The sequence below is a fragment of the Eumetopias jubatus genome, unplaced genomic scaffold (assembly GCF_037043125.1).
Source record: "Eumetopias jubatus isolate StellerSeaLion01/CBP00866 unplaced genomic scaffold, mEumJub1_p1.0 scaffold_6, whole genome shotgun sequence".
NCBI classification, from domain to species: domain Eukaryota; kingdom Metazoa; phylum Chordata; class Mammalia; order Carnivora; family Otariidae; genus Eumetopias; species Eumetopias jubatus.
In genome coordinates, this window is record NW_028274812.1 from 97018399 (window position 1) to 97162577 (window position 144179).

Here is a 144179-nt window from a genome sequence, read left to right on the forward strand (position 1 = left end):
GTTCACACATCCCTTTACATGCTCTTCCATTAAGTATTCATGTTTCATGTGAATAAGTGAGAGATGGCAAGTGGGAATAGGTGAAACTATGTAGCCTATACATTAACATAGGTTATCTCAGTAGCCAATAGATTTATATTTGATCCTATATTACATATTCATATACATCACAGTGCCATAGTTTGTCGATAGGTATAATTTTTTTTTTTGAGAGAGAGAGAAGAGAGAGAGTAAGCACAAGCATAGGGAGGGGCAGAGGGAGAGGAAGAGAGAGAATCTGCTTTGTAAGTTGGGGACTGAGGTGGGGCTCAATCACAGGACCCTGAGATGTTGACCTAAGCTTAAATCAAGAGTTAGACTCTCAGCCAACTGAACCACACACACGTGCCCCAGTATAAATATTTTTTATAAGAAAGTTCAGATCAATTTCACCTGGGTCATGGATGTTTGCTAAAATTAAATCTCCATTGTTGTTGACAGAATTCCTTTCCACCCCATCCCCATACTGCCTGTCTAAATAATAGATTTAAATATTCAAATAAAGTCCTTAGTGGCTAGGGAGTGAGGAGAATTAATGCATTGTAGGGAATAGACTCAAATTTGTTTGAAATAGGCTCAATTTCAAATATTTAATCTTGTAGTTGCCCCATGAATTTCAGTTTTATTTGGCAAAATATACAGACAGTTCCCAACTTACAAAGTTGTTTTCACTTTACAATGGTGCTAAAGAGAGACCTATTCAGTAGAAATGGTACTTCAAATTTTGATCTTCTCCCAGGTGAGGGATAAAAAGTACAATACTCTCATGATGCTGGCCAGTGGCAGCTCCCAGTCATCCATGCAATCACGAAGGTAAACAAGAGATACGCTTCCAACCATCCTGCCCCCACACAACCATTCTGTTTTTCAAATTCAATATAATATTCAATAAAGTATACGAGATATTTAACACTTATTGTAAAACAGTCTTTGTGTCAGACCATTTTGACCAACTATAAGCTAATCTAAGTCTTCTGAGAACACTGAAGCTATGTTCTGTAAGTTCATTGCATTAAATGTATTTTTGGCTGATGATATTTTCAACTTACAATGGGTTTATTGGGACATAACCTTATCATAAATTAAGGAAGATCTGTAGTCTGAGTCAAAATGAATCAAAGACAGAAATGAGCAGAGGTGGGAGCGGATAGAGGCAAGAAGAGTCAAACAGCTAACCACTTTTCTTTTCACTTTTCTCTTTGCCACATTCCTCATTTGCTACTCCCCTCTCCATCCCCTTCTCAATCTGAGGAACTCCCATTTTATTATTAATGCTCCACATACATGTTTCCTCCATAGTGAGTCTGACAAGAAAAAACTTACCTTGAAGAGTAATCCATATTTTTTTCCTTTATGAGCTCTAATAATTTTTTTATTTTTTTATTGTTATGTTAATCACCATACATTACATCATTAGTTTTTGATATAGTGTTCCATGATTCATTGTTTGTGCATAACACCCAGTGCTCCACGCAGAACGTGCCCTCCTTAATACCCATCACCAGGCTAAGCCATCCCCCCACCCCCCTCTCCTCTAGAACCCTCAGTTTGTTTTTCAGAGTCCATCATCTCTCATGGTTCATCTCCCCCTCCGATTTACCCCCCTTCAATCTTCCCCTCCTGCTCTCTTCTTCTTCTTCTTTTTTTTTCTTAACATATATTGCATTGTTTCAGAGGTACAGGTCTGTGATTCAACAGTCTTGCACAATTCACAGCACTCACCATAGCACATACCCTCCCCAATGTCTATCACCCAGCCACCCCATCCCTCCCACCCCACCCCTACTCCAGTAACCCTCAGTTTTTTTCCTAAGATTAAGAATTCCTCATATCAGTGAGGTCATATGATACATGTCTTTCTCTGATTGACATATTTCGCTCAGCATAACACCCTCCAGTTCCATCCATGTCGTTGCAAATGGCAATATCTCATTCCTTTTGATTGCTACATAATATTCCATTGTGTATGTATACCACATCTTCTTTATCCATTCATCTGTCGATGGACATCTTGGCTCTTTCCACAGTTTGGCTATTGTGGACATTGCTGCTATAAACATCGGGGTGCACGTACCCCTTCAGGTCCCTACATTTGTATCTTTGGGGTAAATACCCAGTAGTGCAATTGCTGGATTGTAGGGTAGCTCTATTTTCAACTGTTTGAGGAACCTCCATACTGTTTTCCAGAGTGGTTGCACCAGCTTGCATTCCCACCGACAGTGTAGGAGGGTTCCCCTTTCTCCGCATCCCCGCCAACATCTTTCATTTCCTGACTTGTTAATTTTAGCCATTCTGACCGCTGTGAGGTGGTATCTCATTGAGGTTTTGATTTGGATTTCCCTGATGCCGAGCGATGTTGAGCACTTTTTCATGTGTCTGTTGGCCATTTAGATGTCTTCTTTGGAAAAATGTCTGTTCATGTCTTCTGCCCATTTCTTGATTAGATTATGTGTTCTTTGGATGTTGAGTTTGATAAGTTCTTTATAGATTTTGGATACTAGCCCTTTATCTGATAGGTCATTTGCAAATATTTTCTCCCATTCTGTCAGTTGTCTTTTGGTTTTGTGGACTGTTTCTTTTGCTGTGCAAAAGCTTTTTATCTTGATGAAGTCCCAAGAGTTCATTTTTACCCTTGTTTCCCTTGCCTTTGGTGATGTTTCTAGGAAGAAGTTGCTGCGGCTGAGGTCGAAGAGGTTGCTGCCTGTGTTCTCCTTTAGGATTTTGATGGACTCTTGTCTCACATTTAGGTCTTTCAACCATTTGGAGTCTATTTTTGTGTGTGGTGTAAGGAAATGGTACAGTTTCATTCTTCTGCATGTGGCTGTCCAATTTTCCCAACACCATTTGTTGAAGAGACTGTCTTTTTTCCATTGGACATTCTTTCCTGCTTTGTCAAAGATTAGTTGACCATAGAGTTGAGGGTCCATTTCTGGGCTCTCTATTCTATTCCAGTGATCTATGTGTCTGTTTTTGTGCCAGCACCATACTGTCTTGATGATGACAGCTTTGTAATAGAGTTGGAAGTCCGGAATTGTGATGCCGCCAGCTTTGCTTTTCTTTTTCAACATTCCTCTGGCTATTCGGGGTCTCTTCAGGTTCCATACAAATTTTAGGATTCCTAGTTCCATTTCTTTGAAAAAAGTGAATGGTATTTTGATGGGGATTGCATTGAATGTGTAGATTGCTCTAGGTAGCATTGACATCTTCACAATCTTTGTTCTTCCAATCCATGAGCATGGAAAGTTTTTCCATTTTTTGTGTCTTCCTCAATTTCTTTCATGAGTATTTTATAGTTTTCTGCATACAGATCCTTTGCCTTTTTGGTTAGATTTATTCCTAGATATCTTATGGTTTTGGGTGCAATTGTAAATGGGATCGACTCCTTGATTTGTCTCTCTTCTGTCTTGTTGTTGGTGTATAGGAATGCCACTGATTTCTGTGCATTGATTTTATATCCTGCCACTTTACTGAATTCCTATAGGAGTTCTAGCAATTTTGGGGTGGAGTCTTTTAGGTTTTCCACATAAAGTATCATATCATCTGCAAAGAGTGAGAGTTTGACTTCCTCTTTGCCCATTTGGATGCCTTTTATTTCTTTTTGTTGTCTGATTGCAGTGGCTAGGACTTCTAATACTATGTTGAATGGTAGTGGTGAGAGTGGACATCCCTGCCACGTTCCTGACCTTAGGGGGAAAGCTCTCAGCTTTTCTCCATTGAGAATGATATTCACTGTGCGTTTTTCATAGATGGCTTTTATGATATTGAGGTATGTAACCTCTATGCCTATACTCTGAAGAGTTTTCATCAAGAAAGGATGTTGTACTTTGTCAAATGCTTTTTCTGCATCTATTGAGAGGATCATATGATTCTTGTTCTTTCTTTTGTTAATGTATTGTATCATGTCGATTGATTTGCGGACGTTGAACCCACCTTGTAGCCCAGGGATAAATCCCACTTGGTCATGTGAATAATCCTTTTAATGTACTGTTGGATCCTATTGGCTAGTATTTTGGAGAGAATTTTTGCATCCATGTTCATCAAGGATATTGGTCTGTAATTCTCCTTTTTGTTGGAGTCCTTGTCTGGCTTTGGGATCAAGGTAATGGTGGCCTCATAAAACAACTTTGGAAGTTTTCCTTCCATTTCTATTTTTTGGAACAGTTTCAGGAGAATAGGTATTAATTCTTCTTTAAATGTTTGGTAGAATTCCCCTGGGAAGCCATCTGGCCCTGAGCTTTTGTTTGTTGGGAGATTTTTGATGACTGCTTCAATTTCCTTTGTGGTTATAGGTCTGTTCAGGTTTTCTATTTCTTCCTGGTTCAATTTTGGTAGTTGATACATCTCGAGGAATGCATCCATTTCTTCCCAGTTATCTAATTTGCTGGCATAGAGTTGCTCATAATATGTTCTTATACTTGTTTGTATTTCTTTGGTGTTGGTTGTGATCTCTCCTCTTTCATTCAGGATTTTGTTGATTTGGGTCATTTCTCTTTTCTTTTTGATAAGTCTGGCCAGGGTTTTATCAATCTTGATAATTCTTTCAAAGAACCAGCTCCTAGTTGCGTTGATCTGTTCTACTCTTCTTTTGGTTTCTATTTCATTGATTTCTGCTCTGATCTTTTTTATTTCTCTTCTTCTGCTGGGTTTAGGCTTCATTTGCTGTTTTTTCACTAGCTCCTTTAGGTGTAGGGTTAGGTTGTGTATCTGAGACCTTTCTTGTTTCTTGAGAAAGGCTTGTATTGCTATATACTTTCCTCTCAGGACTGCCTTTGCTGTATCCCAAAGATTTTGAACAGTTGTGTTTTCATTTTCATTGGTTTCCATGAATTTTTTTAATTCTTCTTTAATTTCCTGGTTGACCCATTCATTCTTTAGTAGGATGCTCTTTAGCCTCCATGTATTTGAGTTCTTTCCGACTTTCCTCTTGTGATTGAGTTCTAGTTTCAAAGCATTGTCGTCTGAAATATGCAGGGAATAATCCCAATCTTTTGGTACCAGTTGAGACCTGATTTGTGACCTAGGATGTGATCTATTCTGGAGAATGTTCCATGGGCACTAGAGAAGAATGTGTATTCCGTTGCTTTGGGATGGAATGTTCTGAATATGTCTGTGAAGTCCATTTGGTCCAGTGTGTCATTTAAAGTCTTTATTTACTTGTTGATCTTTTGCTTAGATCATCTGTCCATTTCAGTGAAGGGGGTGTTAAAGTCCCCCACTATTATTGTATTGTTGTCAATGTGTTTCTTTGCTTTTGTTATTAATTCGCTTACAAAATTGGGTGCTCCCATGTTAGGGGCATAGATATTTACAATTGTTAGATCTTCTTGTTGGATAGACCCTTTAAGTAGGACATAGTGTCCTTCCTCATCTCTTATTTTACAGTCTTTGTTTTAAAATCTAATTTGTCTGATATAAGAATTGCCACCCCAGCTTTCTTTTGGTGTCCATTAGCATGGTAAATTGTTTTCCACCCCCTCACTTTCAATTTGGGGGTGTCTTTGGGTCTGAAATGAGTCTCTTGAAGACAGCATATTGATGGGTCTTGTTTTTTAATCCAATCTCATAGCCTCTGTCTTTTGATTGGGGCATTTAGCCCATTTACATTCAGGGTAACTATTGAAAGATATGAATTTAGTGCCATTGTATTGCCTGTAAGGTGACTGTGACTGTATATTGTCTGTGTTCCTTTCTGATCTATGCTACTTTTAGGCTCTCTCTTTGCTTAGAGGACCCTTCAAATATTTCTTGTAGGGCTGGTTTCGTGTTTGCAAATTCCTTTAGTTTTTGTTTGTCCTGGAAGCTTTTTATCTTTCCTTCTATTTTCAATGACAGCCTAGCTGGATATAGTATTCTTGGTTGCATATTTTTCTCGTTTAGTGCTCTGAAGTTAACATGCCAGTCCTTTCTGTCCTGCCAGGTCTCTGTGGATAGGTCTGTTGCCAATCTAATGTTTCTACCATTATAGGTTACATATCTCTTCTCCCGAGCTGCTTTCAAGATTTTCTCTTTGCCTCTGAGATCGTAAGTTTTACTATTAGATGTTGGGGTGTTGACCTATTTTTATTGATTTTGAGACGGGTTCTCTGTGCCTCCTGGATTTTGATGCCTGTTTCCTTCCCTGCATTAGGGAAGTTCTTTGCTATAATTTACTCCAATATACCCTCTGCCCCTCTCTCTCTTTCTTCTTCTTCTGGGATCCCAATTATTCTAATGCTGTTTCGTCTTATCGTATCACTTATCTCTCGAATTCTGCCCTCGTGATCCAGTAGTTGTTTATCTCTCTTTTTCTCAGCTTCTTTATTTTCCATCATTTGGTCTTCTATATCGCTGATTCTCTCTTCTGCCTCATTTATCCTAGCAGTTAGTGCCCCCATTTTTGATTGCACCTCATTAATAGCCTTTTTGATTTCGACTTGGTTAGATTTTAGTTCATTTCTCCAGAAAGGGTTTCTCTAATAACTTCCATGCTTTTTCAAGCCCAGCTATTATCTTTAAAGTCATGATTCTGAACTCTTGGTCCGACATCTCACTAATGTCCGTACTGAGTAGCTCCCTGGCTGAGGGTACTACCTCTTGTTCTTTTTGTTGAGGTGATTTTTTTCGTCTTGTCATTTTGTCCAGAGGAGAATAGATGAATGAGAGAACAAAATGCTAACAGGTTAACAACGTCCCCAGCAAATATACTCTAAGCAAATCAGAAAAGACCTGAAACCAGGGGAAAAGAAAGGGAAAGGAAGAGAAAAAAAAAAAAGAAAAGAAAAAGATAAAAACAAACAAAAACAGAACAAAACAAAACAAAAAAAGATTATGATCAAATATGATCAGGCTGGTGTATAGATCAGTGTCACACACTAGATTTTGGGTATATTTTGGTCTGTTAGAAGAAAGTGCCTCCTAAAATTTTAAAGAATGAAAGACTTATATATGTACAAAATAAGGGTTGATACGATGAAGGGATGGAATATGACTGTAAAAATGAAAATTATAAAAAATCTTAAAAAAGTACTTGATCAGAAGGTGTTTGAAAAAATAAAGAGGATTTAAAAAAAGGAAAGAAAGAAAGAAAAAAAGGGGAGAGAATGTGATCAGGCAGGAGACTGGAAAAAAGCCATACACTAGGGATTTAGGGTATATTTTGTTATGTTAGAAGAAACTGTATCTCAAAATTTTAAAGAGAAAACAACTTATATATATATGCCAAAAATAAAGGTAACTACTATGAAGGGATAGAATATGACTGTAAAAATCAAAAATAAAAATGTTTTTTTTAAAAAAAGGGATTGATAAGATGTTGGTTGGAAAAGGGAAAAAGAAAATTTCAAAAAAAAAAAAAAACAGTTAAGAAAAATTAACTTTGAAAGACTAATGAATCATGGTAAAAAAAAAAGCCATGAGTTCTATGTGCTGTATTCCCCTAGCGCTGGAGTTCTCCCGTTCTCCTTGATCAGTAAACTTGGTCTTGGCTCTCTGTTCGTGCTGATCATCTGGGGGAGGGGCCTGTTGCAGTTGTTCTCAAAAGTCTTTGCGGGAGGCGGAATTGCCCCGCCCTTGTGAGTCCGGGCTAAGCAAGCTGCTCGGGTTTGCTCTCAGGAGCTTTTGTTCCCTGCAAGCTTTCCATACAGCATTGGAGGACGAGAGTGAAAATGGTGGCCTCCCAATCTCTGCCTAGGAGGAGCCGAGAACTCAGGGCCCTGCTCCTCAGTGCGCCCCCAGAGAAAAGCAGTCAGTCACTCCTGTCTCCCCGGTCTCTGGCCGCACTCCGTGCTCACCTGGCCTGTGATCGAGCATTTCTATCTCTGGCACCGGACACTGTGTGGAGTCTCCAAACCCGGCAGATCCCTGCAGTGCGCTCCCGTGCCACTCCTCCCCAGGGAGGAAGGGGAGTCTCCCCAGATCTGCAGCTTGTTGGGTCCCTGGTGGAGGAGCAGTGGCCCGACTGTCACCGATCACAGTCTATGGCAACCCCGAGCTGAGAGCTTGCTCCTCAGCTCCGTCTCTGCAGCCGGCTTCCCTGCTCCGATACCTGGGAGCTCTGCTGCACTCAGGCACCCCCGGTCTTTCTGTGACCCCGAGGGTCCTGAGACCACACTGTCCCGCGACGGTTCCACCCCCAGCTTAGCCACTGGAGCGACGTCCCTCAGCGGAGCCGACTTCTAAAAGTTCTTATTTTGTGCTCCGCGGCTCTATCACTTGCCAGAAGTGGCCGCGGAGGCCCCCTCCCCCGCCATCTATCCTCCCGAATATCGCCTCGGATTCACTTCTCCTCACGTCCTACCTTCCAGTAAGTGGTCGCTTTTCTGTTCAGAGAGTTGTTGCTATTCTCTTCAATCTCCTGTTGAGTTCGTAGGTGTTCAGAATGGTTTGATCCCTATCCAGCTGAATTCCTGAGACCAGAGGAAATCTAGTCTCCTACTCCTCTGCCATCTTGCTCCGCCCCCTAATAATTTTTTATATACCATGCACACTTATTAGTTGGGTAAAATTATTCATTTTTATGACCATCTTCACCTTTACTGGGTCTTTGCATATCTGGTACTTAGCACTGAGTAGTCACTCAATAAACATTTGTTGAATAAAATGAAGAAAAAGTAGTGTAAGGAATTGCAGCTAAGCAGCAGAAAATCCGAGACATGCCCTATTTCTTTTCATCCACTTACCATATTTCTTTCCATTCCACCCTCCTTTGCCTCCCTTGCCTTCATTTTTCTTCCTTTCTTCTGGTATTTTTTTTCCTTTCTTATCTCCTATCATTTTCTTCTTTTGTCTTTTTCTCTGTTGTTATTAGAATTTTTCATTTTTATAAGACCTATGAAACCTAAGTTTTAAATTTACTATTGACAAAATTTAACTGGGGTAGCTTAGTGGTGCAGTTGGTTAAGTGTCTGACTCTTGGTTTGGGCTCAGGTCATGATCTCAGGGTCGTGAGGTCAAGCCCCATTACAAGCTCTGCACTCAGGGCAGAGTCTGCTTAAGATTCTCTCTCCCTCTCTCTCTGCCCCTCCCCCTGCTCACTCTCTCTAAAATAAATAAATAAATCTTTAAAAAGTTTAACTTTCAATTTTTAATTTATGTAGTAGAATTTCTCCTTGATCTTAAAATTTTTAAAAATATAGAGGAATTAATGCTTTTTCTCTTTTTACTTACTCCTACTTTCTCTGATCCACCCCATATTCCCAAGATTTACTCACAATAAAGTCTAACTAAAGTTATTTCTATTTTCTTTAAAACATAACCATTTTTTTTTTCATTCATGGAAGAGGAATTGCCCATCAAAAGAAAACAGATTTCTTCTGCTTGGTGCTCAAGACTGCTTATTGTTGAAATCTGTATATGCTTTCAATTAATCTGGGGAATCTTCATTTCTTATAGATTCATGGTATGCCTAAACAGAAGTTATCCAGAGCCAAGAATAATCCTGAATTTTTTTTACCTTTATGGCAGAAGAATAAATCAACACATGAAAAATTATTGATTGCACTTTAGATTTTTTAGTTCCAGACTTCAAATATGAAATCAGATAGGAGTATTTAAAGAACTCCCCAGTTTCTTTATCATAGTGTAATTAATTTTGTTCTAATGAGTTCTTACATTCAAGCACATTTCAAAATAATTTCTTTTTTTCTATTTGAAATAGAACATATTCCTTGCCTTCATATAAATTATTTAATTTTCAAAACACAATATAGAATATCTGCCTGCAGTTTTCTACTATGACAATCCCTTTCCCTGTTTATTTTTTCTTTGAGAAATAGACTTTTGTTTTATGGAGGATGCATTGTTCAAACGAAAGGTAATTTTCGTTACTTTTTGACACCATATACTCTGAAACCCACTTGTCACCACAGTGTCCCAATATGATAGGAAAAATACGTTATTTTCCTTATTTTATAGAAGAGCACACTAACTCTCAGGAAGGTTAAGTGATTTGTCGAAAGGCATGTAGCAGTGAGGAGAATATCAAAATGTATTATTCCTAAACATTTATTTTATGAAATCTCATTTCCTCTTAACTCTTAAAGGCTATATTAAACTTACAACACGATCATTTTCAGTCCTTTTCTTCCTTCTGGCGTGGTTCTTTTTGATCCATACCTATGATAAACACTTAAGGATATCATATTACACCAGTCCAATAAAAGAGGCAACATTAATATACAATACAGCTCCTTGGTAGAGGAGAGGGGAATTCCTTTTAGTAGGATACACTGGAAGACATACAAATCCCCTTGGTATCCCTGCTAATGTCCCGCTTGTAAAGACAATATAATTAAAACATGCACTTTCAGAGTATTGGAAGAAGTAAAAATTAATGATCATATTACAATATAGTCAAACATGCAAACATCTTTAAAAATGCCTTACTTCTTTGTATTGCTGTGTTCTTCATTTCTGGCAATGGAATCCACAGTAGCTGGTTTAAGCAGTGAGGTATTAATGGAGCCATACTGAAAGCTCAAAGAATCATTAGGAATATCAACATCTACTACAGAACTGGCCGGATTGAAGCAGATTGCTTCTGACCCTAATGACACCACAACAACTTTGACTCGGCTATAATTGAAATTTTTAATTTGATTACTGTCACATTACCCACTGCCAGCCGAGAAACACCATGTTGAATTGGCTCGATTAGGAACTTGTCACCACTGTCAACCCCAGAAACAATAATCTGATTCTACTACCAAGCCAGCAAAACACATTTTCCATGTTGAGCCTGTTTGTTCACCTAGCTCAATTACAAACCAAAGTTCAGGAAGATTTTCTCTCATTGGGGGAACCTAGATCATCTGTCTCACCCTAGTGGGAAGGGAAGCTGAGGAATACAATTTTGTGCATTCTATCTTTGGAAGGTGGCATTCAATAAGACTATCAAAATGTGAAGGAAATGTTTAAAAGACTTTTGACAAATGGTTCTTTACAACTGTACAAAAATATTGCTCTTATTTGTAGATGTATATAGAACATGAAGAAAAAATTAAATACTAACCATCTACTAAGTTTTTTTTTCATGTAGATTACCCATAGTTCATTTGCTCTCAGATATTTCCTTGGCAAGAGGTTCTGAAGCAAGTTTTATTTTAAAATTGTAAAAGGTGTTCACGTATTTTAGTTGTAGTTATTTCAAAGACTAATCAAAGGAGACTTCTAAAATTGTGTTCTTCAAAGTGTCAAAGTATCTCTGGAATTAGTTGATACAAAACTGTTTAACAGGGATGTGTTTAATGAGGCATATTGCTTTCTATGCTTTTAGAGTTGCACTTCTGTTAGACTCAAGGTACAGTGCTGAACTTTATTTGCTTTCCTTTAATATAGACTTCCAAACTTGCACATTTTTTTGGTAAAACCTTAACAAACACTGTTATTTCCAGGTAGTTTTAGAAGATACTCTTCATCAGTGAAGAGATGCTATTTTGCGTTGCTAATTAATCTAATCTGTGATCTATTCTCTTTTCTCTCTCTCCTGCATATTGGTTTGAGCACATAAAGTTAAATAATCAGGTGAAGGGGACAACATTATCATCCAGATATTGTCAACCACGGGATCATACCAGCAAAATCTTGTTTTGCTAGGAAATCTGCCACATCTAACTAGCAGAATATGTTTCTTGACTTGCTCATTTGTACATTTGGAGTCTAGTTTCATTGCATTATTACGTGAATAACCTTGAACAAATCATTTAAATTTTATATGTTACATTTTTCCAGGGCAGTAAAAGCTAAAGCTGATATATATGACTTTTGCTTCCAAAGAATGTTGGTAAGATGGAATTGATAGCATCTGTACATATTCTGTGTTTCTTTCAAGGAATGTATGAGGTAAATAATGAAATGTGGTCACCTTTCAGTTGGAGAAGCAGCTCTGTTCTTCTGGGTTTCTGTCAACCTGAATCCTCTCTCTTTCCCTGGGTAACAGCGTTCTCTTTGTCTTTGAGGATATCATCTTTCCCTACTTCACAGATTTCTGAAAGGGCTACCAAATGCAGAATCTCATTCCCCTGGCCAGGAGTGTGAATGCATACCTCAGGCCAAGCTTATTAGAGTTTTCTACGTCCATGCCTCTAGGCCATCCATCCAAAGGTTTGAGACATAACTAAAGCCAAGTCAATATGAGCCTCTCCCTGAGATTCGTGTATGCTCAAGAGATAGTCTCTTTCTTGCAGGGCAATGGCTCTCTCCCAATTTTAGTATACTTCAGGATCACCTGGAGGGTATATTAAGATATAGTTTAAGGATGGGGAGCCCAGGTCCAGAGTTTCTGACTCAGTAGGTCTGTGATGTGAGCCTGGCATTTGCATTTCTAACAAGTTCCTAAGTGTTGCTGATGCTGCTGGTCCAGGGGAAACACTTTGAAACACGCTCCTCTGGGATCACTAAGATGATGCAAGCCTAAAACCACCAGGGACCAATTTCCCTGCTATGTGGATAAAGTCTTTCACTTTTTTAATGGCATGTGATGAGGCCACAGCTCATAGAGGTGGACAAAAAGAGGGCAAGGAAGACATGAGATACAGAGAGAGAATCGTGAGGTCACCACTTAGGCTCTGGATCCAGCTGACCCTATGCCTGGCTCCATCTGTTTGTTTTTGTTGTTGTTGTTGTTGTTGTTGTTGTTTTAATTAACACATAACGTATTATTTATTTCAGGGGTACAGGTCTGTGATTCATTAGTCTTACACAATTCACAGTGCTCACCATATCACATACCCTCCCCAATGTCCATCACCCAGCCACCCCATCCCCCCCACCCCCCACCACTCCAGCAACCCTCAGTTTGTTTCCTGAGATTAAGAGTCTCTTATGGTTTGTCTCCCTCTCTGGTTTAATTTTCATTTTCCCTCCCTTCTGTTTTTCCCAGTTATATGAATAAATAAATGTCCTGTCTAACTTATTCTAATTTGAGTTGGCTTTCTAATTTTTTAAAATAAACAAAAATTCATCTTCACTCAGTTTCCAAAAAATAAAGGGAATTTTATTTTGATAGTGATCATTTAATGACCAAAGTTTTATTTAATAAAAGCTCCAGAAAAATGTATGGTACTGTGGCTATGTTTGATTATGTGGGAGAAAATGTTCAGGCATCTTTATACATAACAATATTTTGTACCAAAGTTTTTCAAATAGGTTTACCATTTTCAAGCGTCATACACTGGAATATATTAGATAGTACAGAGGGTCAGTGCATCTCTGATTGGTTTCTTAAGAAACAGATACACATAATTATTTTGAATTACCATTAAAGATATATTTAATTTCAGCACAGCTTTTTCTCTGCTCACCATTCTCAGTTGAGTTTTGAAATATTTCATCAACAGAGTTCAAATTATAATAATATAGGGGTAACATAATATTTCCCTTACTTACAAACATACTTCTAGTGCTCTAGCTTGGAAAATACCCAAAAGGAGGGGAGAATCTGTCATTTTTTGCATATTCGCCCTATCTGTTTTATTAATTCTTGTGTGACTCCAATCACAGAATCTATTCAGAAGTTTAAATTCCTTTCCAAAAATAAAAGTAGAAGGGCATAGACAGTGGTGCAGGAAAGGTGCAGGAGAAGAATTCTGATGATCCTGCTAGGTAATTAACACAATAAGTAATGCCTTCTTTGCATGAGCTCTCAATCCCCCTACAGAGCCAAAATCAAAGTCTTTTCATCTTTTATTTCACCCCCATTTCTAAGGATCTTTTCTTTACACTTCACTGAAAAGTCCTCCACTTCTCATTAATGCTTTAAGTACAAAGCCAGCTCTGGTGATGATATAATTTTTCCCAAGTCTAAATTAGGTTTCATACAGAGCATTACAAAGTCAAAAGGCAGAACTCATGCTGTTCTGCTATTTTACTTAGTGTTTATATGAACAAACAAGCATGGAGTTTCAGAAGTTTGTTTTTTTATTTTCTTTTCCTTTTTAAAATCAAATTTTTGTAGTTGATTTAGCATTTATGAGAGTGCAAATAGCACAAGTGGTCAGTTTTAACTATTTCTATCATTAGACTTGTTTTTCCTGCATGGATTACAAAGTATACATAGAGTTTCATTCAATAGAGAATGTTTATGTAGCCAAGGAAAGCCATCTGAATTTTAGTAAAAACCTTCCTTGTATTTGCATCATATGAGACTCTATTAAATTCAACTTCCTGTTGCTATTAATACCCAGTTTTTATTGGTTTCTTGTTGTTCTGGGATTTTGATTAATCAGAACTATCTCATTCTATAGACACTGTTGATACTAAACTTGGCCATACACCATGCATCAGTTCTTTTATAGTCTTTTATATTGTGCTTTAAAACATTGGCCATTCATTAGTGAACATATATTAAATATCTGCTTAAAACAAATATTATATGAAAAAGAGTTGAGGGGCACCTGTGTGGCTCTGTCAGTTGAGAGACCGACTCTTAGTTTCAGCTCAGGTCACAATCTCGGTCAGGGTCAGGGGCTCAAACCCTGTGTCCAGCTCCTCACCCAGTGGGGAGTCTCTTTGAGATTCCCTCTGTCCCTCCCCCCCAACTCTCTTTCTCCTCTCTTTCTCTCAAATAAATAAATAAAATCTTTTTTTAAAATAAAAGAATAAAAGCAGTTGAGGATATAAAAGTTTTCTCTCACAAGAAAATTCCAATCAACAATGAAAACAATTACATTATACATTCAAACACACAGAGATGCAACACACATACACATATATACATAAGGCACATTTTTAGTACTTTTATGATACTGTTTAATTTCTATTTAATTGCCCATCCAATATTATGGACAAATAATGTAATACTAATCAATTCTTTTCTATTTCAGTCATTTCTATTCAAAATTAGTTAACTAAGGATTTTTCTCTTTCCTGATTGCTTTCTGGAAGTAACTAATTCCTAGGACTTATTTGGCTTTAATTAGAGCATTGGTGGTAAAGGAGTGGGAAGAAAGGTATTTGGACCTCATCATCTGCATCTATCCATACTGGCATATACTGACATGATGCTCATGTTCTTGTCTGATCTTGGGCAGGATCATCCCTCAATCCACTGATACGTTCATCTCATTGTTACTCTCCAGTCTATTCTCATTTTGTCCAATTCATCCAAACTTACAGGCCACTCTTGCTATTTCTCTGTCCATGTAAGTGGGACAGAGAATCTTTCAGTCTCTTCTATGTCACTTCAGGACTGTGGAAGGCTTGTGGTCATACCAGTGTAACATAATCGAATGTGAATTCTTGGCTTTATGTCATTACCTTCTTTTCCTCATTCTTCTACATCTTTGTGAATGCCATCACTATCAATCCAACTGGTTAAGGAAAAAACCTAGAAGTCTTTCCTAATTACACATCTAAGTCCTCTTTCTTTCTATTTCTCCTTATTTCCCAGTCCTTAGTTACTGCCCTGATCTGAGCCTCTATTACCTCTCACCTGGACTACTGCAATAGCTTGCTTACTGATTCTCTTTTCTTGTCTTTCGTTCTCTCCAATCCATTTTCCACAGAGAAGCTAAAGTGGTAATAGTTGCTTCCCACTGCACTGAAAATAACATCCAACCTCCTTACCATGGCCTCCACAGTCACATGAATCTGTCCTCTGTTACTTCTTCAAAATTACATTGGTTCATCCCCATTATATCCCACCCCACTCCACACTCCACACTCCACTTCCCCCCAAAATCTTTCCATACATACCCACACTGGCTGGGTGAATCCTCCTTCCTCTACCTCTGTAACTGTTCCTCATTGAAGCCTATTTTCTTTATGGCCCTTAACTCTAAGTATATGTGTTTTTGTTCTTTTGTTTATGTTTTCTCACTGGATGATAGAAACCGTGTCCATTTTTTTTTTTTTTTTTTTTTGGTCTCTATGTGACTAGGACTGTTCTCAATAGTCTGTAATAAAGTAGGCACTCAAAAGTAGGTGGCAGATGGGATGATGCAGAAGAATCACACTCAGCAAGTTAACATTCTTCTGTCAAAGCAGTATTTCAAGGACAAATTCAAGAAATCCTGGAGATTCACTCTGAAAATTCCCAAGGTTTAATTTTGTTTAATAACCCAAAACTCATTCTTTGGAGTCATTCTAGAATCTCCTCTCTCCCTCAATTACCATACTGGTCCTAAATCAAGATCCTTAAACACTTTGTAGACCTGGACATTTCTCTTCTCCTCTTCCCTTGTCTATACCATTGTCAACTTAAACCCCAAGCTTCACAATGGGCTGCTGACCAGTATCCTTGCCTCTAGTCTTGCCCTCCTCAAACCTGCCCTCCAAACAGCAGTCAGAGTGACTTTTCTAACCCTTTAACATCCCCACCCCACATTGCTTTGGGAATAAAGACAAAACTCCTTAACATAATTTCTACAGCCTTTACAACCTGTTTGTTGTCTACATTTCTGGCATCCTCTCTGCCAATCTCTCTCATTCACTTACAAAGAAATTTTACTTGGCTTCTTTGAAATAATTCCTCCCTCCAGGCCTCCCTAAAATGTAATTATTTGCCATTTAGGCCTACTTTCTCTGGCCAACTCCTACTTTTCCTTCAGGTATCAACCTAAACATTCCTCTGGAAGACACCTTCACCAACACTCTAAACTATACCAGTTTCTCCAGCTATAGCTCCTAGTCATGTGGAATTTTCCATCAAAATATCCCTCAGAATTTGTTGTAATTATTTATTTAATGTCTATTTCTTTCATGCCAGACTGAAATCTACATGAAATTATGGCCTAAGTCTGACTTTTTGCCCCAAATATCCCCAGTATCTGGCAGAGAGTCTAACACAGAGCAGGCCCTCGATAAATTTCTATCTAAATAATAAAATTCCATACTTGGACATGAAAGAGACCCCTACTTCCAAAGTTCCAAAAAGACTGTGTATGTGCATGTGTATATGTGTGGGAACAAGCGTGTGCTCTCACCATAGAAGACATCACAATATTAAAACCACTGGCAACAAATGAACGCTGAGGCCATCCTCCCTACAGCAAGGAGCCCTCAGTATCCTGGAAAATGGATACTTACATTTCCATCTCCTCAAATAAGATTATATGTATTTACTTCCAGACCCTATCTGGCAATTGGAAAGCCTCCTCCCCTCACCATACACACACATCTTCCACCCCTCAATCCTACCCCTGCCCCTGGCAGTCCTTGAAGTATCTCTAGTAGAATCTCTAGTAGAGACTCGATTCTGTCTTTTTAGAGGCCTACATACAGAGTACCTATGGGTCCGAGATTTTCTGGAGCAGTCATAAGGTCTAATAGACTATTTCACTACCTCCCTAAGTGCATTTATAGATACCTGATTGGGCATCCTGATGATTGGTTTAGAAAATATGGACACTGGATTTACAAAGAACTACTCTGTGGGCAAGCTGCCTACTCTTAGCCAGGACTTGATCTTCAGGAGTAAGAAAATAGCTTCAAAGATTTGGAAAGATCTGTGTTTTCTTCCCTCTGCCTTCCCTGCACCTAGCAACATGTTAGGATAGAAAGACAGACACTCTGTCTTTAAAGGAGCTGTCGCCTATGCCCCCCTTTAAATTATATTTTCTTGAGCTGCATGGACCACCTACTCAATTGAATGAGAGAACGTATGAACAGCACTTATTATATCACTCAGCCCATAGCAAAAGCTCAAACGAATGTTTAGTAGGATTCATATGTTAATTTGGTTGAACATGAACAAATAAAACAATAGAGGTTTGTAACTTCCCAAAGGCCTTAAAGCTACTTTACCTGGTAATATTGAAAAAGAGGACTGAGGCCAAGTTTTACTGTATTTCCCAGGTGCCTTTCAACACTATTATTAAGATAGGAAAAATGCTATTCTTATTAATTCAACTATGTCATCATCTTAATCATTGCATAATCCTTTTAAGTACTGTTCATACTCTGACAAATAATCAAAATGGATTTTTTTTATTATGGAGTGATTTCAATTTTAAATTAATATTTATTTCCAAGGAAAGATATCTCTTGCCATATTAATTCATGAATCAAAAGCATAATTTAGATAGAGTTGGTTAAATGCTAAAGAGATTATAAATGGCAATTATCAATGGTAATTTCAGTGATAAGAATAAAGTTTACTTCCTTTGAGCAAATGCCTCTTTTCTTTACTATGAACTTACCTAGGAATTCAACATACCAAATAAAAAAAATAAAATACCTTAAAGAGAGATGTAACACACTACAAAATCTGAAACATTTTTTACAGCCAAAGTTATTTACATCTTGGCTGGCTTTCTTGCTACTTTATTTTCTTTATTGTTGTTGGAAAATAGTGGGCTAAGGAAGGAATGATCTATAGCTTGTACTTCTTGAAAAAGAGAAAGTTATCACCCTGAAATTAGGGAACTAATATATAACAGCCTGGCTGGCCAAAGATACTGGTTCTCCCTTGGAACATGGCTTTCACGGGTAAATGCATCTGTGAACCAGCCTGTTGTTAATTTTCTAGTTTCAAACATATATTAGAACCCTAAATGACTAAAACATGTTTCTTGAAACACAAAGTACAGTGCAGCTAGTTATCAAATCATGGTGTTCATATTATGCTATTCAATTACTCCTGTATTGTATTTATAAACTCATTGAGTAGAGATGATCTAAGATGGTACATGAGAAATAAAAAATAACTGGCATTGATGCAATTTTTCTCTAGGTTTGACTATTTAGAAAATGTGTTTTCTTTAAAACAAGTAATTACAAAGAGCTAAAGGAAGCAACGATTATACTGAGAGGCATCATTTAGAAAGCACTGTACATAAATGCTTAAATTAGAACACAAGGAAAGCTCAAAATTAATAAACTAAGAATCCAATTTAAGAAGATAGAAAATATGTTTTATAAAAATTTATAAGTGCAAATAAATTAGGAAGAAGATAATAAAGATGAGCTCAGTCATTAATTAAACAGAAAACAAAGATACAGAAGAGAGTACAATTAAACCAAAATTTGTTCCTTTGAAAAGGAAAATGAAATAGACAAATCTCTGACAAACTTGTTTAAGAAAGTTAGAAAAAGAATGCATAAATTAAAGAATGAATAATATTAGGAAGGAAAAGTAAGAAATAAATGCATATTCAGAAAGATTAAAATAATAATAATATGAATAATATAAAGTTATATATTCCAATAATACAAAAACATATGAAAGGGATATATATATTTATTTTTTATCTTTGCTACAAATATTTTTTTCTCATTTGTCTTGTCCAAATATATTTCTTTTTGAGTCACTTTGTTATAATATTAGACCTATTTTCATAGTCATATTTATATTCATATATTATATTTATCATATATAATATATAAATGTTATTTATACAAATATGTCATATAAGTATATAAATTGCATGATATATAATTACATATAAATATATTGTATATAAATATATATAAACTGTGACTCAAGAAGAAATAGATAGTAAGACACAGAAAGCATTAACCATGAAATGAATAATTTTGCTACATGAAATTTAGAACATTGCTCACCAAAAGGCAGGATAAGGAAAGTGACCAGACAAGGCAAATAATTCAATAAACTGAGTACATAAGGAACTAAATTTTACTGAATTCAAAAAGCTTTTCTATATTTAATGAGTCTAGCAAATCATTTGTGGTTTACCAAAAGAAAGCTATATATTTTCTAATGAGAAAAATTTTAGTAATTTTTGTAATTAAAAACAAAGCTTCCTCAAAGTTTGTCAATAGAAATTATTTATGCCAGATCCCATCCTAGGACTGGTCATTACATAAGCATGCTCTATGCCCTCTAGGAAATGATATTGTAGTGGGGGAGACAAGAAAGTAAAGTACTAATGACACACTAGTATGACAAGTCAAAAGCAGATTTGTCCCAGAATGATGTTTTTGATGTTCATTCACTTAATAATTCACTTAGCAAATATTTATTGTACATAAACTGTGCTTGCTACTGCTCATAGGAATACTGAAAAATAAGAAATAGTCTTTACCTTAGAGCAGCTTATAGTTTCCTGGATATCATTTTACCAAGCCCTTATGATTATCAACTTAGAATATAGAAAGTATGCCTAGAAATTGGAAGATTTAACACTTAACGGTTTTGTTATTCAAAAGAAAATTGTAGGTCAAGGACTTGCACAGACTTAATATCCCTGATGCAAGGATTTAAGCACTGTAAACTATGGCCAGTTGTGAGGATAATTGTAACATATATTGAAAGAAAGCCACCTACTAATGCTGACCTATAAAATGGGGGTGATCAAGGGGGGGAATCTAGCTTTGTGAGATTTGACTGACCTGAAGAAAAAGTGAGCAGTCTAGAAAGATAATGGCTCTTAGTCATTAATCAGAAGTCATCTATAACTTACACAGCAGAGGGCTGGAATTATCGGTAGCCTAGATCCATGGTAAGATTCCGTCCACCATAATAATCATAAAAGTAATGATGGTGATTGGTGATGATAATAGCTGATATCTATTAACAACTTACTCCATGACAAGAATCATTCAAAATATTTAGCATATACTCTCAATTACTACTCATCATAGCAAGGGTTATAACTATTTATTACTCCACTTGACAGATTCAGAAACTGAGTCTCAACGACTATAATTTGTTGACATGGGGCTTCCAGCAACTAGCTTGCTGCCCTGCAGAGAAAATTTACCTGGGAAGAGGCCATATGGAGTCAAAGCTGAGACCTAGAGAGAAAGGCAGAGTATGAATGGAATCATTTAAACACCTGGAACCAACCATGTGTAAAGCTAGATCCCCCTCTTAATCATCCCTATTTTATAGGTCAATGTCATTCCTTTCTGGCTTAAGCTCGTTTGACTCAGTGTTCTGCACCCTATTATCAAATGAGGTCTAGTACAAATGGTTGGACATTCACAACCTCCTTGAGGTGTATCCTGTACAGATGATAATTTTTGTCCTTCACTGGTTAAGTTTAGGAAATCTTTGATATAAGGATCACTGGAATCTTGGGCTGTCCTTAAAACATAATTCAATGAAGCACAGTTCTCTCACATACCTTAATGGTACTAATAACCCACAATCTTTGATTCTGTATACCAGTGCACTATCATAAGACACTTCAGACTATCTCAGACCTAATTACATCCAGCCCAAGGCTGCATTCTGAGAGTGGCACCAAAGCTGATTTGTAGGCAAAGGTAAATGTTCCCACTATATTAATACTCAGAGGTTAGGGTATACCAACTTCTCACTAAAAGCTGATTATGGAACTTACTATTCAAAACTGTATTCATTTTATAGAAGAGTAATTTGTGAGATAAGGCAGGGTAGGGACTGTCTATCTTGTGAGTCTTCCTCTATCTACTTAGTCCCTAGCATAGTAGCTAGCACCTTGCAGGCATATAATAGATCCTGAATTGATGTGTGATTTCACAGGGATTTTTAGGAGAAAAGAGTCTGTGGTCATACCTGAAACCACTGTAAATACTTGTTGGTCACCCCAGAATAGTGCCTGGCCAAGGCAAGTGAGGACTGAATCTGAGTAGTGCTTTGTCAGTGGCCTATGAACTATGAATCTCTAAAATGATTGATATAATTAATACAAGATATATCTTAAATTCTATGCAACTAGACACTTGTTCCCCCTTATAATCTCAGAAGAACCATAGAATCAAACGGCTTGTTTATACAGGAGTGACAGTAACAGAGAGGGGACAGATAATAGAGGGAAGAGTATTGCCAGCCACTCTTTTTCTGAATAATGAGACTCTTACTGGAGGTATCTAAGGAGAAATTCCACTCCATTGGATTTACCTGTCAATGACTTTTTAATTATTTCTATAAGATATGGTAGCAAAATAACATACAATATGGTTCGTGGCTGAAGATGGAGAATATTTTCCCCTTCATTCAATTACCCATTCTTGACAGTGTTAGATGGATTTTCTTTTCTTTCTTCATTGACTTTTCTAGGGCAGGGATGTCTGTGAGTCCTGTAGAAGTCCCCTTTCTCATACAGTGGCATCTGACAGATTGATGCCTTTCTCTCTTGAAACATTTCATAAAACAGCAGTTTGGGAGATAATATTCACTTTTTCTTCCTTTTTTTTTCTTTTGAAAATGGGATCAACTTCTACCCAAAGAAAAATAAATCTCTTGAGATCAGATTATCATAATCCTTTTGATAGGCAATGATGTTAAAACAACATACAAAGTCCCCAGAAACTACTGTGAAGAAAATGGGAAATAATTTTTCCCTACATAGAATAGAATATATTCCCTAGATGTCCCCCGAGTTTAACAACAAGACATGTAACAAGACACGTTTACAAGACATGTAACAGCAAGCATTGTAGTACTTAAGACCCATGCGTTAACCAAGAAATTGAGTTCATGAGCTAATCAATCACTGAGAAACTGTTCCTTTACATAATCTTAATTCCCAGTATCTATATGGGTTGAACCAAAAATGCATGTTCCATATTTATCTTCTTATTCATCCCCTGCCCTTACTCTATTCTCCTTTGCATCTGGTAAAGTGTGAGTGCTCACCCTGACACCTTAATGTCATAACTTCCCATATCAGTCATCTTTCATCAGGGTCAGCCAGTGCAAGGCCCTGATGACAGTTTGGAAGGGATGAGGGAGGGATATACCTTAGTGTTCATGTCCCTTTCTTTCTGCCTTAAGTGGTAAACTGGCAACACCATGTTTTTTCATGACTCCCCCTTCCATCATACAGGCTAGTCATGTTCCTCGTTACCCCCAGGAAAATACCAGCCCCTAGATTCCAGTAGTGTACCTCTTCACTTTGTTCTTTCAGGGGATGATGGCAACTTCCTACTGTTGCTCATCCTGGATTGCTTCACCATCCTCTCTTGCCTTCTCTGCTCCTCATTCACCACCCTCTGTTTCCTTCTCTGCTCCTCCATCACCCATCAGGGGATGATGGTGACTTCCTACTGTTGCTCATCCTGGACTGCTTCACCATCCTCTGTTGCATTCTCTGCTCCTCCATCACCCATGTAACCAATTCCTTTCACTATATTCCTTCTGTTGGAGATGCTTAGAGAGGTTTCCTTTCTTTTCAGTTGAATACCAACTAACAAATTTAATTCCATTTTATTCATTTTTAAGACGATTTGTGAATATCCATTTTAGAAACCTAGGGAAGCCTTTTCATTGTTTACAACAGAATGAGATAAAATTTTAACACCGTAAAGCAGGATAAGGCATGAGATCTATCTTCAAAGTCTTTCCCACTTCTTTCTGAAGTACATTTCCTAATGACACATCAAGAAAGAAGCATTATTCAACTGAGTAGAGTGGGAAAACTTTAATTCAATATGCTACACTGGGACTATCTCCTCTTCTTCCAAGGAAAAACTATACACAGTAAACAGTTTAGACTGGAACCCATGAAAAGTATGTAAATGGCACAAACTTCTGATTGGACAGTAAGAAAACCAGGTTTTGGTGCTCACAGTATTATCCAGTCTGAGATACATTGTCTTGGATGCATTATGAACAATGTTTTCCTCATAGCTCTGGTATACTTTTTTTTTTAAGATTTACTTTATTTATTTTAGAGAGAAGAGAGGGGCAAAGGGAGGGGGAGAGAACCTCAAGCAGACTCTGCCTGAGCATGGAGCCCAACATGGGGCTCGATCTCATGACCCTGAGATCATAAACTGAGCTGAAAACACAAGTCAGACACTTGACCAACTGAGCCATCCAGGTGCCCCTTCCCTTGTATACTCTTAACACAAAGTAATAAGACCCTATATATGCAAATAGAGACTAGAACTCTAAAGACATATGCACCAAATGTGTGGTCTTTCTCATTGCTTAGTCCTAGCTGAGATGAGTAGGGCATACCTGCAGGCCAAGAAAGCCACAGTGCACGAGGAACCATCCAGTCATCAATCCAATCAATTCTACAAATATTCCCTAGAGTTGGTGAAATAATATGCCAACCACTATTTTCTAAAGATTGATTCAGGACCTTTGGATAATAAAGAGAGCTAAACATGATGAGAAGCAACATCAAAGAAAGACACTGACTTGACAAACCTCAGGAATAGTATTTTCCTTGTCTCATTAGTATACTTCTGTCCCAACTAGCCTTGGTCTCTTCTTTAGGTCTTAGTCTTACTACTGGACAAATATATCTTGTGTCTTCCCATGGGGCTTACGATTGTGATATTTTCCTTCTTTTTTTCTTCAAATCTCTGGGGTTAGGTTCCTTACCAGTTAGGATCCTTAGAAAGGTAGTAAATTTTAAAACAATACAATCTAGGCCTACATTCTAGATTCACAAACCATAATGTAAAAATCAATTCCACCAACTTTTATCCATTTACAAACAAGGACAAGAGTGTATCAACTCAATTCCATATGTGTTTTTCTTTTTTTCTTTTTTTTCTGTTTTATTTAAATTCAATTTAGTTAACATAAGCTGTAATATTAGTTTCAGGAGTAGAATTTAGTGATTCATCAGTTGCATATACACCCAGTGCTCATTACTTCAAGTGCCCTCCTTAATGCACATCACCCAATTACCCCATCCCCCAACTTACCTCCCCTCCAGCAACTCTCAGTTTGTTTCCTAGAGTTAAGAGTGTCTTATGGTTTGCCTCCCTCTCTGTTTTTATTTAATTTTTCTTCCCTTCCCCTATGTTCATCTGTTTTGTTTCTTAAATTCCACACAGGAGTGAAATCATAGGATATTTGTCTTTCTCTGACTGGCTTATTTCACTTAGCATAATGCCCTCTAGTTCCATCCATGTTGTTGCAAATGCCAAGATTTCTTTTTTTTTTTTTTTTGATGGCAGGCTGAGTAATATTCCATTACACACACACACACACACACACACCACATCTTCTTTATCCATTCATCTGTCAATGGACATCTAAACTCTTTCCATATTTTGGCTATTATGGATGTTGTTGCTATAAACATTGCCCCTTTGAACCACTTGAACATGGATGCAAAAGTCTCACCAAGACACTAGCTAATAGGATCCAACAGTACATTAGAAAGTACATTATTCACCTGGGCTGCAGGGGTAGTTCAAAATCCAGAAACCAATCAATGTGATACACCACACTAATAGAAGAAAGGACAAGAACCATATGATCCTCTCAATAGATGCAAAAAAGCATTTGACAAAACATAGTATCCTTTCTTGATAAAAACTCTCAACAAAGTAGGGATAGATGGAACATACTTCAACATCATAAAGGCTATATATGAAAGACCCACAGTGAATATCATCCTCAGTGGGGAAAAACTGAGACCTTTTCCTCTACAGTGAGGAACACGACAGGGATGTCTACTCTCACCGCTATTGTCCAACATAGTACTGGAAGGCCTAGCCTCAGCAATCAGACAACAACAACAAAAAAATAAAAGGCATCCAAATTGGCAAAGAAGAAGTCAAACTTTTACTCTTCACAGAGGATGTGATACTCTATGTAGAAAACCCAAGAGACTCCACCAAAAAATTGCTAGAACTAATACAGGAACTCAGAAAAACATCAGGATATAAAAATCAATGCACAGAAGTCAGTTGCATTTCTATACACTAACATTGAAGCAGAAGAAAGAGAAATCAAGAAATTGATCCTATTTACAATTGCACCCAAAACCACAAGATACCTAGGAATAAACCTAACCAAAGAGGTTAAGGATCTGTACTCTGAAAACTAAAGAACGCTTAAGAAAGAAATTGAGGAAGACATCAAGAAATGGAAAAACATCCCATGCTCATGGATTGGAAGAACAAATATTGTTAAAATGTCTATTCTACCCAAAGCAATCTACACATTCAATGCAATCCCTATCAAAATACCATCAGCATTTTTCACAGAGCTGGAACAAACAATCCTAAAATTTCTATGGAACCAGAAAAGACCCAAATAGCCAAAGTAATGTCGAAAAAGAAAACTAAAGCTGGAGGCATTATAATTCCAGACTTCAAGCTGTTTTACAAAGCCGTAATCATCAAGATCATATGGTACTAGCACAGAAACAGAAACACAGATCAACGGAACAGAATAGAGAGCGCAGAAATGGATCCTCAACTCTGATCAACTAATCTTTGACAAAGGAGGAAAGACTATCCAAGGGGAAAAAGACCATTTCCTCAACAAAGGTGTTGGGAAAATTAGACAGCAATATGCTGAAGAATGAAACTGGACCACTTTCTTACACCTACACAAAAATAAACTAAAAATGAATGAAAGACCTAAACGTGAGACAGGAATCCATCAAAATCATAGCAGATAACATAGACAGCAATTATGTGTTTTTAAAAGTGAGGTTAATCATCTGTCATTTTAGTGCATTATCATTTATTATTTCCTCAGCTTTTAGCATCTAAGGAATGTTTTAAAAATATTTTAACACCTATGACAGAGACACATCACCTCACCTGTGCCATTTCAGTGGACATCAGCCTGACATCCAACTCCCAGAACCTGCTTTTCTTTGCCTATGGGTTTTTTTTCTTGACACTACAACCTGCCAGTTCAGACCAACCAAGAAATTCATGGCCCTCTGGAGCAGTCCTGAACCAACACACATCCTTCATGGGTGACATTTATCTGAGGAATATATGAACCGCCCCTAGTGGGGTAAGAACACATTGCCTGCGGTACAACTTTGCCTGGGAATGCAGCCTTTGTTGTCTGCCTTCAGTGACCCTACATCACTACTCACGCTCTTCAGTATTCTCTTCACTGCTCAAACTATGTGCACTCAAACCTTTGTCTCAGGGCCTGTTTGTGGGCAATCTAAATTGGAACAAAACCAAATTATTTCTCAGTCCACTGGGGGAACTTTGGCCAAGGTGAATCAGCCTTGTGGGTATAATCTAGGGCAGAACCAAGTCAGTAGATGCTGCTTCTGATGAAGCTGCAGTGATTAATGGAGAAAGGAACTGCAGCTAAGCTCACTTTCTGTGCTCAATTTCCTTACATTTTCAGCTTGTCTGGTTTATCTAATCAGGGCACAAAAGCATAGAAAAGTTCCAAAATGAAAATTCCGATGACAGAGTGCCAGAAATTGGAGGCCACGGATATCCCACCATTGTAATTATAATCGGCCATGCTCACTTATTGATCAGCTTTGCTTTTTCATTTGTTAGTTTGCCATTTAAGATGCCAGTGGATTATTAAAAGATTATATCCTTTCCCAACCATTGTGATGATGCTACTTTTGTTTTTCTGACTATAGAGAACTAAAATAAAAATTAGATGCAAATTAGTGTCAATTTAGCTTACTTTTTAGAATCTTAAGTACTGAACTGTGAAATGGTTGTGATAAAAGTCTATTTATTCTTTCTGAGTCATGGTATCAGGTTGCTGTTTTCAGGAGTAAATATGTTATCTTTCCAAATACAGCTTTGCAACTGGTTTTAATAGACTTTACACAAAGTGTACTGGATTCCAAAAAATAGGGGTATGTGTGCGTGTGTGTGAAGACTGTACTTCTATTGTTAGCCTCTAAGGTTTTCCATTACCTACCAGTGATGGGGCTCAGGGCAGGCTGCCCCAGAATATGCCACTTTGACATACTGACTACTTTGAATTAAAGTTACTTTAGAATAGCCAGTACAATGATTCTCTGACACTCCTCTTTGTCCCCCTGAAAAGAGGAAATAAATTTCCTGTGTGAAAAGTACCCTCCCAGAACCATAAGATAGAGAGACATCCTTAGCACCAGAGATAGGGTATTCAGGGCTGAAAAAGCTATGTAAGCAAACTCTGCTTAGTTTCTTCACCTATTAGTACCCAAACCTGGGTTTCTTTGTCTTGTCAGTTCTTCACAAATCTATTGTTTCTTTGTCTAGGAGGTATAAAAGATGCCTGCTTCAGTCCCTTATTTGAGACTCATATTTTTATGGGGCATCTGTACATACAATAATTAAATATCTGTTTTTAACCTGTAAATCTGTTAATATAATTATGAGAGTGGGCAAAAGAACCAAGAGAGGTGGTGGGAAATTTTCCCTCCCAGCTACCATCTTCTTTACAGCACAGGCCATTACACAGTATAAAGAGTAAACTACCATAACGAATAGTTATTTCCTGTGGAGAGTTACTTTCCTTTTGAATTTAAATTGCAAGTTTGGTTAAGACAATGAAAAGAAACAAATGTTAGCTTATTGAGAGAAACAATTAATAATCTATTTCCATTGTTTTTGGGAAATCATAAGCAAGACATGAATTAAGACAACATGGAAAAAAATCATGAAGATGGTAAATTGGTGTTTTCATTATTCTGGGTTTTTTTTGTTGTTGTTGTTGCTTGTTTTTGTTTTTTGTCTGAAATCCTCATTGGTTAAAGACAGAAACTACTACATTTCTACAAAGGAATGCCATGAACTTTTATGACAAGTACTGTCACACTTTTGTGAACTATCAAAGTCAAAAAGGACATTATTATGAGAGAAAAAGAAAGACAACCAGAGAACTTTAAAGGCATTTAGCTACTCTGCTGTCCTCTATTAGTGTTTTTATATGTCCAGTGATATAAAGGAAGCAGAAGCATGGAGCCTGGGGTGAAACAGGAAAACAGGCACATTATAATAACAAGGTGAAGAGACAAAGATTCCACTGTCACAGAGAACTTCACATTGCTTAATTTCAATTTACGGGGTTACTTAAATGTATGGCCTTATGAAAATTTAATGATATGTTATGGTTCATCTGAACTTGTCAGATGGCCCCAAGCTGCAATAATCAACTTTTCAATGTCAGATTCATTTACTCCTCGAAGAATCCTGAAATAGCCATTCTCTCCCCATGACTTTCCCCAGGAATTGGCAGCAATCTGTAGAAAAAAAAAAAAAAATTAGAAAAGCTGAGTATCATAGTTGGATATTTAATCCTGACTGTAAAAACACAGGGAACTCATATGTAGCTTTAAATGCTTTTAACTTATTATAGATCATAATTATTAAGAGCCTAAATATTTTCTAAATAAGAATAAAACAGTTCTATTATTTATCAGTTACAATAATATGCATGCATACTCAAGTTCACAATAACCAGAACTGATATAAAACCTTTCAGTTCCCAAGCATACAATGGTAATATATGTATGAGAGTTTGAAATACCACATCAAAAGCTGATACACAAGCTGCAATTATAGTGTCTCCTACATGACTGACTCTGTGCTAGGCACCAGAGGAACACAGATAAATAATATATTATCCACTGTTCAGGGAGCTAACGGTCTAATGAAGGACAACAAACATAAGTCAAGGACTAAGGTAAAACTATGCACAGGGAGCTACTGAAGACACCTGAGGGGCATCTCATGGTTCAGGAAAGTTGTCATGAAAGAGGTGCCACATGGGGTGCATATTAAAGCCTGGGAATAAATTAACCAGATAAAAAGAGGAGGAAAGGAAATCAGGTAAAAGAAAACAGTAAAAGCATAAACAGCAAAGCACGGAGCAGCATGAAACACTGAAATGAAGCAATGTAATTATTATAATTAGATCATAGAACAGAGGCAGGTTGGTAGGTTATGAGGCTGAAAGGAAGTTAAGGAAATACATACTGAGAAAATAATGGTGAAAATGATGACAAGTTGTTGAGTTTCTTCCAGCAGGAGAGCAGGGTGGACAAATTTATATTTGATTACATTACTCTGTGTGAAACAAGAAGGATGGATTTAAGAGGGTAAACACAAGAGGCAGGGAGACTAGCTAGTAAACTTGTAATAATCAAGTCAGATGTCTTAACAGGTACAGGGAAACTAGGAAGAGAAATAGGGAAAGTATTTGAGAAATATTCAGCATAAATTCAGTAAGAATGAAACATTTTCTTTCTACTTTTATTTTTAATTTTAAAATATGAGTATGATTAGAAAGTTAGACTAGGTTCAGAATGTCTCCTGGGGTTTAGAGCTTGAGTGAGTAAGTCTTTGGGGCAGGAGGGGGGGAGATAGCAAAAGCATTAATGGAGTACATAAGAATATCATGAAGGCCAGAAGGGAGTTATTTGACCACAACTAAATATAATAGAAACAGCCCTGAAGAATATATACCCAGAAATGGAATTGTTGAATCAATGGTAGTTCTAATTTTAATTTTCTGAGGAATCTCCATACTGTTTTCCACAACAAGTGCACCAGTTTGTATTCCCACCAGCAGTGCACTAGGCTTCCCTTTTCTTTACATCCTTGCCAACACTTGTTTTCTCCTGCCTTTTTGATACTAGCATTCTAACAGGTGTGAAGTAATATTTCCCTGTGGTTTTGATTTACATTTCCCTGATGGTTAATAATATTGAGTACATTTTCATGTAACTATTGGCCATTTGTATTATTTTCCGGGGGAGGGGAAATGTCTATTCATGGCATTTGCCCATTTTTTAATTGGATTATGTGTGGTTTTTGCTATTGAGCTGCATGAGTTCCTTATATATTTTGGACATTAAACCCTTATCAGATAGATTGTAAATATTTTCTCCCATGCTGGTGGTTGCCTTTTTATTTTGCTGATTGTTTTCCTAGGCAGAAGCCTTTTAGTGTGGTGTAGTTCCACTTGTTGATTTTTGCTTTTGTCTTGGCATCTCTGGTGTCATACCCAAACAATATTTGCAAAGATCAATATCAGGGAGATTTTGCCCAGTGTTTTCTTCCTGTATCTTTGCAATTTCTGGGCTTATATTTAAGTCTTTAATCTACTTTGAGTTAATTTTTTGTGAATGGTGTAAGATAGGATACCAATTCCATTCTTCTGCATGTGGTTGAACAGTTTTCTCAACACCAGTTATTGAAAGACTATCCTTTCTCCATTGCCTCTTCTTGGCTCCTTTGTCAAATATTAGTTGATTATATATATGTGGGTTTATTTCAGGGTTCTCAATCCTGTTCTTTTGGTCTGTGTGTCTATCTTTATGACAGTTACACTGTTCTATTATAACTTTGTGATAAAATTTGAAATCAGGAATTGTCCAGCTTTGTTCTTCCTCAGGATTACTATGGCTGTTCAGGGTCTGTTGTGTTTCCATACAAATTTTAGGATATTTTTCACTTTTGTGAAAATTGTCATTGGAATTTTGAGAGGAATTTTATTGAATTTTAGACGGTTTTGCATAGTATGGACATTTTAACAATATTAATTTTTCTGATCCATGAACATGGGATATCACTCCATTTATTTGTATCTTCTTCAATTTCTTTTATTAATTTCTTATAATTTTTATCATTCAGATCTTTCCTATCCTTGGTAAAATTTATGCTAAGTATACATTTTTTATTGTATTATAAATGAATTATTTTTTTCAAATGATTTACTGTTTGTGTATAGAAATGCAACGGATCAGGGTACCTGGGTGGCTCAGTCCGTTAAGTGTCTGACTCTTGATTTCAGTTCAGGTCATGATCTCAGCTCAGTTCAGGTTGTGAGATCAAGCTCCACACTGGGCATGGAGCCTTGCTTAGGATTCTCTCTCTCCTTCTCCCTCTGCCCCTCCTCTCCCCACCCCCCCCGCTCGTACACACACTCGAGAGAGAGAGAGAGAGAGAGAAAGAAAGAAAGAAAGAAAGAAAGAAAGAAAGAAAGAAAGAAAGAAAGAAAGAAAGAAAGAAAGAAAGAAAGAAAGAAAGAAAGAAAGAAAAAGAAAAAAAGGGAGAAAGAAAGAAAGAGATACAACTGATTTTTGTTTGTTGATTTTGTAACTTGCCACTTTGTTATTAGTTCTAATAGATTTTTGGTGGAGTGTTAAGGTTTATGTATATATAATCACATAATCTGCAGAGACAATTTACTTCTTCCATTCTGATTTGGATGCCTTTCATTTCTTTCTCTTGTCTAATTGCTCTTTCTAGGACTTTCAGTACTATGAGGAGGCACTCTTATTTTATTGCTGATCTTAGAGAGAAATCTTTCAATCTTTCACTATTGAATATGATGTTTACTCTGTTTGTCATATAAGGCCTTTATTATGCTAAGGTATACTCCTTCTAAACTCAATTTTTGAGAGTTTTTAACCACTAAAAGATGATGAATTTTGTCAAATGCTTTGTCTATATCTAGTGATATGATCATATAATTTTTATATTTCATTGTATTAGTGCAGTGTATCACACTTATTGATTTGCCTATGTAGCCAGACATAAATCCCTTTGATCAGGATTATGATCATTTTAATGTACTGTTGAATTCATTTTGCTAGTATTGTTTGGAAATTTTTGAATATTTATTCATTAGGGATATCTTCTTTTCTTCTAGTGTCCTTTTCTGGTTTTGATATCAGGGTAATGCCAGCCTTGTGAAATGCATTTGGGAGTGTTCCCTCCTCTTCAAATTTTTGGAAAAGTTTCAGAAGGATTTCGTGTTAATTTTTTAATGTTTTTATTTAAATTCCAGTTGTTTAACATACAGTGTAATATTAGCTTCCGGTGCAAAATATAGTGATTCAACAATTCCATAGAACACCTGGTGCTCATCACAACAAGTGCATTCCTTCATCCCCATCAACTATTTCATCTATCCTCCCACCCACATCCCTTCTGGTAACATAGTTCAGAGTCTGTTTCTTGGTTTGCCTCCCTCTTTTTATTTCCTCTTTGTTCATTTGTTTTGCTTCTTAAATTTCACACTTGAATGAAATGGTATTTGTCTTTCTCTGACTGACTTATTTCACTTAGCATAATACTCTCTAGTTCCATCCATATCATTGCAAATGGCAAGATTTTCTTTTTTATGGCTGAGTAATAATCTTTTGTATACATATACACCATGTTTTCTTTATCCATCAGTCTTTGGACACTTGGGCTGTTTCCATAATTTGGAACTTGTAGGTAATGCTGCTATAAACACTGAGCTGCATGTATCCCTCTGAATTAGTATTTTTTGTATTCTTTGGGTAAATACTTAGTAGTGCAATTGATGAATCATAGGGTAGTTCTATTTTAACTTTTTGAGGAACCTCCATACTGTTTTCCAGAGTGGCAGGACAAGTTTGTATTGCCACCAACAGTGCAAGAGGGTTCCCCTTTCTCCACAACCTCACCTACACCTGTTGTTTCTTGTGTTGCTGATTTTAGCCATTCTGACAAGTGTGAGGTGATATCTCATTGTAGTTTTGATTTGTATTTCCCTGATGATGAGTGAGGTTCAGCATCTTTTCATGTGTCTGTTGGCCATCTGCATGTCTTCTTTGGAAGAATGTCTATTAATGTCTTCTGCCCATTTTTAATAGGATTATTATTCATTTTTTGGGGTGTTGAGTGTTTAAGTTCTTTATATATTTTGGACACTAACCCTTTAGCAGATATGTCATTTGCAAATATCTTCTCCCATTCCATAGGTTGCCTTTTAGATTTGATGATTGTTTCCTTTGTTATACAGAACCTTTTTTATTTTGATGAAGTCCCAATAGTTTATTTTTACTTTTGTTTCCTTTGCCTTCCCTTCCCTTCTAGACCCATATCTAGAAAGAAGTTGCTACAGTTGATGTAAAGAGGTTACTGCCTGTGTTCTCCTCTAGGAGTTTTATGGTTTCAATCTCACATTTAGGTCTTTCATCCATTTTGAATTTATTTTTGTGGATGGTGTAAGAAACTGGTCCAGTTTCATTCTTCTGCATGTTGCTGTCCAGTTTTAGCAACACCATTTGTTGAAGAGACTGTCTTTTTCCCATTGGATATTCTTTCCTCCTTTGTTGAAGATTAGTTTACCACATAGTTGTGGGTTCATTTCTGCGTTTTCTATTCTGTTCCATTTATCTGTGTGTCTATTTTTGTGCCAGTACCATAAGTGTTTTGATCCCTACCACTTAGTAGCATAACTCGAAGTTCAAAATTGTTATATCTCCAGCCTTGCTTTTCTTTTTCAAGGTTGCTGTGGCTATTCAGGGTCTTCTGTGGTTCCATACAAATTTGAGAATTGTTTATTCTAGCTCTGTGAAAAATGCTGGTGGTATTTTGATAGGGATTGCATTAAATGTGTAGATTGTTTTGGGTAGTATAGACATTTTAACAATATTTATTCTTGTAACCCATGAGCAGGGACTGTTTTTCCATTTCTTTGTGTGATCTTCAATTACTTTCATCAGTATTTTATAGTTTTTAGAGTACAGGTCTTTCACCTCTTTGGATAGTTTTATTCCTAGGTAGCTTATTGTTTTTAGTGCAATTGTAAATTGATTCCTTAATTTATCTTTCTGCTGCTTCACTATTGGTGTATAGAAATACAAGAGATTTGCATACATTGATTTCATATCCTGAAACTCACTGAATTTGTTTATCAGTTCTAGCAGTTTCTTGGTGGAGTCTTTCATATAAACTACCAAAATTGAAATCAGAAGAAATAGAAAATTCGAACAGATCAATAACAAGCAAAGAAATTGAAGCAGTAATCAAATATCTCTCAACAGATAAAGTCCAGGGCCAGATGGCTTCAAAGGCAAATTCTACCAAACATTTAAAGAAGAGTTAATACCTATTCTTCTCAAACCATTCCAAGAAAAAAAAAATAGAAAAGGAAGGAAAACTTCCCAATTCATTCTATGAAGCCAACATTACCCTGATACCAAAACCAGATAAAGACTCCACTAAAAAAGAACTACAGGCCAATATCCCTGTTGAACATGGATGCAAAAATTCTCAATAAAATACCAGCAAACTGTATCCAACTATACATTAAAAAAAAATCATTCACCATGATTGAGATTTATTCCTATGTTGCAAGGGTGGTTCAACATTTATAAATCAATGTGATATACTACATTAATAAAGAATAAGAACCATATCATCCTCTCAATAGATGCAGAAAAAGCATTTGACAAAGTACAATATTCATTCTTGATAACAACCCTCAACAAAGCATGGATATACAGAATATAACTCAACATCAAAAGGCCATATATGAAAAACCCACAGCTAATATCATCCCTAATGGGGAAAAATTGAGAGCTTTTCCTCTACAATTAGGAACAAGACAGGAATGTCCACTCTTACCCCTGTCATGTAACATAGTACTGGAAGTCCTGGCTTCAGCAGACTACCAAAAAAAAAAAAAGGCATCCAAATAAGCAAGGAAAAAGTCACACTTTTACTATTTGCAGATGACATGGTACTCTATACAGAGAACCCAAAAGATTCCACCTAAAAACTGCTAGAACTGATGTTAATTTTTATTTAAATATTAGGTAGAAAATCACCAGTAAAACCATTTGGTCCTGTGCTTCTTTGTTGGAAGGTTTTTAATACAATCTTTTCACTCCTTATTGGTCTGTTCAGATTCCCTATTTCTTAATAATTCAGTTTTATAGGTTGTATTCTTCCAAGAATTTACCCATTTTTTTCTAGGTTACCCAGTTTGTTGGTATATAGGTGTTCATAGCAGTCTATTATGATCCTTTATATTCGTCGTGATGTCTCCTGTTTTATTTCTGATTTTTACTTATTTTAGTCTTCTCTCCTATTTCTTAGCCTGCCTAAGGATTTGTCAATCCTGTTTGTTTAAAAAAAAAAAAAAAAAAAGTTCTTACTTTTGTTATTTTATATTGACTTTCTGGCCTCTTTTTCATTTATTGCTACTTTGATGTATATTATTTTCTTCCTTCTACGAACTTTAGGTTTAGTTTGTTCTTTTGCTAGTTGATTGAGGTATAAAATTATTTATTTGTGATCACTCTTCTTTCTTAATGTAGGCATTTAATGCTGTAAAATTTCTTCTTATAACTGTTTTTGCTGCATTCTATAGATTTTAATATGTTGTCTTTCCATTTTTATTTATTTCAAGATCCTTATTAATTTCTCCTTTGAGTGAGTGCTTGTTTGATCCATTGATTTTTCACAAATATGTTTTTTTCAGAAATAATTTCCACACATCTCTGAATCTTCCAGTTTTTTTCTTGTTATTGATTTCTAGTTCCATATAATTGTGGTCAGAAAAAATACTTGGTGTGATTTCAATCTTTCATTTGCTAAGACTTGTTTTGTGACTCAATATATGATCCACCTAGAGAATGTTCTGTGTGGGCTTGTGAAGAATGTGTTTTATGCTGCTCTTGGGTGGAATGTTCAGTATATGTTAGAGCCATTGGTCTAACATATAGTTAAAATCCAGGGTTTCCTTATTGAATTTCTGTCTGATTAATCTGTCCATTGTTCATAGTGGAGTGCCGAAGGCTTCTACTGTTATTGTATTGTCTATTTCTCTCTTCAGATCTGTAAATATTTGCTTAATTTATTTGAGTGTTCCATTGTTGTGTGCATAGCTTATATCCACTCGATGAATTGATCCCCTTTTTGTTATAAAAACCTACTTTTCTCTACAATTTCTTACTTAAAATATGTTTTATCTGATATGAATATAGCTACCCCTGTTCTCCTATGTTTTCCATTTGTATGCAATATCTTTCTCCTCCTTTCACTTTGAGCCTATGTGCGTCCTTAAAGCTGAAATGAGTCTCTTGTAGACAGCATACAGCTGGGTCTTGTTTTTTAATCCATTCAGCCACTCTGTGCCTTTTGATTAGAGAATATAGTCATTTACATTTAAATTACTGATAAGTAAAAACTTAATGCTATCTTAATATTTTCTGGCAGTTTTGTAGTTCCCTGTTTCTTTGTCATCTTTTGCTATCTTTCTTATGCATTATGATTTTCCATAGTGGTATGCTTTAATTCCTTTCCTTTTTTTTTTAATTTTTTATTGTTATGTTAATCACCATATATTACATCATTAGTTTTTGGTGCAGTGTTCCATGATTCATTGTTTGTTCATAACACCCAGTGCTCCATGCAGAACGTGCCCTCCTCAATACCCATCACCAGGTTAACCCATCCCCCTACCCCCCTCCCCTCTAGAACCCTCAGTTTGTTTTTCAGAGTCCATCATCTCTCATGGTTCGTCTCCCCCTCTGACATACTCCCCTTTTCTTCCTCTCCTGTTATCTTCTTCTTTTTCTTTTTTCTTAAAATATGAGCGCTGTGAATTGTGCAAGACTGTTGAATCACAGATCTGTACTTCTGAAACAAATAACGCAACAAATAATTCCTTTCCTTTTAACCTCTGTGAATCTACTGAAGGTTTTTGTTTTGTGGTTACCACAACACATATAAAATATCTTATATATATAACAGTCTATTTTATATTGATAACAACTTAACTTTGATCATATGCAAAACTCTATGCTTTTACTCCATACATAATTTATGTATTTGATGTCATAATTTACTTCTTTTTATACTGACCCTTTGCCTTCCTAATCAGTCCTGACATCATAAAGGAGCGCTTTCAAAACTGTGTCTAAAATTATGACTTCAATTTACCACTTCAAGGATAGAATGCCCTTAAATTAGCTAGAAATGAGACAGCAACAAAGTGTGTGGGAGTTTTAGCAACAATGAACTAAACTGAATTCTGATTTCTAAACTTTTTATTCAGTTCCAATATGTATACTTCCAAAGATAAGAAGTTAAATAAAATTAGTCATAACTTAAGATGAACTATCAAAGATAATATTTTTAAATTCTTGTAACTATGATATGTAGCACTGTACCTATTCTCATTTAGATGTCTGAAAATTATTACTACCCACATTTCATAATTAGATCTTTGGTAAAATCAGAAGATTATGTGATGCTTTTATAAGCAAATGCAAATTTATGTACTAATGAGAGCTAACCCTACAGGTTTGCAAAAAAAATACATTATAAATTATAAAGAGCACCACTTAGTAAATCAGCATTAATGAAATGCACCTCAGAATATGTGTTTTGTTTATTAATCTTATTCTTCCAACTGTTATTTCTTCCATTCCCTCACCAATTTTTTGTTGTTTCTTCCAAATGCCTGAATTTTTAAAAATCTAATTATAAAGGAATGGGTAAAAATGTAGGGAAGAAATTTTCTAAAGATTTAAATTTCTCAAGATTTTTAAATCTTCTTTTGAGATATATAGTACAGTCACATGTATAAAATATATTAATAATAAGTGCACAGTTTAGTGAGTTTATACACATGTTTATGAGGTTCATGCCTATGTAACCTCCATGTAGATCAAGACAAAAACCCATTTCTAGAATTCCAGGTCTAACATGTTCCCTCCCTGTCAATATCTACTTTCCTATCTATATCAGTTCTTCCTGGAATTGATGTTTTTAATAATGCAGTAATGCATTCTTTTATTCAATAAATAAATATATATGTTGTAGCATATATAACTAATTTATTATTTTTAATTGCTGTGTATTTTTTATTATATAACTGTACCACAATTTTTTTATCCATTCTCCTGTTGATAAACACAATGAACATAAGTAGTTGTACCATCTATATATTTAACAGTAGAATGAAAGTTCTGTTACTCCATATTCTTACCCATATTTGGTAATATCAATCCTTTTAATTTAAGCCAATCTAGTGAATGTGTGATATCTCACTGTGGTTTTAATTGGCATTTGCTGGACAGCTAATCATGTTGAACACCTTTTCATATATTGGCTTGCCATTTGGATTTCTTCATTTGTGAAGTTCAAATCTGTTGTCCAGTATTGTTATTGAGCTATTGTTATTTATTTTTTCTTTCTTCCAGTATATTAGTAAGAATTTTATATATTCTACATGTGAGTCCTTGCCATGTAGATAGATAGATGATAGGTAGATGGATAGATGATTGATCGATAGATAGATGATAGATAATATCTGTTTGTTTTACCTTTTCTATCACATAATGCTGTCTTCTGATAGTTTTTATTTTAATGCAGTCTGATCTTTTTTCTTATAAAATTTATTCATTTTCTGTGCAGTTTAAGAAAGCTGTGCCTAATTGATATTAACATATTTGTATAAGTTTTCTTCTACAGGTTTTATTATTTTGCAATCACACTTCAGTCTGCTCCATTTCAAGTTAGTTTTGCATGTATTTTGTGAGTTAGAGGTCAAGGTTCAGGGTTTTTTTTCCATATGAAAAGAAAGTTGCTGTAGCTAAGGCATTGATAAACTATGGCTCATGGACAAATCTGGTCAGTAACATTTGGTACAGATCATGAGTTGAGTGTTTTGTTTTGATTTTTTTCCCTTAAAGAGTTGTAAAACAACTAAAATAGAATATGTAACAGAGACTTGTTGTGACCCCCAAAATGTAAAGTATTTGCTACCTGGCCATTTACAGAAAACAAAACAAAACAAAACAAAAAACCCTGCTAACCTTGGTCTAGAGCTGTTTATTATAAAGAGTCTCCTTTCTCAATTGAAATTCAGTGGTTTCTTTGTTGTAAAACAAGTGACCATATCCTGTGCATTAAATCCAGATTATCTGTTTTGTGATATCAGCCTATTCTTCTATTTTTTTGTTAATAAAATGATGTTTTTTCCAGTTGTATTGATATATAACTGACATGCATCAGTGTATATAAGTTTAAGGTGTAATAATGGTTTGACTTACATATATTGTGAAATGATTACTACAATAAGTTTAGTTAACATATATCACCTTATAAAGGTGAAATAAAGAGAAAAAGCAAAAAAAAAAAAAGAAAAAAAAAATCCTGATGAGAATGCTTAGGATTTACTGTCTTAACAACTTTCACACATATCATACAGCATTATTAATTACAGTTACCATGCTATAATATTATATCCTTAGTACTTATTTATCTTATAACTGGGAGTTTGTGCCTTTGACCACCTTTCTCCTACTCTTACTGCCATCAACCCCTAGCTCTATTAATCACAAATCTGATCTTTTTCTATGATTTTGAGGGTTTGTTTGTTTTAGTTAATATGCATAAGTGAGATCCTATAATATCTGTCTTTGTTTGACTTTACTTCACTTAGAATAATGCCCTCAAGTTTCATCCATGTTGTTGCAAATGGCAAGATTTCCTCCTTTCTGGCTGAATAGTATCCCATTGCACATATATATCACCACTTTTTTTTAATCCATTGATTGCTTTATAGACACTTAGTTCCATATCTTGGCTATTATAAATAATGCTGCTGTGAACATGAGGGTGCAAATATCTTTTCAAGTTAGTGGTTTCATTTCTTTTGGATATATTCCCAGAAATGGAATTGCTGGTTCACATGGTAGTTCTATTTTTAATGTTTTGAGGATCCTTCATAATGTCTTCTATAGTGGCTGTACCACTATATAATTCTGCCAACACTGCACAAGGATTTCCTTTCCTCCATATCCTTCCCAGCATTTATTATCTTTTGTCTTTTTGATGATGACCATTCTAACAGGCATGAGGTGATATCTCCTTGTGGCTCTGACTTACATTTCCCTAATGACTAGTGCTGTTGAGCATCTTTTCATGTACCTGTTGGCCATTTTTATGTCTTCCTTGGAGGTAAGTCTATTCAGATTCTTTGCTCATTTGTTAATCTCATTATTTGTTTTCTTGCTCCTGAATTGTAGGAGTTCCTTAAATATTTTGGATATTAAACCCTATTCAGAAATATGACTTACAAATATTTTCTCCATTCCATAGGTTGACTTTCATTTGTTACTTTTGTTTTTATTTTTGCTTTGCTATGTGGAAGTTTTTTAGTTTGATGTAGTCCCACTTGTTTATTTTTTTGTCACTTATGCCTTTGGTGACATATCCCAGAAGTCATCGCAAAGATCAATATTAGGGAGTGTTTCCCTGTTTTCTTCTAGGCGCTTTATAGTTTCAGGTCTTACGTTTAAATCTTTAATCCATTTTGAGTGAATTTTCTCAAGTGGTGTGAAATAGAGGTCCAATTTTATTCTTTTGCATGTGAATATCCAGTATTCTCAACATCATTTATTAAAGACTACCTTTCCCTAGCCAGCCATTAGTTAATGCTACTTTTTTCTGAGAGAAACCTACCCTTTTAAAAACTCTGGCTGTTTTAAAATTTTTTTCTTTATCTTTTATTTTAAGCTATTTGATTATGAAATTCCTGGGTGTGGTTTTCTTGATTTCTCTTTCATGGAGTTGATTGAGCTTTCTGAATCTTTGGGTTGATGTCCTTCAGTTTTGGAAAACTATTGGCCATCATGTTTTTAAATATTGATTCTGGCTCATTTTCTCTCTTTCTCTCTCCCTCCCTCAATCCTTCTGAGAATACAATTACATATATGTTAAATCATTTGATTGTGTTCTACCATTTGATTGTATTCACACTGTCTTGTATTTGCTTTTGTTTTTTCATTATGTTTTTCTCTGTGTACTACAAGTTGGATATATTTTATTGAATTTTATTTAAGACCACTAATTCTGTTTGCTATTTAACACATACAGTGAGTTCTTAATTTCAAACGTTGCACTCACAAATTCAATGATTCATATTTTAAATATATTTAAATCCTTTGTTAAAATTCTCCATCTTTGATCCTTTTTAAAATGTTTTTTACAATGATTATTTTAAAGCCTACATCTAAAGTATTATCTATTGCTTCTATTGATAGTTTTTCCCCTTAGTTATTGGTCACATTTTTCTGCTTCACATGTCTCATAATTTTTAAATGTATGCTGGATATGTTGCCCTACTAAATAGAGATTGACCTTGGTATTATTTTCCTAAGAAGGTTAGCCTTTTCTTCTGCTAAAGAAATACAGTGAGGGACTAATCACCTCAATTTGTGCAGAAACTAATCTGGGTCAGGGCTGGAGATAAGGCTTTGTTAAGCTCAATACAGACCTGATTTAAAAAGGTGGGGGGGGCTATGCCTATTATGTTTGTGTTTCAGGCTCTCTTCCAATGGGACTTCTCCTGTAGGTTCTTCAAGACTGCAGACTTCACTGCCTTTCATCACTCTCCTCAGCTACTCACCCTGTTCAAGCACTCAGTAAATATTCCATAGGAAGAGATGGCTGTGTGTTTCAGGTTCCTCTGTATTCGAATCCAGCTGGATTCTCTTTCTCTCAGAGGTCTCTCTCTCTCTCTCTCTGCATATTTCAAATGTAATCAGCTTGTGCCCAGCCCTACCGAATGCTCACAGGACAGAAAAACTTCTCCAGATTCAGGTTTCTCATTTCTTTAAAAATATGAGTTTGGAAAATTAATTCTGATGTTATTTTCAACTTATTTAGTGGAATATATGGCTTATTTTTATGTATTATATTTTACTTAGTAATGGAAGTCATCCATTTTTATTATAATTTACTATATTGTAGGCCTACTTGTAAATATTTTAAAACATTCATATATAATTGCGAGCAGATAAAACTTCTCTGAACTTTTCAGTGCTCTTGCAAAAAAAATTTAATCCCCTGACACACAAAAAGTGTATATGATATAGAGATAGAGAATATTTGCTTTCACTTCTGCCAGAAATATTTTATCTTCACATTCAATGAGAATTAGATCTGTAGCCATTTGTCTACTTAATTGATTTGATCCAAAAGGATAATAAAACTTCTCTTATCTCCCCAAGAGGGCCCAAGAGTCAGAAACCAGACAAGGTCTAAATTAAGCCCATGGTGCCAGGAGTACTGGAACATTATCTCCCATGGTATTTATATGTTTAAAAGGATGAAGTTCAGCATTTACAGACATTATCTGTGTTTATCTGGCCCTCAGAAAGACATACTTACATTCCTAAGAGTAAGGGTAAGAACACAAGACCCTTTCTATCCCATCTTAATGGATTTTTTTCCTCTCCTTGCAAGAAAGGAGGAGATTGCCTGTCTCTTATATAGATAGATGGAGAAAATCCACTGTTCTCTGTCCCTCATTTATGAGGTTTCAGGTGCTACCTTTATGGAAAAAGATTGTTGCCTCTTATCACTGCCAGACTAAAGTGTGAGGACCCATGTGGTGACATGTGGCTGTTGATCTGAATGTGAGCATCAGTTAAGCACTCTTTTCTTCTGACCCACGTTCTTTAATTCAAATGGGCTAACATCTCAGACCCTTCATAATTCTTGGCAAACCAGTAGTACTAGTTAAGGATTTCATATTTTAATTAAACCAAATATTAATTTTTATGTAAAATGAAAACTATTTTAGTGACTTGACTAAATTTTTCCTGAATGCACACATTAATGTTATTCATTCACTCATTCAACAAGTATTGTGCATATTCCCAATATGTACCAGGCACTTTGCTTTGTCCTTTGGATAGAGTGGTAAATAAGGCCAATATGATCCTGTCCCAAGATGATGATACAGTTAAGTGGAGAAAAAAATCAACCAAAGTGTGCAGCTTAAAAAAAATGGTAATTTTTAGTCTGATTCTCCTCCTTATCACTGACATTAAACAATTATCTAAATGAGTCACAACAGAAAGAAACCCTGCCTGTATGTCCATGAAATACAGTTTTCTTTGAAATTTTTTGACAAGTAGTAAGTTCAGAATTGATAGTAATTGCAACAAAAATAATTTAAAAGGATAGTATAGTATACATATATGTGTTGGATATATAAGAATGAGTAAGTTAGTGTATGTGTATGTATATATGTCTGTGTGTACACTACCCATGAGGCTCCAGGGTGGAAATGATGAGGTTGAAGATGAGAGGGTGACAGAAAGTTCTCTTGTGCACTTCCATTCATATTTACTCCACAAATAGCTATGAAGTGTTATATGCTAAAAACTGTTGTGAATTCAGTATCTTAATCAAAGAATTTGTTTTTGCCTCTAAATATTACATTATGAAATTGAATAACTGTTTAAACTCATTTAGTAGAAATCCCATACAGAAACTTAACTGTAGGGATTCAAAAAACATATCCCCTCCATAAATTATGAATTTTAACGATTGAGCATTAATGTTAATTACTGGCTACTGTAAGCTTCATCCTAATGAAGATAATGATATTTAAGAAAGCTCAGTTCAAATACAAAGAAGCATCATTCTATTTAAAACCAAATACCTCCATGTATCAACAAGATAGATATAAGGGGTAACCGCATATTTGGGTGATTGATTTTTGTGAGTGCCTTGTGAAGAAATCTAATTATCAAGAGTCACCCTGATGAGTTTCACTCCTAGTAGTTAATGTTTTATACGTTATAATATGCTCTCTACTGCATATATTCAAATTCAAATTTCATAATGAATATCATTACCTATTCATTCTATTTCTGCTTTTTTGCAGAAATTAAAACTAAAATTAAAATATACATAATATAAGACCTGGGACAATTCACCGAAGTTCATTGTAATTAACTGAATATTTGAGGTAATATGTTCCAGTCTTCTTTAAACTTTTTCTTACATTTAACTTTCTATAATTTTTTAGACTAGACATTGTTTCTTTCTCAGTGAAGAAACATGTATGTCATAATTGGCAAGAACAAAAATAAAACACTTTACCACTAGGAAATATTATATATACATATATAATATCAATATGTATAATTGATTGTAACATTACAAAGCCATCATCCATAGCAAAAAAAAAAATGGAAGAACACAAAACTGACATATGAGAGAAGTCTAACCATTAATACAGCTGATAACAAAATGTTTTCCTGGTGATTCTCACTTTGAAAAAAATACTGATTCTTCATTTATAATTTGAAATAAGAGGAGTAGAGAAAAACTATTACTATAACATAAATGATATAAATATATAATGATTTTTCTGCTGGAGGAAATACCATTATTATAAACAATATTACAGTGACTTAGGAAAGGACTAACACAAATCAGGAAGTAGAGACTCAGATGATTCTAAAATACTCACTTCACAGTAGAAAGTCAGTTGGAAAGAGTTACATACCCAGAATTTTTCTTTCTGCCCTTGTGCTCCTTTCAGTATTCCCCATCTACAAATAATAATAAAAAATATTGGCATGGTTAAAAATGTTTGATTTGAATCTTGATAAAATGTAAATTATTGCCAGAACTTTATCTTTTCTATTTTCCTTATGGCCTCATCCTGGTTTACTATGGAACTGTCATCATAGCTCTACAAAAATGTGCCTGTGCAGTTTTCTTTTTGACCATAATGTTATTCACTTGCTCAGAATATACTCATTTATGTCCAAATTGATTAAAGTCAAATTCATTTATTAAAGAAGATAAATTCTAGGACAACTGAGGTATGGAGGTTTTAAAGTACTTAAAGATGCCTCCCCTCTTTAGATCTAGCCCTCTGAAACTCTACCCTACATGGTGTAAACTAAAAATCTCCAAGACTGCTGATAACCATAATATACTGCGAATTGTGCAATACTGTTGAATCACAGATCTGTACCTCTGAAACAAATAATGCAATATATGTCAAGGAAAAAAGAAGAAGAAGAAGAAGAAGAAGAAGACAGCAGGAGAGGAAGAATGAAGGGGGGGAAATCGGAGGGGGATATGAACCATGAGAGATGATAAACTCTGAAAAACAAACTGAGGGTTCTAGAGGGGAGGGGGTTGGGGGATGGGTTAGCCTGGTGATAGGTATTAAAGAGGGCACGTTCTGCGTGGAGCACTGGATATTATGCACAAACAATGAATCATGGAATACTACATCAAAAACTAATGATGTAATGTATGGTGATTAACATAACAATAAAAAATTTAAAGAGAAAAAATAAATAAATAAATACAGATAACAGTTGTAGATAAAAGAATTTATGTGAAAATATGTATATGTGTATATTATTTCAAAAAATAGCTATGTGCCTAATGTGAGACTTCTGTTTACACATGTATGTATGGAAATCAAATATTTTACTCCTATAACTGGTCCGTTCTCAATGTAGCATATAACAATCCATAAAGAATCCAAACTTACAATAGCTCATGTTTTCTCTTGACTAAACCCAGTGAGGGAGATGTTAGTAACATATTCTATTTACTAATAAAATAACAAGACTTGTCTAAGAACATAGAGTGGGAGATGTTGGGCCCGGACTCCAAATCCTATGTTCTTCTTTATCTTATATTTTTCTCTTATAAATATCCAGCCCCCAACTGCAGTGTGTCCTGAACAGCAACAGTTTTATGTGGAGAAAGCATATGGACTACCATTTTCATGTGCTGTGATGGATTGTGAGAATACAGTTCTGCCCACATATCGCCCCACCAATCCCAGTATCCCTCTCTATAACAAACATTCCTTGGGGTCGGGGGGAATTCTTGAAAGAAATGCAAATTCATTCAAATATTTTCAACATGTCCATTTGCTAGAAAGCTGTTCTTAGTAGGGTACAGAATAAAATGATAGCACCATAGCACAGAGATAATGTCTAAAGGCAGGTTTATGGTAGAGATCTTGGGGGCATTCAAGAAAATATTTTAATGCATATAGATCCTTTGGCACAAAGGGGAGGGAAGAAAAAAATGATGTGGAAGATGGGAATAATCCTGAAAAAAGGTAACTTTTCTTTCTCTTTTTCCCAGTAGAGGATAGGAGTGGTGATTGCAAGGCTTCCCATCTCTCTCTTGGTTTTCTGCTACACACAGGAATAGTAGACTGGAATACTTTAAGGTTTCAAATATTCTGGGCAGCTTAATGTGTAAGTTCAAGCAAGTTTAATTTTGAAAACCATTCTGCAGTTTTATCATTATATTTATATCCATGTAACTTTTCTACAAAAAGCTATTGTCACCATTGACAAAAATTACCATTCACAGTAAGTGCCTCCAAATCTTCAAAGGTCATTATGTACTTCAAGTAGTAGGTCATATCTGAAACTTTGAGTTGCTCATTTTCTACTCATTTATCATGACTCTCATAACAATTTCAAAAAGCCTTTACTGCAATCAAATTTCCTTTCAGGTGGTCCGGCTACTAGTTACTTTAGCTATTTACATTTATGTAAATACAGGAGTAAATCAGAAGTATCTAAGGAAACATTCAACTCCAAAATAAAGCAGGCAGGAGAGGAATCCCATATCTGAGATTCCACCAAATACATGAGAAGTTCAGGGCAGTTTTGCTTGAGGCACTAATGAGCCTCCTAAGAAAGAATGCCTAATCAAAAAAGAAGTATCCGACAGAACAAGCTTGATCCAACAACTAAGAAGAGATCAAAAGACAGGAGGAGCAACTGAAAGGATAATTTTCTCATTCACATCTATCCCCACTGGCCTTAACTAAGTTTAGAGCTGGGGGTAAGGGCCAGACTTGTTATAAGAACCTGATAGAGCTATTTCACTAAAAACTATATATTGTATAAAACTCACTAATGATACTCAAATAGAGAGCAATACCAAGTTTCTTTCCCCTTTTGTAAGATCTTCCTGACTTCTTGGGCCCCAATGCACCGAGGATGGTGCATGGGAAGACAAAGGAGTATTCAACAGAGGGAATGGAAAAGAAATACAAGAAAAATGCCACCAGGAGTTGAGTCCTGCATTTACTGTTAAGTCCTTTTCAGATACCCCTAGGCACTCTCAAAAATATTGAGACACTGGGGGCATGAAGATCCACAACCACATATGGGGTCCAGATTTAGCAAAACAATGACTATACATAATTCCATTACTAACAGATCAGAGACTAAATTTAAGGAAACAGAACATTTTCTCACAAAGGAGAAGAGACTTCAGAATGTAGTCATTTGTCTTATTCCCATATTAACAAATAAATTAAAAGTGAAACAAACTACTGAATTTGAAGACTTCTAAAAAATACAAACTATCATTTTTACCATTGTTCAATCACCTATTTTTCATATGTTCCTGTACATTTTGTTAAGATTATTTAAATAATATTTTCAATGATATAATAGACAGCAATAATTTTTATTTTGCAAATCTATCAACTTTTTGGAGTTGCTATAAGTTTCAGGAAACACTATACTGTTCATTGTAACTTTAACCTTTATGGAAACACATTTCTAACCTAGAGAGAATGCCAGCATTCAGATTATTACAAACATTCTCAAAATGGACAGAAAAACAAATCAAGTCTTTAAATAGAGGTGAGAGAGGAAGAAGAAAAGTCCACTGAGGTTGAGAGTTTCAGAGACTAGAATGCTTGTGAAAGAGAATTATAAACAAAGGATACTAATCTTGACACAAAATTCAGATAAAAAGGAGATATCACACCTCACCAAGGAAGCTATCGTGCAGTTGCCTATGTTATACAGCCTCTGTGTCAAATGATAGGCAAGGTCCATCCATCACAAGATCTAATGTTTGCACTGCAAATTTCCATTATCTTTTCTCACCTGTATCCGTTTTAGACAGTGGCTAAGATGGTAATCAGCCCATAAAGTCACAGTGGGTTATTGCAGAGAAATAAACCTGTGGGTTGTTTTCTAAATATCCCATGCTTTCTGAAAGACTGGGAAAAAAATCACTTTGCCCTAGGTGATTTCCCACTGGTATCATAGCAAATTCATGTAACTAAAACCTTTAACTGGTACAAAAAATGAAGACTACTTACATCGCTCACTTATGGGAGAGAGTTCTTCTTTTCTTGATCTATGAAGAGCATTTTCATATATATATATATATATATATATTCCTGAATTATGGTACTAGACTTTGACTTGCCTTTATACCAGTAGGCTGAATATTCTAGAAACAGGTATATACTTTCATAAATATTCTCTGTAAGTCAATGGCTGTCTTTGGGGACATAAGGAACTTCATTATATTCATATATATCTTCTAAACATAACTATTTACACTCTTTCTTCCTTCACTTATACATCTTCATTTTAAGGACTATTCATAAACACTTCTTTAGAAAGAGCAGGACCATAACCTTACTCTGTTGAGATTGTTTCCTTAACCCTGCTAATTTGAAACCAATTATACAATAGGATCACAAGTTTGAAAGACCTTGAGAGTGGCTATCTTGCTTCAAGAAATTCTACTTCATATGAACTTTATACTGTTCTTTTGAATTTTTTTCTAACTCATTAAGTTAAATTGTTTCAATTATTTAAGACCTATTAATACTTATTTTAATCTCAAAATTTCATGACACCTGGGAAAATGCTGGTATTGAAAAAATCTGGGCAGCTCTCATACCACATTCCCTGAGGATGCCTGAAAACTGAGGGTTCCCAATGCTGAGTCTATGTTTACATCTCTCACTTCAAACATGTGATCATTTAAGCTCTTCCTTCTGGATGGGCCTCATATGCCTACTTTTAGGTAGTTCTGGAAATACTACTCTTTTGCATAACACTGAGAGTCTTTCTGGAGAGACCATCAGTTCTGCAGGGTAAAGCATCAAAACCCATTCAAGGATGTTGTAAGATTTTGTATTACTAAGGTTATGAATGTCTTTACACATGTCCTCTTTAAAAAGGATGTTGTTCTTTTCAGATAACAGTGCTAATCAATACTAGAATTATGAAAAGCATATTTTAAGCTTTTTCTAGATACCAAAATTAATTGGAACTGAGTAACTACTTTGCACAGGATTTTAAATCATAAGTGCTGTTGTTGTTTCTCCCTTGGTTTTGGTTGATTTTGTGCTTCAGGTGCATATATTCAGTAGTGGTCACATTAGATATGGTAAATAAGAGAGAACTGAAGATATAACTTTCTTAAGGTAATATTTACATTCCCATAAATATCTCTTTCAAAAAAAAAAAAACAACACAGAATCTCTGTGTACTTCATCCACTTATTTCAGCCTTTATCCAGAAAACTGTCGTTTAGTCCAAAGAAGACATATCTTTTGCCTTCAAGAAGCCAACAATTTAATGAGAGTGATTAAATTGTTTAAATTATTTAAGACTCATTAATACTTCTTTTCTCTCAAAATTCAGTGACACCTGAGAAAATGCTATATTGGAAAATTTGGGCAGCCACTGTACCACATTCCCTGAGGATGCCTGAGAATGAATGGTTCCCTATAGTGAGTGAAAATATATCTAATGGGAGTGAAATGAAAAACAAACAGGTATAAAAATAATTTGAAGCAGCCCAAGAAATAATTTGAATCCATAATTGCTACTTTTATAAAAGCATGTTTTAAAAAATTTTCTATGGGTTACAGACAAAGAAATTAATTATCTGTAGATCTGTAGAGGGCAAAGGTGACTGACTCCCTTCCCAGAATTGAGTAGAAATTCTTCAGTTACAAATGAAAGTATAGAATTTTAGGCACAGTAAGTGCAAAGTCACAAGAGAGCTGGTAAAACTTCATCTTATTCTAAGCCTATTCTAAGAGCAGCACCTGGTCTTGTGGGACTGGAGAAGAGTGAAGGGAGTAGCAGGAAAAAAAGAAAGAAAAGAAAAGAAAAGAAAAGAAAAGAAAAGAAAAGAAAAGAAAAGAAAAAGAAAAGAAAAGAAAAGAAAGAAAGAAAGAAAGAAAGAAAGAAAGAAAGAAAGAAAGAAAGAGAGAAAGAGAGAGAGAGAAAGAAGGAAAGAGAGAGAGAAAGAGAGAGAGAGAGAGAAAGAAAGAAAGAAAGAAAGAAAGAAAGAAAGAAAGAAAGAAAGAAAGAAAGAAAGAAAGAAAGAAAGAAAGAAGAAAGAAAGAAAAGCAAAGCACATTGGGCTCAGGCTATAAAGAGCATCCATAGCCACCAAACTCGGCACTTAGAAAGTTGGTGGTAAAGAGTCATTCAAATATGGTAATGCCATGATCCAGACAGTCTTTCAGAGACACAACTCTGGTATTTGCATGAGGGAGAGATTCCAGGGGAAGGAGAATGAAAGCATGAGATAAATGTAGGTCGTTAAAGCAAGAAATAATGAAATTCTGAAGAAGAATGTTAAGACCCAGAAAGGAAATCTTGTTTATTCTTTTAATGCCTGTGTCTCCAACACCTAGAATAGTGACTAAGACATTCATAGTCAACCCTAAATATATATTTGTTGAGCAAGTCAATTGAACTATACTGGCAGCAAGTGAATTAAATGAATAAGAGGATGCAGATTTGAGAGCTATTTTTGAGGTAAAAGTGATGGAGGGTATTATGCAAGTGATTAAGTCAGAGAAAGATAAATACCATATGACTTCACTCATATGTGGAATTTAAGAATCAAAACAAATGATCGTAGGGGAGAAAGACAGGAAAACCAAGAAACAGACCCTTAACCATGGAGAACAAACTGAGGGTTACCAGAAGGGAGGTGTGGGCGGGGGTGGGTGAAACAGATGATGGGGATGAAGGAGTACACTTGTCATGATGAGCACCGGGTGATGTATGGAAGTGCTGAACCTCTAAATTGTACACCTGAAAATAATATTACACTATATGTTAACGAACTGGAATTTTAATAAAAACCTTTTTTTAAAAAAAAGTGACGGAATTTGTTGGCCAAGTAGAAAGGGAGAAGAAAGAGTCAAGGTTAACTCTAGGATTTTTTGAATGAATAGGTGCCTCCAAAGTGATGTTATTTGTAGTGCACTTCACATTACATAGAGATGTGTTCCCGACGATCAGGCTGATGTGTTATTGCCTAAGCTGTAATTACGGAGTGGCTTCATCTACTTTTGAGTTCTCTCTACTGATAATGGTTCTGCGTATTAACCTTTAAATTCATTACTTTTCAGGGTTTCTGACAGGTAAAATACTGTAAGAACCAAGAAAAGCTGATTATTAAAAGAAATTGTGAAAGAGCCTTTCTACAGATTGAGGAATTGCTCTGTGATGAGAATAATTATCTCCTAACTCACATGTCAAGATCACATTTGCTTAAGAATCAAGTTCTTTAAAGCAGATCTCACATTATCTAAGAATCTGGAGTTACAAGGAGAAAAAAAAAAGTTTTATTTTATATTGACGGTAGGTGTAATACACTAGCAGAATCATCTAGACCACAACGTTTCAGTGGGCCTGACAATTTACCACTTCTGGGATCCCAGCATGTGCCCAATAGACTAACAATAGGAATTCAAACTCATGTTTTCTGGGCAGACCAATTCTGTATTAGTGAATATAGATCCACACAGATAAAGAATAAAGTTTCTCAACAGTGGACATGTAAAGAAATCTTACAGCCTAATAGAACAGGAAATTTAGGAGGAAAACAAGGAACAAATATGTAAGAGCCTGATATGAAACTGCAACTCTTATTAAAGAAATGAAAGTCAGATAGGATACAGGTATAAAGAAACCACCAGATGAGCCTCAAGCCAATAACAATGATATGACTACTCTGGATATACAATTTTGCTTTTAAAGGTGAGATTGCAGATAGACTCTCAGCTCCCTTTACACAAAGATTAGTGCAGCAAGAATGAGGCAAAGATAAGCAGGGTCTTGTTGCCTTATGAATGTTCTCCCAGAGACACTTAGTAAATTCATTCAAAAAATGCTCAGGCCTAGTGAGTATGGCAGTGTTGAATAGGATAGAGAGCTCTAGAAGGTGCTAATTAATGCTAGATCAAAGATGAAAGAAAATAGACTGGGAGGGAAGTAAAATAAAATTAAGGGCATTCCCCATCTCCCTTCATTTTCCACTGAAGCAAAATGTAAATCAAGTCAGGGTTTATTCACTTAAGATCAGGTACTTTTATTGATATGTTCTGCCAAGGGGTTACCAATTTTGTCATAGTTTGGAGTAGCATAGGATGATTTGTGAAAGATCAATTTTTTGTGTGTATGAAAATGTCAGAGATGACTGTGTCTCCTCCTAACATTAATTACTCATACAACCAACACTATTTACTGAGCTGCTGATATATTCTTTATCCTACCCCACCCTAATATTTCAGGAAACAAAAATATTATAACTGTAATATCACACAAAATTTGACCTATAAAAAGGAGTATGGAAGAAAATGACAAGACAGTTGTGCCCAGGTATGCTCTGGTCAGAATGATCTGCTGTGGAATTGAGAAAATGAACCCTCTGCATTTGCTATATTGACAGAATATATGTTAATATATTCACAATCATGTGAAATGTACTTGGCAGAGGAAGTACAAGATCAAAAATTTCCATCGTCATCACCAATGGCAATTAACTAGGGTAGTATCTTATGAAGACATACTGTGAGGGAAAACTTCAGTCCTTTGATGTTAGGAATAGAAATGGCTCACCTCCTCATAAAATCTCAGCACTCGAAGGAGACTCAAAGATTACAGTATACTCCGGGTTATGGCTCACGGGCTAAATCTGGCCCACTGTCTGTTTTTATAAATAAACTTTTATGGAAAAATTAAGCTCACTTGTTTACATATTATCTGTGACAGCTAATGGCAGATTTGAGTTTTCAAGACCATTGGCACTAAGTATTAATCTGATTCTACTCCAATTTCCTTGCTTCATAGATAAAGTAACTAAGGCCCAAAAAGGTTAAGTAATGTTTCAAAATTGTATGGTAAGTGGCTAAGCTGGTACTAGTGTCTAAGGCACAATTAATAACACAAGCAATAAAAAATAGGACTAGCAGAAGACAGAAAGGTGTGGGATCATTTAGGGTTGAGATGGAGAAGGCATTATGGGCCTTGAGTAATTTGTAGCAGATGCCAAGAGGAAATGAGGGCATACCTGAGAGAAGAGAATTTAATGCCAAGAATGACTCTGTGTGCATTCCTAGAGATACCATGAAAGGTTTGGAAGGAGGAGGATTGTAGACAGCCATAAAAAGATAAAGCTGGTGATGGTGAGCAGAGACTAAAAGGGAAAAGAACAGGGTTGGAGGCAGGAAGAACAGTTTGATCATTATAACAATATTCCAATCAAGAATGCATTCATGACTCCCAACCATCTCACTTGTATCCAGAAATTTAATGAATATAATCATTACAATGAGGGGGATGGAAAAGAATAATACTTAATACATTTATTTGAGGATCAAAATAAATCAAAGTTGTCAGTACTAACTCTTCACATTAATATCACTTAATATCAATGCATCACCTGTAAAATTTATATTTCTGCAGTCTTTCCCTTTTTATTGTAATGTAGACTCGGTCTGGCCTTCTCTTTCGTCTTACTAAAGTAGTCAGTAAAATCCTCCATGTTTCTGCTTAGAGAAGACATTGGAAATTGCCATAGCAACCCATGCATTTTAACAAAATCTCCCGGTTCGTTCATTCGTCAGAATTGTCATATATATCATATTCTTGGAACACAGGATAGAATCCTGATCTTAGATTCTGAAAAGGTAAGCTTGTGAAATACGCCTTCTAAAAATGTATAGTGGTTACCCTAGAAGTGTGCTCTCTTTTAAGAAATAGCCAATCCATACTCCAGCTGACAGAAAGAAGTCAGAAGCCACTGTACTTCCTACACCTGATGTCCTCTTGCCTCACCGCACATCTCTGGAAATTCACATTTACTTTACTTTACTGCCGTGTAAATTCTATAACTCTTGGAACTTTGAGGGCAACACCTACCTCAGAAGATATGAGTTTATAGGACAAAATCACAAAAAGAATTTAGGCTAAATCTGGAAGGTGGCACTCACCAGGGGCTAATAAAATCCCATCACACAGGCCCCCCAAATCTGAAGTATCCACAGACATTAACAATCATTCAACAAGAAGGTAAAGTGTATTTTCCCAATTACTGAAAGGTATTTTCAGCCTTGGCATAACCCATTGCCCCCGTTCTTAATGAATCTAAGAAATTGCCTATAATCACCTTCTTCAACTGACCATTTGCTCACGTACCATGTCTTTCCCTGATGTCTACCACCTAGAAAATTATTATTTCCAACCATGCTGATTTTATACAATCCAGTAGAATTAAAGTGTCTGTGACCAAACTCTTACTATTTACATGGCTTTCTTGGTACAAATAGAATCATATTCTCTAAGGCCATGAAACTTTTATCACATTTACCAAAGAAGTTACTCATTTATTCCTACAGTCACATGTGCAAAGATGTATATCATAGATAAGTACTCATTAATGCCATAATTAGAATCAGCTCCAAATTATAGTTTCTAAAAATAATTCTGAAAATAGGTTCAGAGTAATAAAGAAAAAGTTAAGGGAAGTATGAACTTTTACAAAATTAAAGGAACTATAAAGTGAGTAGCCTCTTAGGTGGCAGACACACTGTCTCATTTTATCCTCACAACAAGATGGTGAGCATTAAATTATTATCCAATGTAATAGAGAAAAATGGAGATATACAGATTAAATTCCCTGCCTGAGATCACCTAAGGAGAAGGTCAGAACTAGCATTTGAATCTAAACGTGACTCCAAAACCCAGTTCTTTATGCTCCACAGCATTGCTTCCACAATCTGTCCTGAAGGAAAAAAGACCTTAGAGACCTGTGACTCTGTGTGTGTGTGTGTGTGTGTGTGTGTGAGAGAGAGTGTGTGTGTACACAAATACATTGTTTTATATGTGTTTTATAAGCCACTTTCTTATGAATGTCAACAGAGCTTTCTAAGAATTCTTTTTAAAAACAATGCTCCTACCATGCCTGCACCTAAATAAAAAAATGAAGTTTTTTTTTTTTTTTGGCTATTGTTTTGTTTTGTAAAAGGGCAGTTCAGAGTAATAGCAGTTATAGAGTAGAATGGACCTGGTCAGGGTTTGAGATGACAAATCAATGAGACACCAATGTCAAACAAGAGAAAACAAATGGAGCACAAACTGTTCTGTCAATTTGATTCAGTGCAGACAGACAAAGGCAACACGATTCAATCAGCACTGAAAATAGAAGAAAAATAAACCTCCTTTATCAGTTGCACCGTCGCCAGAGTTCCTCTCCACTGCCACTCTTCTGTTTGTTTGTGAGTTCAACTCAAAGAATCTCAAGAGTCTGCAGAATCTCCCAGTGGCTTCCTTGAATGATTGAGTGAAAACTTTCCATAGCTGAATCAAATTAGTAGGTATTATTTTATTTTACTTATTAAGGTTCTTCACATTATTCCTCTTATTATCCTCAGCATCTAGCAAGGTGTCTAGTACATAATCATTGCCCAATAAAATTTGTTTAAATTTTCAGTTGAGAATCAATGTGGGAGGTATCTACATGGACTAAATTACTGCACTTTTTTTCAAAGAAGTTAAAATACTTTTGGAAGTCATTCAATATAATAGCCAAAGGATTCTTTTAGCCATTGCATAGTCCTTTTTTTTTTAAGATTTTATTTATTTATTTGACAGAGAGAGACACAGCGAGAGAGGAAACACAAGCAGGGGGAGTGGGAGAGGGAGAAGCAGGCTTCCCACTGAGCAAGGAGCCCGATGTGGGGCTCGATCCCAGGACTCTGGGATCATGACCTGAGCCGAAGGCAGACGCTTAACGACTGAGCCACCCAGGTGCCCCTAGCCATTGCATAGTCTTAATTAATTAGGTTTGTTTTCATCAAGTTTAATACACACACAATAGAAAAATATACGAATGCTAAGGAAACTCACATAGACGAAGTCAAATCTGGCAGAACTTAAGATGGAGATAAAAAATATTTTAATGTAATTTGCACCTATCATTATAACTACAAGATAAAAATGCAAAGCTTTAGCAAGAAGAACCAACTACTATTTATTCTTTCTTTTTCTGCAGACTTTGATAGCACCAAGCCCAAAGGGCATTTTTCAGTAACTGTTTTCTGAGACCTCTCAGCAACATTTCACACTACTAGCTATTCCTGCCTGCTTGGAACACTTTCTCCCCCAAGTCTGTGTGATACCTAGCCTGGTCCTCCCTCTCTGACCTTAGTCTCCTTTACTAGCCCCTCCTTCTCTATTTGACCTTTAAATATTAGGGTTCTTCAGGTTTGGTTCTGCAACACTCCTTTCCATTCCCATGGTTTCAGCTACCATCTAAATGCTGATCACTTTAATGGTTTCTCTTTGGGCTCATAAAAGCCTATAGTTTCACTCCAGAAATGCATATAATTGCTTATTTGACCTTTCCATTTGAATGTCTCCAGAAATCTCAAATTCAGTATGTCTACATTGAACTCCTGATTCTTCCATCTCCACCTGCTCTTCTTCTACTGTTCTCTGTATCAGTAAATGGAACACCTGTGCAATCTCTTCCTCACGAAGGATAACTGGGCTGTATTCACGATACCTACCTCTCCAATCACCACCCCTTCGGACAAATTACCAAGTCTTGTCAGTTGTACCAAAAAAGATATAACCTCACATTCATTTACTCATATTTAGAACTACCAACCTAGTCCAAGCTACCATTATTTCTTGATTAGAGCTTCTGACATTAATCTCCTAATTGTTCTTCCTGTTCCATCTTTCCAGCTCCAAAATTTCATTCTCTAAGCACCATGTAGAGTGACCTTTAAAAAAAAATAATGCAAATTATGCAATTTTCCTGTTGAGAGCCCTTGAAAATAACTTCACTAAAACTTGGGATGAGGTTCAAAACTCTAACCATAAATAACAAGGCTCTGCAAGCTTTGTCCGAAACCTACTTCATCTCTTGTCTTTCAACCCCATTGTCCATACTTTTGTTTATCCTAAGTCATTCCTAGTAATTCCCAAAAGACATCAGGACAGTGACTAAGAGGAGATAGTGAAGCAGAATATTTTAGGCAACATACTCCTTATAAAGAAAGTGTAATAATTGGCTGTAGAGCAGGAAGATTTATCCAGTAGTGCTGAATCCTGATCGGCACTTAGTATCAGGTGCCCGGTTGGGGCAGTAAGGGCTTGAGTAGAAGCATCAAAACAGCAGAGTACTGGAGCTAGTTGCCACACACACCAATGTGAACTTCAACTCAGAATGTAGACTGGGGATTGTACTAGTGACCAACGCGATGGTGAGTGAGGCGAAGAACAATCTACCCTGTCTGTCGGCAACCACAGAGTCTGGATAGATTTCTTTTATTTATGGAGAGGGTGAAAGAGGGAAAAACCATTTGACAGCAAACATATATTCGTGGAATAGAAAGCATTGTCCTGTGCTCTTGGAAAAAGATAATGCCTCAGAAAAATTATCAACAATAAGAGAACTTTCTATGAGATTAATTTACATCCTCAGGGGACTGAAAGAAGGTTTGGCTTTAATGCCCTGATGACATTAGCAGAGAGCAGGTTGAGACATATGGGTAACAAGATAAATAACGAGCAAGTATTACAAACAAATTGAAAGGAAAGCAGGTAAGGCACAGAAATTACAGTTTCAATAGCAGATTTTTACAGGTGAGTCTAAGGTAATTGTGAATCAGAATTAATTCTTTGGGAAACTAAAATAAAGATATAAAGGGGGGGCACCTGGATGGCTCAGTTGGTTAAGCCACTGCCTTTGGCTCAGGTCATGACCCTGGAGTCCCAGGATCGAGCTCTGTAATGGGCTCCCCACTCAGTAGGGAGTCTGCTTCTCCCTCTGGCCCTTCCCCCACTCATGCGCTCTCTCTCTCTCTCTCTCTCTCTCTCTCTCTCGCTCTCACTCTCTATCTTCCAAATAAATAAATAAAATCTTAAAAAAAATAAAGACATAAAGGGCTCATTTAATAAAACTCCACACAATGCTCCATGGTATCTTGAAACGAGGTATCAGAAGTTCAGTGAATTATGTTGTCTTCTTCAGCAAGTATTTTATGACAGCTTTCCTGATATTTATTATGCTTTTTACTTTATATAAATTTGAGAGTAGAGGACTGTATTTTTGTAAGATTAATATCTTGTTCTGGCATTAAAAAATGTTGTTGGGTTTGAGTTCATGCTTTCTGAAATTGGGTAACTTCTACTTTATTATCTTTTTCTTCACACTTGGGCAGTTCAACTTTGTGTGTAATTTTATTTTAATATTTCTACATTATGATTTTTTAAAAATAGCACAAACATACTTTTATATAGTAATCTCTATATGTATATTATACAAGGAAATATAAACATAAATATAGTCCAGTGTTTTTGAGCCAAAATATCAGAATCTTGTTATTAAGATGTTTTTTTAGTTATACATCTTTTAAGAATAAGGTTAACTCTATCAGGAGCAGGATTATGGTGTTGAGTTCATGTATGTGAAGCATTTAGAACAGTGCCAAGAATTTAAACGCTACACAAAGGAGTTAGCAACAACTGCTACTATGTTGTCAGCACATTATTTTCATATCCAACTCACCAAATTTGATGAGTTAATTTTCTGGAAAAATATCAATTTAATGAAAGAGTTGAAAGCCAAATTAAGTAAATGAACATAAGGTATGCTAGTAAAGATGTAAAATAATTATTACTCCAAAATAGCTTTAGAGTCAGCAAGTTTAATATGAGTTTTAAGGAAAAGTTACCTTAGATATAGCTCCAGAAATGTGAAAATTACCCAATTTATTTTATGAGACTATCATATCATAGCCAAAATCTGAAGAGGCAATAACATAAACAGACTTTATTTTAGTTTCCTTAATAAGCAAAATTGTAAAACTTGAAATAAAATGCTAATAAATCATGCACATTGGTGTATATAGCCTATGAGCCTTTACCTCATAATAAATTCTAGAAATATAACTAGTTAACTACAAAAATTCACTGATAGAATATAACATTAGATCTATTGAAAAGCATTCACTCATCTCAACATATATTAAAAATTTCTATTACATTTTTAAAACTCACTGTGATCAAAACCCCTTCTTTATTTTTTAAGTAATCTCTACACTCAACATGGGGCTTGAACTCTAAACCCCAAGATCAAGAGTTGCATGCTTTACCAGCCAAGCCAGCCAGGCACCCTTGACCAAAATTCTTTAAAAAACAGGAGAAAAAGGTACTTCCTGACTTTAAAAAAAGACAATTGATCTTGAGTCAAGAACCAACACATAGTTAAAGATTCAACCTCAGAGGAATTTAATTTAAAGGAACAAAATTATTGTTTTGGAAGAGTCCTTTTCCCAAGCTACAGAGCTCTTGAAGCCCTGGACAATTTAATACCCATGAAATAAGCTTTTATTTTGCTCTGGAGTTATTTTGATGTGTACAATAGAATATTTTCTCTACTTATCAATGCACCAAAGCTAATTTCCTTTTCAAATTTCACTAATTACCTCTATTACCTAATGTCATGTTTTTTCACACAAAAATTAAGGGTTTTTTAAATTTTATTCAAAAAATTTAAATCCATATTCTGTCCAGATTTCCTCCAAGAAAATCAAGGAACAGTATTTACTTAGATGTCTTCGCTAGCAACCCAAGACATTCCCAATTACACTTGTAACACATAAAATATATTTTATTTTCTTAATTTTTCCTAAATTCTGTACAAGTGTTTTTTCCCACTTTTATACATTTTAGGAAAGCATCAGTACTTAAAGAACCCAAATAGTGCCACTGAAGCTAATATTTTCAATTAAATTCATCCAAATTTTGGAAAATATCAAATTATACAATGTAATTCTGCATTCTGTTCCCTAGCAAAATTCATTCTGAAGTCAATTACCAAATAGTAATTGTGGCTTTGCTTGAAAAATCTTGAAATAAAATTGCACAATTATAACTATATTATAACGCATAAATTTAAAACTTTTGAACATATTAAAAAAGGAAGATTGAGTCAATTTTTAAAGAATTTTTAGATGATATCATTTGTTTATTATACACATGATGGTTTCACTTTCCAAATAATCAGTTCAAATTTCTCAAATAAGAAGTTCAGCTTTCATTCACAAGGAAGGAATCTGAAGAACATAATTTGAGAATGTCATTTAAAAATTTTAACCTATTTAAAATTTTATAGATTTGGGGCAAAGTACAGCATATTTAAAAAGTTGTTACTATATATCTAATTACAAATATAGCCTCATCGATTTCCACTTTTGATATTTACTAATATTAGTCAATAGCAATAGCTGTTGTAGTAATATATAGTAATAGTCAATAACATTTATTAAATGCTTTCATATACTAAGCATACAAATACTGTGTCTGCATCTCATTTATCCTTCACAAACACCCTTTTATCCTCAGCTTACAAAAGGATAAATACAGCTAAACAAATGGCAGCCAGATGATTTAGATGTGCCTGACTTCAACACACATACTCTTAACACTGTATTGTGTCCCAGTGGTTTATCAAACAAGATTAGTATTGAAGTGGCTTGAACTGAGTATTGGTTTGGAAGATAACCAGCTTGTAATATCTAGAGAAATCTATATTACGATGTCTTCTTCTTTTACATTAGTTTACTTGATATATAAAATCCATGGTCTTTTACCGATCTTAGATGGACAAAATATTTTAAGTTTGAAAATTAGTAAATTCTTTTGTCAGTTTAATCAAATTATCATTTTAGTATTTCTTCTGTTTTTAATATTATTTGCTATTGAAATACTTCAACCTGGTAACATAAGTGAAATAAAATAACAGCTTAGCAGCCAATTAGTTCCATTTTTGAAAGTTGCCTTTAAGAATGATATAAAGATCTCAGGATATAGAGAAAAAAATATTACAAAAACAAAATCCTTGAAGAATAGCATTTCTCTAAAGAAAAATAAATTCAGTGTTCTATAGTAGTCTTTAGAATGTAAAGAAAAATCTATGCTGTCTTCTTTATAAATAAAACAAGTTCTAATTTAAGTTGCTCAGAGTTTTTTTAATCTCATTGGAAAAAATAAACAGGAAAAATAACTGCATAAATATTGAAAAAAATGAGAGCAATGAACAATGCAAACACCATCTGGTATTAAAATGGTAGCAGTTGAATAATAAGAGTATTTTGAACAGGACAACCCAGAATCAAACCTTAATAAATTTATGTAAAAATTTAATAAGCAATAAAAATACACTGTAAAGAGTAAGGAAGAAGTGGGCTATTCATTTTATGGCCTTGATGCTCTTAGCTCAGAGTTTGGAGGGGAAAAAATTAAATTGTCACCAAACATCATTTACCCAAATATCTTCCAGGTACATTTTTACTCAATTAATTTAAAAATAAAACTTTAAAAAGGTAGAATAAAAGTTCAAGTATTGTCCAGGTCAAAACCATTAAAAATAAATTTCTAAAAGCCAACAATAAACCAGAGTTTAGTCAATAATGTAAAAGGATTAATGCTTTCAATGCATTATGAGCTCATACACATCTAGATTTTAAAAATTAAGCCTCCATTAGAAAAATAAGTAAAGGGCAAGGATAAATTAGAGTTAACTGTAGAGGAATAATTAATATATTTACCTTTATTCTAGGATCATTTCCTACTTTACTCCTCACTTGTGCTATCTCCAATGAAACTTCACACTCTTGTGAGGTTCCCTCCTGTGTGTTTCCATTCATTTTTTTTTAATTTTATTTTGTTATGTTATGTTAATCACCATACATTACATCATTAGTTTTTGATGTAGTGTTCCATGATTCATTGTTTGCATATAACACCCAGTGCTCCATTCAATACATGCCCTCTTTAATATCCATCACCAGGCTAACCCATCCCCCCGCCCTCCTCCCCTCTAGAATCCTCAGTTTGTTTCTCAGAGTCCAAAGTCTCTCATGGTTTGTCTCCCCCTCTGATTTCCCCCTCTTCATTTTTCCCTTCCTACTATCGTCTTTTTTTTTTTTAACATAAAATGTATTATTTGTTTCAGAGGTACAGGTCTGTGATTCAACAGTCTTACACAATTCACAGCACTCACCAACAAAATCCAGGAGGCACAGAGAACCCCCCTCAAAATTAATAAAAATAGATCAACACCCCGACACCTAATAGTAAAACTTACTCCATTCATTTCAGAACCAATGCACTTACATTATACGGTTGGTTCCGGGGCTGTCTCCACTGCTTGACTGTAAACATCTGAAAACCAGCCAAGTGGATGTATGTATGTATGTATGTTATTTCCCAGAGCTCAGCTCTGCCATAAAGCATCAGGAAAAGAAAGATTCCTTTTCCTTTTTAAACCCTGTTTGAAATCCCATTTAAATCCCATTTCTTTTCTTTGGTAACAGTTGCTACTCTTAGATATATCTCATCTCAAAGTAGAATGACTCAGCACTAGGATGCTGAACTGTACTGCTCGTAAATGTGAAAGACTTATCTTGGTCTCTATAGGGAACAGCACTTCACAGGATATATGGGGAGAGATATCACATGGACACTTTTTGGAACTTTTACCATAAAACAAACAATGCTCCTAAAAAGACATGTAAGTTAATATAGAGAAAATGGAATATGAAGCAAACTCAGAGTGAAGCCGTCAGAGCCAGGCTAGGCTTTGCAGGATAAGTAAGATAATTATGATTAAATTGAATGCCCCTCTGACTTGGTTACCTCTTAGTCTTATTTTTTCCTAGATTCCTCCTCTCTTTATACTCAACCCATATTAAATTCCTTCCAATTCTGTAAATACGTCATATTCTCTCTCACTGCAAAAGTATGCATTTGCTGCTCACTTTTCCTGGAATATGGTCTTCTCTTCCCATATACCTTTAGTACTCCCACATGCTCTACAGCAGGAGCCACCTCTTCCCTGGAGTCTTCTCTGGCCCCTGAAATGGGAGTTATGAGCCTTCCTAATAGATGCACATCCTCACTAATCAATATAAATCCCTATCCTATTTCCATCTCTACTCTTTTTTTTATTATTGTGTTATGTTAATCACCATACATTACATCATTAGTTTTTGATGTAGTGTTCCATGATTCATTGTTTGCATATAACACCCAGTGCTCCATGCAGAACATGCCCTCTTTAATACCCATCACCAGGCTAACCCATCCTCACACACTCCTTCCCTTTAGAACCCTCAGTTTGTTTTTCAGAGTCCATTGTCTCTCATGGTTCATCGCCCCCTCTGATTCCCCCCCCCCCATTCTTCCCCTCCTGCTATCTTCTTCTTTTTTTTTTTCCATCTCTACTCTTAAGACATTGTGTGTTAGTACCTGCTTCCTCCGTCTCCCCCCCTCCACTCCAGCCCCCTTTCTCTCTCTCAGCCTACTTGAGGACAGGGATAGTATATTATTGGTGTTTGTATTCCTAATGCTTATCACAGCACTTCACACATATGGGCTTTAAAAAAGTTTCTTGTTGAAAAATGGAGCAGAAGTCTTTATGTACAGATGAAAGATGTGTGGTCAAAGTAAGTCAGATTAGAATTTTAGATAGGAAAAAAAGATACATTTATTTTTACCCTAAGAAAATTTTTAATAAAAGAGAAAGTACAGCAATTGTTTCAGAAAACCCAGGCAGTAAACAGACATTGAATGAATCTTGGCACTGGACTTTCCTTATAGTATTGGTAGGATATACTCATTGAAACCAAAAGGACCTGAAAAGTTTGGGTTTTTTTAAACATTTTCAGTCTTTGACCTCTGGTAAAATGGAATAATAATTCTCATTTTGTAAAGATTTTTAAGTATGAGGGTTGTACAACACTACTACATCAATGAATATGGATAAAGCTGGCACAAAATACTTTAATTTATTCAATCTTGTAAAGCAGTGATTCTCAAAATTTTTCAGTGAATATTTTCTAAAAACAGAACAAATAATCAAAGAGGGCCTGGGAGATGTAGCCCAAGTCAGCACTCCAAGTCAGCACTCCACAAACTGAAAATTTGTGTCTTTGTTTCTTTCCTTTAAGATTTATAAAAATTTGGAATTCTACTCCAAAATATAACTCTATTTGTTCTGATATTAAAATATTCCTGCCAAATGTCTTACATTTTTCAGCCACCTTTGCAGTTGGGTGGAGACATGTGAATGAGTTCTAGCTAAAGGGAAGGTGAATAGAGTGATAAGAGTCATGACTGAGTCAAGACTTTACATAAGTGAATTTAAGAAGCCCTCCTCATGCTCTTCTTCATTTTCCATGAGCTGACTGAAATCACATGTGACCCTAAGAGATGGCAGAACAACAGCGTGTAAAGAGCTTGGGCCCTGAAACCATATGGAAGAGAGCCACCCAAAAAACTAGGATCACCCATCCTGAACTATTATGTGAACAAGAAATACAATTCTAGTAACATATTTGAACTATTAAGTATTTTTAGTGTATTTGTTGTAGCCACTACTGCTATTCAAACCAGTACACCCCCCTCAAATAAACAAGAAAGAACTAAGCATTTTACAGTTCAAAAATATCCTAACACCCAAATTGAATGTTTTTGTATTGTATATACCAATTATCACATATTTATTTGCATTTTTGAAATAAGTGTAGTAGAAAAGTTTATTCAACTGTCTTAGACTTTGCCATGCATTAAAAACCTTTAATTAAAACATCTGCTCAGAATTTATCAATTTGCCATGGGTTAAACATAATCTAGCATGAAAATTCAGACTTAATATTTAGTTGTTATTCAGAAAGAAAGAAGAAAAAAAAGATGAAAGGGGAAAAACAAGTGGTGGCCACACAAAGCTATGTCAAATAATTTGTAATGGCACTAAATAATAATAATGCTCCTGGAATCTTTGTTATTTATGATATGTATAGAAAATATGAAAAAATATGTTAAAAATTAACTGAGATATTTTTATACTTTCTTAGACAGCAAGTATCTTTGGATGGACAAATCAGTGGGTGGATAGATATATAGATAGATGGATAGATATCAAAGGTTTATGGCTACAAAGTAAACAATCAGTATTACAACATAATCAGGCACTACCAAAAAATTATGGCCTTTAGTCACCCTTTAACATTGTATTCATAATCTGTAAAGTATCACTTCCTTAATATTACATGATTACATTTTTTCTCATAATGATTAAAAAATCTAAAAGGTAAGAAATATAAATTAGAGAATCAGAAAATCACTGAAATTAAAATCATCATGACCTCTAATCTAATGATTTTTCTATTTTCTCCAAATCCCTCAATTCTCTCTTTTCACTGGTGTTATTAAGCTTTCTGTCATTTTAGCGATACTTAGGTCAACACTCATAACCTAAACCCCTTGTTTTTCTGACTCTTCATTGTATCCATCTAGAAAATAGAAAACTGCCCATCTTGAATGAATTCAACTACCCATTTTTGCTGCAAACACCCAAGCAGCTGCAGAAAGCACACACAAGAAGGCTGAAGGGTACCATCAGCAATGTGTAGCAATCCCTTCAGGTTCCTCTGGGCAACTCCTTCTCCAAAACATCTAGATGACCATTGCAAATTATCACTTTCTACACATCAAATTTCTGATAATGCATCTCTCTCACTACCTCTTTCCTTTATAGATAATCTTACTTTCTACATTCTGAAGATTTTTTTTTTAAAAAAGGACAATTTGATGGGAATTTCCCTCAATTTATATCTACCTTAAATGCTAAAAACATTTCATCTAACCTCATTCTCTTTGTCTTCTCTCTGATACAAGAAATTTGCCACTCAGTCTCCCTCTAAGACCAATCTCTTAACTTACTCTGGATCACCATTCTTATAGCTTTATAGCTTTCTCAGAAATCTTTAAAACAAACAAACAAAAAACTTGCTGACCTCCTTTATCTTTCTTTGTAGACTTGTCATTTTCTAGCCAGTCATTAAATATTGGTTTTTCCCATGGTGTAGTCTCAATCAATCTTCCTTTTTTTCTTATTCTGTTTAGTCCCATCCATCTTCAAACCTTATCTCTCCTATGACCTTGAGATCAGTATATTGGTCTTCTCTGATGCTGGTCTGCATATTTATGTCTTAGAGACATCTCAAAATCATCAGGTCCAATAGTGAACTCCTTCCCCATCTCATTGTCCATGCTCTATTCCAAAACCATACCACATCTGCCAGCTTTTCTCCTCAAACATTTTTTGATCCATTCATGTTTCTCCAACTCCTCCACCAACTTATCAAGTCCAGACTGTTATCTTTTACCTGGTTTATTACAATTTGTCTTTTTGTATCACATTCTTTATAGTCAAAGCAATCTTTAAAAGAAATACAAAGAAAGATCATGCCACCTTCCTACTGAAAACACCAGTGACTTCCCATTGCTCAAGATCCAAATACTTAACATACTTGACTACATTCTGTAAAATGGGCTACAAGTCCCTGCCTTCTGACAGGAAGCAAACATGACCTTCTCTGTGTTTATGTAATGTTTTGTATCCTTCTGACTATATGGCCTTTATACAAGTTGCCCCTTAGTCTGTGTCTACACAACCCAAAAATCTCAGCTCAGACATTTCTGCCTCAGGGACATTTCTCAGATCTTCAAGTCTATTTCAAGCATTTTAAACTCTCTTACCACTTTCTACCATGTCTTTGTAAAATCTATCATAACTTTACATTTTTATGGGTTTTGTTTAATATCTGGTTGTAGTGTGAAGGTAAGGAGTGTTTTTTTATTTGTCTCATCATGCCTACTACTCAGCACAGTATCAGGAACAGCATGAGTTCTCTTTTAATATTTGTTGAATATATAGAAAAGAGAAATTTAGAAAGCATTCTGTTTGTACCCAATTTAAGTCCTATAATGGATTTGCATCAAAGTTTACAGAAATTTTGGACTTGACTTTTTTGGTGATTCACTCAAACCAGATATCTTCACAGTTACTTATGGGAAACATGCCCAATTTCAATCACTTTGCAGCATTTTTAATATATTTTGGGGTGTTCAATTTAATTTAAAAAATTGAAATTATCATTGATAGTCTACTTGCAAAACATCTTTGTTAATCTTCAATTTATTCTTCTTGGACTATTTTAATGTTTGCTTTTTTTCCAGCTTCCATTTCACAATAGTTTGTCTCTGGGTCACTACGCAATATTTGTAAGCAAAAAAGTTGATATGGCTTTTTTTAATCAGAGTATAATTAACAGTGTATATTGATTCAATTCTATAATTGATTCAACAATTCTATATATCACTCAGTGCTCATCACCATAAGTGTATTCTTAATCCTTTTATCTATTTCTCCCATCCCCCACCAACCTTTCCTCTGGTAATCACTAGTTTGTTCTCTCTATTTCAGAGTCTGGTTTTTGTTTACTTGTATCTTTTTTCTTTGTTTGTTTTGTTTCTTAAATTCCACATACAAATGAAATCATATGGTATTTCTCTTTCTCTGCCTGACTTATTTTACTTAGTGTTATAGCCTCTAAGTCCATCCAAGTTGTTGCAAATGAGACCTCAAAAAAAAAAAAAGTTGATACTGTTGACCCCAGACACACACTGAAACACAATTTTATATGCCTAATAGCTGTATGTCAATTAGTAAACAAAAATTTAATAAGGATCAGAATCTGTGTCTACTGATATATCTCTGGCATCTAAACCAATTGCTAGCACATTTAGGTACTCAATAAATATTTTTTGAAGAAATGAACTTTCACATAAAACATAATTGGACAATGGCAAAAATATGTCCTAAAATTATTATGCCAATCTTTTTTGGTGATATTTAGACTATGTTCAATAAAACTCTGCCTCATAAGCAGAACAACAATACAAGGAACATCAATGTTTATCTCAATTATTGCCCTTAATTTTCTAAAATTTTTACCTGCCAGATATTTTTAAAATTTGAGTGGTAGTAGTGATTCCTGAGATCATATATAAAAGTAAATGTATTAACTACATTACTTTATCAACTTCTGATTTAGGGATTAAAGAAAGCTCAGAACATTTGATGGACAGAGACATGAAATACCATGATGGATATGTAGATGTGGAATAGGATCATAATACAGAGAACATTACCCAGTATTAAAAAAATCTCAAATGACATATATATATGTGTGTGTGTGTATTTTGCAAGACACACTTTCCCCCACATTTTAACATCTCTAAAATTGAAATATACCTAACAATCACTGGAGTTTCTTGATTTAAGTGGTAATATTTTCATCTTTTTATTGGTATATAAATAATGTCTTATCTCAAAGTAAACAGCATTTTTTATTCAATTAAATCCTTTTACAACATAGTATCCATAATGGGGATAGACAAGGTTTTAGAAAGAGAAGAGAAAGGAGTAAAATAAGATTATTAGGAGCAAAGAAAGTCATTACAAGTGTTTCTCTACCTACTGCAATTCTGCGTTTATACCTATGGAAATATATAGCTTTTATTACCTTATGCTAGAGTCAATTGTGAATATGTCTGCATCATTCCCTAAACTCCTTGAGAGCAGGATTATGTGTTAATCCTCCTTGTATTCCCCACTGCCGGGCTCTTGCTAGAAGTTTAAATTCATTTGTTCAAGTAAGTTAAATCTAATAGCTTTGTCTTCTACAGAAAGGGCAGCAAATAGAATTTGTTGTGATAAATTTGTAAGGTACTTCATAGGAGAACATTAAGCTTTCTGATAAGGAACATTAACTTACTCAGGCTATTTGATTACTCTCTAATTCACTGATGGATTAATTTTCTGAATGCAGTAATTACCATCAGGAATTACTAATGGAGAAATGAATTAAAACCTACTGCTCCAGGGCACCTAACAATGCCCAGATGACCTAAAATATTTCTGAAAAATAAACATATCCTCCAAAAGTAATTTGCCTACTAGCAGAATGAGCCTTGCTAATTACCACACATGTGAGGTAAATTTATAAAAGTCTCAATTTCCTAGGATTTCATAAAAGTGAACACATTACTGCAACTGACATACTGAACATGAGAGATATACAAAGAGTGTCTGTGTAATTAAATATAAACACATATATATCTTGTTCAGCCCCAGCATGAACGAATTTAGGAGTAGAGTGAAGAAAACATGAGGAGCATGGCTAAATACGTGGTAGCGATGATAAATGATCAGTTCTAATAAATCAAGAAAGACTCCACCTCAATGTTGGCATTTTCATAGTTCTCTAAATGAGAAGAAACATCATTTCAATCATCAGGTATGTGGTAAGAAAAATTTTCTAAATCAAGAACATCATTAGATAAGACAAAAATTAATACTGAAACATACATAGGAAGGAGAGGTTTAGAAGGAATATGACTTACAAACTAAAGGAAAATGGAACTAAAGCAGAGCTGAATTTCTAGTTTTAGTGGAGGTACAAAGGTATTTGTATACCATTTGCTTTCGCGAAAAGTCACTCAAAATTAGGAATGAAAAAACAAAATAAACAAAACAGATTTTAAAATCTCAGTACTTCTTTCTATCTTTAGTGAACCAAGAAAACAGCTATAATCCCAAATAACAACTTTGAGTAATAATGAAAAAACACATTTTGTTCTGTACCAAAACAAGAGTGAAAGCTGAGCAACAACACTGACAACAACCCTCTCCCTTCATCTCCAGACCTTAACAGATACATTTTCCCTTTAAAAATATGCAAGACAGTCCAGAAATACCTCTCAAGATCTTTATAACAGGGCATGAGCAGGCCATGGCAATCAGATTATGTCAGTCCTTCCCATTACACCCAAGGGAGTTCAGCTGAAGAAGAAACTACACTGGAAGCCCACTGGGCTGCCGAAGTCCTGGCTAAACTGCCAGACACAATGGTTGAAGGATAGAGCAAGGGGAAGCAAAAATAAAGGCAAAGAGTAGCATATGACAGCAAAGATACTTGCAAGATATTCTGAGACCCACCAAATTCTCTGGGCTGTGAACTAAGGGGGCAGAGTTGATCTGATGAGCATGGGCCCAAGAATTACTAAATTTCAGTTAAAGCTGAGTGCCTGAGCTCTCTCCAACTGCCCCTCACTCTATTTCTCAACAAACAGCTGCTCCATTTAAAGATGAGGAATGCATAAGAACTCGCATTGAGCATAAGGTTAAAAAAAATTCATTTTTTGAAGAGCAAAACCATTAAATGCCTTATGGGTCAGCACTATATTAGGTGGTTTGGCAATATTAATGAATAATATAGACACCTGTCCTCATGTAGTTTCATTCTACTAGGGAGACAGAAATTACAATCAACATAAAAAGCTAATTAAATTAAATTGTATGTTAGAAAGTGATCATTGTTATGAAAAAAATTTTTGAATAGATCAGGTAAGGGGGCACAGAAGTGCTGGGGGAGAGGGCAGGTAGCAGCATTAAATAGTACAGTCAGGAATTCACACTGAGAAGATGAGATCTAAGCAAAGAGTAGACGGAGACACAGAAGCTAAGGAATTGGATGTCTGATAAAAAGCATTTTAGGCAGAGGGAGAGAACTGTGATGTGGGTTCCTGGAACATTAAAGATACCAAAGCAGGAAGAACAAGGTACAGATTAACAGAAATTGAGATCAGAAGTTGAGGGGGTGTTGGCAGGCAGATGGGAGAGTCCTCAGATCATGTAGACCTTTGTAAAGACCTTGGCTTTTACTCTGTGGGAGATGGAAAAATATTGTAGAGTTCTGAGCAAAGGAGTGACAAGATCTGTTCTAAAGGGACTATTTCTCTGTTGAGACTAGACTGTTGAAGGCAAAGGTAAATGCAGGAAAACCCATGTACAAAATAATGGGTAATGTTGGTTCAAGCAAGCGTGGTAGTAGTTCAGACAATGAAAATTAGTTGGATTCCAGATATAAGCTGAAAGAGCCAACAGAGTTTCTGACATTGGAAATTAGTTCGAAGGAAAGGAATAAAAGATAATTCTAAGGACTCCAACATTTCCAGTTAGAGCATATGGAAAATGTCATTGTCATCAACTAACACAGAAAAGGTAGATGCTGTTCAGCAAGTAGAAAGGGGAAGATCAGGAGGTCAATTTTGGAATGTTGAATTTGAGTCATCTATTAGGTATCCAGGTGGGAATGTCAAATAGCCCATGGAATATAGGAGTCTGGAGATCAGGAGAGAGATCTGGGCTATAGATACCATTTCAGTTGATAATATACTTAGATGGTACTCAAAGCCAGGATGAGCTCAGAGACTGATAAGAGAATGACTGAGAATAGAAGGGAGAAAAGGACCAAGAATGGAGTCTGGAACATTCCAACAGTAAGAAGTATAGAAATACAGAGGGAAAAAAACTAGCTGAAACTGACTGAAAAGTCACAGCCAGTAAAGAAAAAATCAGAAGGAGGGGATGGGCAAGTCCGGATTCTGACTAATGGATATAGCAACAAGAAAGCCATTGATAAACTTAAAATGAGTATATTTGTGAATAGGAGAGAGGAAATGAAAAAAAATGATGAAGAGGTTTAAGAAAACATGGGCAGAGAAGAATTGAAGAAAATGAGTCCACATAATCTTGAAAGTAATTTTTTCATAATATCTGAGAAATAATGGCATGTTTGTATGGTGGCAGAAGTAATATTTTTGATTACAGACAAAAAAAAAAACAGAAAATTGCTTCTGCATATTCTTGAACAGTGGAGAGGGTTTGGGGTCCACAATATAGCAAGAGGGATTTAAATAGGAGCATGGATGTTTTATCTATGTAAGAAGTGGGAAGAAAGAGTATGAGAGAAGGCATGTGGGTAAGTGGTATCTATGATACTGGGGGTTGTTCTTGGAGTGCTTTAATCTCTTTGGTGAAATAGAATTCAGGGTTATGAGCTAAGAACAAAGGATGTAGATATTGGGAATTCAAGGAAAAAGAAAAAGTTTTGAGATAATCAACTGAAGGGAGGGGCAGGAAGCAAAATAGGAATCCAGAATATGATTGCCTGGTAGTATTAAATAACTGCTTGAAATTTGTAGTTATAAATTAAAGTGAAACAATCTGAAAAAGACATACAGATGGCTAACAGACAGATGAAAAGATGCTCAACATCACACATCATCAGGGAAATACAAATCAAATCCACAAAGAGATATTACCTCACACCTGTCAGAATGGCTAAAATCAAAATCACAAGGAACAAGTGTTGCTGAGGATGTGGAGAAATGGGAACCCTCATGCACTGTTGGTGGGAATGCAAACCAGTGCCCACTGTGGAAAACAGTACAGAGCTTCCTCAAAAAGTTAAAAATAGAATTACCATATGATCTAGTAATTCCACTACTGGGCATATACCCAAAGAATACAAAAACATTAACTTGAAAAGATATATGCATCCCTATGTTTACTGTAGCATTACTTGCAGTAGCCAAGATATGGAAGCAGTCCCAGTATCCATCAATAGATGAAGGGGTAAAGAAGACACACACACACATAAACATACACACACACAATGGGATATTACTCAGCTATAAAAAAAGAATGAAATCTTGTCATTTGTAATGACATGGATGGAGCTAGAAAGTATAATGCTAAGTGAAATAAGTCAGAGAAAGACAAATACTATATGATTTCACTCATCTGTGTAATTTAAAAAATAAGACAAATAAATAAAGAGGCCAACAAAAAAACCCAGATTCTTAAATATAGAGAATTGCTAGTTACCAGAGGGGAGGTGGGTGGGGGAATGGGTGAAATGTGTCAAGGGGATTAAGAATACACTTATCCTCATGAGCACTAACTAATGTATAGAACTGGTGAATCAGGGGGGAGGAGCAAGATGGCAGAGGAGTAGGAGACCTAAATTTCATCTGGTCCCAGGAATTCAACAAGATAGGGATCAAACCATTCTGAACACCTACGAACTCAACAGGAGATCAAAGAAAAGAATAGCAGCAACTCTCTGAACAGAAAAGTGACCACTTTCTGGAATGTAGGACGTGCGCAGAAGTGAATCCAAGGCGATATTCGGGATAGATGGCGGGGGAGGGGGCCTCTGTCCGCCACTTCTGGCAAGTGATAGAGCCGCGGAGCACAAAATTGGAACTTCTAGAAGTCGGCTCTGTGGAACCCTCGCTGGGACAGTGTGGTTTCAGGACCCTCGGGGTCACAGGAAGACCAGGGGTGCCTGAGTGTGGCAGAGCTCCCAGGTATCAGAGTGGGGAAGCCGACTGCAGAGACGGAGCCAAGGCACGGGCTCTCAGCTCGGGGTTGCCATAACCTGTGATCCACAGCACAGTCGGGCCACTGCTCCTTCAACAGGGACCCAACAAGCGGCAGATCCAGGGAGACTCCCCTTCGTCCCTTGGAGGAGTGGCGCGGAAGTGCACCACAGGGATCTGCTGGGTTTGGAGACTCCAGATGGTGTCCTGTGCCAGAGATAGAAATGCTCAGTCACAAGCCGGGTTAGCACGGAGTGCGGCCAGAGACAGGAGTGACTGATTGCTTTTCTCTGGGGTTGCACTTAGGAGTGGGGCCCAAGTTCTTGGCTCCTCTGGGGTGGAGATTGGGAAGCCGCCATTTTCACTCTCATCCTCAAAATCTGTACCGAAAGCTAGCAGGGAACAATAGCTCCAGAGAGCAAACCCGAGCAGATTACTTAGCCCGACCAGGCAAGGGCGGGGCAATTCTGCCTCCAGCAAAGACATTTGGGAACCATGGAAAAGGCCCCTACCCCAGAAGATCAGCAACAACAGCCAGCCAAGACCAAGTTTACCGATCAATGAGAACGACAGAACTCCAGCGCTAGGGGAATACTGCACATAGAATTCATGGCTTTTTTCTCATGATTCTTTAGGCTTTCAGATAATTTTTTTTAACTTTCTTTTTCTATTTTTTTTTGAATTTTTCTTTTTCCCTTTTTCAACCAACATCTTATCAATCACTTTTTTAAAAAATCTTTTTTATTTTTTTCATTTTTAGAGTCATATTCTGTCCCTTCAGAGTAGTTAACCTTATTTTTGGTATATATATATATATATATATATATATATAAGTTGTTCTCTCTTTAAAATTTTGGGGTACAGTTTCTTTTAACAGACCAAAATATACGCTAATTCTCTAGGGTATGGCTTTGTTCTAGTCTCCTGCCTGATCACATTCTCTTCCTTTTTTTTTTTAAATCTTCTTCTTTCTTTTTTCAACCAACTTCTTATCTTTTTAAATTCTTTTTAAAATTTTTTTAATTCTTTTTAAAATTTTCATCTTTACAGTCATATTCCATCGCTTCATTGTACTAACCCTTATTTTTGTACATATATAAGTTTTTTTTCTTTAAAATTTTGGGAGGCAGTTTCTTCTAAGAGACCAACATACGCCCAAAATCTAGTATGTGGCACTGATCTATGCACCAGCCTGATCGTATTTGATCATATTCTGTCTTTTTTGTTTGTTTGTTTTTATCTTTTTCTTCTTCTTTTTCTTTTTTCTTTCTTTCCCTTTCTTTTCCCCCAGTTTCAGGTCTCTTCTGATTTGTTTACAGTATATTTTTCTGAGGACATTGTTACCCTGTTAGCATTTTGTTCTCTAATTCATCTATTCTTCTCTGGACAAAATGACAAGATGGAAAAAATCACCTCAAAAAAAAGAACAAGAGGCTGTACCAACTGCCAGGAACCTAATCAATACGGACATTAGTAAGATGTCGGAACTAGTGTTCAGAATGATGATTTTAAAGATACGAGCTGGGCTTGAAAAAAGCATGGAAGATATTAGAGAAACCCTTTCTGGAGAAATAAAAGAACTAAAATCTAACCAAGTCAAAATCAAAAAGGATATTAAGGAGGTCCAATAAAAAATGGAGTCTCTAACTGCTAGGATAAATGAGGCAGAAGAGAGAATTAGTGATATAGAAGACCAAATGATGGAAAATAAAGAACCTGAGAAAAAGCGAGATAAAAAACTACTGGGTCATGAGAGCAGAATTCGAGAGATAAGTCATACCATAAGATGAAACAATATGAGAATAATTGGGATCCCAGAAGAAAAAGAAAGAGAGAGAGGGGCAGAAGGTATATTGGAGCAAATGATAGCAGAGAACTTCCTTAATTTGGGGAAGGAAACAGGCATCAAAATCCAGGAGGCACAGAGAACTCCCCTCAAAATCAATAAAAAGAGGTCAACATCCCGACATCTAATAGTAAAACTTGCGAGTCTCACAGACAAAGGGAAAATCCTGAAAGCAGCTCAGGAGAAGAGATATGTAACCTACAATGGTAGAAACATTAGATTGGCAGCAGACCTATCTACAGAGACCTGGTAGGCCAGAAAGGACTGGCGTGATATATTCAGAGCACTAAATGAAAAAAATATTCAGCCAAGAATACTATATCCAACCAGGCTGTCATTGAAAATAGAAGGAGAGATAAAAAGCTTCCAGGACAAACAAAAACTAAAGGAACTGGCAAACATGAAACCAGCCCTACAAGAAATATTGAAAGGGGTCCTCTAAGCAAAGAGAGCACCTAAAAGCAACATAGACCAGAAAGGAACACAGACAATATACAGTCATAGCCACCTTACAGGCAATACAATGGCACTAAATTCATATCTTTCAATAGTTACCCTGAAAGTAAATGGGCTAAATGTCCCAATCACAAGACACAAGGTATCAGATTGGATAAAAAAACAAGACCTGTCGATATGCTTTCTGCAAGAGACTCATTTTAGACCCAAAGACACCACCAAATTGAAAAGGAGGGGGTGGAAAACCATCTACCATGCTAATGGACACCAAAAGAAAGCTGGGGTGGCAATCCTTATATCAGGCAAATTAGATTTTAAACCAAAGACTATAATAAGAGACAAGGAAGGACACTATATCCTACTTAAAGAGTCTATCCAACAACATGATCTAACAATTGTAAATATCTATGCCCCTAACATGGGAGCAGCCAATTATATAAGGCAATTAATAACAAAAGGAAAGAAACATGTCAAAAACAATACAATAATAGTAGGGGACTTTAACAACCTGCTCACTGAAATGGACAGATCATCTAAGCAAAAGATCAACAAGGAAATAAAGACTTTAAATGACACACTGGACCAAATGGACTTCACAGATATATTCAGAACATTCCATCCCAAAGCAACGGAATACACATTCTTCTCTAGTGCCCATGGAACATTCTTCAGAATAGATCACATCCTGGGTCACAAATCAGGTCTCAACTGGTACCAAAAGATTGGGACCATTCCCTGCATATTTTCAGACCACAGTGCTTTGAAACTAGAACTCAGTCACAAGAGGAAAGTCAGAAAGAACTCAAATACATGGAGGCTAAAGAGCATCCTACTAAATAATGAATGGGTCAACTGGGAAATTAAAGAAGAATTAAAAAAATTCATGGAAACCAATGAAAATGAAAACACAACTGTTCAAAGTCTTTGGGATACAGCAAAGGCAGTCCTAAGAGGAAAGCATATAGCAATACAAGCCTTTCTCAAGAAACAAGAAAGGTCTCAAATACACAACCTAACCCTACACCTAAAGGAGCTGGAGAAAGAACAGCAAATAAAGCCTAAACCCAGCAGGAGAAGAGAAATAAAAAAGATCAGAGCAGAAATCAATGAAATAGAAACCAAAAGAACAGTAGAACAGATCAACGAAACTAGTAGCTGGTTCTTTGAAAGAATTAAAAAGATTGATAAACCCCTGGCCAGACTTATCAAAGAGAAAAGAGAAAGGACCCAAATAAATAAAATCATGAATGAAAGAGGAGAGATCACAACCAACACCAAAGAAATACAAACAATTATAAGAACATATTATGAGCAACTCTATGCCAGCAAATTAGATAACCTGGAAGAAATGGGTGCATTCCTCGAGATGTATCAACTACCAAAACTGAACCAGGAAGAAATAGAAAACGTGAACAGACCTATAACCACTAAGGAAATTGAAGCAGTCATCAAAAATCTCCCAACAAACAAGAGCCCAGAGCCAGATGGCTTGCCAGGGGAATTCTACCAGACACTTAAAGAAGAATTAATACCTATTCTTCTGAAACTGTTCCAAAAAATAGAAATGGAAGGAAAACTTCCAAACTCATTTTATGAGGCCACCATTACCTTGATCCCAAAACCAGACAAAGACCCCATCAAAAAGGAGAATTACAGACCAACATCCTTGATGAACATGGATGCAAAAATTCTCACCAAAATACTAGCCAATAGGATCCAACAGTACATTAAAAGGATTATTCACCACGACCAAGTGGGATTTATCCTGGGCTGCAAGGTTGGTTCAACATCCGCAAATCAATCAGTGTGATACAATACATTAACAAAAGAAAGAACAAGAACCATATGATCCTCTCAACAGATGCAGAAAAGGCATTTGACAAAGTACAGCATCCTTTCTTGATCAAAACTCTTCAGAGTATAGGGATATACCTCAATATCATAAGAGCCATCTATGAAAAACCCACAGCGAATATCATTCTCAATGGGGAAAAACTGAGAGCTTTCCCCCTAAGGTCAGGAACACAGCAGGGATGTCCACTATCACCACTGCTATTCAACATAGTATTAGAAATCCTAGCCACAGCAATCAGACAATAAAAAGAAATAAAAGGCATCCGAATCAGCAAAGAAGTCAAACTCTCACTCTTTGCAGATGATATGATACTTTACGTGGGAAACCCAAAAGACACCACCCCAAAACTGCTAGAACTCATACAGTAAAGTGGCAGGATATAAAATCAATGCACAGAAATCAGTGGCATTCCTATACAGCATCAACAAGACAGAAGAAAGAGAAATTAAGGAGTCGATCCCATTTGCAATTGCACCCAAAACCATAAGATACCTAGGAATAAATCTAACCAAAGAGGCAAAGGATCTGTACTCAGAGAACTATAAAATACTCATGAAAGAAATTGAGGAAGACACAAAGAGACAGAAAAACGTTCCATGCTCATGGATTGGAAGAACAAATATTGTGAAGATGTCAATGCTACCTAGAGCAATCTACACATTCAATGCAATCCCTATCAAAATACTATCCACTTTTTTCAAAGAAATGAAACAAATAATCCGAAAATTTGTATGGAACCAGAAAAGACCCCGAATAGCCAGAGGAATGTTGAAAAAGAAAAGCAAAGCTGGCAGCATCACAATTCCGGACTTCCAGCTGTCATCATCAAGACAGTATGGTACTGACACAAAAACAGACACATAGATCAATGGAACAGAATAGAGAGCCCAGAAATGGACCCTCAGCTCTACGGTCAACTCATCTTCGACAAAGCAGGAAAGAATGTCCAATGGAAAAAAGACAGTCTCTTCAACAAATGGTGTTGGGAAAATTGGACAGCCACATGCAGAAGAATGAAACTGGACCATTTCCTTACACCACACACAAAAATAGACTCCAAATGGTTGAATGACCTAAATGTGAGACAGGAGTCCATCAAAATCCTAAAGGAGAACACAGGCAGCAACCTCTTCAACCTCAGCCGCAGCAACTTCTTCCTAGAAACATTGCCAAAGGCAAGGGAAGCAAGGGCAAAAATGAACTATTGGGACCTCATCAAGATAAAAAGCTTTTGCACAGCAAAAGAAACAGTCCACAAAACCAAAAGACAACCGACAGAATGGGAGAAGATATTTGCAAATGACATATCAGATAAAGGGCTAGTATCTAAAATCTATACAGAACTTATTAAACTCAACACCCAAAGAACAAATGATCCAATCAAGAAATGGGCAGAAGACATGAACATTTTTCCAAAGAAGACATCCAAATGGCCAACAGACACATGAAAAAGTGCTCAACATCGCTCGGCATCGGGGAAATCCAAATCAAAACCTCAATGAGATACCACTTCACACCAGTCAGAATGGCTCAAATTAACAAGTCAGGAAACGACAGATGTTCGCAGGGATGTGGAGAAGGGGGAACCCTCCTACCCTGTTGGTGGGAATGCAAGCTGGTGCAGACACTCTGGAGAACAGTATGGAGTTTCCTCAAAAAGTTGAAAATAGAGGTACCCTACAATCCAGCAATTGCACTACTGGGTATTTACCCCAAAGATACAAATGCAGTGATCCAAAGGGGTACGTGCACCCCGATGTTTATAGCAGCAATGTCCACAATAGCCAAACTGTGGAAAGAGCCAAGATGTCCATCAACAGATGAATGGATAAAGAAGATGTGAGATATATATATATATATATATATATATATGATGGAAAATTATGCAGCCATCAAAAGGAATGAAATCTTTTCATTTGCAACGACGTGGATGGAACTGGAGGGTATTATGCTGAGCGAAATAAGTCAATCAGAGAAAGACATGTATCATATGACCTCACTGATATGAGGAATTCTTAATCTCAGGAAACAAACTGAGGGTTGCTAGAGTGGTGGGGGGTAGGAGGGATGGGGTGGCTGGGTGATAGACATTGGGAAGGGTATGTGCTATGGTGAGCGCTGTGAACTGTGTAAGACTGTTGAATCACATACCTGTACCTCTGAAGGAAATAATACATAATATGTTAAAAAAAAAAGAAGAAGAAGATAGCAGGAAGGGAAGAATGTAGGGGTGGAAATCGGAGGGGGAGATGAACCATGAAAGACTACAGACTCTGAGAAACAAAATGAGAGTTCTAGAGGAGAGGGTGGTGGGGGGATGGGTTAGCCTGGTGATGGGTATTAAAGATGGCATGTACTGCATGGAGCACTGGGTGTTATATACAAACAATGAATCATGGAACACTACATCAAAAACTAATGATGAAATATATGGTGATTAACATAACATAAAAAAAGAACTAGTGAATCACTATATTGTACACCTGAAACTAATATAACACTGTATGCTAAGAATACTGGAATTTAAAAATAAATAAATAAACACAATACTTAAAAAAAAAAAGGCCAATTAGAATTTAACCAAAGTTGAGATTTTGCTAAGCAAGTATGATGAATGAAGCAGGGCCAGAGTCCAGGTTGTGATTGAGCATAATGATTTGTCATGGCATTTTAATTAAATAAGGAAGGAAATGTAGCATCAAGAAGGATGGTTAAATAGTGATCAGACTGAATGCCACAATTCACCAATAGAATGTACGGTGCTGAGGATCTTTTGAGGTTAGAGTAGAGAAAGTGGACTAGAAAGAGAGGACATGATAGAGAGTAAAATGCATAGATTTAAGATCAAATTTTGAAAAAGAAGGCAGGGAAAGACCATGAAGAATGTACAGCTCAAAAAAAAACTAGAGAAGTCAAACATACACTCAAAGAAATTACAGACATGAACTCTCTAACCCATAGCTCAAATAGCATGAAGGCAGTCAAAAGAAAAAGAAAAAAAATTAAAAATACATTTCAGAGGCAAGAGCCATTTGGAGAATGAACACCAAATATAATAAATGTTCAAGGATAGATGGGAAAATGTAGAAAGAAATCATACACAACAAAACACGAAGAAATTTATAAAATAAATGTTATTAAAAAGATAATAGGAGATATAGATCCAACATATGTATAATATGTACTTTAATAAGTGAATATATTTAATTCAAGGATGAAAGAAACAAGGTTAGTATGAGTGTTCTAATAGAAAAAGTCATGCCACTTCTAAGGAGACAAAAACATCCGGATAGTCAGAGATTTTTCTGTGGGAAAACTCAATGCCAGAAACCCTGGAGCAACATCTGCAAAGTTCTGAAGTTACTGTAGTCCCAGAATTTTATACCGAATATTATTCTTAAATCAAAGGAAAACAAACTTTCTCAAACATGTAAGAAATTAAGGACCGCAGGCATTAAGAGTCCTTCTTGATAAAAAATAAATTTTAAAAAATCATAAATTGAAAAAAAGAATTGCTGGAAGATAATTCAAAATTATTCAACAAAATAACCAATAAAAATTAAACTCAAGGACAGAAAAGCCATGATAAAAAATATTTGCTTATCATTGACTTTATTAATACACAATAAAGTTTAAACAACTATTAGTATTATAGTTTCAGAGCAGAATGTAAATTCTATAATCGTGTAATATATTAAAATCATAATATTACTAATAAATATAGTAGTATAAATATAGAGGAGGAGAGGTGGGGAGAAGTATAAGAATGATAAATTTCTTCATTTTGTTAAGAAATCAGTAGATATAGGGGCACCTGGGTGGCTCAGTCAATTGGGTGTCTGCCTTCGGCTCAGGTCATGATCTCAGGTCCTGGGTTAAGGCCTCATGCTGGACCCCCTGCTCAATGGGGAGTCTGCTTCTCCCTTTCCTTCTTTCCCTTAGCCCTTCCCCCGCTTATGCTCTCTCTCTCTTGTCAATTAAATAAACTCTTTAAAAAAATAAAAATAAAAAAATAGAATAAAGATGGATGATTAAAGAGACATCACAGAAGATAACTTGTCTACATACCTTAGAACTGTTTCAAAGGTCAGTAAGAAGAAGGCAGCAATTTGGTTGGAGTTGAGGTTGCTTTTGTGCAGGTTCAATCAAATTTAGACAGGAAGGACATGTTCAATAGGAACAAAGTCATTTACCATGATGGCAAAGTAAGAAAAGTGAGGGTTTGGATGGAAATGAAAGAAAAAGACCCAGAAACCTTTCCTGTAGCATTTAGTTTGAATTGGACTGAGATATTAGGAAAAAGAGCTTAAAGACAGAGCAAAGTCAAAATGAGCTTGAGAAGGCCCTGGGGAAAGTGGTCTCAGATGACCACAGTCTCTTTTTGAGTATAGTCTGTGAAACTACTTACTCTTGAAATGCAACCCAATTTTGAAGCTATTTCTTGCCCTGGTAGCGATGAATGTATTTTACTCACAATTTGATAAGTGTAATTTCTAAAGCGCTTACAGAAATACAAAAAATAATCTTGTACTGAAATAAAAGTGAACCTATTTTTTCTTCCTGCTAATCACTACCACTCGTAATTCCATCTAAAACCTTCTCCCCAAATCCTAATATACTTTGGATTTGTACCCTTCCCCTGCTTATGCCATATGTAGAATTTATTCCAATAATATATTTTCCTTGTCCTTAAAACAGATTTTTAGAACACACTTACAACTGAGAGACAGGAAATGATCATCTTTTCCAGAATATTGAGTTACCCTTTAACCAGACTTTAAAATAATGACTAAAGAGTGCCACAGTTTGGATACTTTTTAATTTGTATGGAACTCTCTCATACCAACAAAAATTCTGGTACCTGTGTGCACTTTATACACATATGTTTGGTTTCATTTTCCAAAAGCATTAAATGAAGATTTTTAAGAAATTGCCTTACCCACTGAGTTTGATAGCGTGTGTCTGGAGCTTTCGATATTTGCTTGACTCTTCATTTGTTCTGGTAACATGTCTATATATCCCTGTCTTATAATGGAAGAAATCCTCATGGACTTGCATTATGGCTAAAATAAAACCCAACAGAATGAAACAGTCTGAAACAAATCTCTTTAAAAATCTCTAGAAATTCTCACAGAACAATCAATGGTTAAATTGCTAGGAGGAGAATCTAAGAAGGGACTTTGCAATTTAGCCTAATTCTCTTTCCTACTTGATTTAATTGCTGCAATTTTTGTTGTTGTTGTTCTCTTATAAAAACAGCTTTTAGCTATTTAGAATATTACTTAATTACACATTATATCTTTAAAACACCATCTATTCTTAATTGACAGAGACACTATTACCAGGAATTGAAACCCTTGCAGAGAAGCCCCACTGCATTGGCTAGTGATTGCTGTTTCTCCATTAACCTTGAACTTTACCACAAGCCTCTTAAAACTCCAATTAAGCTAGCACTGAAGGGTGAACCTAGCAAACAGGGCTTAAAGTAATTGTCCTTAATCCCTGGAAGTAAATACAAGCCTTTCCTTGGTGAGTTTGAATAAAAAGTAAACCTTTCGCAAAAGAATACCTTGACAAGATTTCAACCTCCCAGCTCTGGAGAGCTAAGCCACTGCTGTATTCTTTAGAAAGTAAGAGCTTTTATTTGATAAAGCTCTCCTTCATTCCCTCACCTAGATTACTTCCTTTCTGTATCGTGTGCTGCTTTGTTGAAGGGCTTGGACAATTCAGGGTGAAGACTTTAAACTTCTAGAAGACATGAATTAAAAATATTTTTAGTTGGGACTAGATAAGTATACCTTGGTAAGTGCACAATGCTTGTCTATAATTGGTTTGACATGTTTTTTAAATAAAATAAAAACTAGGGTCACAAGCATTTGATAGATCCTAAAATGAGGCTTCTATTCCAAAGTCATATATAACTTTTTAATGTTCCACCTTTTATTTCCTTTTTTAATGTTTCATGCCTTTTCTGATGCTCTTTAAATATTCTCAAAAGAGGTTAAGTCTTCTTTATCTACTTTAAAATACATCTCCCCAAAAATAAATAAATAAAATAAAATACATTCCCATAGGATTTTAAGAATTTATATAACTGTACTTTACGCAGACCTTGTTTTGTTTTCTTTTCAGCACCTAAACTTATTTCTAATTCTACAGATTTTAGAAGAATGCACACCATGTTATTTATCCAGCATCCCATTGCCTTTTACATTATTTTGTACTGAGAGAGGAGAAAATGCCGTATGTTAGCCCAGGCAACACTGTGCAGACAAACAAGTTGCATCTACAGCAAGATGAGTCAACCAGCACTCGTATAAATGTGAAGATACTGCTAGTGGTTTTTCTCCTCTATAGAACCATTTACCCCTTAAGCTCTTTTCAACTCTCCCTAAGCATCAGGAATAAAATATACACTTCATTGCTGAGAAACGTTACCAACTGAAGAAGCATGGGAGAGAGACCATAACAATTAACTTGACGGTGGCTCCTTGCTTCAGTTTCTGACACCAAAACAGACTTGATGAACCCATAAAGATTAACTACATAAGTTACTGTAGTGCAATTTTACTTTTGGAAAGCTTCAGCAAACATATTACACAGCATTATAACAAGGCTATGGGCAAGATGGAGCCCACCTTGATTGCAGTTCTATCTCCTGCTCCTGGCTCAGGCTGGCAGAAGGTACGTTCTTGACACATGTGTTGAATAATTTGGATTTCAACTTTACTATTTTAAAATGTTTATCTTTGATTCTTACTGTGATTCTTACTTTTTATTATTTTTGATTTATTATGTGAAATTCATGAACATTTAAGTACTTGACCATAAAATAAACCTCCCGGGCTCTCAATTTTAAAGAATTATATCCAAATTTCTTCTGACTCAAAGAAAGAGAGAAACTTGAAACAGTACTACAATGACTTGAAGATTCAGAGAGCTTAAATAACTTGCCCAAAGTCATTTAAGTAGAAAATGCCAAAGGTGGAATTTTGAATTCAGCCTTGACTTACAACACCTTTGCTCCTTTAAAATTGTCACACAAACTTAACTTATTGAAGCATGAATGTAAATTACATGACTGCCCCAGTCTTATAACAGCCAATGAAAATTACATAATTACAAGGAAAAAATTCTCTTCATTTGTTTGTGTTTTGTTTAAGGTCCCAGGATTTTTAGAATTCAATTCAGGACATGTTTAGTGTAAGCTCTAGTTTCTCGATAAATGTTAAGTGGTGATAATGATCAATAAAAATATTCCAACACAACTTGAAAATCCATGGTTTCTGCTAGAGGTTGAACCAGAACTAATTAGGTCAGCGCTCAGAAAAGCAAAAGTAGATGCTGGCCAATAATTCCTTAGGTATATATCAAATGTGTTACATTTAATTTTGGCTAATTTAAGTTGATTTGGTTCATTCCACTGCACTGATAATACATTTTGGGCCTTCACATGTTCACAACCTGAATTTCCATTTTAGGCCTCGCTGGGTCTGTTCTTCCATGCTCTTCAAGGCAATGTTTAGTACAGGAGATATACTCTATGAACTTATCTTCTTCATCCATTGCAGTGGTACAAAATAAAATTCAATAGGGAAGCAGAGGAACTACATATCAGAGATGATATATTAAAAATGAAAGTCAATGTAAAGTCGGTATATTATTTTCTTATTTACTGCTAATTTACTATCCATAACACAAATACAAAATTGATCAAAATAAAAGGCATTTTATAAAACACAAGAATCACACTGACTTATTTAATTTATTTTGAGTTTATGGAAAAAGGAAAATATTTAGATTTTTTTCCACTGCTAAAGCTTGATTTGTTTTCAATCCATTACCTAATCCCTTTAAAATGACAGTGAGGAAATTTCTAATACTATGTGTGGTCCTTAAGTATAGACTGAATAATTAAATGAGCTCCACTACTTAGCATTCCATGTTTGACTGTCGGCTTGGCCCATGATCACTTTTGGAAAGACTTAGCAGACTTTCATCAAATGTGTTATTAATATTTAGGAATTCAATTTATGAATGTGTCTATCTTCTTAAAATAAAATGGCAGATAATGAAGGTATTAGGTAAACATATATCCTATAATTGCACTGATCTTAGAAACTGCTGAACCTTTATGAACACTCTAAAAGTAAAAATTTTCTTTTATTAAGTTCCTTTTGCATGAATTAAAAGGTAATACTGTTTATTAAAGAAATAAATAAGACACAACCATATTTCACTCAAGCTTACCTTGTACTGGTCCATTTTGCATGATTTCTTTCATGATCTCAGTTTCCTAGAAGGAAAAGTTATCAATGAACATTGTTATCAGACCTATTTTCTATTGGTATCTATATCAGATCTGTTACCTACCTATACCTATTATCAGACCAAACCTATTGTTTGGTGTATAATGTTAGGTGCTGTATCATCATTTTAAGAATTATACAATCCAATGTGCCTTGACCACTTATAATTTACTCTTAATCATGCCTTGAAATACTCATGTGAAACACCACATTGATCAAGTTGCTAAAGACAAGATGCACCCATTTGTTTCATTGACTTTTACCACCGGTAATAATTTTGGAATGAAGAGGAAATAAAATAATAACTTTTTCTGGTCACAAATAAAAAATAATTAACTATGTTTTATCAGTGGAGACTTGTGTCATCTCCATTCTTTTGATTACCAGAACCCCAGATGATTGTTTAGTGAGGTTCCTCGGGGTGGCTATAGTATATAAATATTCCTATGTTGTCACCCACTGTGTGATCAGCCCTTAGTTAAAAGGCAAGCCATTCATTTTTTCATTTGTTCATATACGTGCATTGATCACAGAGTATACCAAAAACTAGAACAGAAACAAATATTGACCCTGTACCTGTCCTCAAGGAATTCACATTTTGGTAGAGTAGACATACAGTAGCACAACTAATTGCATTATGATGTAATAAGTTCTATTACAGAGATAAGCACAAAGTTCCCAGGGATGCAAATGAAAAAGAAAAGTAATCCCATGTAGGAGTCAAGAAAAGGTCACAGAGAAGATGAAGTTTTGACGTGGGCCTTCACCCATGTGTTGGATTCTACCAGATGGAAATAGGTGGGATAACCACATGGGTCAGAGGAATCATCACCTGGCTAAGTAGAGAAGCATGAGAGATCATGATATATCTAGGGAGCAGACCAGTAGTCCTGTTTGTCAGGAGCATTTGCAGCAGGTGGAGGGGCATATGCAGGCAGGACAAAAGTCTGTAAAGGCAGTAGATCAGAGCCAAATCACAGAAGACCTATATGCCATGGTAAGAATACTAAACCGAATTCTGGAGGTAACTGAAAGCCACTCAAGGTTCAGATATTCACTGAAAGTGAGGTCTGGGTAACACTGATATGATGGAATAAAATTTGTCCAGGCTTTCAACATGAAAAACTAGACTCTAAGGGAGTCATTTTCCCGTTATGGCTATGTCTACTTCAATTATTTTGTGGACTAAGGCAAAGGATTGACACAATGAGCTACTACCACCAAAAAGTCAGTGAAAAAAGGTCTGATTTAGCTTTTATTTGTCGAGTATGCAAATATATATCATATAATCATTCATGCTGCTAATATTACAAAGCTCGGAAATCTGAGAGTCTTTAATGGACACTTTAAGAATATAAAAAATTATATCTGAAAACTAGCATTGTTTTAGAATATAATAGCTTTTAAATCGTTTAAATAACAGTAGAACTCTATCTTTCTGAGAAAGTTAACCATTGTTAATTCTTTCCATTTAGACTTACGTTGGAGGAGACTCTGTATGGAGGAGAACATTGGTAGATCCTGTTCGATTTCTCGATGTTGTTGGGACATGGCTTTGTGGCATGCCGTTTTCCCCGCCCATCAGATCTACTTGCCATGGCGCAGCCATAATTGGTAGCATTTTGGTCCTTGAAAAGTGGGTAGCATGCATGGGATACCAGTCTATGAGGAATAAGTAAGGAAATAATATTTAGGAAAATGCCATAATATCCTATGTGCAATTTTACTGAAAATTTATAAATTTTCCTGACTGCTTACATGTGTAACTTTCAAAATGTGAATTAATTCCAACATACCAGTTCAAAACATTATACTCTTCCCTGCCCCTTCATTTTTATTATAATTTTAAAAGTCTCATTTCAATCCATTTTAATAAATAATTTATTGACAGCACAGAATTTCCTAAAGATGAAAAGTGATTGTCAATAAAATCTGTGGTAATATTAATAGGGGAAGTACTTCATCCTGCATCTATAATTATAATGTAGAAAAGCCAAGTTTAATGTGAAAAAGGAAACAATTTTATTATGTTGAGATGGGTATTTTGATCAATTATGTAAGTTTTATAATTAAGGCTGTTTTGTTCTTGGTTTTACTTTTACATTTTATTGAGTTAATAAATATCTCCTCATAAGATTTCAATTATTATGTTTCTATGGTTCATGATATTTTGGGAGAAATACTATACAATAAGATAGTGTTAAATGTTAATAGAGTAGAAAGTTATCAGACACAAAACAATTTTGATTTCTGATTTTGAAACTGAACATAGAACAGTACAAATTATTTGGTACCAAAACTAATGTAATTTATTGAACATAGAAGAAGATTATAAGGAAAATAAACCATAAAATTCACTTTATATATATTCAATTTGAACTGGCCATGGGAGTACCCAATAAGATTGCTTCAGAAATATTCAATAGTGTTAAACAGAGTAAGAGAATCTGAGCAAGGAGTGTGATGGAAGCAAAGCCACTAAAGACTATAAACACTTCAAAAAATTCTTGCATTAAACATACTGCTTTGGGATAATGAGTGCCATTGATTGAATTGTGTCACCCAAAATTCATGTGTTGAACCCCCCAACGCCGTATGTGACGGTGTTCGGAGGGGCGTTTGAGAGATAATTCGTTTTAAATGAGGTGATAAAGGTGCGGTCCTCACACTGGCATTAATGTTCTTATAAGAAGGGGAAGAGATACGAGAACTCTCTTTCTGCCACGTGAGGACACAACAGACAGCACATGAGAAGAGGGCTCTCACGAGGACTAAATCAGCTAATATCTTGATCTTTCACTTCTCAGCCTTCAGAACTGTGGGATATAAAGGTCTGTTGTTTAAGCTCCCCAGTCTATGGGATTATGTTATGGTAATCTAAGCAAATCAACACAGTAAGATTTAGTTGGGTCTCAATGTTAATTTATATTTCTAAGTTTCTAAAAGGTATTAATTTTTGTCATAGCACAAAACAGAAGCCAACCAAGCACTACTATACCAGGAAGGTATCAGCCCAAGTTGTTCATTTTAAGCACTATGTTATTAAGCAAAATGTATGAAATTTTTTTAAAGAAATTTGTTGCCATGCATCAATATCTGACATCCATGCTTTCATAGCACCTGACTGTTCTATAGCAAACCAAGAGGACTCAGTGGATGATAAAAGGATAGGGGAGCAGTACATATGTATACTACTAGTTATCAGCTGCAGTTTCCTTACCCAAATAACTTAGCTTTTAAGTAGACTAGCTCTTACAGTAGATATGAGGATGCAGTAGGTATCAGACTACATGAGAGTAAGGAAATACAGCCTGCCTTTTCCCATCAAATGGGGCAGTGACACTTAATGATGTTGATAAGTTGAGGCAACTATAAATTCTTTATTTTATTCATCTCATTCTTAATCTAATTTTTGCCTGGCATTATCCATCTACCTGAGTAACTGAAAGACTCAGCAAAGGTATCAGCAATATCAACTACTCTATTCCCATTGAGACTCAGTAGGGCCATTTAGCTCAGAGCAACAAGAAGACAATGCTTACTTGAGTCTTTCCATTAATTTAGTGAGGAATGTATACATTCTTCAAATAATTGCTTCCAATAGCATATAATCTTAGTAGATACCAAATATAGTGTATATTTAAATGTAAGGCACACATTTATCTAGATGTAGCATATATATATTTTCAGTAAAAATCTTGCAATTTATTTTTGTCCTTATTGACCCCAAACAGAACTTATAAGAATCCTAGAAACACATGTTGGGCAGCTATTTACCCACGTTTTCTCAGGAACCACCAAGCCCTATCGATGCTTCCACTATTGCATCCATGTTGGTTCTTGGCACAGCAGGAGATCAAATTTTGAGGGGATAGATTGGCTGTGTATCGACCTTTCGACTGAATTGCTATCCGGTCAGCTGCCACACCTGTTTCAAATAGAATACTCATTAATATTCAAGTGGCACATGACATTTTTAATAATTTACATAGCCCTTTTTTTTGAATCCTAGTCTTCAGAACTTAATGTAATTTAAAATTAAAAAGAATGTCATTAATATATCTCTGTATTCCAGCAAAGTTAACTGGGTCATAATTTCAGTCATAATTTTTATCTAATTTTGGTATTGCTCAATTGTCTTATCAACTTCAAAGACTTTTCTAGTCCCTTGTTCCTTTCATGTTCTATACACTTATGAATTTTTCATTAAGAAATCTGTCAAGTGAAACTCCTCGAGGGCAAGAATCATATCTCATTTACATTTGTAACTACTCCTATACCTCACATATAGTCATGGATAAATATATAACTTTTGAAGTGAGTACAACTAAATGGAGGAAATCGGAAAAAACTTATCATAGAAATACCAACTGGAAATTCATCCATGTTAATCTGATATATTGGAATAAACTGAGTCCTTGGTCTTTAAACCAGTATTGAGGTTAACCACTCTGAAAACCATTCATAAGCTAATCTATACTAACATGAATCTTATAAAATATCTAAAAACAACATAGCACATATCTATCCTCATAATATTTTGAAAATCATGATCCTAATCTTATTACATAGACATGGAATTCACTTTGTTCATACCTGGTATAAATTTATAACAATATAAAATTCCCATGGTTGTTGTTAATCAGCTCATTCCTTTTCCCAGCACATATTTATTGGCTGCCTATGAGGTGACAGGCACTGTACTAAGCACTAGAAATTATAATAATGAACAAGAGTCACAATGCTACCATCACAGAATAATAAACTAGGGAAATTAATCCACCAGTAGCAGAAAACTATTTGTGTTATCTTTTTGATATGAATGATGAGATCATGGGAAAATTTTGGTACAAATTTTTGTTGTTGTTGAATGGCTGGAATAGTTTGTTCTTGGTATTTCAACTTAGCTACTTTTATTTAAAGGCAACAAAGTCGTAAACTTTCTTTTATTCATCCAATCTCAGAATAAGTTATAGCTTTTGCCCATCAAAATTGTCTGTATACTGGAACTTCTCAAGGTGCTAATTTAGAATTATTCTAAAATTCATTTTTAAATAATTCATTACATATATATTTCTGTATGTACAGGGTTTTTATGTAACTACAGCATATTTACAATTCTGTAGTGCAATTTTGGCACATTTTAAATGCTCAATATCTGTTCAGTCTATAACCTACTTCCTTCTCGATTCCCACCTCTTACTGTGTGGGGATATATTTCATAAGAGTAAATGACATTCTACTATGACCTCTGCTAGTCTCAAGAAATTAACTCCCTCTTTCATAGAAGAAAATAGAAAATTTTTGATGTTTTGACTTTCAGTACAATGGTTCAGAATCCAATGTAAATTTGGAAAATGTTAGTGTAACTATTCTCTAGTTCAAAAACCACTTGGAACAACAGCAGTCAAGGAATCAGTAACCTGGCTTCCAGGATCATTTCTGAGATAGGATAAGTCATTTTATCTACTTGTAACTCTTCTATAAAACTAAAGGCTTGAAAAATTTGACGTCTAAGATCCCTCCCAGGCCCATGAATCTGTAGATTTCAACTCAAGGATAAATATTTTAAATTCCAATGGGACACATGTTCTTCTCAGACATTTCTGAATCTCAGTGAGTGTTTAATCCAAATTCACTTGAAATACTTAAGAATGACTCAGCTCAGCGAATTGTTTCCCACCCTCCTTTTGAAAACTGTTATTGGCCTTTACCTCTGAGACACACTCTACCATTTCCCCTGCTTATTTATTCTATCTCTACATTTGCCCCTGACATGCATCACTCACCCCCCATTTCAAACTCTTTCAACTCTTCAGCTTCTGACATCGTCCTTGAATTGTATTTGGCTGCATAACTATTGTTTTATATATGTATATTTTCAAATGTCTTCTTTACTCCATTTAATATCTTTTAGCTTCTTTGAAAAACATTTTTTTCTTATTTTAACTATTACTTTCGACGTAATTATCTGGATCTTTAAAAGAACCTAGTTTATTCTTTTCTTTGCTTAACACACTCAGAAAAAAATGGCCTAAGCCTGAATATAAAACCATGTCATCTGAAACCTCAGTAGTGTTGAAAACCCTCTTTCTGGTGTTTTGGTGAATTAGGTAGGTGGACAAATCCAGACATGGCCCTGGGCTGAGGCCATCAGTGGGACTGTGTCCTGGGGATACCAAAGTACACCATCCAAATCAGGCTAGCAAGTTACTCTCACTATTTAACCAGCAACATCTTTCCTAAGACATCTTCAGAAATACTGGTCTAACTTCAATTTAAAGCAAAATTCTTATATATCACCTAAGAGGTGTAATACATTAACCACATAAACATAAAATGACAAATGATTTATCTGCTTAAATATCTCCCTACCCACGTGAAACAAGGCTCAAACAGGTCCCCCGTGTGGATTGCTAGTAAGTGAGGACAAATATCAGAAATCCAGAAAATATTTGTTTTAGAGGAGTAGGAAGTAGTGTAGGCTTAATAGATAAAGCGATTCCAGAGGTAAGCTTGGCCAAAGGTATCATTTCTAGACCAAACTAGCTGATACTATGAAGCAATGATATTTGGACAATTATATCAGTACTTTTCTGTCCAAAATAGTATCACCCTTCAGAGCTGGCTTCTCTGCGAATCTATGTCCCTATTTTACAATGCTTTCTGTGCTAAGACTTTAGAATTCTGAGCACTCTTGGAATTACCTTCAGAGCCTAGAACATAGTTGTGTGCAGATCTTTGATAGTAGCCAATCAACATCATGTTAGGTTATTTGCTGGAATATAATTTAATTTAGAGACCAAATCTTAAGATTAACCTGAGTATTGATTTATTGGACCTGTGAACTTATATGAAAGTAATTATAAAAGTAATATTCCTTACACTTTTGAAGTAACAGCAATACTAATTTGGAAGCTACTCATAACTTTGGAGTCAAAAGCTACAAATTTGCTTTCACCTAAAATGATAAAACCCATTTAATCCATTATTATCTTGTTCTGAAGTGTTTCTTTACATCAAAGTAGTTTAATAATAAGGTATATTTTTGAAAATTTATAAAGAGAAAAGAATATAAGAATCATGTAAGTATGTGTAAGTTCATATTAGTATTACAGATAATATTATGAGTAAAGACATACGTTATACTCTTCTTATCATCTGGCCTTAACTCTCAAAGGACAAACAAATTTTGGCAACTTTTCTTTGTTGCTCTTTTGATTTATTTGCCATTTTAAATTACACCCTAAAAATCAAGACCAATTTTCAGAGTGAAAATGGATTTTTATATAATGTTCAGGCTGCTTTCTCTGCTCTGAATACAATTTTATTTTAATCGGCCAAATGTTAATATTTAAATATTCTGAATTTCAAAATCTTTTAATTACTGTCCCAGAATCTTGACTTAAAGGGAGAATCATAAGGAAGTAACTAAAATGACTTTATTACTTGCAGTAGAAAATGCCCATGATGCAGCACAATTTTTTTGATCCAATGGGCCATGAGTCCATCCAGGCCATTTATAAGAAGCAACAAAAAACTCTGGAAGATCAGTTGTTTCAGGTAAAGAAGCCTAAGGAAGAGAGGCAGATGTCAGATTTCTTCAAAGGTATCCCAGTAACCATTATAAGAAAATGCCATGATCTTTTATAACATTATCATTATTTTTTTAATTTCATACATTCATGTTTCCTGAATGACATCCTTGAAAAGTATTAGTAGTGTAGGATTTCTATTTCATATATGTTTAAAAATAATTCAATGCAGGGAATCTTAACACAGAGCAAAATCATAAGAACAAGATGTAGAATTTATTCTGGGTTACCATACAGTGCAATAATTTTAGCCAATGTTTCCATCATCTTGAATCAGAGTTGGGGTCACCCATATGTAAGAAGACATGGTGTTATTTAAATTTGGCTCCAGAAATAACATTTACTTTTATGTCCCTTATGTTAGAGAGTGTGATTCTGTATGAAGTTGATTTTAAAACAATGCCTCTGTGGCAACTATGCATTACTATACTCAGAGGCCCAAAGAGCACCAATTTTACACTGGCCATGAGGAAACAAAACTGGGATGAATTGTTTGATATTTATAAGATACTTGAAGATCAAAAAGGGCTTCTGAAAGTGTGGAATGCCAAATGTACAATACCATTATGTCTTCAGAGAACCACGTTCAAGTCCTGACAGAGTCCGTTTCAGCTGCTGTCTTTCCAAGAAGGTAAATTAAATGTTATGGACCTTGCTCTGTTCAAGTCACTCAAAGAAGATCTCAAACACAATACCCTATTTTTTTCCCGGACTTTTCTAAAGAGTGATAACTTTCACTTCCATAAATAATAAGGACTCAACCCAAATAAGGATTTTGTTTATTAATTTTTGTCACTTATACACACACATTCACATACATCATTTTTGAGAGTGTTTTAAAGTTTTCAATTTTTTTTCTCAATATTTTATCTTCTCAATAGCTCTATGTTGTGTAATCATGGCAAATATTATTTACTCTATTTTATGAATGAGGAGACAAACTTCTAAAAATTAAATGACATGCTAAGGTTAAATAAGAAATACCCCTGCAACCAGATCCAGGTTTTAGAATTCTTAACACTAAGCTCCATCTATCATTTCCTTACTTTATCAGAAATACATCGATATTTTGCAACAAAAGTAAAATGTCTATAAAAGCTAAAATTTTATCTATTTAAAAATATTATGATGATGCATTCCATTAAACAAGTTGGGCTACTGATCCAGTATCTTTCAAACAAAATTACTTCTGACAAGTATATAATTGCTTCAGAGACTAAAGGAAGATTTGTAATTTACATGTCAGCTTGAAAAGGTATCCCTCCAAAATATTTATAAATTTGAATTTTAATGAGAGAATTCAGTTTTGATTTAAAGAAACTATTATCACCCAATAAGAAAGTTATTAAATCCTGAGTTCCATTACTAAAAACACTGCTATTTAGATGATGGAAGAAGAGTACAGAAAATGTCAAGCAGATCACAGTAGAGTGCCTGCATGATACTTTAAGAGCAGTATCATGGAAATCCAAGTGATGTTAAATCTTTATGCCATTAGACTAACCACACTGCAGAAACCTAGAGTTGGAGCAGAATAAATTGACTGCTCTGAATAGATAGTTCCAGAGAGATAGATTCACTCTCCAAAGGAATCTTTCTAACTGCAATGGAAATACACCTATCTTATTAATTACTAATACCTTCCAATTTTATTGTCATTGCCTTATCAATGTGCTTTTAAAAATTTGTAGTACTAAGTGGTCTCAAGTTTCCAGAAAAACAGGTGCAGTGCTGGTTGTTTCTTTATTACTTTATAATTCAATAAAATAGATAGGATATTTTCCTTCTACACTATTGAAGCAATAAAGATATAACTATTACATCAAACACATTTCAGCCTGGTTGAGTTATTTAGAATTTGACTTCCATATGCCCAAACCTACCAGAATGCTTTGCACATAGGAGGTATTCAATAAATATCTCATAATGTTGAGGAAATATAGATCTAACTGGTGGGTTTCATCCCTTAAAAAAGTGTTTTTCTCCCTTAGGCACATTAAATTAAATTATAAATACCAGTCTGCTTTTGTTGTTTTTATGATTTATTGCTTAAAAAAATACTAACGGTTAATCCTTCTCAATAAGATAAGACAATAGAGAAATAACAAGCAAAATGGCATTTTTATTGAAAACATACTTACCAACCCACTAAGCCAGATCCAATTCAAAAAGATCACCTCTTGGATCTTTCAGAATTTTTATCACTTATTTAATATTGCTTTTCCTAAAAATAAACCCATAGGATTTGAAGATCAACAGGTACATACCATGTTGCAATTTTATTCGCCTTATGATATCAGATAATCTGATGTAATAAACAAAGAGCAAATCTTATATCCCATTATTCCATAATTATTGCATGCTCCTGTAAAGTAAGAGTGTTTTTAAGGGCTTATAAATAAAGGTAAGCATCAAAGAATAATAGCTTTTAGGAACTGGTAACACAAGTTTGGCTTCAACACATACTTTGTGTGTGTGTGTGTCAAAGGATACCTTAATAAAGCAAAAGAATCAAGAGTATCAGCTGATAGTGACAGAAATTTGGAAGTGACAGTGGCTTTTATTTTAAAAAGGACTTACACAGTGGCATATGGGCATTTTTAATTCTTTCAACTGTAATGCTGAAAAAGTTTCAGTCATAATCTAGTTGTATTTCCAAATTAACATTAGTCAAATTTGAGGTTAAATTTGAACAGTCTCCCTGCTTCAATATTTCTATTTAAAATTAGAGTTTAAAAAATATTGCGAATATAAATTTAAAGGCAATGGTGAACACTGGAGAATTTTTTACAGTATTTCCTGCATTTAATTGAATCAAAATCTCTGAAAGAGTAATGCAAACATAATCACAGAGCAGCTTGAGAACACTCTAGTCAAATTCTGGACATTCTGGACATTCTTACTCTGAGCCCATATCTCCACAATATCCACCATGTGAGTGACTGCCCCTATTTCTGGCTGCACTTTCCTCCACTTAAATTTGGATAATCAGAGTGACCTGAGAATCAAAAGAAGGCAACAGAGAATATCATTCTGTTCTGTCCTTCACAATCCAAGGCCATGAATACCAAGAAATTTCTTCTAAACTATTTGATATTAGAGAGGATAGGGCTAATTTTCTGGTTGCAAATGGCAAAATGAATTTTTCATCTTCAATGATATTTGTCTTCATGTTTTTAACTCTGGAAGGATTATCTTGGATATTTCTCTAGTTTCTATTTATAGGGTAATTTGCCAAATTAACTATAAATATCAATATTTTATGATCATACTATGGCAGGTAGTGCTAATTTTTTTAATCCTCCCTTTTCATAGGATTTCCCTTTATTCATAGAAATAACAATTTTAGCTCATCACATGCAGCTTGGAAAAAATGACCACATTCCCTAGTCCCCCTTCACTACTATGTGTTGCCACCTTACTAAGTACTGGACTCTGGGATATAAGCCGAAATGTTATTGGCAGTTTCTGAGAACTTTCTTTAAGAGACAAATGGCACTTCACTTTTATTCCTTTTTATTGATTTTCTTTTATATTACTGCTAGCAGAAATTATTTTCCTGCTACGGATAGACATGGAGCAGCCTTTTTGAACCACGATATGACCTTGGATATAAAGACTGGAAAACAGAACAACAAGAAGGAAGAAGTCTGGGTCTCCAACACCATGGAGTATAATTCTAATGGAGGACCACCCATCTCCAGATTTGTTGGTGGTAGACCAATTCCTATGTTATTTAAGCCACTGTCATTTTGAATTTTTGTCTCTCTCAGATGAGCCTAATCATAACTAAAATAGCATACATATCTGATATTAAATTTGCTAGGGAAATACCATATTTCATTGAAGCCAGGACATCATTAAATATAAAAAGCATCCCAATTCTAGAGGCATAAAAAAGTGAAGACAATAAGCATCTAGAAATTGATGAACTATGATATATCCTCAAATGAGTTTCTTAGAACACTAGTTCCGCGGGAATTGTAACAGATAATTACAAAAGAAGGAGTTGATTAATCTAACAGTTCTGAAAAACACTGGTTTTGAAAATTAAATAGATTTTTGTCCTCACTGCAATACTTTTTTACAAGCTACCTAAGTGTTGTGAGACTCCAGGAAGTGGAAATCATATTCATGGTTTTAAATGTTCATGACCCAATGCCAAGTATTTTATTTCATCTTATTTCATTTCATTTCACATCCTTTTGATTGTGAAGCAGATCAAAGGACTACTGTTTCCTGGAACATGCTCTGGGAAGAACCATAGTCTAGACTAGATAACCCAGGTTTGGGAATAACCCAGAGAACAGGTGCTTGTTCTATCAACACACCAAATCACCTCAGGAATCTACTTTTTCACAGCCCCAAATATTTATTCACAGAGAGGGAAAAAAATAAATTTTTACATTTCTTTTTGGAGATTTGCCTTGTGGTGATCAATTCAGCCCCGCGATGTTGTTCAAGTCATGTTCAATTATATCACAGTGTTATGCACCAGATTGCAACTAGTACAGAAAAATAAAACTGAGAACTATAAACTCAAAAACCGACATGGAGATAAGACACTGCCACGAGCTCATTCTGCCACAAGTTAAGCTGAATAAGGAGTGAGGCAGGTTATGTATTTTCTAAGGTTTCTCAAAGGGTGTGGGGTTCCATTCTGGGAAGGAGGGAATGGAGGCATAAGCATATGCTTTAATGCTCTTTGAATTTTAAGACTTAATTCAGAGACAGTAAGAACTGGCATCCTAATCTATCCCTCACTCTTTATCTACATAGATGAGAAGATTCTGAGATGAAGTAAGGAAAATATACGCTTAAACAGGCTCCACCATGACATCTGGCTGTGCCCCTCTTATGCAGCATCATTGGCACCTGCATTTTATAAAGTTATTATTCAAGCCTGATGCCATTTGCCTGTGTTCATGTATGTGGGAGCTAAATATCACTTTTATGGGGAAAATGGTCATTTTTGTTTCATAATATATAAAGTACCAAACCATATAACTGTGTCCTTCACTTTTCTAGTTAGTGTTTCATTTTTTACAGAGGCTTCTTTTTACAAAGGTGACAAACATATTTGGAGTCAAGTAGATTACTTTTAATCAAATAAAAAATTTCAGTAGCCTATGGAGGGTAACAAACTACACTTGGTAATATTCCCTCTGATTTTTTCCAAGGGTACTTTTCATCCCTCAGTACTTGCTATCATTGAAATATACTTCAGAAAGGAAAAAAACAAATTCCTCCTATTATAACTAATGACAATAGAAATAAATCCAGGGGTACCTGGATCTGCCTTCAGCTCAGGTCATGATCCCAGGATCCCGGGATTGAGCCGCACATCGTTGGGTTCCCTGCTAAGTGGGGAATCTGCTTCTCCTTCACCCCCTCCCTGCCACTTGTGCTCTCTCTCAAATAAATAAATAATTTTTTTTAAAAAAGAAAGAAATCCAGTCTGTCAATACTGAATATTATCTAGACAATGATCAAGTATTCAGACAACTAAATTTTCATTTCTCATCTCAATGATTGGTGGCTTTAAAAGTTATTATATAATACATAAAATATTTTACTTTAACTTCCAACAAACCATAAAGACATTATTCTTCCTGTGTCAGTAATTCCAACTAAAACACACCAAAATCATTCATATTGGGTGACAACTGGGAAAAGATGTTATACTACTAAGCTATAAGGTTGATGAAAAAATTTTTAAAATATCTGTAACAACTTTGTTCACTTCATTGTTCTCCCTGGGGAATCAACAACAACAAAACTATTTTTTAAAAAAATTTTTAGCTGAGACAAGTATAGAAGTGAGCTCTTAATTTCCCCATTTGTTTGAAAATAGTATTTTTCATTCAAAATATTTGCAATATTTATAATAGGATAGAACACAGTGAAGCTTCTTAAAGTTATCTCCCAAATTCAAAATCACTTGAACATTATGTCTGGAAAAACATTCAGGTACAAAGCTGTTGATTTGATTAGATTAGACTTGATATGATATGACTTGATTTGATTTGATTTGATTTGATTTAGGAGCATAGTAGAAGAACTTTCAGGTTCACCAGAAATATGTAAACTCCATCAGGGCCAATAAATCCAGAGCTATACCTTTCTTTATGAAATAAAAATCTCAAGTGATGAAGTTTTTGATAATTTAGTTCTTACTAAATTAGTAATAAGTAATAGTAGGGAATTGACCCTACTATTCTCCCAAGATTAATCCAAGGGAGAAAAAACAACTTTATATGGTATATGATAACATTTCTGTTATATATGTATATAATATGGTATATAATAAGCACTTTTCTTTCAGCATTTCATGGACTTCTAACAACCCAGCAAGCAAGGTTTTACTGCCATCACCATTGCACAGAGGATGAAATGGAGGCAATAAGTGAAAAAGCCAGACTGAGCTCCAAGTGCACTGGCTCCAGAGCTCATGTTCATCATAGTAAGTGGAATGGTGCCCACATGGGTAAAAACACTGACTCACACATGCCTATTAACAGACTTCAACTGTGATGTTTCTGCTGGCTCAAAAGGACCAGAGTCAATGCCAGGTTTGTTTGCATACTGTCATAATAATTGGTTGTCTCCATTGTTTTCTTTCTGAGACACTAGGAAAGTTCTGATTTACCCCTAAATATACTTCTGCTCTAGTGTGAATTTTCAGTAGGGAGATATAATGCACCATTACACAAATTTATGTGACCACAGATAGGACACCTTTATTCCTAAGCTTGCAAGATTGCTGGTCCATGGAACACATGTTGAGAAATATTGAAATAAGAGTCAAACCATGCCATATCCTATTTTGTAGTTTAAGGAGACAAAATGCTCAATAGGCAGAATTTGAATTTCTTGTGGGGAGCTGCAGTCCTTCTGATGGCCAGCTCCCAATCAATCCCATTGTGAATCTATCCATACAATATACAAAGTTTCAATGGAGTGCCAGAGAATGGTTAATTCATCCAATAGTTCTTAACACTTTTAGTGTAGAACCATTTAGAACAGAACTGTCCAATCAAGACATCACTTTGAACAATCTCAAACTAAGAAAACCTTCCAAAAAAGGGGGAAAGGGGCAGGGAAGGAGAAGGAAGCAAACCATAAGATACTCTTAATTATAGAGAAGAAAGTGAGGGTTGATGAAGAGGAGGTAGGCTGGGGATGGGTTAAGTGGGTGATGGGCATTAAGGAAGGCACTTGTTGTAATGAGAACTGGATGTTATATGTAAGTGATGAATCACTAAATTTTACTCTTGAAATCACTATTACACTATATGTTATTAACTAGCTAGAATTTAAATAAAAACTTGAAACAAACAAAAAAGAAAACCTTCAAGGAAAAAAAAAAAATAGGCATGCATTCACCAACTAGCAAGCTTTTGTTGACCTGACACCAGACATAATCATTCCAATGTGGGTGAAGTAAGTCTTCATACACAACAAGGAGTTGCATTGTCTGAACAGTGTCCCTCTCAGCCTTCTTTTTTTCCCTTTTTTTCACTTCCTCTCATGCGCTCTACTTGTACGCAGGGAAAATAGTAAGTTTATGCTTCCTTTTTGTCTGTCCTCACCTAGGATTGTCATCCAGGAAGGGCTCCCCAAAACCCTAAAGTTAACTTTTCTTCATCCTCCACTATCAACATCTTTCTACTCTCCACTGTTACTAACCACACTTTACAAATATTCATTTGGACTGAATGAATTCATATAGATTCAACAAATCTATATAGGTCATATCTATATGATCATAGAACTCTTTGTACAATGCCTACTGATATTTCTCTAACTCATGTTCAGCAGATACATTATGGGAATAGTGACTTAAACCAAGGAATGAAATCAGGAATCCAGCCAGGGAAGGGAAGAGCTTTCCCAGAAACCAGGAAGGACTCATGGCTCATCTTTCCCACCCCAGATAAAGAATTATATGAACCCCAACTCTCATCCAGGTAACATGGTCAAGGAAAGGAAGATGTTTTGGGGATGGGAATGCAGTGGAGTTCCTCAACAGAATCATTACCACTCTTGGCAACTGCCTACCTACTGTAGCTCTACACATAGACCAACCTATGTTGAAAATCGTATTAAAAAAAAAAAGTTGGAAAAAAGGAAGGAGAAAAAAGTTATCCAGAAGCATACCTACAAAGAAAAGAACTCATTATCACTGTACTCTGAGGCAAGTTGATGTATTGAGGCATTTTCTATGTAGTCACCAGGCTAAAAATTAACATATTTTTTACCTCTTTCTGTAGTAACTAGTTCAACTTGGTTCACTTCCTGGAAGTATGTCTTATATTTCTGATTTTCTTATATCTCCAGATATTAGGACAACTCTAATACTCAGAAACTTTTTGAAAGACCCTCAGTCCTCAAGCGACTATGCCCTAGAAATAAGAAGCTATTTCCTTGCCTTACATCATAAGTGGGTAATGGAACTCTTACAGATCAGCCATATTTTCCTTATTGCTTTCCTGGAATAAGCTGGCCACTATATTACACTAATTCATAGCACTCGGCAATTTTAATTCTCCCAAAGTACCAATCATTAGGATTTTTCATTTAAATATCGCCACAAAGACTTCCATGCAAACAAATCTCTAGCAGCCAATAAATGACGAATTAGAATTTGACTTCCTTTTCTATCCTGGGGTGAGTGACAACCTCATATTCTCTAGAATATAAAATATTCCAGGTTGCAAAAATTAAAGCCTAAAAAGGAAAGGTTAGAAATAATCCAGAGAAAATGTAGATAGACACCCAAATGGGTATTTGGCTGACTGGGCCCTTAATAAAAGGGAAAGAGCAATCCTTATAAAGGGAGTGAATTTATTTTCTTAAATAATTCTTCCTCCTTTTTTTCCCCAGTTGGGGATAAAGACGAAAAAGAAAGCATCCAAAAAAAATAATAATTCTTCCAATTGATCCTATAATTAGGTCACTAAAAACCATGAATCCAAGCCACATCTCTAAAGATTTTTATATCTTACTGGTTCTAGGAAAGATCCAAAAGTACATCCAAGCTGATTATTTCATAAAATTAGCTCTGCTTTTTGCTATTTTGAACATGCATTGACCAAAGCTAACTGATTCTACTGGAACTCTAGGGACTCTTTTTGGGAGATGTTCTAAGATGCCCTGGCTCTGCACTTTAAGTAATTCTGTGGTGGCTTTTCCCAATCTCAGTGTGACTTAACCTCTCTCAATCTCAATTTTCTTGTCTTTAAAATGTGGATAATTATAGTACCCACTACATCAAGCTGCTGTGGGAATTAGATGAGATAAGGTATAAAAGTGCTTATAAGAGCGCTTAACCACACATCTCCTCAATACATGGCAGCTATTATGATCTTTTCTGATAATTTAGCAAACCCTTCTACTGCAATTTGAATTGGTATAATAACTCAGGGGATTACATCTCTGGAAAGCAAAGTACATTAAATGCTTCACAAGAAACCTGTGGATTTACAACTCATCCAAAGGCAAACAACAACCCTGCTGGCTCCCAAGCCACTGGGCGCTTCCAGGCAGCCACGATGCAAAGCCTGCCTTGCAAAGAGAAGAGGCTGCACTCCCACCACCTGTGAGCACCGCTCAGCTTTGGGCATTTGAACTAGGCCTTGAATACAGTCAACATCTCAACTGGGAAGTATGTGTGCCTGGGACACCACACATCTGGTGGTTAAACTGCAGCTCTATGAGTTAGAGGTCTGTGACACTGGAGAGATAAAAGCCTCTTTATACAAGATACCCATTATGGGATGATACCATCTCCTAAAAATGAAAGGGAAAGCCAATACGATGGTACGAAGCTTAAGAGTGTAGGAAATGCAGCAATTTTATGAAGGAGTTTGTGAGGTCACCCGGCAAAATTTGAAGGTATTCCTGTAATGGAAATTTTGAGGAAATTTACGAATCACCATAGTGTGCATATCTGCAATCACTGGCATTTCTCTTGGCCTCGTATGATAATGGGTAGCCCAAAGGCAGCACAACTCTGTTTGGATGAATTCAAAAAATAACTGTGTTTACTTAAAAAAGAAAAACAAGGACAACTAATGATTTGTTTGAGTATTGGGTCACTGAACAACCAATAATCAGAAATAGGAATTTCTATGAAATCATGATCAGTGTAAAGGAACACAACTGTTTGTGAAGACAGGACACTTTATCTAATGAACACTGGTGAACTTCAAAGTTCACGTGAAACGTTTAGGGAAGGTAACAAGCATTTTGGTAAAGGTTTTTTATTTATATCTAACAAAATTATAACTCTGAAAGCTCAAAACCCACTATTTTAGTTATTTAAAATTTCTTTAAATGCACATACAAACATACCTGTACAAACACACACACGCTTGAGTCAGACAGAGAGAACACTTACTGTCATTTCATTCATACTGAGAAGCATGGGGCTAGGCGGCAGGGTGCCAAGACGGTACTTGAAACCTTCTTCCAGAGTCATTCCCCAGAATTGGCTATAGTTCTGGGCTGTCCATCTGCCTTACAAATGAAAGAGAAAAACTGGTACAGGTTATATAATATCACTTTTATAAATAATGTTTGTTTATATTTCTGAAATTATACGAAGTTGGAACTATTCCTGTAAGCTAGATATTCTTTATATAAAGAATTCATGATTGTTTAACAGGAAAGCCTATAAGACACTCTTCCTAAATTAGGTCTCTTTCAATTATTTTAATGACTTATATGAGGAACCTAAGGCAATGTCAGTGTAGACTAAATAGAAGAATATAAAATCTTTACATATTATAAGGGATTAATTGGCAAAAGGCCAATATATGTAGTTTCTTTTAAATGTCATTAAATGCATTTTAGAAAGAAGCTTGAATGTATAGAAATGCACTTATAAATAGGGTAATTGTTTTATGTATAATTTAGATTTGAAAAGAATTTGACCATGTAAAAGGAAGTATCCATGAAAAACTGAGGATAAAAGAGTTATACTTTAAAAAATTACATCAGTGTTAATTAATTATATTGAAATATTTTATTTAAATACTGGAATATTCTATCATATATTAAAGAGTTATTTTGTGTTAAGTGCTCAGTAATCTTAGTTATTATTAATGATGATACAAATTCAACTGATGTGAAATTAGATGGTAAAAGGTACATATTTTTTAGAGGCAGGGTTTGTGTCCTTACATAGGAAAAGAAGCTTTGTTTTCCAAAATCTAACACTGACATTTAAATCCAACGAAAAATTTCTGAAGAGATGAGAGAAGATGAGAAAGACGAAAGTGATTTAATCATTGCTTGTTTGAATTATTTACAACTTAAGGACCATATGTCTTCAGTACTTAAGTCAAATATAAACTTAATCCTGTTGTGTTAATTACCAAAACTGCTTATAATGTGATAGACTCTCATGAATGATGGAAGATACAGCTTGATTTTCAATAATATGCCTAGCAATTTCATGTTTTCTTTTCTAAGAATCTGTTAGGTCCTAAAACCAACTTGGAGCCACAATTTTAGGAATACAATCTCCATCACCCAAGGAAACCTTTGATGATATTAGATATTGCAGCATATGTAAGAGACCATTAGGACCAGCCTTAGGCAAAAACCATGACATCAGTGAAGTATGATTTTGGTGCCCTACATTAGTAGTTTTCAAACATTCAGATACATTTGTGGTCATTTAATTAATCCCTCAATTTAGTGAGCAGGGATCAATATTTTAAGAAATAAATAGAATACAGGAGAAATAATGGGAAATATTTGAATTTATTGTATGTAGTGAGAGTGAGTACTGTTTTTATATATGTAGGTGTGTGTGTGTAGCATGTATTTGTACACATATTCATGTGCACATATGTGTGTATACTAAGTCACAAAGTTAAATGTATGTTTTACTATGACTTATGCTCAAAAAAGTATAAAAGGACTACCATTCTAAACCATCCTCTTTGATCTAGACTCATAACTTTCCCTTTAATCCAATTTAGCACTTACTGAACAGTCTTCATTTATCATATTCTCTCTTAAAACATGGTAATAAGTAAATTTCTCTACCCTCACAGAGCTCATACCCTGAAAAAACTGCAAAGATGAAATGACTTCAGTGTGTGTCATTTATTAGCAGTAGGTCAGGGTATGAGCAGAGTAAAGAACTCAAATATAACTCCGCCCAAAGTAGTTGGCATAATTTCGTTACAGAAAGTGACTTTCGTGCTCAGTCTGGAAGGATGAGAATAAGTTTGGTGGACAGATGTAAAAAAAAAAAGGACAATTATTCTTTTTCTTTTTCTTTTTAAAAAGGCAACTCAGGAGCAGGTTTGAAACTGCGTAGCACATTTAAGGAAGAGCAGGTAAGTTCAATGCCGAACCCATGAGAGGGCCGAGGGAGACAGAAGCTGGAAAGAGCATAAGAAATGAGGTGGTAAAGAAGCATTTGGGCCAGAGTGTTACGTATGCTAAGGAGTATAAAGATATTCTACAAGCAATGGAGTATCACTGAGGATTTTTAAGAACATGAACAGCAGAGTCAGAGCCTTGATTTAGAGGGATAACCATGAAAGTATAAATTGGATGCAGATTGGAAACAGAGAAAAATCAGGTCATCTCAAATGAGGCTTGATAAAGAAATACACTAGAATATAGCAGAGATGTAGAAAAAATAAATATCTGAAAGAAACTATGAATGTGGAAATTATAAGAGACTAGTGACTGAGAGAGAAGACGAGATAAGAATCAAAACTAATTTCCGATTTTCTGGCTTCGCTAACAAAGCAGAGGGAAAGGCCATTCACCAAGGGCAGGTTGAAAAGGTTAACCCATTTGGTTTGGGGTATGTTGATTTGAGAAACCGGTGAAAAAAATCAAGGCCAACTTATCCAATAGACCAGGTTTTGAGTTCATAAAAAAATCAAGTTTAGAGATGTGACAGATTAAAAATGGCCACAAATTATTTGTGGCTCTTGGCACCAAGAGGTGGAATTCTATTTCCCCAACCTTTGAATGTGGGTAGGGCTAGTGACTTGCTTCACCCAATAAAAGGCAGGAGAATTGTTGCTGTGTGTCTTTCAAGCTTAGGCCTACAGGGAGGCCCTTTACAGCTCTCCCTCATGCCGTCTTAGAACACTCACACTATATGAAGAGGCTAAGGCTAGCCTGCTGGAGACACGTGGGCCCACCAAAACCAGCACCAATCACTGGGCATGGGAATGACGCCACCTTAGACAATTCAGCTCCAGCTGAGTCTCCAGACATCTATAGACATCTGAGTAACCCCAAGAGAGATCAGGAAAACAGCTTCAGGTAAGTCTATCCCAAGTTACTGAAGTAAACCATTGAAAAGCTTATGGTTTTAAGTTATTAAATTCTGGAGTGGTTTGCTGCCCCACAGCAGATAACTGAAACAGTTATCTATCTCTCTTTGTTCCACTAACATTATTACTTGCTACTAATTTGGCGCTTACATACGGCCCTATCATCAGAAATCCTTTCACAAAGGGATGACATGTTGACTCCTCAGCTAGATTGTAAATTCCTGTAAGACAGAAATTATTTATTTCTATCCTCAGCAGTGCCACAAGAGAAACATACGTTTTGTTAATATTAATTGGTTGTGTTGAAAAGTAACACAGAGAATAAATATGTACTGAAGTAGCTTATGTAGAATGAAGAAAGACTTGGATCTAAAACACCACCAAGATGAGAAAAATAAATGTCTTAAAGCAAAGACTGTATATATTTGCATGTAGGCTATTTTAAAAAGCACTTAGTAAGTATTGAAGGATATGCTTCTATTTTCACACATGAAAACAATTTGAACATCAGGACCAGAATATATCTGAGAGTCAGAACTGTCTTTTAAATTCAAGGCCTCCCCTTGCCTTTTTGTCCTCCAGTAAATAATTTTAGTTTCACTCTGTTTCTTCATAAGCTTGTCTCTTTTACTTAACTTTTTTTCCTTTGGGCAAAGGATGTTTCCTTTTCCTCGAAATATCCCTTGCTTTTTGTCCTTTTAAGGTCATCAGTGTTAGAAAGGCAAAACCTGTGCCTCTTAACTCGTCCAGGAGTAATCTCACAGTGAACAAACGATGGCAAGAAAATCCTTCCAAGGAAGACAACATTCCTACCAGCTTCTGTATTCTTATGTGTACTTTCCACGTCGCCTTCAACTGTGGTTTCCCGTGGGTTCTGGGACAGTGGACAAGCAGGCTGCTGAGGGCTTCTTGGACATATGTACTCCATAGGTCAAGCATTTGAATTATTTTAAGAACCTGATTCAGATAATTTCTTATGATGACACATACTCTGATGTTCTTTTAATGATTTAATTATTACTTAGCCACAGAAAATTATAATGTATTTTCCCTAGAAATACTTAAAATATCATATTATCACCCAAAATATTGGCTAAACATGTATACATACACAGGAATTGAGCATGGTTTAAGAATATTAATGTGCAAAATATATAACTTTCTCAATTTCATGTCTTCCTAGAAAATACTTTGGGGACATTTAGTGTCCCCACTGTGTTGTAAAATATCTGTCTTATGGTCTTCTATGTGGAAGCAAGTGATACTTTTAATTTTTTAAAATGCACTTCAGCATTACATCACTTTTATAGTTACTTGATAATAGATCTTCTTATGTGAAATCTTTTCCAGAATGTGGAAAATGTTACCAAGGGTATACAGAGAATCGATCAGTGGCAATGGAGAAATCCTGAGGCAGATAACCAGGCGGGCTATCCCTCTTCCTTTCAGTTCAGTAAAGAAAACCCATGTTAGCACTGACATCATAATTCCCTCTATGTGATTGGAGAAGCCACCTAATTTATTAATCTGTCAGAGAGCATCAAACCATTATTTCCCATGTTTAAGTGTCAATCAGCCCTGTATTTAGTTTATTAGCAAAGTAATGTGCCTCAGCCTGTTTTTTGATTCAACTCTAAGTGAAATTGGCTACATAGGTCATGTCAGTGAAATTGTCTAGATGGACTGGCTATTTGGGGAATCATCAAGATTAAATACTAACCTGTTAGGTTTGATTCTCCCATGATAACTGATTGGCTGGGTCAGGGCAACAGCAGAGGAAGAAAGATGGTTCATATGAAAAAAATCAATTTTGCCTACTTCCTAATTTTGCCTAAATCTTTATGCAAACTAAAGCTCCCTCCCCTGACTCACACCATAACACTGCTCCTACCGAGATGGTTTAAGACCCTGTTCTATATTTCTTTGTGCATTTTAATTTTTAATTATTTAATATTTACCTCAATGCATTCCTATTTTACATGTCTTTCTACTTCTCTTCCCATTTCTCTCCCACTCTTTCTTTTGAAATATGGCCATTTTTAGAAGTAAATGATAGGAAATACATTGTTTGAAGCCTGAAAACTAACTGGGACTGCCAAAAATGTCTATAAAGTAAGATTTTTCTCACCCATAGTCTCCTTTATTGACACGTTCAATTATTTCTGGTTGAACAAGGCAGACAAGCTGGGAACATTTCCATTGCTGTCCTGAGCATGTGCTGCAAAGATGTAGAAATTACAAAAGTGGCCTAGCCTTTATGAAGTACATTTACAAAATTAGCAACCAGAATTTCACACTGTTAAGGCATAAAACATATTTTTGATTCATGATAGCCATATACCTATTTGATTCTTGGCAAAAATAAAATAATAACATAAGCATTAGCTACCACTCAATATGCTCTTAACTTCTCCTCTAGGCAATTAATAAATGAAATGACCACACAGTCACTGAAGTTTGAAAACATGAGAAAATTTAGACAGTAGATTCAGTGTATTTGTATTTGGAAACTTTCTGCAGGATAACCATTTGAAGGCAGTCTGTTTTTATATATAGCTACCATGATCAAAGAAACACCATTTGCCTGTAGTATATCTTGCCTGTTGAATGCTTACAATTAAGAGGTATATTTCATGTAGGCCTGCTGTATGATGAAGGCCACCATCATGAACACCACGCTATAGCATTAAAAGATATATCCAGGATTAGATATGTCAACATTCATCAAAGATGCTTATATAAAGCTACAGCTATGCAATATCCTATGACAGGATTCTATCTGTATTTATATATATGTTTTCTTTCACAATACTACTTTTATTTGAAGAAAACATACACAGACAGTAGAATTCAGTTCTGTGCCACTTAAATTCATTACCAGGAGTTGCAGTTTTCTTTAATTACTGATCCTTCTTCATAAGGTTGACCATCTCTGAGGCAACCTGTCAACATAACATGTAAACAAATGAAAATTCTAAATTGAATAATGAAGTGCATTAACATCACAAGTAACCTAAAATTCTGTTTAGTTTCTCAAATATGCAAAAATATTTGGTGCCACTGTGATGAAAATCCACATCTGGTTTGTGTCAAGGTTTATGTACGGAATTTTTCTAAGCTTATTCCATGAGCTTTTATCTTTAAAACTGCATATTATGTTCCAACAGAGGATTTGTAAAGCATGAAAACTTGATTACCACAGAATTAATCACTAACCACACTGAAAAAATAATTTATGTGTTTAAATGGGTGAGCAATAAGACAGTGTTTGGATAAATTTATGGCTTTTCTCATTTAAAAAATCTAATCAAGTGGCAGAAGTGAATATGACTAATTGTATATGACAGGAGTAAGGAGCTCAAAGTTTTGGACCAAAATGTGAAGCTATCTCATTGAATTCACCTCTTAAAGACAAATTCTATTTTTTTCTTCAGAATTTGGATCAGGAGAAAAATTCATGAAACCAATAAGATTATAGCCATTTGTGTTCCAAATCCAAATGTTTCTCAATTAACTGAAACTAGCTGTTAACTAGTTTACCAGATTATATAAACTACTTAAAAGAGACCAATGGTGTATTATCATTATATGAAAACCGTCAATAAGATATGGTGAAAACAGTACTCTGTTTACAAAAGAAATCCTTTTCAAAAATATAATTCACACAAATTTAAAATTCACTCTGACTTAGCAAAGGTAAAATTTACTACCTTTACTGTTGACTTTGTCATGTGAAAACTTTGATAGAAACATGTAATTGATAGATCACTTCAATGGTCTCTATTCAAACAAAATGAATCCTTTTTATTCACATAATCATAGGGAAAAATGTACATGTTTAGAAATCATTCCAAGGGACTTGGTTTAACTCCTAGCCACAATGTCACAAAAGCCACTTAGGGAATTTGCTCTCCTCTGATTTTTCAAATAATGGTTTCATAAAAACTTCACAGCTGCCACTCTTCATCATGTACTGTTTTTACAGTTCAATATGTTGCTTAATGAATCTAAAATCTCTACGCATTTGCATCTATTTATCTCTTTCCCAGGATTTTTAACATCCCACAATCATGGGAAGAGAAGCAAAAACCACCTTTCCCCTGGACCACAAGCTTCTAGATGTAGCAAATTCAGGGAGGGGAAAGATTTAACTTTAAAACAAGTCCAGAGTTTTAATCACTACTCAGTATTAGAGACTTGAAATAAATGAACTTCCACTATAGAACTTAAAGAAACCCTCAAATTTTTATGACCTAAGGGTGACAGAAAATTCATGCAACAACTCAACTTTTCATAGTCAAGGAAAGTACTTCTCTGACTAGTTTTAAGGGACAGGGGAGAGGTCAAAACCAAAGCTGATTTTTAATCATACCTCATACGTATTCCTTGTCCAACATACCAGTTATGTAGATAAAGGAAACAGAAATCACAAAAGTCTTAAGGGAAAAAAAAAAGTCCCTTCTCTGACCTGTACTCTAGCTAATAATTTTGAAGTCAAGAGAATGTTATCACCAGGCCTACCCCAAATCAGCAGTACTAAATCTAGTGTTAGCAAAAGTTCCCTTTCTTGGTCATACTTCCTTAATAACAAGTCAGAGTTTACTATGAGAAAGTATGTTTATTGTAATCTCACTTGAAAGGTGGCCTCTTTTTTTAACTTAAATTCAATTATCCAACATATAGTACATCATTAGTTTTTGATACTATGTTCAACGATTCATTAGTTGGGTATAATACCCAGTGCACATCATATCATATGCCCTCTTTAATGAAAGCCATAATCAGTTCATCTGAGCCTTGTCAAGGGGCTGAAAAAGTGGAGTGTCAACTTCTACATTATATAGAGATAGTCCAATCCTTTTCTATACTCCTGCCTGGTTCCAATGTATCCCTCATTTCCCTACCCAGCATTTAGAGGGGACTTTTAAAATATCTATTGTGTCACTACCTGCTTAAAATCCTCAAGTTATTTCCCATCAAATTTAGAATAAAACCCAACTTCTTCTTATGTTAGTCACTATACAGTACTTCATTAGTTTTTGATGTAGTGTTCCATGATTCATTATTTGCGTATAACACCCAGTGTTATACATGCCCTCCTTAATACCCATCACCAGGCTAACCCATCCCCCCCACCCCCCTCCCCTCTGAAACCCTCAGTTTGTTTCTCGGAGTCCATAATCTCTCATGGTTCGTCTCTCCCTCTGATCTCCCCCCCTTCATTTTTCCCTTCCTTCTCCTAATGTCCACCATGATATTCCTTATGTTCCACAAATAAGTGAAACCATATGATAATTGACTTTCTCTGCTTGACTTATTTCACTTAGCATAATCCCCTCCAGTTCCATTCATGTCAATGCAAATGGTGGATATTCATCCTTTCTGAAGGCTGAGTAATATTCCATTGTATATATGGACCACATCTTCTTTACCCATTCATCTGTTGAAGGGCATCTTGGCTCCTTCCACAGTTTGGCTATTGTGGACATTGGTGCTATGAACATTGGGGTGCATGTGCCCCTTTTAAACCCAACTTCTTATGGTAACCTATAAGACCTTACTGAAAATGTCTGCCCTCATCACTTACCCAGGGCTGAATGGGGTGGGGCTGCCTGGGGAATGAAGGATTTGCATAACAATAGTGAGGAGGGAGAGCAGTGGTTGGATGTAATTTGGAGTTTAAGCAATGAACTTTTCTCGGATTGAGTTTGGGGAATAAGGAGAAAGTGGAATTAAGCATGTCTCACTGGGATTTTGGCTTGAGCCATAGAGGGGCAGCGAATCTATCACTGAAATAAGGAACAGGCTTGTTGGCAAGGAATCAAGAGGTCTGCTCTCATATTTTAGATTTAGATTAAATCTAGGTGAGACATCCTAGTGGAGAATGTCAAGTAGAGTAGTTTATGGAAGTCCAGAGTTAAGTCAAGGCTGGAGAAAAAATTTGAGAGACAGTAACATACATTTAAAAGGAAAGCCTTGAGACTAAATAACAATCCATTTGAGAGACTGTATACAGGTGAGAGAAAGAGGGCCAAGACTGAGCTTAAAACACTCCAGCCAGTAGACGTTCAGAAGAGGAAAGGGAAAGAGTTGCCTGTGAGGAAGTAGGAAATTCAGGAGAGAGTAGAGCCTTTGAAGCAAGAGAAGAAAGTATTTCATAAACGGAGATGGTCAACTATGTAGAGTACCAATGAGAGGTCAAAAAAAGGAGAACAGACATCTGAATATTGCATTTGGTGATAGGAAAGTCACTGACCCTGCCAAGAGGGATTTTGGCAAAGTAGCAAGGAATGACATCCTATAGGAATGGGTTGATGAAAGACTTGGAAGTCAGGAAGCAAATGTTTCTTTTAGTTATTTTACCAAAGGAAAAAAAAGGGGGGGGGGCGGAATGAGACTCATGCTGGTTAAGGCCAAGAGAGGGCTTTTTCAAACTTGGGAGCTAGAAAAAACATATTTTGTAAATTGATCGCTGATCCAGGAAAGAAGGGGGAGAAATGATGCTTTAGGAAAGAAAGAGAGGGAGAGAGGGAGAGGAGGAGGGAGGAGAGAGAAAAAAGAGAGAGACGGTTGTAATGGTGAAGATTAAAAAGACAAGAGAGGACAGGATTCAGAGCTCAAGAGTGTAAGAATAACCCAGAGGGAGAGAGGTTGAAAATTACAATGATGGAGATGAGAGAATTCCTGGTGGCTTTATTTTCTCAGTGAAATGTGTATGAAGCACCTCAGAGTGAGTTAATCAAAATGGTTACCCATAGAGCATCTCAACAAAAGAAAAAAAAGATATTGGCTGTTGAAATTAATAGGATTTTACAACTTAACAGCCATTAATACAAGATAAGGCAAATCAGGTATTTGGAGAGTGAAATAGCTGGCCCATTGATTTTTTTTAAAAAAGATAGTAATATGATGTCTGTAATTTATTTTAATACTTCATCATAATGCTTTATAATATCTGTGCTGTTCTAAACTTCACTTTAGGAAGACAGTTACTTGCTTGGATCAGGAATCCACATTCCAGAGGTGGTCAGTAGCAGTCATTCTGAAAGGCCAGACTCCGGGACAGTGGCTGCAAATGCTTCCATTATCCATCTTTGGATAAACACTAGACTACCAGTATAATGAACGTCAGAAATGGGCTTTAATTGGTAAAGTTAGTGGCTTGTTAATCAACATAATGGATATAAGTAATCAGCTCTTATTGGTTAAATTAATAGTATTCAATTTATATATATTAGCTAAACTATTTAAATGTCATGCCCCATACTCCCACTCTTACAGCCAACAGTTTATGTTTCTCTTAAGGTCAAAAGCCTTTCTTCATAAGCCTGATGCCCTAGGATTGATCTCTAGAAAGTTCTGTGTCCCAGCCACTGGGTAGTAGGCATTCTCATTCCCTGATGCCCACTGCACAGGTAACAGAATTCTACCTCTGTGTTATTATCACATGTGCCTCCAATAAATTACTCAAGCAAGATAGATGTGGGAACCTCTAAAGGACAGGGACTTGAGACTTCATGATGCTTACACAGGTTATTGAATTGGTGTATGTCTCCCTACCAATATATATTTTTGTAACTATCAGTGTGTATGGCAGAATTTGGACTGTGACTTATCTTCATTATAATGTGGTTAAGGAGGTTGTGAAGGAGTGAATAACCCTTACCTAATTCAAATGTGTCAGTGGCTTACACACATTTTTTACCAATGTGAACATAAAAAGTTCTGCATAATTAAATTAACCTTGGTCTGTTGACAACAGATCGTATACTAGACTATTCCCTTAAAATCTGCTACACCAAAAGATTTGTCTGGAAAATCCATTCTGGTTCTCTTTTGAACTCTATTACTTGCTTTCAGTATCTGACATTGAAATCCTCCAATTACTAGAAGTTACCATCAGAGATGGAGTGGAAAAAAACACATACATAGAAGGAAGTTATTTACCAGTTTTGTCCAACTTCCAGTTTATATAAAAGGTACATATTTATTTTTATAACCTTTAAGATGGTGTACATAGTGTTAAGTCACTGGTTTAAAAAGATCTCGGGACAGTTGCAGTATAAAGAACTAGATAATACCATATAATTAGATAACTGAAAAATAATGTTTAGAAGATCAGTGAATGAACAACTTAGCATCTCAGAAGAAAGTCAGATTATACATGCAAAATTTGGTATAAATAATGATTGTGTTTTTAATTTTGCACGATTTTTAATATTGTGTAGTGCTATTTTCTTTTGACCAGCTACTTTCACAAGATAGAACAAAAGAAAACATTACCTTCATAAGAGCAATTATAGTCTAATGTGAACTTTTTGCTACTAAATAAAATGATTAATTGCTTCCCTTCATAATGAATGGAATAAAAACTATACCTGGAACATAAGTTCTACCTAAAACATGACCCTAAATTAAAGTCACAGCAAAATTCTAGCTCTCAAGGAAAAATGGACATTGAAGAAGTAGCAATTACTTTTCTAAATGAACTATGTCTCCAATAAGAAAAGCTCAAATGCATTGTAGTGTATCAAAAGCACTACAGCTTATATGTAATATTGAGACTCAACACCCATGAAACCAACCCTATTCCTACTTAACATCTTTCAATAAGTCCTCGTAACAGAATAAAATCTCAAATCCTTTTTTTTAGTATATGTGCTGCCGAAACGAGCACTCAAATCCTTAATATAGCCTATATCTGACCTCTCCTCACCCGTCCAACCTAATTTCATGCCCCCCCCCCCGCCTCCAAGCCCTCCACTAAACATTACTCTCCAGAAATGTCAGCCACATTCCAGTTCCTGGACCAGGCCAAGCTCCTCTATCTCAGATCTACACATGTCTGTCAATTCTCCTTCAGGTCAGCTCACTTCTCCTCACTCACGGAGTCTCCTTGCTGACACTCCCTTCAGGCTGATGTTCTATTTTACGTATTAATGTCACATTCTGATATTCTCTTACAGCACCCTAAGTGTTTCCTTCCTAGAATTTATCACAAATTGCAACAACACAATGACTTTGTTAAATATCTTACCTTCTCCCTGGCAACTTGACTGTCACTTCAAAGAGAGTACGATCTTGTCTTTCTTCCCCATTGTTACCCCAGCACTAAGTACAATGCCTGGCATAGTGAAGATATTCAATGAAAATTTTTTGACGAATGACTAGATTCTCCATTCTTAGTAAAGGATCTGCCACTTTTTAGGATAAAATAAATGTTTGATGTTTTCTGAGCTGTATATTGGTAGAGGCAAAGGTCTGGGATAAATGACAGTTCTGTGGAAATTTTAACCCAATATATACATGTTTTAAGAGGCATTCCCTCAATTTTACGAGCAACGTAACATTATTGAGAATGAAGGCAATGGCATCTGGATTTTGAAATGAGATCTGGAATTTGAAATAAGGACGCCAAATCCTAGTTGATCCTAAATTGTCTTCAACTGAAATTCTAGTCATCATCACTCATTTACAGTATGTTACAGAGCTCTGATTAAACCTGCATTTCTGCTGAGGAGATTTGATGTGATGGTCAATAAAAAAAAAATAGGGCTTTATTTAAGTACAGCAAAAGAGTGTTGCTTTGTGTTTTGTTGCAAATCTTAGATGTATTGACTGCTCAGAATCTAGAACCATTCTCCTATAATTAGACCAATGTAGTAAATACCATAATTCTCCTTTTGAATTATTTGTACTTATCCACTCAATCTTTGACTTTTACAGTTACTCCATAGGAAGCTTTCCTTTGTTTCAAAGGTTTAAAAAAATCCCAGATTAGAAAAATGAAACAAAACAAAAATGTATATGAAAAATCTATTTGGTGTTACTTAGGCAGGTAGCTAGCTGACTTAATTTTGGTTTTGCACTGGTTTTAATGGCATTGCTATACCACAAGTTCTAATGCTAGGAGGTCCCTTAGTCATATGACATAATAAGCAAAATGTTAGACAAGTCTGCAGATGATCAGGCCTGTGACTGATGAGATGCCCTAAGAGGTTACACTCAAAAGAGCTTAAGAGTCCTGTTGTCAAAACATTTTACAAAGAAAGAAAGAGTTTTAAGTAACCCTTATATACACTGAGTCAGTATTCACAACAGGATCCAGACCGGCATTCCTGGCCATCACACCAGAACTTTTTTGAAGGTTCTAGTATAATGCAGGTATCTTGCATCTAAAGCAAAGCACTTTAACAATCCAAGGCAATTCATTTAATCATAATATTCATTTTTCACCTCCTCTTAAGAAAGGAAGGAAGGAAGGTAAGAAGGGAGGAGAGGAAAAGAAAGTTTGACAGATCTTGCAATGAACAAGGCACTCACTTAAACATAGTCCCAAAGCCTACCTTCTGGATCCCAAGGCTTTGTGTGAGGAGGCCATTCTTTCTCTTCACGGCAAAATGACTTGTAATCAGGACAGCAATCAGAATTTTCCCTTTCACAGAATTTATCGCAGTAACATAATGCATTTGCCTCATAGAAGTGAGTGGCACAGTCATCATCTCTGTCTTCACAACAACCAAAACGTCTACAGTATTGCCCTTTGAAAATGGCTCTCTTGAATCGAGGACCTTCCCAAACTGTGTGATTCCTAGTGAAAGCAAGTCCTGGGTTCACTTCTCTTTGAGAAAAATACTGTTTCTCCATCCAAATTTCTGTAGTAAGATAGGAAAAGATTAAGATCTTATATCCAGTCCACATTTTCTAGACGTCAGATGGGGCTACCACTTTCTGTTATAGCCAATACCCTTGGCTTTGGGGCTTCTCCTTGGAGCTGGAATTCTAATTATCAAGACAACTCAGCCTGAATCCTGAAACAGATCCTTTACTTGACCTGAGTATACTTCTTGTAGTTAAACATTAATCAAGAATTTCAATGTTTGCCCAAGATAATGTAAGTGTTAAAAATAGACCCTTGTCATTCCTTCAAAGTTAAAAATGTATAATATTTTATATCATGCAAAAAACATCCATCACCATAAAATAAATACATAAAATCTTATACATAGATGAACTACATTGAATATTGCTTGCCTCCAAAAAAAATCTAGATTCTTAAATCAGAAACCTCTCTGGATTACACATGGCCCAAATTATGGCTGCAATAACCACTGGCAAGATGTAGGAAATTGGAAAGTCAAAAACACAATTACTCATTTCACCTACTTGCACTGCAAATAAAATCCAAGCTTTCATGAGGTTGCCTGCTAGGATCTGTCATATCAATAACAGTTGCTCTAAATCATGCCCAGTCACACACCGGTTTGATTTCCCATCTGTACCCCATTTACCTACCAGAAGCATTCTGATTTCAAGGCTTAGTGGAACCTAATTCATCTAGAAATTCCCTGAGGATGACCTTAGTTCCTTCCACCTGAGTCCCTAGTTGTCACCAGTGTAGGAATCTGCAGTATCTGAAAGGCATTTTGTAGTCAAGAAAAGTCCGTCTCTGTGCTAACAAACTGTAGGAGGAGGGAGTCATGAAGGAAACCCAAAGGTCAAGATGTCTTTAGAACTGTACATTTACAGTGGATTTTGCTATACTGTGTTTATTCATTAACTACAATAACTCCCTTTTGGAATGGGGAGAGGTAACCAGTGAATGATGAATCAGCAAGAGTGGCTGGGTGGCCTAATAGAAAGGATTTGTCTTGACAGTCAGGAAAGCTGGACTCTGGTCCCTGGCTACTATTTAATTGGCTTATGACTGGGTTCACAATTTGCTTCTCTGGTCCTCAGTTACCTTTTCCTATAAAACAAGGGTCTTCTCTAAGGCTAATTCATAATTCCAACTCCCCCATAAGTTATCTGATTCACACATCATTGTTTCACTTTCTTGCCCCTTCCTCGCTAGCTATAAACCAGCCTAAGTCCCTTTATCTTTTCTGTTTCAAGTTTACACATCTTGGCATCACTCTCCAACATCATCCTGACTCTCCAATCCCAAAATGGCAAGTAGAGACTTCCTTGCCATTCACTCACTAAACTACAGCAAAGTGCAGTCAACATTCTCACCACCTATGACCAATGACCCCCTAACATCAAATTCCCATACACCTGTGTCCATCATTCTCAGACATGAATCTTCTGCAGCATTTAGCACTATATTACAAACTGGAGCCTAAGAGACTAATAGAGTTCAAAATCTTATTTCACCATTGACTAGGAACATGTCTTTGGCTTAATCTCTCAATTTCTTCATCTGTAAAATTTGGATAATAATATTGATTACCGCACCAGGTGGGTGGCAAATTTAAATGAGATAATACCCAAAGTACCTGGCACGTCGCACATGCTAAGTAAATGTTACCTATCATTAATAAGTATATTGTCCCCCTAGGAACCCTTTTCTCCTTTAACTTCATTCTTTCCTAATTCTCTTCCCATTTTTATAAGGCTTTATATCTGCTTAGACTCCCTTTTGTTTTCAGTGATGATTTAAAGTATGTTTTTACCAATATTCTCAATTCTTTTCTTCCCTAGTCCTCATCCCTCATCTTCTCTCAAAAAATTCTAGCACTCAATCAGCCTAAAAGCCATGAGCTATAAGACCTCATGGAAGGTGGACCTCCAAACCCATTATCTCTCTGACCTCAATTTAAACGATTCTACCCCTTGCTCATCCTGGTCCAGTCATCACAGTAACCTTGCCATTCCTCAACATGCTGGGTATACTCCTATCTTAGAATGTTTGCACTTTCTCTTCGCTCTACCTGAAGCATGCTTTGCAGATACCCATATGGCTCAATTGCTCACCTCTTTCAAGTACGTTTTTCAAATGACACCTTCTCAGAGAGGCCTTGCCCACACTAGCTAAAATGACACTTTCTCTCCAGCCCTATCACTCAATATCACCCTTCTGTGTGATTATCACTAGCATACTATAATTTTATTCACTGATCTTATTTACTTTCTGTATTTTCTCTCCAGAATGTAAGCTCTACAAAATCACAGAATTTTGTTTATTTATAACTTGTCTGTTATCTGTTTTATCTCTAGCAATTAGTGCTTGATACATATTAGGCATTCAGTAAATATTTATTCAGTAAATGAATGAATCCTACAATTTACATTTTCTGCCCCTGTATCACATCTACTGAGTACTGTTGGAGATGTTTCAAGGGCCCATAGCATTGGTACTACTACAGATTTTTGGATTTTTATCTCAGCTAAGCTATATTTTTTTATATTTTTTGTATTTTTTTATTTATTTTTTATTTTTTATTGTTATGTTAATCACCATACATTACATCATTAGTTTTTGATGTAGTGTTCCATGATTCATTGTTTGTGCATAACACCCAGTGCTCCACGCAGAATGTGCCCTCTTTAATACCCATCACCAGGCTAACCCATCCCCCCACCCCCTCCCCTCTAGAACCTTCAGTTTGTTTTTCAGAGTCCATCGTCTCTCCTGGTTCGTCTCCCCCTCTGATTTACTCCCCTTCATTCTTCCCCTCCTGCTATTTCTTCTTCTTTTTTTTTTTCCTTAACATATATTGCATTATTTGTTTCAGAAGTACAGATCTGTGATTCAACAGTCTTGCACAATTCACAGCGCTCACCATAGCACGTACCCTCCCCAATGTCTATCATCCAGCCACCCCAACCCTCCCACCCCCCCACCACTCCAGCAACCCTCAGTTTGTTTCCTAAGATTAAGAATTCCTCATATCAGTGAGGTCATATGATACATGTCTTTCTCTGAATGACTTATTTCGCTCAGCATAACACCCTCCAGGTCTATCAATGTCATTGCAAATGGCAAGAGCTCATTCCTTTTTATGGCTGCATAATATTCCATTGTGTATATATACCACATCTTCTTTACCCATTCATCGGTCGAAGGACATCTTGGCTCTTTCCAGTTTGGCTATTGTGGACATTGCTGCTATAAACACTGGGGTGCACGTACCCCTTCGGATCCCTACATTTGTATCTTTGGGGTAAATACTCAGTAGTGCAATTGCTGGATCGAATGGTAGCTCTATTTTCAACTGTTTGAGGAACCTCCATACTGTTTTCCAGAGTGGTTGCACCAGCTTGCATTCCCACCAACAGTGTAGGAGGGTTCCCCTTTCTCCGCATCCCCGCCAACATCTGTCGTTTCCTGACTTGTTAATTTGAGCCATTCTGACTGGTGTGAGGTGGTATCTCATTGAGGTTTTGATTTGGATTTCCATGATGCCGAGCGATGTTGAGCACTTTTTCATGTGTCTGTTGGCCATTTGGATGTCTTCTTTGGAAAAATGTCTGTTCATGTCTTCTGCCCATTTCTTGATTGGATTATTTGTTCTTTGGGTGTTGAGTTTGATGAGTTCTTTATAGATTTTGGATACTAGCCCTTTATCTGATATGTCATTTGCAAATATCTTCTCCCATTCTGTCGGTTTTCTTTTGGTTTTGTGGACTGTTTCTTTTGCTGTGCAAAAGCTTTTTATCTTGATGAGGTCCCAATAGTTCATTTTTGCCCTTGCTTCCCTTGCCTTTGGCAATGTTTCTAGGAAGAAGTTGCTGTGGCTGAGGTCAAAGAGGTTGCTGCCTGTGTTCTCCTTTAGGATTTTGATGGACTCCTGTCTCACACTGAGGTCTTTCAACCATTTGGAGTCTATTTTTGTGTGTGGTGTAAGGAAATGGTCCAGTTTCATTCTTCTGCATGTGGCTGTCCAATTTTCCCAACACCATTTGTTGAAGAGACTGTCTTTTTTCCATTGAACATTCTTTCCCACTTTGTTGAAGATGAGTTGACCATAGAGTTGAGGGTCCATTTCGGGGCTCTCCATTCTGTTCCATTGATCTATGTGTCAGTTTTTGTGCCAGTACCATACTGTCTTGATGATGACAGCTTTGTAATAGAGCTGGAAGTCCGGAATTGTGATGCCACTGGCTTTGCTTTTCTTCTTCAACATTCCTCTGGCTATTTGGGGTCTCTTCTGGTTCCATACAAATTTTAGGATTATTTGTTCCATTTCTTTGAAAAAAGTGGATGGTATTTTGATGGGGATTGCATTGAATGTGTAGATTGCTCTAGGTAGCATTGACATCTTCACAATGTTTGTTCTTCCAATCCATGAGCATGGAACGTTTTTCCACTTCTTTGTGTCTTCTTCAATTTCTTTCATGAGCATTTTATCGTTTTCTGAGTTGAGATCCTTTGCCTCTTTGGTTAGATTTATTCCTAGGTATCTTATGGTTCTGGGTGCAATTGTAAATGGGATCGACTCCTTGATTTGTCTCTCTTCTGTCTTGTTGTTGGTGTATAGGAATGCCACTGATTTCTGTGCATTGATTTTATATCCTGCCACTTTACTGAATTCCTGTATGAGTTCTAGCAGTTTTGGGGTGGAGTCTTTTGGGTTTTCCACATACAGTATCATATCTGCAAAGAGTGAGAGTTTGACTTCCTCTTTGCCGATTTGGATGCCTTTTATTTCTTTTTGTTGTCTGATTGCTGTGGCTAGGACTTCTAATACTATGTTGAATTGCAGTGGTGAGAGTGGACATCCCTGCCGCGTTTCTGACCTTAGGGGAAAAGCTCTCAGCTTTTCCCCATTGAGAGTGATATTCGCTGTAGGTTTTTCATAGATGGCTTTTATGATATTGAGGTATGTGCCCTCTATCCCTATACTCTGAAGAGTTTTGATCAAGAAAGGATGCTGTACTTGGTCACATGCTTTTTCTGCATCTATTGAGAGGATCATATGATTCTTGTTCTTTTTTTTTGTTAATGTATTGTATCACATTGATTGATTTGTGGATGTTGAACCAACCTTGCAGCCCAGGGATAAATCCCACTTGGTCGTGGTGAATAATCCTTTTAATGTACTGTTGGATCCTATTGGCTAGTATTTTGGTGAGAATTTTTGCATCCATGGTCATCAAGGATATTGGTCTGTAATTCTCCTTTTTGATGGGGTCTTTGTCTGGTTTTGGGATCAAGGTAATGGTGGCCTCATAAAATGAGTTTGGAAGTTTTCCTTCCATTTCTATTTTTTGGAACAGTTTCAGAAGAATAGGTATTAATTCTTCTTTAAATGTTTGATAGAATTCCCCTGGGAAGCCATCTGGCCCTGGGCTTTTGTTTGTTGAGAGATTTTTAATGACTGCTTCAATTTCTTTAGTGGTTATAGGTCTGTTCAAGTTTTCTATTTCTTCCTGGTTCAGTTTTGGTCGTTGATACATCTCTAGGAATGCACCCATTTCTTCCAGGTTATCTAATTTGCTGGCATAGAGTTGCTCATAATATGTTCTTATACTTGTTTGTATTTCTTTGGTGTTGGTTGTGCTCTCTCCTCTTTCATTCATGATTTTGTTGATTTGGGTCATTTCTCTTTTCTTTTTGATAAGTCTGGCCAGGGGTTTATCAATCTTGTTAATGCTTTCAAAGAACCAGCTCCTAGTTGCGTTGATCTGTTCTACTGTTCTTTTGGTTTCTATTTCATTGATTTCTGCTCTGATCTTTATTATTTCTCTTCTCCTGCTGGGTTTAGGCTTTATTTGCTGTTCCTTCTCCAGCTCCTTTAGGTGTAGGGTTAGGTTGTGTATTTGAGACCTTTCTTGTTTCTTGAGAAAGGCTTGTATTGCTATATACTTTCCTCTCAGGACTGCCTTTGCTATATCCCAAAGATTTTGAACAGTTGTGTTTTCATTTTCATTGGTTTCCATGAATTTTTTTAATTCTTCTTTAATTTCCCGGTTGAGCTATTCATTCTTTAGTAGGATGCTCTTTAGCCTCCATGTATTTGAGTTCTTTCCGACTTTCTTCTTGTGATTGAGTTCTAGTTTCAAAGCACTGTGGTCTGCATATATGCAGGGAATGGTCCCAATCTTTTGGTACCAGTTGAGACCTGATTTGTGACCCAGGATGTGATCTATTCTGAAGAATGTTCCATGGGCACTAGAGAAGAATGTGTAGTCCGTTGCTTTGGGATGGAATGTTCTGAATATATCTGTGAAGTCCATTTGGTCCAGTGTGTCATTTAAAGTCTTTATTTCCTTGTTGATCTTTTGCTTAGATGATCTGTCCATTTCAGTGAGCAGGTTGTTAAAGTCCCCTACTATTATTGTATTGTTTTTGATATGTTTCTTTGCTTTTGTTATTAATTGCCTTATATAATTGGCTGCTCCCATGTTAGGGGCATAGATATTTACAATTGTTGGATCTTCTTGTTGGATAGACCCTTTAAGTAGGATATAGTGTCCTTCTTCATCTCTTATTACAGTCTTTGTTTTAAAATCTAATTTGTCTGATACAAGGATTGCCACCCCAGCTTTCTTTTGGTGTCCATTAGCATGGTAAATGGTTTTCCACCCCCTCACTTTCAATCTGGGGGTGTCTTTGGGTCTAAAATGAGTCTCTTGCAGACAGCATATTGATGAGTCTTGTTTTGTAATCCAATCTGATAGCCTGTGTCTTTTGATTGGGGCATTTAGCCCATTTACATTCAGGGTAACTATTGAAAGGTATGAATTTAGTGCCATTGTATTGCCTGTAAGGTGACTGTTACTGTATATTGTCTGTGTTCCTTTCTGATCTATGCTGCTTTTAGGCTCTCTTTGCTTAGAGGACCCCTTTCAATATTTCTTGTAGGGCTGGTTTCGTGTTTGCAAATTCCTTTAGTTTTTTTTTGTCCTGGAAGCCTTTTATCTCTCCTTCTATTTTCAATGACAGCCTAGCTGGATATAGTATTCTTGGCTGCATATTTTTCTCGTTTAGCGCTCTGAAGATATCATGCCAGTCCTCTCTGGCCTGCAAGGTCTCTGTGGATAGGTCTGTTGCCAATCTAATATTTCTACCATTATAGGTTACATATCTCTTCTCCCGAGCTGCTTTCAGGATTTTCTCTTTGTCTCTGAGACTCGTAAGTTTTACTATTAGATGTTGGGTTGTTGACCTATTTTTATTGATTTTGAGACGGGTTCTCCGTGCCTCCTGGATTTTGATGCCTGTTTCCTTCCCCACTTTAGGGAAGTTCTCTGCTATTATTTGCTCCAATATACCTTCTGCCCCTCTCTCTCTTTCTTCTTCTTCTGGGATCCCAATTATTCTAATGTTGTTTCGTCTTATCGCATTGCTTATCTCTCGAATTCTGCCCTCGTGATCCTGTAGTTGTTTATCTCTCTTTTTCTCAGCTTCTTTATTTTCCATCATTTGGTCTTCTATATCGCGATTCTCTCCTCTGCCTCATTTATCCTAGCAGTTAGTGCCCCCATTTTTGATTGCACCTAATTAATAGCCTTTTTGATTTCGACTTGGTTAGATTTTAGTTCTTTTTTAGTTCTTTTATTTCTCCAGAAAGGTTTCTCTAATAACATGCTTTTTTCAAGCCCAGCTAGTATCTTTAAAGTCATGATTCTGAACTCTAGGTCTGACATCGTACTAATGTCAGTATTGAGTAGGTCCCTGGCAGACGGTACTGCCTCTTGTTCTTTTTGCTGAGGTGATTTTTTTCATCTTGTCATTTTGTCCAGAGGAGAATAGATGAATGAGAGAACAAAATGCTAACAGGTTAACAATGTCCCCAGCAAATATACTCTAAACAAATCAGAAAAGACCTGAAACCAGGGGAAAGAAAGGGAAAGAAAGGAAAAACAAAGAGAAAAAAAAGAAAAAGATAAAAACAAACAAAAACAGAATATGATCAAATATGATCAGGCTAGTGCATCGATCAGTGCCACACACTAGATTTTGGGTGTATTTTGGTCTGTTAGAAGAAAGTGCCTGCTAAAATTTTAAAGAATGAAAGACTTATATATGTACAAAATAAGGGTTGATACGATGAAGGGATGGAATATGACTGTAAAAATGAAAATTATAAAAGATTTTATAAAAGGCATTGATAAGATAAGAAGTTGTTTGAAAAAAGAAAGAAGATTAAAAAAAAAAGGAAGAGAATGTGATCAGGCAGGAGACTAGAACAAAGCCATACACTAGTGATTTAGGGTATATTTTGACCTGTTAGAAGAAACTGTATCTCAAAATTTTAAAGAGAGAACAACTTATATATATATATGCCAAAAATAAGGGTAACTACTATGAAGGGATAAAATATGACTCTAAAAATGAAAAATAAAAAATGTTTTTCTAAAAAAGGGATTGATCAGATGTTGGTTGAAAAAGGGAAAAAGAAAAATTCAAAAAAAAGTTATAAAAATTAACTTTGAAAAACTAATGAATCATGGTAAAAAAGCCATGAATTCTATGTGCAGTATTCCCCTAGCGCTGGAGTTCTCCAGTTCTCCTTGATCGATAAACTTGGTCTTGGCTTGCTGGCCTTTTGTGCTGATCTTCTGGGGGAGGGGCCTGTTGCGTGGTTCCCAAATGTCTTTGCCGGAGGCGGAATTGCCCTGCCCTTGTGAGTCTGGGCTAAGCAGGCTTGTCGGGTTTGCTCTCAGGAGCTTTTGTTCCCTGCAAGCTCTCGGTACAGCTTTGGAGGACCAGGGTGAAAATGGTGGCCTCCCAGTCTCCGCCCGGAGGAGCTGAGAACTCAGGGCCCCGCTCCTCAGTGCACCCCCAGAGAAAAGCAGTCACTCCCGTCTCCCCGTTCTCCGGCCGCACTCCGTGCTCACCCGGCCTGTGACCGAGGGTTTCTATCTCTGGCACCTGACCCCATGTGGAGTCTCCAAACCCAGCAGATCCCTGCGGTGCGCTCCCGTGCCACTCCTCCCAGGGGAGGAAGGAGAGTCTCCCGGATCTGCCGCTTGTTGGGTCCCTGCTGGAGGAGCAGTGGCCTGAATGGGCCACGGATCACAGTTTATGGCAACCCCGAGCTGAGAGCCCGCGCCTCGGCTCTGTCTCTGCAGCCGGCTTCCCCGCTCCGATACCTGGGAGCTCTGCCGCACTCAGGCACCCCCCGTCTTTCTGTGACCCCGAGGGTCCTGACACCACACTGTCCCGCGAGGGTTCCACCCCCGCTTAGCCACTGGATTGAGGTCCCTCAGCAAAGCCGACTTCTAAAAGTTCCGATTTTGTGCTCCGCGGCTCTAGCACTTGCCAGAAGCGGCCGGCGGAGGCCCTCTTCCCCGCCGTCTATCCTCCCGAATATCGCCTCGGATTCACTTCTCCGCACGTCCTACCTTCCAGTAAGTGGTCGCTTCTCTGTTCAGAGCGTTGTTGCTACTCTCTTCTTCGATCTGTTGAGTTCATAGGTGTTCAGAATGGTTTGATCCCTATTCAACTGAATTCCTGAGACCAGACGACATCCAGGTCTCCTACTCCTCCGCCATCTTGCTCCCAGTCCATCAGCTAAGCTCTTGAATGCTGCTCATATTTCTATAACTCATCTCCATTTCCCCTAGTGGCCATTACAAACCTTGCTTTCCTAACTTACTGGAGATCAACACTTTCTAGGGATGACTTTCTCTCAAAGGTTACCAAGAAAACAAAGAGAGCAAATGCTAATCCTACACCGTTCTATCATCAAACCCAAAAACCCATCTATATTTTGTCGTCTTTCCCATCTTCCTTCCAGACTCATAAAGTGTCATCCTGTTCTCAGGCAGTTCTTTCACCTATGATTTTTAATCGGCTGCCATTTATCTTATTCCTTCACTTATCTGTTGGTCCCTATACATCAACCTCTCTCTCATCCAATTCCTTCAGTGTGTTAGTAGGATTGTAGTAGACACTGTTTTCACTCTGCCCATATTCCCACCATCCTTGCCGTTTTAGGACAAGCTAGCTGAAATTCCCACTATATGAGTTAATGGCTAGATCCCAGTCCTCCCTCCACCCCCATCCCACTGTATAAGGAGCCAGAAGTTAACACCCTCCCTGTGACCCAGAAGCAACTTTTAAACAATTCCTAGAGTTGGTGTGTAAGCACCCTACTCTCCTTACTCTTGGATGAACTATCTCTGATATCTCCATATACATAGCCCCCTTCCTAAGGTAAGAGTAGGGGTTCCACAGTCAGAAGAGATTGACAGTGGCTCCTTAACTTTTTCTTGACAGCATAAGGTTAAATACTGCAGTTTCCACAGTCTGGTGAGTGTACGTACCAGAATTACACTATCTTTTTTTTACCAATCTAACTTCTCTAAATTGATAAAAGCTTTCAAATTTCTCTGCAAAGAAACTTCACATTGAAAGAACATATTTCACACAAATTCCACTACTAATGAATTCCTTCAGACCAGTGGTTTCAACAGGGGTGACTTTGCCTCCCAGGAGAAGTTTAACAATATCTGCAGATAGTTTTTACTATCTATCTGACCTAACTGGGGAGTGCCACAAGCATCCAGTGGATAGAGGCTAGGGATGCTGCTAAACATCCCAGAATGCACAGGGCAGAACCCACAACAAAGAATTATCTGACCAAAAGTGTCAATAATGACACCACGGATAAACACTGATTTACACACATCACACACATCACACACACACACACACACACACACACACACACAAAACAAAACAAAACCAAGAAATCTGAAAAAAAATAATCATGCTTACTTGCAATTTGGATTTATATAAATGTCAATCATATGGACCTCCAATAAATGGTTGCTTTGAGATAATAGCTAATGACAGTAATACATATATGCTAGAGGTGTCATTTTGAAAATTTGGGGTTCAGTACATGCCACATTCTTTTCCAATTTGACCATTCTCCTTGGATGAGCTACATTTTAGGTAAGAAAAGTGTCACATTCCTTCTTGTGATTTTTACAACCTCCATTGCACAAAGAACAACGGAGGGGATCAGCACATTCTGATTTTGCTTTGGGAGGAATGAAATCAACCAAATAACTTTCTTGACACAAGATCTTAGATCCTGTGAAAATGGACTGGACACTGGAAATTTTAGTGATTTTTATAGTTGGAAGTTCACAGGTATATTTAAACAGGTGAAATATGAATTTGAATGGGAAAGGGGAAGAAGGGAAAGAAGAGAGAGAGAACGGGGGGGCGGCTTGCTGAAAACACTTTATTTTATTGTTTTAAATTCTGTCATTAGAAATTCATCCCTTTGAATTATGGAGGCTGCAAAAATGTCCTGTGGTAATAAGTGCTCTTTGGTGAAGTAACTTAAATAACATCAACTCACCTTTGAGGGTTTGGGGTTTGATCCCTTCACCTGAATAAGATCTAGGATGGGGGCACCTGGGTGGCTCAGTCAGTTAAGCATCTGACTCTTGATTTCAGCTCAGGTCATGATCTCAGAGTCATGGGATTGAGCTCCCCATCAGGCTCTGTGCTCAGCAGGGAGTCTGCTTCTCTTTCTCTCTCTCTCTCTCTCTGCCCCTCCCCCATTCATGCTCTCTCTCTCTCTCTCTCTCTCTCTCTCTAAAATAAATAAATCTTTTTTTTTTTTTAAGAGAGATCTAGGATGGTCTCATGAGGGACTAATGAGGATGATATATAGACTAGATGGAGCTGAGTCATTCAGATATTGACACTCCCCCCCAAACTGCCCATGTCTTACTAACCAAGATCCCTGATCAGTTTTTCCTTAATGTCTATGAATATAAATATCCTTCAAAAATCCTTTTTGGAGGACTTTAAACTAATCCGAGTCAGTGTCTGTCATTTGTAACTAAAGAATCATTGAGACAGGAAGTTATGTCAGGTTCATAACAAGACAAGGTTATGGACAGGATAGCATTTTCAGTAGATAATTATGCTAGAATAGAGGATGGATTGGATGAGGGTGGGATTAAAGACTGGGAGATCAGTCTGGAAACTACTATAGTAGTCTAGATATGATGGGAACTTGCCCTTGAGAAGTAATTCTGAAACAGAAGGTAAATAAGAGACATAGAAAGGAGTTAATACTTGTAAATTATCTAATTGGTTGTGAGGACAAAGTAATAGGCGTTGCTTAGCATGAGTTCCAGATTTCTGGTGTAAATGACTAAATAGTAGCATTAGCTATAGAAGAAGCAGTTTAGGGCAAAGTTTAGCTCAGTTTGCAATTTATTGTTTGATTTTCTGGTGGATTATCCAGATGAAGATGTCTAAGGAGGAACTGGCTTCCATATCTGCTAAACGTAGATTTAGAAGTCATCAAAATACAGTTGAGGGTAAAAGCCATGAGAGTGAATGACACTGCCCATCATCAGGCAGGGCTGAAACATGACTCTGTAAGATATCTGAATAGTCTAAATGTGGTTGTAAAGAATTTTATTTTAGAACTTCATGGGACCTACTAAAGTTTTTTAATCACTTTTTTTCATGAACTATAAGAAATCCCTGATGTATTTTTTTGAGAGACATCATAGTATATCAGAATGTTTCTTAGCTTTGGATTCAAATCAAAATCAAACTGAAATTACTTACCAGACATTGGTCAAGTTAACTATCTTCTTACAAATTTGTTAACTCAAATATTAAAATAGGAATCTTACAGACTTGCTTTGAAGATGACATAAAATGATCTGTAAGAGAGCTCTGGAACAATGCAGAAGCTCTCCTTTACTTGCAAAGAATTAGTTTGCATAAGGCTGATCTTAAGTCAATGTGTTCGAAATCCAAAGAAACACCAAGGTTTAGTTTGTGGTCCTAGACACATTTCTCTAAAATAACTTAAAACTAAACATCGTCTTATCTTCTGCTGATATATATATTCAAATAGGAATCTTTTTCCAAATGTGACTGTTGCATCTATATGACAATATCTGAATAAGATCAGCCACTTTCATGATGATCTGTACAGAGGTGAAAGGAAACTTGTTAGCATATGGCAATAGTACTTACGGCCTCATCACTGATTTTAATGTGTGGAAATTTGATGGAGCTCTGAGCCCATGGAAACTCCACCAGCTTGGGGCAATCATCCTAACTTTATGACAGAGCACACTCAATGCTTCCAAGCTCCTTCATTTACAAACCCACAGCCTCACTTCTGAATGCCTAACCCAGTAGTTGGCACACTGGCTGCAGATTAAAATCACGTGGGAAGTAAAAATTATGAAGAATAAAAGCAAGCCAGTCTCCAGGTCTTATCCTGAAATAATGATTTCACTAGTGTGTTAGGAGATAAGGTCAGGCTGAAAACCCACTGTCAGAGCCACTCGCTCAAACACCGTTCTATTTTTTTCAATCACTTTTCCTCATCTCTTGCTATTAATTTTAATGGTACAGACACAGGGCCTTCAAGTATTTTATGATTTGTGACACATCCTTTGGATTCATTCTTCCTGAAAAATGAGTCATTTCATACCCTTGTGCTATACTCATCCATTTCTTTATCACTTTTAATTTATAAAAATTGCCTCTACTTTCCATCTCATCATGTATTTTCTTTTTGGCACTTATTTTTCACTTATCTGCTATCATGGGGTTAATCATGATCATAAATTACCTCAAAGCTAATACATGTGTGGCAGACTTCCTGTCTAGGACTCAAGAAATACAATGACTAACACGACCTAACATTACTACCTACCCCATCTATTGGTGGTGGGTGCTTTTAATTGCATAATTTCATTCACATAGTGAAAGCCAACAGATTGAAAATTTATAAGTGGCAAAGCTTCTGTGCCAGATATAAATAGGCACTCAATATATGTTAGTTTCCTCTTTAAATTATGTGCTTGCTCTGCCCCTGCCTATCCTATCATCCACATTTGAATAATAAATGCATTAGGCAGATCTTGTCTAATTCTGAATTCTGATCTCTGGTGAGCTATTAATATTCAGCGATTGTGTTTCTTCCCTTTGTGGAATGGAAGAGAGTTTGCATCCATGAGTGGGGATCCTCAGGGTATTCACATCCCATTTACTCACAGAGACAGTGATAATGACCCATTCAAAAAGGATGATGTTTAATCAGAACAGAAGGAGGAAAAAGAGATGAAACACTGAGTGAGATAGGTGTGTGGGGGTTGAGAAAGGGATGATGGTTCCAGACAAGGACAGGGCTCCTTTTCTCTCATCAGAAAGAGGCAACTTTTGGTGATTACAAGGATGGGCTCTTTCCTCCACACCATGAGGCAGGCACCACATCTGACTGGAAAAGCTGACTCATTCTGAGCAGCTGCTCTAGTGAACACCAGAAGAGAGCTAAGGGAAGTGTTTCCATGATCATAAACAAACACAAGGGAGCATGGAAATAACATCTCTTTCTAAAATGTTTCAAAGCTCCAAGGACAGGGAGGAAGGAAGGAACGAACGAATGAACGAACACATCCCTTCAACAATATAGAAGCATATAAATAACACATCTGAAATAACTTTATTTACAACAGTGTAGTCAAGAAAAGAAAGTATGGGATTTGGAATCAAAGAGAACCAAACCTGGGCTCGAGCTTTGGCCCTTATATTTTGCTGAATTCTTTTTAGAGGTCCCTTAATCTTTCTGAGACCCCATTTATAAGTGAAATGATAATACAAAATATTAATATAAAAAATGTAGGTTATCTGTGTGAAGGACATCAATAGTTTAGTCCAGAGTTAGGGTGAGCCAAGGAGAAACAACTTTGTTCCCCACTCACAACATGGTACAAATCTCACGCCCATTTTTGCTGCAGAACTGAGTTGGGTTAGACATCTAATGACTAATGTTAAAGCGGGATGTATATCTGAACAATAGTAGGCAAGAGTTCAAGAGCAGTACAGGCTGAATTTATAGCTGATCCTGTCTTACATTTCTATCCCCCAAAGGCAACAAAATCTGTAGCATTATGAAGCCTATTTCAATCATCTAAAATTTACATTACCATATAGCTCTCATTGTTTCTGTGTCTAAAATAGCGACATTCAGGGCGCCTGCGTGGCTCAGTCGTTAAGCGTCTGCCTTCGGGCTCAGGTCATGATCCCAGGGTCCTGGGATCAGTCCCGCATCGGGCTCCCTGCTCCACGGGAAGTCTGCTTCTCCCTCTCCCACTCCCCCTGCTTGTGTTCCCTCTCTCACTGTCAAATAAATAAAATCTTTAAAAATAAATAAATAAATGAATAAATAAATAAATAAATAAAATAGCGACATTCAGATTATTTTAAAGTTGTCAACAGCAATGTATCGGTACTTATTTTACATTTGTGTAACCAAAGGATCCCTTTCGATACTTTTTCAAAACAACTTCTGAGTTTGAGACATCAAGGAAGCTGGAAACTGGTAGCAGGTTGTTAATGGTAATCATTTGGCTTGCCTGCTCTGCTACAAAGTTGCAGTTGGCTCTTCTCCTTACTTACATTCAAGCAGAGCATCCCGATGCCTACAATATTATCAAGTAGAAAATAAAAAGGAAAAAAGAAAATAGCTTTATAATGTCTGATGAGATTGACTTATATAGTAAATGCAATTTTAAAAGTAAACGGTAAAGTTTTCTCGACTTACCATTGCTTTCTAAAAGAGATTTAAAAAGACCATGAGCAGGAAAATAATAGGCTCAGATCATTTTACATCGGAGTGTTTAATAATCTCAACCCTCACAGGACTTCATTTGTTGGCTATTATGCCTTTCAAAATCTGTATCTCCAGCCTAGATTTTGCTTCAAATGCCTTGCCCACATTTTAACTGCATATTGGACATGTCCACTTAAATATTTCTCAGTATCTTGAACTATGTGTTCCAGTATTTGTCAGGACAAGCTAGCCTTATTCTGTGAGCACAAACAGCTCCCAACTCTCAAAAGCATAACCATTCTATCTCCAGCTCACACAAGGTCCTACTCTCTTGACTAGGCAACAATCCGAAGCAGCTCTCCTCCATGGTGTGACTCAGGAGTCTCAGCTGCTTTGATTTTGTGGCTCAACCATGTCAACATATGGCCCTCCTGCTTCTCACCAAAGAGGAATTAAAAGACTAGAGAATGGCCCAGGGGTTTCCATGGCTTCGTCCCAAAAATAACATACATTGCTTCCATCCACATTACATTAGCCAGAGATAGTTACATGGTCCCTCCTAACTGCAAGGGTGCTGCCAAGTTTAGTTGTTGGTACGTCAGAAAGAAGGAATACGAAATGGAAATGCACACCACATGGCGCTGTCTTTGGCCAAATTTCTTAGGTTGGATTCCCAGGCCAGAAACCCTGGCTTCATCCAATTTTTTTCCATCACTCCCACATGACATCAATCCATAAGGGGATACCATTAATCCTGCTTGCTCTGTATCTATCAAATCAGTTCACTTTTCTTTATATATATATTACTTTTCTTTTTTCCCACCTCCACTTTATAAATTCAAACTCTCATCACACCTCTCTCTGATGGCCACAACTTCCTCACAGGTCTCCCTGTCTTCAGGATTCTTTATCAAATCATTTCTCTGTACAGCAGCCATAGTGATCTTTCTAAAATGCAAACATGATTGTATTGACTTAAGCTCCTGCTAAAACCTTTCCTTAGAAGCCTGTTTCTTTAAAAAAAAAAAAAAAAAAGCCCAAATCTGTAAACATGATTCATAAAGCTCTGCATTACCTGGTCAGTGCTTACTTCTCTAAATTCATCTTTTGCCAACATATACCTTGTAGTGGCTGCAGTGATGTGCCGCCCAGGTTCCCCTTCAACTCTGACGCGCTCATTTCACCAGCCACTGAAATGTTGCTAAATGATAGCTCACAGCTGAAATCCTTTTCCAGAAATTGCCTTCAACCAAAGGAAGTTGCCTTACCCACGGTTACTCCAACATCCTTGTGGCCACCTTTATCCAAGGTCAATGGAGAACACAAAGGCCCTCTCCTTGCTTCAATCTGTGACAAATTTAAGGAGCCATCCCTGTTCCAGAACTCACTAAGGGACAGCCTGAGATCTCTGTCATAAGTCCTCAGGATTCAGCTTCTCCCACTCCTGCCCAGTTCTGCCCCGCCCCTCACTCCCTGACAGGTGTCATCAATTGAGAGCATTCCTCCGATAAGCTCCTACACTGACATCTCTGTCCTAGAGTCTGTTTCCTGGGGAACCTAAAACATGAGTCAAACTCTATGCTTCAACCATTTGAAATATAGCACCCAGAATATGTTCTTCTTTCTGGACCCTTGTTCATGTGGTGTCTGAGACCTGGAATGCCAATGCCACCTCCCTCATTTTGCTGGAGTCATCCCTATGTATCCTTAAGACTTGAATGTCACATCATGTCAACAAAGAACATTATATCTACAAAGAAGCCTTCTCATGGAGTCCATGTTAGGTATTGCATATACATCTTCCCTTCCTCAAAACCCTACTCTCAGATATGCAGTGGCAATGCATTTTAGGTGACATGATGGACTTACCATAAAAAATCTGTGATCCCAGTTATTTGGCTCTGGGATTGAAGCCCAGAAAACATAGGCTGTTTGTTTATTTTATTCTGAACATATCCCTTACTAGCTCCCTGAGCTCATTAGCACCTCCTGTTAATCTGGGAACTTCTGAATCCCCTGAACTCTGCAGCAGGGCCTTGGGGAGACTGAGTGCTACCCAGATTCCTTCTGCTGCCGCATTTACCCAATCACTTACAGACCATTTGGATGTGGCAACAAGCTGAAGGCTAGGATTCCTTCAGGGATCTTCAGCTTCTCCTGTGTTACATCTTCCCCTTCACTTCTCTCACCAACCTCAAGGTCAGGGGCTGACTCTCTACATCCCTTTCCAACATCCTGAGACCTCTCTACTCCTGGCATAGAGAGTCTACCTCTTTGATCCAGTCTTTCACTTATCTTTCAGTATCCTAAGGGATGATAAAGCAATTTAGAAAATTATTTCCTCTCTTACAGTCTGTTGCAGGACTACTAACTTCCTGGAAGGGTCAAGAAAGTCAACTTTAAAATTTAAGACTAATCAGCAGCCTCTTTTCTAAGCAATACCCTTCTTTTCCTTTCCTGGAGCAGGAAGCCTGGCAGCTCAGCATGAGGTGGGTGAAAGCTTCAGGAAAAAACGCATTTAGGAAGAATACGAAAATGTGTGGGTTTAATATTTGCCAAGAATTATCCCCCCTTACATCTATTCATGTGTCTGCCACTCCAGAGTGTTTCTCGTCAGCTGTAAGTATTTTGATTTGTCTTTGCCAAGTCAGTGACTAATATAGTACAAAGCACATGGCAGGTCCTCAAACATTTGTTGAAAGACATTCAGAGTATCTCTACCTCCAAGTTCAGGTCTATTATGATGCTTCTCCTGTCCTGAAGAGCTCCATCTGTTTATCTCTTTAAACTCTTACCTCTGCTCTCCTTTAATTTAAGTAAAATTCATCCTCTAAAACACCAGTCTCCTCTGTTTTTGCCAGTAATCCACGCATTTGAGTATGTAGTAAAACAAAATAAACTAGATCTTTGTACATACAGTAAACATACTGTTTTTTTTAGCACTGGTTTGCACTTGTGGTATATATTTTATATACTTATTTTTGATGTTTATTAATTATTTTTTCATCTTATTCAACTATTGCCCCAGGCCTTCCGTTAGACTTTAAACTGCTAAAGATAGAAAATTATTTTTTCTCTCTTTTGTATCATCTGTCTTTGGTATAATTTTTTTCTGCCTACAATATAAAAACTAATGTTAACCAGCACACAAATATTTAAGTAAGGGAATTAGACTTCGGGATTATAAATAACTTCCGATATTTATTCCAATTAGGTACTGAGGTACACAAGAATTTCTAAACCTGGCTAAGGCTACATAGTTGTGACCATAAAAATAATAGCGGGTGCCTGGGTGGCTCAGTATGTTAAGCATCTGCCTTCCACTTAGGTCATAATCTCAGGGTCCTGGGACTGAGCCCCACGTCAGGCTCTCTGCTCAGCAGGGAGTCTGCTTCTCTCTCTCCCTCTCTCTCTCTTTCTCTCTCTCTCTCTCAAATAAATAAATAAAATCTTTAAAAATAATAATAGCTAAGATTTATTGACCTATGACTACTATGAGCCAGTCTACTTATTAAGAATACTACTTTGGGGCACCTGGGTGGCTCAGTCGGTTGAGTGACCAACACTTGATTTCAGCTCAGGTTGTGATCTCTAGGTTGTGAGATCAAATCTCCACACTGGCTGTGCAGCCTGCTTAAGATTCTCTCCCCCTCTTCCCCTGCCCCTCCTCCACCTCTCTCTCTAAAAAAAAAAATACTACTTCACAGCATCTTAGAAGGTTACTACTGTAGATGTTATCATTTTACAGGTGAGTCTAAATAACTTGTCCAAAGATACATAGTGGCTAAGTGTCAAAATCATAATTCAAGCTAAGACAGGGTAGTTCAGAATTCATACTTTTACTGCAGTACAACACCAGCTGCTTTCTGCATATCTGAGTGACCTGATATTACTATGAAACACTCTTTCTAGTCTACCCACTAGTTGTCTAATGTGATGGAAGGGTTATAGTTGTCACACACTATAGCTGCTTAAATGGATCCTAAGCAAATAGTACTTGACCTCCATTTGCAGTCTTCTGCTTTAAACCCAGTCAAACTCTTCTTAGGGTATGCTTTAAGAGAACTTTCCACAAAACATTCCAATTGACTCTAATGAACCACACTGCTTAATAAGTCTAAGCTAAGCTAAAGTGCACTGGAAAACCTGATCTGAACATCATTAAAACACATGCTCATTAGGAGTACAGAATGCTGCTGGAAACAATACACGATGAAATCTACAAAAGGGGCCATTTATCTCTAAGCACGGCAGTGGCCACCCAGACTAACAGGCTGTGTTTTAATATCATATCAGTCAGTTACACTTCTTTTAGTTACCAGTAACAGAATTCAACTTGAACTAGTTTAAGCAAAACCAAGGACATTCATTAAAAAGGTGCATGGAGGACGCCTGGGTGGCTCAGTTGGTTAAGCGACTGCCTTCGGCTCAGGTCATGATCCCGGAGTCCCGGGATCGAGTCCCGCATCAGGCTCCCTGCTCTGCAAGGAGCCTGCTTCTCCCTCTGACCCTCTCCCCTCTCATGTACTCTCTCTCATTCTCACTCTCTCAAATAAATAAATCTTTAAAAAAAAAAAAAAGGTGCATGGAGAGCTTATGCAGGCAGGGAGCCAGGTAGCCCTTTGGAAATCAGTGGAACCAGTGGCTACAAGACCAGAAGAAATTCAGATTAACCACTCTCATCTCTATTTTCTTCCATGCATTTCCTTTTTTTTGTCACTCATTGCAAATCACATTTTTTTTATTTGCCTATATCCACTGTGGAAAATAGCTCTGAAAGCTTCTGAGATTGTCCAATATCTTGCCACCTATATAAAAGAATGAATTCTCTCTAGTCAAACTCGAAATCTCTGGAGAAGAAGTCAATCAGTCTAGCCTGAGACATGTACCCATCATGACCAGTTAAACATGGACTGATCTAGGTTCTTGAGCAGGGGTTTCATTTTTGTACAATTGAATGGTGACCTGGAGATATCACCATAACATTTGTATGTACACCACAGCTCCCATAATGACTGTGTAGTTGGTCAGTGTATAGGGAGAAGGGCTGGGGAATTCGTAGAAAAGAGGGTATGAGATAGATGAATTAATAGGTGTTCAGCTCAAACAGGGAAGAAGGAAACATATCTTTAATTCTCAAACATGCCTAGGTATGTCATAGATTTTGAAGGCATAAAAGAAGAACGGTATTCTAAGTCACAGCCGCAAACACCATTTTCCTGAGCATGAATGAGCATATACATGGTGTTCCTTTTCCTTCACCTGGGCTACTCTAGATGCAGAGTTTGGCTGAGTATGAATAAGACTAAACTAAAAACAAAGGATAAAGACCCCTCATGGGGCTTGTTCTTAGTGATGTTCTTAGTAATATGAGAAAAGGCACAGAAAACTAATCTTTACTTAATCCTCAAACAATACTATAAAGTGTTCTATAGTATCTCCATTTAGCATATGTGAAAAGAGAGACTCAGAGAGACAATTTAATAAGTACAAAATTTAAACCCCCAATTTAATAAGTACAAAATTTAAACCCAGTCCAGACTTAGCCCAAAGACTGTACTTTTTGGTTTGTTTGTTTTTACCAGAGAAATACATTTCAGAATATAAAAAGAAAAGAAAAGAAAAACTCAAGCTCTGAAGAATTTTGGTAAGAAAATATAAAATACAAATAATATAATAAATTGTATAGGGGAAGAAAATATCAGCATTAGAGCAAGAAAGGGGAAAGCCCTAGGTAATAAGGCTCATGAAGTAGAAGAGGGACCACATAGGTAACTGTGTGCAGTGATGGAATCTGTAAGACATACTTGTTCAGAAATTCCTGTAACATTTCCTAGGAAAATAATGTCATATAACTCAAGACTTCTTGGTTAATGACTAGTTTCTAGTGAACTCTGAAGCTCTGACCACAGTTTCCTGGGCCAGCTGGCCAGGGTTAATGACTTCATACAATCATTTACGTTTGGTGAAACAGGGGTTGGTACATATTAATCAGAGAATCTCAAAGTATAAATTCCAGGTAGGTTCTGAAATGTCATTTGATAAGGGAGGCAGTGGAATACTCAGTTCACAGATGAGGAAACTGAAGCCCAAGCAGAGCCAGTGACTTGGCCACACTCACACAAAGAACCAAACATAGAATCAGGGTCCTAACTTCTACTTAGTCAACCGAGAAGAAGTCTCTGTGAGAGAACAGAGCCAAGCTGTCAAGTGTTGGGTGATGAGCCCCAGTCACAGTCAGAGCCAAACCTAAGGCAGGGTGAGAGTGTCTATAAATACAGGACAAGCCTGTGTTGGTAGGGGAGAGGACCCTGGACCTGTGGATCTTCATGTGGTCTGAGGTCAAAGTAGCTGTTCCGAGTTTAAGCAAGTTATTAAAATACAACTCAGAGCCTCTAGATGTACTCAGATTTTCTGAAATAGTCATGTTCAACTTTTGTTCAGTTCTGAAAATAGTCTAATGTTCTTATATTGGGGAAAAAAGTGGATAGAAGCTTCCAATTTACCAAGGTCAACTTCTTCCTCAACACAGGTTGTTGCCATATGCTGATCTACTCTCTCAACTCCTTTCCTTGGTAGGAACTTGTTAGCCCCTCTCTTCTGAAACTTTTAAATAATACAATAAAACATGATTCCATGAATTCCCTCACTCTGACACTAATCCAACCCTCCTGTTCCACACGAACAAGTCTAGATATATAGGCACACCTCAGAGATATTGCAGATTCAGTCCCAGACCACCATAATAAACTGAATACCACAATAAAGTGAGTCAAATGATTTTTTTTACTTCCCAGTGCATATAAAAGTTATATTTGCAGTATACTGTAGTCTTTTAACTGTGCAATAGCATTATGTCTGAAAAAGCAATGTATATACCTTCATTTAAAAATACTTTACTGCTAAAAAAAATGCTAACCATCATCTGAGCTTTCAGCGAGTCATAACGTTTTTGCTGGTGGAAGGTCTTGCCTCCATGTTGATGGCTGCTCACTTATCAGGGTGGTGGTTGCTGAAGGTGGGGGTGGCTGTGGCAATTTCTTAAAATAAGACAACAGTAAATTTTGTCTCATCAAGTCACTCTACCTTTCACAGACAATTTCTTTGTAGCATGTGATGTTATTTGAGAGCATTGTAACCAAGGTAGAATTCTTTTAAAATCAGAGCCCCATCCTGTCAAAACCTGCTGCTGCTTTATCAGCTAACTTTATCTAATATTCTAAATTCTTAGTTGTCATTTCAACAATCTTCATAGCATTTTCACCAGGAGTACTTTCCATCTCAAGCAACCACTTTCTTTGCTCATCCGTAGAAAGCAACTCCTTAGCCATCCAAGTTTTATCTAAGCTTGCAGCAACTCAGGCACATCTTCAGTCTCTACTTCTAATCCCAGTTCTCTTGCTATTTCCACTCCATCAGCAATTACATCCTCCATGGAAGTCTTGAACCCCTCAAGGTCCTCCATGAGGGTTGGAATCTACTTCTTCCAAGTGCCCATTAGTGATGATATTTTGACCTCTGCCCATGAATCACAAATGTTCTCAATGGCATCAAGAATGGTGAATCCTTTACAGAAGGTTTTCAATTTAGTTTGCCCAGAGCCCTAAGAGAAGTCACTGTCTAGGGCAGCTACATTCTTACAAGATGTATTTCTTAAACAATAAGTCTTAAAAGTTGAAATTACTCCTTGATCCATGGGCTACAGAATGTTGTGTTAGCAGACATGAAAATAATGTTAGTCTCATTGTACATTTTCATCAGAGCTCTTGGATGACCAGGTGCATTGTCAATGAGCAGTAATATTTTGAAAGGAACCTTTTTTCCTGAGGAGTAGGTTTCAATAGTATACCTACAATATGCAGTAAACCATGTCATAAACAGATGTGCTGTCATCCAGGCTTTGTTGTTCCATTTATAGAGCACAGGCAAAGTGGACCTAGCATAATTTTTAAGGGCCCTAGGATTTTTGTGAATGGTTCATGAGCCCTGGCCTCAACCTAAAGTCACCAACTGCATTAGCCTCTAACAAGGGAGTCAGCCTGTCCTTGGAAGCTTTGAAGCCAGGCATTGACTTTTCCTCTCTAGCTATGAAAGTCCTAGATGACACCGTCTTCCAATATAAGGCTGTTTCATCTACAGTGAAAATCTGTTTTGTGTAGCACCTTTGTCAATTAGCTAGATCTTCTGAACAATTTGCTGCATGGTCTACATCAGCACTTGCTTCCGCTTCACCTTGCACTTTGATGTTGTGGAATTGGCTTCTTTCCTTAAGCCTCATGAACCCACCTCTGCTGGCTTCAAACTTTTCTTCAGCAGCTTCCTCACCTCTCTTGGCCTTCAGAGAGCTAAAGAGAGTTAGGGCCTTGGTCTGGATTAGGCTTTGGCTTAAGGGATGTTGTGACTGGTTTGATTTTCTATCTAGGCCACAAAATCTTTCTCTATATCAGCAATAAGGCTGCTTTGCTTTCTTATCATAAGTGTATTCACTGAAGTAGCACTTTTAATTTCCTTTGCCTTCATTCACAACCTGGCTATTTGGTGCAAGAGACCTAACTTTCAACCTACCTTGGTTTTTGACATGCTTTCCTTACTAGGCTTAATTATTTCTACCTTTGATTTAAAGTGAGAGACGTGCAGCTCTTGCTTTCACTTGAACACTTAGAGGCCAGTGGAGTAGTCAGAACGCACACGACATTTATCGATTAAGTTCACCATCTTATCTGGGCATAGTTCATGGTGCCCCAAAATAATTACAAAGTAATATCAAAGATCATTGATCATAGATAACCATAGTAAATATAACAATAATGAAAAAGTTTGAAATATTGTGAGAATTACCAAAATGTTACACAGACACACAAAGTGCACAAATTGTGCTGGAAAAATGGTACAGTAAACTTGCTCGATGCAGGGTGGCCACAGGCCTATAATTTAAAAAAAAAAAACAAAAACACCGTATCTGTGAAGCACAATAAAATGAGGTATGCCTATAGGCATCAACCATTCTGTTTTTTAATTTTAGTATAGTATTCAATAAATTACAAGCTATTCAATACTTTATTATAAAATAAACTTGTGTTAGATGATTTTTCCCAATTGTAGGCTAATGTAAGTGTTCTAAGCACATTTAAAATAGGCTAGGCTAAGCTTTGATGTTTGCTAGATTAGATGTGTTAAACAAAATTTTAACTTAGGATATTTTCAACGAATGATGAAAGTTAAAAGTCGTTTCCCTTCTTAAGAGCTAAGAAATCCTTACTAGAAGACCCCAAGTAGACTTCCTCTTAAATACCACTGACATGAATTAGTTCTATGCCCCTTCTTAAGAAACCAATGACAGTAGGTTCCAAAAACACTAGGAACCAGGACAAGTAAGTTTTCAATTTTGGAAGCAAAATACTGGGAGGAGAGTATTTCCTTTCAGCAGTTAAAAAAAAAAGTGTGTGTGTGTGTGTGTGTGTGTGTGTGTGTGTGTGTGTGTGTGTGTTGGGGGGGATTAGTAGGAAGGAAAGACGTGGTAGAACATAAATGGTGTTACCATTGCAGGAAGACTGTGGTTGGGGAACCCTCTGCCTAAATGAGCAATTGGAGTCAGCAAAAACCACATGTCGGCACCATGTGGAGGCCCAATCTTGCATGATTCTGTGAAAGAAATAACACATTAATGCAACCAGAGTGATCTTCTCACCAGATCACTTTCCTAGAACTGGGGCCTGACCATAGAACCATGGGACAACCCAGAGTACTTGGTTGACCCAAACCTAAGATTGAATGTCAAGATACCGTGAATGGGAGAAAGAGAGGAGAGGGACGGAAGGGATGAAGTTCCTTCTACAAACTTAGGAAGCCTGGTTTGAGTGGTACTGTGAATTCTGATTCATTTTAGCAACCAAAGAGGAGTTCAGATATTTTTGAGGGAAGCACTCCAAAGCTCAGAGTTTCTTACAGTGCAGAGCCCAAGGCATGATCCCACTTGCTCAGGGATAAGGGGAGTACTGGGGACCTGAGTTGGTTTGGACAGCCAGAGAGAATGGTTCTTGAAGAAAAAGAAGAGTACAGAGGAAAGAATTGTCAAAGGGCTAACTTGCAACAGTTCAGGGCAGAGGCCATCACAGATTTCATTTTGAATGTAAGCTACCATTTAATTATGGCTACCTGGAACTCTGAATGGAGGACTCTAAAGCCAAACCTAAACTCCACAGCTCAAGACCATGATCTGGAAAAGGATTCTTCTGTGAGTAAAGGATGGGAGATGGGGGAGACTATGTCAGAGGTTTACCATTCTGGCAGGAAAGAGTTGTCTGAAACCTTTACACCTTGGATCCGTACAAAGGCTTACATGTAACATCACACTGGTGTTCATTGGTCTGCCCTAAATATTTGAAAAGAAGCTTAGATTATTCTAGTCATCAAAATGAGAAAAAAGAGCACTTATAATTCAGATGCTAGTGATAAAGTATAGGAATATGTCTATTTGTGTGTGTGTATGTAGGTGAGGAAAAGAAAGTACGTGTGTGTGTGTGAGAGAGAGAGCGGGGAAGTAAGTTTGGAAGCACTTAGAGACGGGGAATGTGACTGGATTAAAAATGAAGGACTTGTTTGACAACCCATCTTGACAGCTCTCATGGCCTCAGAGGTAGCTAGGAAGTGTTTGCCAGGAAAATCTTCATGGAGCTTGTGTCTGGCTGGCCCTGAAGAGGAGAAAAGTTCTCCTTGTAGGAAATATCTCAAACTCATTCCCCGGGGCAGTTCAACAAAGCAGAAGCTTATCAAGTGAACAAAGCACATTTTCTTAGTAAAGTTCTGGCTCTAAGCATAAATGGAAGTGGAACGCAAACTGAAAGGACCATTCAGTCAGCTGCAGGTTTCCATTTATATTTTCTATTAATTGTAGAGATAAAGCATTTACCGAGGAAATGGTCTGACATGTAATATTTTTAATAAGCCTAAGAAGGTGTCTTATGAAACAAAAATGACTTTGGGTTTCAGGGTTGATATGCAAACCTTAGCCTCACATATTCTGTTCCATTTAAATCCTCTGAAGTAAGTACAACTCTCATGTAGCCAGTCAATAGAAACTGAAAAGTTTTCTGGGCATTTTTCCAGAAAGTCAAGTGTATTTTCAATCAACAGCA

The 144179-nt window shown here is 36.3% G+C and overlaps 1 protein-coding gene across 2 annotated transcripts; it reads right to left on the minus strand.

The window, feature by feature from the left end:
• Positions 1–28691: 28691 nt before the first annotated feature.
• Positions 28692–117457, minus strand: TINAG (tubulointerstitial nephritis antigen). 2 transcript variants are annotated; one of them, XM_088024347.1, is made up of 11 exons: positions 117103–117457; positions 109635–109698; positions 108885–108974; positions 103843–103957; positions 93297–93418; positions 89623–89778; positions 87327–87507; positions 85787–85832; positions 82476–82599; positions 44672–44717; positions 28692–28826 (listed from the first exon to the last, which is right to left on the minus strand). In XM_088024347.1, exons 1-11 carry the CDS (start codon positions 117455–117457, stop codon positions 28692–28694), a joined length of 1434 nt encoding a protein of 477 aa, XP_087880473.1. The 2 variants fall into 2 exon arrangements, with proteins under 2 accessions (XP_087880473.1, XP_027953646.1); XM_028097845.2 differs by having other exon boundaries at positions 89623–89773; positions 93295–93418.
• Between the last annotated feature and the right edge of the window lie 26722 nt (positions 117458–144179).

Coding starts and splice junctions, on each gene's coding strand:
- TINAG (XM_088024347.1), bottom strand. CDS start 117,457: ATGTGGACTGGATATAAGATCTTAATCTTTTCCTATCTTACTACAGAA. Junction 85,833..87,326: donor CATACAGAGTCTCCTCCAAC/GTAAGTCTAAAT, acceptor TTTTCCTTCTAG/GAAACTGAGATCATGAAAGA. Junction 44,718..82,475: donor CACGCTATCAAACTCAGTGG/GTAAGGCAATTT, acceptor TATTATTTGTAG/ATGGGGAATACTGAAAGGAG.